This window comes from Panthera pardus, unplaced genomic scaffold (assembly GCF_024362965.1).
Source record: "Panthera pardus isolate Hobbes unplaced genomic scaffold, ASM2436296v1 HiC_scaffold_6, whole genome shotgun sequence".
Classification (NCBI taxonomy): domain Eukaryota; kingdom Metazoa; phylum Chordata; class Mammalia; order Carnivora; family Felidae; genus Panthera; species Panthera pardus.
This window is the reverse complement of record NW_026526991.1, coordinates 10,912,173-11,049,182: the sequence shown is the minus strand read 5'-3', so window position 1 is coordinate 11,049,182 and position 137,010 is coordinate 10,912,173. Positions and strand designations below refer to the sequence as shown.

The 137,010-nt window shown below is 59.3% G+C and overlaps 5 protein-coding genes and 1 long non-coding RNA gene across 13 annotated transcripts in view; all 6 read right to left on the bottom strand.

The window, feature by feature from the left end:
* TMPRSS6 (transmembrane serine protease 6) overlaps positions 1 to 24,589 on the bottom strand; it is a 43,381-nt gene extending 18,792 nt beyond the window's left edge. Inside the window, exons 1-10 of one of the 4 annotated variants that reach the window (XM_019446806.2) lie at positions 24,383 to 24,589; positions 18,675 to 18,871; positions 15,104 to 15,237; positions 13,831 to 13,898; positions 13,139 to 13,323; positions 12,822 to 12,863; positions 8,415 to 8,619; positions 6,410 to 6,546; positions 4,870 to 4,982; positions 4,427 to 4,536 (exon numbers count right to left, since the gene is read on the bottom strand). In XM_019446806.2, coding sequence (XP_019302351.2) covers positions 4,427 to 4,536; positions 4,870 to 4,982; positions 6,410 to 6,546; positions 8,415 to 8,619; positions 12,822 to 12,863; positions 13,139 to 13,323; positions 13,831 to 13,898; positions 15,104 to 15,237; positions 18,675 to 18,870 — 1,190 coding nt within the window. In that variant the 5' untranslated portion in view covers position 18,871; positions 24,383 to 24,589. The other 3 variants (XM_053895128.1, XM_053895126.1, XM_053895127.1) reach the window with 3 other exon arrangements.
* Positions 24,590 to 34,388: 9,799 nt separating this feature from the next.
* Positions 34,389 to 48,279, bottom strand: IL2RB (interleukin 2 receptor subunit beta). The gene is made up of 10 exons (XM_019446810.2): positions 48,153 to 48,279; positions 44,964 to 45,084; positions 44,420 to 44,534; positions 43,627 to 43,705; positions 42,768 to 42,873; positions 41,758 to 41,906; positions 40,438 to 40,603; positions 40,114 to 40,234; positions 38,703 to 38,787; positions 34,389 to 36,057 (listed from the first exon to the last, which is right to left on the bottom strand). Exons 2-10 carry the CDS (start codon positions 45,058 to 45,060, stop codon positions 35,323 to 35,325), a joined length of 1,653 nt encoding a protein of 550 aa, XP_019302355.1. The 5' UTR covers positions 45,061 to 45,084; positions 48,153 to 48,279; the 3' UTR covers positions 34,389 to 35,322.
* Positions 48,280 to 68,624: 20,345 nt separating this feature from the next.
* C1QTNF6 (C1q and TNF related 6) lies at positions 68,625 to 76,133 on the bottom strand. The gene is made up of 3 exons (XM_019446821.2): positions 75,859 to 76,133; positions 72,966 to 73,224; positions 68,625 to 70,335 (listed from the first exon to the last, which is right to left on the bottom strand). Exons 2-3 carry the CDS (start codon positions 73,216 to 73,218, stop codon positions 69,788 to 69,790), a joined length of 801 nt encoding a protein of 266 aa, XP_019302366.1. The 5' UTR covers positions 73,219 to 73,224; positions 75,859 to 76,133; the 3' UTR covers positions 68,625 to 69,787.
* A 7,811-nt stretch (positions 76,134 to 83,944) lies between these two features.
* On the bottom strand, positions 83,945 to 92,977 carry SSTR3 (somatostatin receptor 3). Of its 3 annotated transcripts, XM_053895273.1 has the most exons (4): positions 92,356 to 92,977; positions 91,987 to 92,151; positions 90,345 to 90,424; positions 83,945 to 87,387 (listed from the first exon to the last, which is right to left on the bottom strand). In XM_053895273.1, exon 4 carries the CDS (start codon positions 87,339 to 87,341, stop codon positions 86,082 to 86,084), a length of 1,260 nt encoding a protein of 419 aa, XP_053751248.1. In that variant the 5' UTR covers positions 87,342 to 87,387; positions 90,345 to 90,424; positions 91,987 to 92,151; positions 92,356 to 92,977; the 3' UTR covers positions 83,945 to 86,081. The 3 variants fall into 3 exon arrangements, with proteins under 3 accessions (XP_053751248.1, XP_053751247.1, XP_053751249.1); XM_053895272.1 differs by lacking the exon at positions 90,345 to 90,424; XM_053895274.1 differs by lacking the exons at positions 90,345 to 90,424; positions 91,987 to 92,151.
* Positions 92,978 to 97,306: 4,329 nt separating this feature from the next.
* Positions 97,307 to 100,204, bottom strand: LOC128774955 (uncharacterized). Its single transcript, XR_008419516.1, has 2 exons — positions 98,598 to 100,204; positions 97,307 to 97,615 (listed from the first exon to the last, which is right to left on the bottom strand). It is a non-coding gene; the product is annotated as an uncharacterized LOC128774955 (long non-coding RNA).
* Positions 100,205 to 100,577: 373 nt separating this feature from the next.
* RAC2 (Rac family small GTPase 2) lies at positions 100,578 to 116,338 on the bottom strand. Of its 3 annotated transcripts, none has more exons than XM_053895099.1 (7): positions 116,179 to 116,338; positions 114,230 to 114,301; positions 108,434 to 108,551; positions 107,767 to 107,829; positions 107,265 to 107,424; positions 103,842 to 103,973; positions 100,578 to 101,454 (listed from the first exon to the last, which is right to left on the bottom strand). In XM_053895099.1, the coding sequence occupies exons 1-6, from the start codon at positions 116,190 to 116,192 to the stop codon at positions 103,843 to 103,845; spliced, it is 558 nt and encodes a 185-aa protein (XP_053751074.1). In that variant the 5' UTR covers positions 116,193 to 116,338; the 3' UTR covers positions 100,578 to 101,454; position 103,842. The 3 variants fall into 3 exon arrangements, with proteins under 3 accessions (XP_053751074.1, XP_053751072.1, XP_053751073.1); XM_053895097.1 differs by having other exon boundaries at positions 116,158 to 116,336; XM_053895098.1 differs by lacking the exon at positions 100,578 to 101,454 and adding an exon at positions 102,423 to 103,193 and having other exon boundaries at positions 116,158 to 116,337.
* Between the last annotated feature and the right edge of the window lie 20,672 nt (positions 116,339 to 137,010).

Genomic DNA, 137,010 nt, shown 5'->3' with positions numbered 1-137,010 from the left:
GTGGGTGGGTAGGTGGATGGATGGATGAATGGAAGGAAGGAAGGAAGGAAGGAAGGAAGGAAGGAAGGAAGGGTAGATGGATGGAAGGAAGGATGGGTGGATGGATAGATGGGTGAATGGATGGAAGGGTGGGTGGATAGAAGGAAGGAAAAGTGGGTGGGTAGGTGGATGGATGGATGAATGGAAGGAAGGAAGGAAAGAAGGAAGGAAGGAAGGAAGGAAGGAAGGAAGGAAGGAAGGAAGGAAGGAAAAGGTAGATGGATGGAAGGAAGGATGGGTGGATGGATAGATGGGTGAATGGATGGAAGGGTGGGTGGACAGAAGGAAGGAAAAGTGGGTGGGTAGGTGGATGGATGGATGAATGGAAGGAAGGAAGGAAGGAAGGAAGGAAGGAAGGAAGGAAGGGTAGATGGATGGAAGGAAGGATGGGTGGATGGATAGATGGGTGAATGGATGGAAGGGTGGGTGGACAGAAGGAAGGAAAAGTGGGTGGGTAGGTGGATGGATGGATGAATGGAAGGAAGGAAGGAAGGAAGGAAGGAAGGAAGGAAGGAAGGGTAGATGGATGGAAGGAAGGATGGGTGGATGGATAGATGGGTGAATGGATGGAAGGGTGGGTGGACAGAAGGAAGGAAAAGTGGGTGGGTAGGTGGATGGATGGATGAATGGAAGGAAGGAAGGAAGGAAGGAAGGAAGGAAGGAAGGAAGGAAGGGTAGATGGATGGAAGGAAGGATGGGTGGATGGATAGATGGGTGAATGGATGGAAGGGTGGGTGGACAGAAGGAAGGAAAAGTGGGTGGGTAGGTGGATGGATGGATGAATGGAAGGAAGGAAGGAAGGAAGGAAGGAAGGAAGGAAGGGTAGATGGATGGAAGGAAGGATGGGTGGATGGATAGATGGGTGAATGGATGGAAGGGTGGGTGGACAGAAGGAAGGAAAAGTGGGTGGGTAGGTGGATGGATGGATGAATGGAAGGAAGGAAGGAAGGAAGGAAGGAAGGAAGGAAGGAAGGGTAGATGGATGGAAGGAAGGATGGGTGGATGGATAGATGGGTGAATGGATGGAAGGGTGGGTGGACAGAAGGAAGGAAAAGTGGGTGGGTAGGTGGATGGATGAATGGATGGAAGGAAGGAAGGAAGGAAGGAAGGAAAAGGTAGATGGATGGAAGGAAGGATGGGTGGATGGATAGACGGGTAAATGGATGGAAGGGTGGGTGGACAGAAGGAAGGAAAAGTGGGTGGGTAGGTGGATGGATGGATGAATGGAAGGAAGGAAGGAAAGAAGGAAGGAAGGAAGGAAGGGAGGAAGGAAGGAAGGAAGGAAGGAAGGAAGGAAGGAAGGAAGGGAGGAAGGAAGGAAGGAAAGAAGGAAGGAAGGAAGGAAGGAAGGAAGGAAGGAAGGAAGGAAGGAAGGAAGGATCCAGGATAGCTGCATGCACGCACACACTCCCTTCCCTGAGGACAGATTACGTGCGAAGGCGGGTCAGAAGGCGCAAGCACTAAAGGAGGGAGGATAGCAGCGTCTGGCGTGGCGGCCAGAGCTCCGGACCCAGAGCCGCAGAGCCGAGCTGGAGGCCAGCTTTGCCACGTGAAGCAGCTGCGCGACCTCGGGCACATCGACCTCAGCAAGCGTCAGTGTTCACGGCTATAAAATGGGGGTGATAATATCTCCCTTGCGGGGTATTTTAAGGAACACATGAGAAAACGACTTCCCGGAAGGCCAGCTGCTGATGCCGTCGGGCTGTGAGCTCGTCTAGGGCAGCAGCTGCAGCCGGGCCTGCACACGGCCAGCACCCAGCCCTGGGGTCGGGCTGACCTCAGTCTGACCGGGAGCCCCCGTGGCTGCAGGCAGTGCTGGCCACCCAGCGGCACAGAGGACCAGGAGGGCCACCCGAGCCAGGTCAGCCACAGGGGGCTCCCGCGGGCCCAGGGAGCCGGTGCTTCTGCCTCTCCCGTCAGCAGGCGGGAAGGGGAAACGATCGGGCAGATCACGAGAAAAGTGACATCACAGGAGAGGAAGCTGGCAGGAGGCAGATTCCCGGTAAAGGGGAAACCTATGCTGTGGTGACGCCCAGCCAGAGCGGGTTCTGTGAAATCAAGCCGCCGGTGGCCAGGCTCACTAGGCCACGTCCCTCCCCGCCGCCTCCGGGCCACTCAAAGGGCGTGAGGCCTTGGCCGTGGGCGCCGGGAGAAGCCGGGTAGAAAGGAGGGAGGTGGGGAAAGGCAGAAAGGGCCCAGGGGAGGGAGGCCACAAAGCCGAGGATGCCCAGCCTTTCCTCATTGCTACATCGCCACCTGAAGGGCAAGGCCCCTTTGCCCCCAACCCGCCCTCTATCGCTCCTCGTCCATGGCCATTCTGGGTCCGGGGCCGTGCCCTCCCCTCCCTATACACCCTGTGCCTGCAAATCAACACCCTTCCCCGGACCTCTCATATCTTTGCCACCCACACAAGCAAATTTTCCAACAAATGCTCATTCAAAGAGTTTCTCAGCGTCTACACTGGATGATCATTATCAAAAAAGAGCGAAACTAGAGGAAATGTTTGTCCTGTGCTTATGATTTGGAGACACACGTCTGCCTTCCCTTCCACACTCAGACATGGGCAGGAACCCCGGGGGGGCCGGCCTGGGGCGTGAGTCTCCACCTGGGGACCCTGGATCCTTCCCGAAGGTCTCAGGAGATAGAGGTGGGACTTCCCAGGCCGTTCTCGGAACTGGCGAGGGCCACAGAGGCCCTCAGTCCTCTCACCCGGCTGCCGGCGGGCTGGTCAGGAGCGCCGTGGCCAAGAGAGTGAACAGCCAGCACAGCTGCTCAGAGGCTCTGCAGGAGAATCCGCACTCGGGTGGGCACTTACGGGTGCAGGCGAACATGTGTGGACTCACGCCCACGGGCATGCGTATGCACACCCACACACGCTTTGGATCCGACCGCCTCGCCCGACTCCGGTTGCAAGAGTGACTCCCCTGGGTCCCCAGGGAGCTCCCTGAGTATAAACATGGAGGTGCCCAGAAATGACACCCGCACGCTGGGACCCATGGGACAGGGTGCCTTTTGTTTCCCGAACAGCACGGGCCTGAGGTCGCACCACAGGCATTTCGCCTTTTTTCCCTTTAACCACAGTCCCTGATGAATTGCCAGGGCCCCGGAGAGGATGACGACGAGTCAAGGAGCGTCGTCAACCCTGTCACCTTGTGTCTGAATAGCATCGGCCGACAAAGCCCGCGTTGGCGAACGTGGACACCAGTCCCAGAATCCGAGGCTTCCAGAGTCCTGGAACCTTTTTGCATTTTATGTCCTGGAATCTCGGACACTCAAACTGCGTGAAGCCAAGAAGTCAGGAACTTTGCACATGAGCATCCCAGCCTCTGAGACCAGAATCCTGGGATTGAAAGGGAGGGCAGAGGCCCGACCCTACTAGGTGCAGAAGCTTCTCTCCAACGTCCTTGGACCCCACCCCGGCCGGCGAGGCTACTTCAAGATCCCTCTTCTCTCCCCAAACGTCTGCCGCCCAACAATGGGGCCCCGGGAGGGCCTCCTACTCCCCCTACCCCCACAGCCCTGCCTGTCACTTACGTCATCATCTTACCGCTACAGGTGCCCGAACCCTCCCCTCTCCCTCTGGGGGCCGCTCCCACTCAGGGCTTAGGCATGGGGCCCCTCCCATCATAAGTATCCCCTCCCCCAAATGTCCCAGGTCACCCACCTCTTCCCAGACTGGGGAGAGCGTGTCTACACTGCCTCCCTTCCCCACCACCCTCCCACCTCACTCCTTGCAGCTGTCAGGGCCACCGGGGACCCCAGGTTGCCTGCCCCAGTGGCCATTTACCAGTCCTCCTCCTACTGATCAAACTGCAACCCCAGATGACCCACGGGCGACCCTGCTGTGTCCTGTCCCACCTCCCCGAGGGCTGGCTTCTTCCTCTGAAACTTTGTCCCCCGGGGCCCAAGTCAGGACAGACAGCAGGGCAAGCGTCCCGTGGGTGATGTGGGTGATACGGAGCGACCCTGGCGATCGGCCACCCTTGGTCACATTAGCCAGAGCGGACTTGGCCCTGGCCATGCAGCTTTCCAGCCCGGATGCCACTCGACTTTGGCCAACAGCAGGGCGTGGGGTAAGGGAAGAGGGGTCCCCGGGTGCACGTGGAGTCCTGTGGCTCCGGAATCGTCTCATTTGAGAATTCAGGGGACCAGACAGTGGGGTGACAGCAGCCAAGGAAGCGAAGCCATCCCGCCCGAACCAAAATCAACAGCCAAGGTGTCTGAGACCTTCGGGTGGCAGGACGGGAGGCTGGGGCCGGGGCGGCGGGCCTAAAAGCCTGGCCTGTGCCCTGTGCCCTCTTCCTGCGCTGCCCCTCTGAGGTCCGGGACGTGGGCTCCCCAGGCGGGTGACTGTGGGGAGAGGAAGGGGGCCCCAGGGGGTGGGTACCTCCGGTTCTGGATCGTCCACTGTCCCTGGGTGCACGGCAGGTCATACCTCTGCCTCCGCAGAGCATAGGCGTCAAACCAGAGGGCTAAGCCGTAGTCCAGGGAGGGCACCTGTGACAGAGGAGTGGTCACCACGCGGCCCGTGGGCTGTGGCTGGGCTGGTGGCCCCACTTCCCAGCCCCGCAAAGGGAGGAGGCCTGTCGACACAGAGGGCCTGCCGGGGCTGAGGTTTGTCTGTCACTCAACACACAGGCACCACTGCGGCCAAGGGAGGCAGACCTTGGCCACACTTGTCCTCCCCCTCACGGGGAGATGTGCACCCAGGGCCCAGCCTGTGGCTGCTCCAGCAGGGGCAGGACAGCGGTCCCCTCCCCGCCGGGGCTTCCTGAGGTCCATAGGGTGCCCTGGGCAGAGGGCAGATGGGTGGCAGGGCACGGGGCTCACCATGAGGTGCCAGGAGCAGTGGGTGCTGGGCGAGTAGTAGCTGGGGAAGTAAGGCGTGCTGAGGACGCCCTGCGGCTCCAGACGGCCCTCCAGGGTCAGGTTCACCTCGCAAGCTGGGCCCCGAGAACAGCTGTTACACAGGGTCCCCCCGGCCCCAGCTCGCTGCGCCTCCCAGCAGGTGAGAGGCAGCCGCAACCCCACCCGCATCCTGCCATTAAACCGTCGAGCTCAGTGGTCGAGTGTGAATGTGTGGCCTTGGGCCTCAGTTTCCCCATCTGCAACACGGGGGCCATAGTAGCACCTACCTCACAGGGCAGCTAAGCCGATTAAATAGACACGCAACGCACAGAGAGCCTGATCGGTGGTGAGTCCTCAAATAAATGTTACCTATCGGCACGAATTGTGTTGCCCTTGAACGTTTACTACACGTGGTCACCACTGTGCAAGCCTCGCGGTTCTGGGCATCGGGGGAGGGAGAATCATTCCCCTTTGCAAAGCTGAGATTCCGAGAGGAGGAGGGACCTGGCTGAGGTCACACAGTGAGAGGGCGAGGGATCAGGAGGGTTCCCAGGGGCCCCGCCACCTCTCCCCGGAGCCAGGGTCACCTTGTCCCCCTCTCCCCTGAGCTATGTCAGTGACTCCCTGGAACCAGCGTGGGCTCCGGCAGCTCCTCGGCCCCAGGCACCCCCCACAGGGCTGCCGGAACCCAGCCGGGGCCGCTGGGGACCTGGGTCACTGCCAGGAGACCTCTGGGGCCAACACCAGGGGCGGGAAGAGGCAGACTGCCAGGAGAGGTGGGGGCAGCGTCTCCTGGTCTCCTGTCTCCAACCCTCTCTTCCACCTGCTCCAGAAACTAGAGGGGCCTCGCTGATCCAGGCCTAACGACAGCCAGGGCACGAAGGGCAAGGTGAGCTCTTCCTGGGAAAGGGGGTGTCAGCGAGGGAGATCCGGAGCAGGAGGACAGCGGGGAGACCCGTGGGCAGCCTGGGGAGCCCTTCCCGGAAATGGTGTGGATAGCCCTCCCTGAGCCGAACGCCTTCTCCAGAGAGATGTGGGGCTCACCCTAGGTATGCGGGGGTGGTCTGGGGGTGAATCTGAGGTTCTCGGGGCCTCCTGACCACAGACCCACCCTCTAGCCTCAGGCAGGTGCAGGGGCGGGAGGGGGGTGGCCGGGGGCGGGGGGGGGGGGAGAGCGGAAAGGGCCAGGGGAGGAGCCTGGAGACGAGACACAGGTCCAGGGTGGGGACAGAACAGACAATAAACAGAAAGAGGGCGGGAGAGAGAATGAGGGAGACGGGGGACAGGGACAGGGAGGGCCGGAGAGCCAGGTGAAAGGTAGGGAAATGGAGTGAGAATAGAGGACAGAAGAGAGGGGCCGAGGGCACGGGAGGGTGGAGAGCGGAGGAGCTTCCAGAACCTTCCCTCTGCCCCCGTCCCACTCCCAACTCCAACAGGAAGGTGAAAGGCCTGCTGGCCTGTGCCCTGGGTTTCTCACAGCAATGCCCCACCCACCCCCATCCCTAGGGACCCGACCCCTCACCCTGGAAGGCCACAGGCTGCACCGAGAGTACAAAGGGGTCGTAGTAGCTGTGCAGGCCTTTCTTCCAGACCACAGCCATGACGGCGCCGGATGCCAGGACTTCCACCACGGGCTCCTGGCGACTGCAGCCGTAGACCCTGGAAGGACAGAGAAAGGTGGCCGGGGCGGGAGGGGCCCGGGAGGGCGATCTAAGAGCAGCACAGCTGTGGCCAACCTGCTGTGTGTCCTTGGGCAGGTTTCTGACCCTCTCTGGCCCAGGAGGCCGACTGGAGGCCCTGTGAGGGTCAGGCCAGCTCCTCAGGTGAGAGAGGCCAGGAGGTTGCCTCCCGTCCCTCAGCCCCTGTCCCCTCAGAAGCCCTGTGGCCCCCGAGTGCCCGGCCGGTACCCCGCAGGGAGCCCAGGTTTCAGGGTTGAGGGGCCCGAGGTCACCTGTAGTGGGCGCCTCAGCCTTTAACGTTGGGGGTTCTTTTCTTTTATCTGCTTAGCAGCAGAGACAAAAATGTGTCGCCGTCTCCCAGGGTGTGAAACCCATAAGACAAACCACGGGGTTCAAGTAGGGCGGGGGACCCTCCTGCTCTGTCCTCTTTATCACCGCGCAAGACCCTCTCACGGCTCTGGCGTGCAAGTCTGGGGACCCCCTGACCTTATCCGACCCATCATTGGAGACTGCAAGGCTCTGAGGTGGGATGTCCGAGCTGCCTGGGTACCACAGCCGGCAGGGGCGAGGCCGAGCCGGGTCCCCTCCCTCTGGGCAGGCCGTGTGGGGGGTGGGGCTTGAAGAAGCCCCAGGGGAAGCCCGCAAGTGTCCCCACCCTCATCGGGGCTGGAAATCAGATGGTGTCTGACTTCTCCGCCTTCCCAGAGCCCTCCAGGAACCCAGCCCACGCACACCCCAGATTGAGGTCACCATGTGGGGGGGCGGTGTCGCAAATGAGTGTGCCGCCTCAGAGCCAGGATATTCAGAGAGGCCCGGGGCGGGGGGGGGGGGGGGGGGGAGGGGAGGGATCTGGGGGAGAACCTCGGCCCTGCCCAGCCTCCAGGATTGCCCTTGATCTGAACACGCGGCTCTCGCCCCCACTCCCGCCTGGAAGCTGGGCCAGCCCGAGCGAGACAGAGGAGGCAGCAGCCTGGGGCACCCCCCCTGCCCTCCCAGCCGGGCCCCTCTACCTGTCACAGAGCCACGTGACACCTGGGCTCACAGAGCCCCTCCCCCACGCTGCGGAGGTGGCCACATCTCCTGGAGGCCGAGGCCATTTCCAGCCCCCTCGTGGTCTCCCCCCACCACCCCCACCGCCACTTGCCTGCTTCCTGCCCTTGTCATCCTATCCGATGTCCTAAAGCCCCGCTCCTCTGCTCAAGAACTTTTGCGGGGGGGGCTGGTAAGTGGGGGCCACTTAGCAAGTGTTACAGCTCAAACTGCTCCTGGCATTCAATGCCCCTCGTGACCCAATCCCACTAGACTATATACAATGAGAGCAGTAACGGACAGCAGTTACTGGATATTTGATAGATACACTGAACACGTAGCAATAATGGATAGCATTACGATGTGTGAGAAGCGTGGCACTGATTAAATCCTCGCAATAACCCGGCAAGGTGGGCGTGATTCTGCCCCCATTTTACAAGTGAGGAAACCGAGGCTCAGAGAGGCAAAGTGACTTGCCTTAGGACACGCCCCTGAGAAGCACCAGAAGGGGGGTGGGGAGGTGGGAGGTCTGGGGCTGCCAAACCCTGAAGCGTCCTGACAAGCCCTGTCGCCCCTCAGTGCTGAGGTTCCGGGTCATCTCGTACAACCGCTTTGTTACAGGTGGGGAAACCGAGGCTCAGGGAGGGAAAGGGGACGGCCCACAAGACGCAGCCCCTTTCAGCCTCTTTTCCCTTTCTCCGTGGGCTAGCCCCGCTGCCTCTCAGAGACCGCACGCCGAGGAGCAGGGTCACACAGCCCCTCATCTCGGAACGGGGTGCGATTTGGCCCCCACATCACCGCCCCCTTCCCAGGACTCACGAGGTGATGAGCCTCCTCTCCAGGGGCCCGGCCACGTCGTACATGGCCAGCCGGTCCCGGCACTCGGCCAGCGTCCACTCGAGCCGCAGTTTGAGCATGAGATCCTTGGGGCCCTGCAGGTGCCACAGGCAGCTGGAGACCAGGTGGTCGGGCCCCTTCAGCCGTTGGACCTGGCCCTGGCCCACGTAGCTGTAGCGGTAGCAGCCTGGAGGAGGGAGAGGCACAGGCCCCCTGACCCCTGTTAGCCAGGAGGAGAGACCCCGGGGGGCCAGCCGGTCCTCACCTGGGCGGTGGTGGCCCGGGGACAGCAGCTGGATGGGGATCAGCCCAGATGTGCCATGTCCCTTCTTTCTGTCTCCCCGCTGGTTCCCATCTCTCCCCATCCACGCATTCACTCATGGGTCCATTCGTTCATTCGCTTAAGCGCTCACTGACCTCTCCGTGCCCGGCGAGTGCCAGAGAAAGGTCCGGTCACCGCCTGGGAGCACCAAGAACAGCGAGGACAGATACAGAGCCCAGCAGTAAGTAACAGCTCAGGAAGCGAGGGCTCTAAGCCCAGCCGGCTGTAGGGCTGGGGAGACCTGGGGTGGGGGTGGGGGGGTGGGGGGAGGCAGGGTCACAGCGCGAACAAACGGCCGGTGGCCAGAGGGGGCCAGGGGACTTTGAGGCAAGAGAGCAAGCCGGAGAAGGGAGGCAGGGCCCAGATCACGCCCTGGAGCGGAGACCCTTTCCCCCGTGGCCACGGGGAGCCATGGAAGGTTAGGCAGCGCTGGGGCGTGGCGGGTCTTGGATCACAGACCCCTCTGACTGCTGGGAGCAGCTTCGAGGAGGCCGAGCGACCTGCAAGGTGGCTGTGCAATAAGGGGAGAAGGGTGAGGGGGTCCCGGGGGGGGCTCCGTCGGTTAAGCGTCCGACTTCGGCTCAGGTCGCGATCTCGCGATCTCGCGGTTCGCGAGTTCGAGCCCCGCGTCGGGCTCTGCATGAACAGCTCGGAGCCCGCCTGGAGCCCGCTTCCGAGTCTGTGTCTGCCCCTCCCCCGCTCATGCGCTGTCTCGCACTAATGAACTTCTAAAAAATTTTTTTTGCAAAAAGGGGGGACTAGGGTGAGGGTTTCATTTCAGGTGGAGAGAAGGGCGCGCGCTCCGGTGGGGCCGAGAGGCAGCGCTCGGTCGAGAAAGTGGCCTCGAGCTAATGATGAGGACACAGATCGCACTGATTAAGCATTTGATGCAGGGCTGCGGGGAGGGCGGCTAAGCGCCCTCCACTCACCACCTCACTTAACAGCCCCGTGAAGCAGTTGCTGTCAGCGTCCCCCTTTACAGACCCGGGCCGGATGGGGGCCACGACACCGCCCTGCAGGCCTTGTCACACGCTTAGGGCTGATGTGCGTTTGCGTGCCCACCACGGGGCCTGGCACAAAGCAGGTGCTCCGTACGCGGGGGGATGTTTCCCTAGGTGAGTGGGGGGAGGGGGAGAAGGGGGAGCTGGGGCAGAGAGCCCTGTGACTTGTCAGCCTCCAGCCAGGCCCCCCCCCCGCTTGAGGCTCAGACACAGCCAGTCCCGCCAGCTGCCCTCACTCTGCAGCCCCTTCTCCGTCACAGACTCCCCTCCTGCGTCCGCACCCCGCTGCACCTGCCGCCTGACTGAATCCATGAGCCTTGCGGGCAATGTCAGGACATGCGCGGCAGGCCCCCCTGCACCGTTCTAGCATCTTCGTGCGCTCACTCCCTCGGCACGGTCGGTGGGGGCCCTACTGTGTGTTTGATTCAGGCCCCAGGGACCAGCAGCCAACAAACAGTTTCTCCCCTGGAGCCCAAGTCTCTCCTCGAAGCCTCACGCTAGGGTAGCCCGGGGAGCAGCAGGGATGAGGGGAGGCGCCCCGGTAGGTGGGAGGCAGCCTGGTGGGTGAGGGGCTCGCCCCCTGCCCTGCAGTCCCAGCGCCACCTTCTCATCAGCCGCGTGACTCGGTTGCTTCGCCACTCCGTTTTGGCGAACGCACACTATGGTCGCCCATTTCCCACCTCCTTCTCTGGGGGGTTCTGAGCACCAGTAAGGGAACGGAGGGGAGGATGCTTTGCTCAGATACTGCTGCCTCAACCCCCTCGTCCTGAGCCCTGGCCGTCCTGACTCCATCAGGGAGTTGATTTCCTCCGGGGGGGGGGGGCGAGGTGCGGGGAGGGGGGGGACGGGGCACCAGTGACAGGGAAGAGACAGGGCCTCTGATCTGCCTGAGCCAGCACCTGGGGAAGGCCGCCTGGCTCTTCCTGGTTGTCTTTTTTCTTCAAATCTTGCCCCACGTTGAGGTTTTGCTTTTGCCATTTTAATAATTTCTCTCTTTTTTAATTAGTTTTCTTTGTTTTGGAGAGGCAGAGAGAGATAGAGCATGAGCGGGGAAGGGGCAGAGAGAGGGAGACACAGAATCCAAAGCAGACTCCAGGCTCCGAGCTGTCCGCACAGAGCCTGACATGGAGCTTGAACTCACGGACCGTGAGATCATGACCTGAGCCGAAGTTGGATGCTTAACCGACTGAGCCACCCAGGCACACCCCCCCCCACTTTTTTTTGAGGCTTATTAAGTAGAGAAGTATCTGCTGGTCTCTGTTGATCATCAGAAATATGTTTGGGAACCCTGTCACCTCCAGTCATTGGGAGAGAGTAAACGAACATGCCTGCTGCATTCTCCTCGCCTGGCCTTTGCTCACACTGTTCCCTCTGCCCAGAGTGTCCCTTCCTCTTCGCAGCCTGACAGACCCCTACCCATCTCCCACGCCTGAGTCTGCTGCCTGCCTCCCCCCACCCCCATGAAAGCATCCAGGACCCCCCGCCCTCCCGGGCAGGAGCAACTTTTCCCTCCCTCTAGAGGCAGGGTCCCTTCTTCTGCTTTGGATTGTGGCCCCTGGTGTCCCTCCGCCCCCAGGGTGGAACGATCCCCCCCCTTCCGCTGCCCCTGGGACCTCTGCTCTAGCGCTGGCACTTGGTGTTATGAGATTCTGTTTATTTGTCTGTCTCTCTCCTGGGCTCAGAGCTCCTCTGAGGGCAGGGGTGAGGACACGGTCATCTGATGTCCCCAGAGCAGGCATGGGGGAAATGCTCGAAAAAGCCTGTACGAAGGATTTGAATTGTCATCCTCGCCCCATTAGACACCGTGCTGTCGGGGAGCAGGGACTCCAGACGTGCACTGAACCAAATAAAGATAATTACGAAGGAACCGCCAGAAACCTGAGGACGCGTGGACAGCCAGCTCAGGCAAGGGTGGCAGAGAAGCCCATCCAAGACCAAGGGTCACGGCGGTGTGAGTACCGGTGCAGAGGAAGATGATAGGGAGCTAAGTAGGGAGATCGATCGATCGATCCCTCCATCCGTCCGTCTTTCACATTCTCCTTTGAACCAGTTTTGCAATATTCTACTGGTTCCCTCGTTAAGAAGTTAAATACATCTTTGATGTGTGCTCACTATAGTTTCGAGAACCATGATTTCAGCTACTTGGAAGTCGCACTTTGACCTCATCACCTCCATCCCCCGAAGAAGTGAGCATTTGACCGGCCAGAAGATAAGAGAGGGTATGACGATGATTTCAATCCTGCCTGCCCCACTGAGAGGGGGCTGATGCCCTCAGCCTGGCCTCAGCTCTGGGTAGACACTCTAGGTAATGTAAGAAGGAGCTGGGAATTTAGGAGCTTCTGCTCGGGAACCACAGGGCACAGCAGCACAGGTTGTGCACTGCACAACCGCAGGAGTCTCCAGTGACGCAGACTCCGATGTGGACAGTGCCGCCTGGCGCTGTGCGGCATGGTGGCCCTGCTGGTACTTTGTTCCCAGGGTGCAGGAGGAGGACTACGGAGCCTCTTGGAGAAAAGCAAAGCGACTCTGGCAACAGGGCATGGGAGTGGGGGAGGAAGACAGGGCAGAAGAGCCTGGCTAAGAAGGGGAAGGAAAATGTGAAGGGATTATCCTTGAACGTGACAGAAAGATCTCCAAGAGACCAAGGTTTAAATGCAAAGCGGCTGATAACGCTTGGAATTGGCAAGAGTATTTTCTACCATTAGTGGAAACCGCAGCTTGGGAGTTTGGCGATAAAAAAAAGGAGAGTCACGTTTACGTGCAATTAACCCGGCTACTCACTCCGACACCCCGCACAGGCAACGCGCGCGCGCGCACACACACACACGCACGCGCACGCACGCGCACGCACGCATGCACGCGGGCACCATCCCTCGCGTCCCCTGCGGGCCCAAGCCTCGCTCGGGACTCATCACCAAGCCCACCACGGCAGCCCCCCCGGGTCCCTCCAGGCCACTGCTCCCCGCACCCACCGGAAGCCACGCGGCCCCCCGACACTCGACCAAAGCCAAGAGCAACAGCGACTCAAAACGAAGCGGAGGGGAAAGAAAAACCCCAGGCGCGTACCCAGCGTGGCGTTCAGGGCAACTATGTCTTTCACGCTGGCCTCTGTTAAAAGGAAACGAACAGACAAATCAACAAAGACCAAAGGTAAATAAATAAAACGAAATTAAAAAGTGCAAGTAAAAATTGCGGCCACCATCAGAGCCAGCCTGCCTGAGATTGACCCTGAGTGCCGACCCCCTACCGCCCCGCAGTGGTCCTGGCTCCCCGGGTGGGGGTGGGGGTCGCTCGGAGACCACCCCACCCCCACCCTGAGAGCATCCAGGCCTGCGGAGCCCTCACCGGCCCGCCCCACACCCCCCCCCCTCCCCAGTACTGACCCAGGATCACCAGGCCCTCGGGGTCCACCTCGTAGTCGGCCCTGTAGGGGGCGGGGGCCGAGCCGTTGGCCGTGGACTGTATCTCCTCCGCCAGCAACGCCCGCACCACCTCGGGGCTCAGCATCTGCCGGCGGTGCTCGGGGATTTGGAGGATGAACCAGAAGAAGCAGGTGAGAGGCCCCTCCCTAAGGCAGGCAGAAGGCGAGGCGGGTGGGAAGGGGCCGGAAATCCGGCTCCGGGGGGGAGACAGCCAAGCGTGGCTCGTGCCCACTCCCCACCCCCCCCACTCCCCCCTCCCCCCCGCGCTGTCCTCCCCCTTCACGTGGAAACCTCCTCCCGACAAACCCGGAGCGAGGCGCTCTCTACCTCCCGGCCGCGCGCGGGCGGGGTTCAGGGGTGTGCCACCGGCCGGAGCCGGACATGCACGGGACAGCTGGGCCACCCGGACTCCCGCCACCCCAACTCCCGTGCGGCGTCCGCGCGCCGCACAGCCACGGTCTGGCGTGAGCCCCACTGCGGCCTTGTGCCCATTCTACAGGTGAGGAAACCGAGCTCCGCGAAGGGAAGGCCCATGTCTGGGTGTCCCCATTTTTAAAAACAAGCCCATCGCATCGGCAGCCGCCAGCACCCCCTCCTTGTCTCTGAGTCTCAGGTTCTAGTGAGGGCTGGGGGTGGGGCCCGCGACGACTCACCCAAACGAATAGACTGAGCTGGAGTTGTAGTAAGGCCCCAGGCGGGTGCTAGCAATGAGCTCCTTGAGCTAAAAGGAGAGGAGACAGCAGCACCCTGGGGACCCTCTGCGGAAACCCCCTCCCACGGGCGCGTGTCCTTTGCCCTTGTCGGTGGCCCTGCTTGACAGGAACCCACGGGGTGGAGAGGCTTGCCCGAGGTCACCCAGCGGACGAGCGGCGGAGAACAAACTTGACCCCCGTTCCTTTCCCCTCCCCCCATACCTAGGCCTTGCCCCTCAACGCTGCCGCCTACGCCAGACCACCGATGGCTTCCGTCCCTCCTCGTCAAAAGTCGCCCCTCCACTCCGGAGAGCCCCGTTCGGCTCCCGAGTCGGGTCCTCACCCCCCCCCCCCCCAGCCACCAGCCACGGGGGCTGAGCTGGTCGGTTTGCGCGCGTGTTCGCAGCCCAGTGCGGACGGCAGGAGGTGCATTTGCGAAGCATCTCAGACACCTTGAACAACGTCCCCACCATCCCCTTTCGACCCCGCGCCCCTCTGGATTATCCGCGCTACAGAGGAGGAAAGAGAGCCTTGGGCAGGTCCCCCAGAAGCAAGCCCCGGGACAAGGGTGTGGGGAGAGTGGCTTCTTTGGGGGTGATTCTGGAGAGCACTGGGAGGGGGGGGGCGAGGAGGACAGGCCAGCAGGGGGACGGCCAGTGTGGCTGTGAAGGAGGACAGGGCCGTGGGCAGCTGAGGCACCGTCCAACACGGAGCCCTGGGAGGCGGTGGGGGCATCCTCAGAGCTGGCGCCTCACCAAGGCCAAGGGAGCTGGGGTACTTATCTACCCGCGCCCTGTGTCGTGGCTGAAGGTTACTCCCAGGAAGCACTGCTCCTCAGTACTTCCGGCCTGCCCTCCCGGGCGGGGTGCCATCCCACAGCCGGAGGGTAGGACGTACGGGCAGCCCGAGACCATCCCCAGGGCAGGAAACCATCGCCCTGGAGGGGAGGGGATGTGGGTGGGCCCGGACAGCACCCCTGCACGACCCTGACCTCCCCCAAGGTAAGGCTGCTAGGAAGTGACCATCGGGACTTAACCCAAGTGCGTTTCACCCCCGAGTCCACTGACTTTCCCACCCCCCCGTCTTACGTTCCCCTCCCGTCGTGCCTGGAACAGGACCCGGCTCCCAGCGAGGGCTCTGAAGCGACTGACCGGTGGGCTCGGCCTGACCGGGGCCCTCTGAGTCCCTCCCCACCCCTCGTCCGTTCCCTCCCTTCCCTGCAGCCCTTCCCTACCATCCTCTGGGCTTTGGCCGTTTCACTGCGGAAGGCACTGGACTCCCGGCGGGCGAGGTCCTGGGAGAAGTGGCGATTGAGCACGCGGAGGCTCCCCGAGTACACCTGGCTGACCGTGACCTCCGCCTTGTACCCTGCCCGGGAAGAACCAACAAGGTCAGCCGAGGGAGCCTCCGGTCTCCCCGACGCCTTCTCCTGCCACCCAAACCCTCAGCTCAGCGGCCGGCATCCCGGGCCTCCGAGGCCCCTCCGCCGTCATCATCATTGCCGTGGACGTAGCGTCGTCCGGTTTGTTCGGCGACAGGGAGGAAAGAAGCCCATAGACGGATGGTCTATGTCCCGAAGGCTCCCAGGCAGAAGCTCGGACACAAGAATCAGTCCAGGATGCAGACCACACGAAAGCCAGGGGACCCGCGTGGCCGAGAAGGTCAGGTTTGCGGGTTAGCGCCTCCGTGCATCCTTCCCTTCACCGGAGTCACAGCCCTGGGTCTCTAGCCCCGTTCATTCGTTTATTCACTCAGTCAGCAAATGGTACTTGAGAACCCTACTGTGTTCGCGCTCGCGGTATAACAGTGAAGAAAACAACACCCTGCCCTTAATGGTTTGTTGAGCAAGAAAGGCAGACAATAAACGAGCACTTAGAGGTGTCAGTGCCTCGGAGATCAAGGGTGAGGGCGGGCCGTGACCTGGTGGCCAGGGAAGAAGGCGGATGTTAATCTACAGGATTAATCCAGGCAGAGGGACCAGCAAGCCCAAAGGTCCTGAGGCAGGAGCTCATGTGGTGTACTTGAGAAACACAAGGAGGGAAGGAGGGGAGAGTAGGAAGAGATGGGAGGGGGGAGGGACGGGGGGACTTGGGTTTTGCCATGAGGTAGGAGCCGGGGGAGGTTTAAGGGGAGAGGTTAGGTGCTTTGATCTGCTTTCTAAATCGGTCCCCCTGGTGTTGTGTGAACGGGCTGTAAGGGGACAAGGGCGGAAGCAGGGAGCCCCGCGGCCGTCAGGGGAGGGGGTCTCCTACAGTCGTCCAGTGACAGTGGCCAGGCGAGGGGCGACCAGGCCTGCTGGCTAATTGGGGCCGGGGTGTAAAAGAGGGGAGCAAAGGGGGGCACGGCTGGAGGGTCGGGATGGCCACTGAGTGGGCTGGGGGGTGCGGGTCCAGAGGAAACGAGGGAGAGCCGTGGGCTGCGGTCCGAGATGCCCTTAGGCATCCTGGTGGAGGGCAAGCCCCGGCAACAGAGGGGCCCAGGCTGGACGGATTTGGGAGTCACCCGGGTATAAAGGACATTTAAGGCCAGGGGCACCGGATGAGCCCCTGAAAGAAGAAGGCGGACTAGGGAGAAGGGGAGCCCTCGACCAGCGAAGGACACGCGGGAGAAGCAGTATGAGCTGGGGGTAAAGAAAATGTGGGGCGCCCTGGAAGCCACGTGAGGAGAGGGTTTCGAGGAGGAGGGAGTGAGGGGCCTGGTCGGATGCTGCCGGTGGCTCAGGTGCAAGGCGGACAGAGGGCCGGACGTCGGATATAGCGACGCGATGACTGGTGACTTTGGCAAGCGCCGTTGGGGGCGGGGGACGGGGAGCCAGATTGGAGAAGGTACCGGAGAGGCGGGGGGTGCAGAAGTAGAGACGGGTCTTTCGAGGAGTTTGCTGCAAAGGGGGGAGCAGAGAAATGGGGGGGGGCGCCCGCGGGGTTTGGTGCTGGGAAGAAGAAAGCATGAACGGTCACCCAGGAGAGCAGGGGAGGGTAAGTACGAGGAAGACAGAGCTGGGCAGTCATGAGGGCCCCCAGCGTAAGTAGAAGGCACCCCAGGGCCCAGGACCTGCCCGCCCGGGGAGCCAGCCCCTACCCCTGCCTCTCCTCTCCCCCGGGCCCCTTTCTAGAGTCTGACTGCCACTTAACCAGTCATTGGCTTGTCACTTTGGGCTTCTCCTGCTGCAGTAGAACAGGCCCCCTGTCTGTCTCCCCTTCTAGATTCTTCGCCTCGCCCAGCACCCGGAGCACAGCGTGAGCCTGGGCGGGAAGAATCCTTCAAATAGCTCCTGGAAGTGCCTCCTTTTACCCTTAAATCCCTTTGGGGGCTTTGGAGCACCCCCCCCCCCACGCTGGGTCCTCAGCCCCAGGGAGCACCCCCTCCCCGAGGGGTGAATGTACTCCCGGAGCAGAATCAGGAGCAGTTAGACTCCTCAAAGAAAGCCGATTGGCCCTTGGGTTCCTGGCCCTCCAGCCCGACACCGCGGTTTACCCCGAAGACTAATCATCCCGAGGCCTCGGCAGCTCTGTGCTATTTGGGGTACTGGGTTCCTGCCAGTGGTGAAATGCACACAGCTTCCACCCCCACCCCCCCACCCCCCGGCCTGCCCGCCTTGCTTGGCTCTGAGCGGATTCACAGTCTAAGTCATGGCCAGCAGGTGCATCAGGCCTAGGCTTCCTAACAGCATGGCCCAGGGGCCGGCTCCAGATAATCCCTACCCCGACGCCCGCTGGAGCTGGGCCTGGGCTGATGTCTCTGAGGCCTGCTCCGTAGTGGGTCCCCGTTCCCTTCACAGGGCCTGACATTCACCATGAGACTCAGCCAGTAAGGAGACTATCTAACTTCCGCAGAGTGTTTATGGGAAGTCTCTGATCGCTTGGGCAAGGTGCATTGTCTCCACTCTGGTTCCTTGGCCGGTCACCTTCCTCTGTCCTAGCCCATGCCCTGCTTCCTGGTGAGGGCAGGGGGCTATCTTCAGAGCCTGGCACAGAGCCTGGGGCACAGAAAGTGCTTGGTACTGAATAAGGGAGTGAGTGGATGAATGAATGAATGAAGCCATGCATGCGTGAGTGAATGAATGAATGAATGAATGGAAGGATAGACAGATGGACCCAAGAACATGGGCCCGTTGCTCCTGGGTCTCCCGGGGACCAGTTGAGGGCTGTGATACCAGAGGGGGAGGCGAAACTTCAGACCAAGGCCAGCGTCCTCTGGCCGCCTGCTCTGGACACTCCAGAACCCCCTTCCCCGTGTGTTGAATTGTAAGCGTGCCCGAGCTGGGGTGTGAAAGCCATCTCTGTGCAAGGACACTCCCCCGGGCGTCTGAGTCCTGTGTCTCCCTCCCCTTCATCCCCACTCATGCTGGGTCCTGGAGACCCAGAGGTGACAGAGCTGTGGTCCCCACCCTAGGTGCCAGGTACCTCCTGTGCCGCTGGGCCTCCTCCCGCAGAGCCAACTGGCTCTGAGCCCAGGGGCAACCCAGGAGGGCTTCAGGCAAGTGGAGGCAATGTTTACACTCCTGCTTGTCGGTTCACAGGAATTGGGTGCTGTGAGAATACGCCTTCCCCCGCTGGAGGGAGCTGGGGGCGCTTGACTCCAGCAAGGAACTTGCCCTTGACCCGAGCCCGGGACCTAGAACATAGGTGCAGGAGCTCTCCCATCTCACAGGACGGCAGAAAGACTCAGAGAAGAAGTGCCTTGCCCAAGTTCACGCAGTGAACTCCGCATTCCCCGAGCCTGGACTTCCGGTCTCTCCTGGTACGTCCCCGACGGCCATCCCAAGTCCTCCCCAGGCGCCTCTCCCAGACGGGCCCACAGGTTACCTAGGAAATACCAGAGCAGGACCCCCACCGAAGCCAGCACGACAAGGGCCAGCCACAGGGGCGCCAGGCGGAGGTAGTCCCGGACTTTTCTCTTGGAGTCCTTGGGGGCCTTGAACATCCCCTCCGGCTCTGCCTCCTCGCCATCACCTCCATCGCCCTGTCCGCCAGCTGCCTGGGGGGCCTCGGCCACGGGCATCCTGGTGGAGAAACAGACCCGGGTTGGAAACGACCCGGCGTCGGCAAAGGAGCTTTTGCCGAATACCAAGCGTGCACGGAAGACAGCAGCCCTGCCTTTGGGATGGGAAGTCCGCGACTCTGGAAGGTGGTGATTGAGAGAGGGCACGAGCCACCTCCTAGGGTCTTGGGGCCGCTCGCTCCAGAGGGCAAGCGGAGCTGGACTCAGTCGGGCTCTGGAAACGCCACCTTTGCGGCCGCACCGGCCTCTCTGGGGTCCGAGGACAGAGAGGGGCTTCGGTTCCCAAGCCCCCCACCGCCCCGCGATGGTACCCGCAGCCGGAGTGCCCGGAGTGCAAATTTCTATCAACCAGCTCCTCGCGCCCTTGGCCTTCTGTCCGCTCAGGCGATTTCCTTCCTCTCGGTTCTCCGTGGCACAGCGTCCCGAAATACCGCTGCCTTCCATTCACGTAAACCCTCCCCCGGCAGCCCCTGAGCCAGTATAATGCTGGGCCAGACCCCTGCCCTTCCAGAAGTGCGTCCCCTCTGGTCTCCGCCCCCCAGCCGAGAGGGTCTTGGGGCCAGAGGAGGCACAAACTAAATTTCATCGAGCGTCTCGGGAACACTTTTCATTTCATGTGCTCACCCAGGGGCGTGGGGCTCGTTGTCCCTCTGCGTTCCCCTTCCTCGGGCCCACGCTGTGTGGACACTTTACGTGTCTGGCTCAAACCTCCAAACACCGTTCGAGGTTCCGCAGCCATTGGGCAGAGGAGGAAGCCGACGGCCAGAGCATTACAGCAACAGCTCAGTCCGGGATTTTCTTAGGCTCATTTTCCCAATGCGGTTTGAGGATCTGTCACTCACGATCAGCCCCGTTTTACAGATGAAAAACCCGACGCCCTAGAGGCTAAGCCACACTGGCCCAGGGTCACACAGCAGGAAGGTGGGGATCAAGCCCGGGGGTGGGCGGGGGGGGGGGGTTCTGTCTCCCCGCTCCTGCCAGGACCGTGGGCTGCTTCCTGTAAATGAGCTGTTCATTAATAGATCATGACTTAATCACAACCGGATGTTGCCGCTCTCAGTGCCCTGGGTCTGCGGCTGTATCTTCGGAACCCCCAAGGAAACTTCTGGGTGTTATTTGGCTTTTCAGGGAAGGCCCTTTAGCCATCCACCCACCGGCAGGGTCAGGATGCTAGACCCTCGAGAAGTGTCTCACTGCATCCATAAATGCCACTGTGGCTTTAAAATACATCCCCAGATGTGTAGGTGGGGGTGAGGGGGTGGGAGGGCTTTCCTTGGGGCTGCGTCTTAGGTTTTTTTATGAAAAATGGGGCTCCCCGGCGAAGCTCGAAGCTCTCCCGGCTGGATTCAAGGGGCCTCCTGGCCCTCCTCCCTGCGTCCCTGCTCCCCGTTGCTCCTCTTGGCATTGTTAAGTCTCTGGCTCCCAGCCACAGTGACCCTTACAGTGTCCCCCCCCCCCCCCGGGAGCGCAAGGGAGGAGGGACTGTTGGCAACCCTCAGCCGGGCTGAGGCTCTTCCAGAAGCCATCAGTACCCACGGGGCCGCAGCCGAGGATGGCTGGTGCACATCCTGCGAAGGTCGGGGCAGCCTCGCCCGCCTCCCAAAGCGTCCGCAGCAACCCTGGTGACAAGCTGGCCGTCCTGGCAGGCTGGCTCGAGGAGAGCCCAGGTCCTCTCTCGGCCCAGGTCCACCGCTTCTGCCAGAGGCGGCCACACCCCTGGTTATATACTCTTGAGCCTGGATCACCAAGGAGCTATTGCGGGATTTCTCGCACCGCCATGGGGACTTGGGGGCACAGAGGTGAGGTTGAGCGGCTTGGCCGGGGTCTCACGGTTGGTTAGAGCAACAGAACCAGACTGTAAACCCAAGCAGGGTAGCGCCCCGACCCCTATGCTCTGCTGGCTCACGCATCATCGGGGTACCGAGGCGGGGGTGGGGGGTGGGGGGAAACGAGGCCCGGAGAAGGTCAGAGGTCTATTAGGGGAGGCGCCTAGGGGAGCAGTCCAGGGTGGGATGCTCAGCAGGCCTCCCCTCCCTTCTCCCCACCCCCGAGACCAGACCTTCACTCCACGGATTTCATCTTCTTCCTAAGTGTCCCTCACTCGCATCTGGGGGGGGACAGTGAGCATCACAGAGGAGCCCAGTATTAGCAAAGCCACTGGGCAGAAACCCAAGGTAAGATCGGCCCAAGTTGGATCCAGCCCAAGTTGACGGTGGGGGGGCAATTCAGCGGGACCTCCCCATCACCTCCCACCTGGGCTCCTGGGGCAGACTCCTCCCTGGGGTCCCCGTCTCCTGTCTCCTCCAACGTGCCATCACACTGTCACCGCGCAGCACTCCCTGCCCACCTCCAACCGCTCGCCTGCTCAGAACGCCCTCGTGGCCACCTCCGAACCCTTGCTGTAGTGCCCAAGACCCTCCATGGCCAGGCTGCTGCCCACCTTCTCCCGTAACCCTAACTCCCATCCCGCACATCGCCCCGCAGGCCCACAAAGCCACACCTTTGTGCAGCCACGCCCTCCGTCTGAGGACTGCAGGGATCCCTAAAGGCCCCGTGCAAGGCCACCAGCCTGGCGATGGGTCCCCAGGCCCTGGGTAGTAGGCCGCCTCCTCTCCTGGGCGGTCAGATCCCCAGGATGCCTGGCTTGTGGCTTCGTCTCTTCCCCCCACAGGAGAGACAGGCCCGCGTCCTCCTCACCCCTGCTTCCCCGCAGAACCCACAGGCCCTGCTACGTGAATGAGAAAACGAATGGCGAGAGCCCCCAGGTCTCCAGACCCCTGGTACGGTGCTCTCTCCTACACCTTGCTGCCTCCAGGAGGCGGAACCTGGGGCTTGCCTGCCGTGTCCCCCTGAACGACTCCATTAAAAAAAATTTTTTTTTTTAACCTGTATTCATTTTTTGAGAGACAGAGCGTGAGCTGGGGAGGGGCAGAGAGAGGGGGGGACACAGAATGGGAAGCGGGCCCCAGGCCCTGAGCTGTCAGCACAGAGCCTGATGTGGGGCTCGAACCCACGAACTGTGAGATCGTGACCTGAGCCGAAGTCGGACGCTTAACCGACTGGGCCACCCAGGTGCCCCCGAACCACTCCATTTTTGTCGGGCACCTGCTTGGTGTCGGGCTCTGCAGTGGGCACGGGGAAGGGGGGGACGCGCACTGGTGAATATGAGCCCTGTCTCCCGTCCTCTTGGGGCTGACAGCCCAGCAGGAGATGGGCAGGTGTGACAAGTGACAGCTGGGAAGATGACCCACGACTCCTGTCTTTTACTATGATACAGTGCCCCCCTCTCTGGTTGCTTCCAGGGTTCAGTCCATCAGAAAGGTCTGTGGTTCTACCCTCCAGCTGCTTCTAGAACCCGACCCCTTCCTGGAACCTCTAGGGCTCCCACCGTCATCCAGGTCAGTATCATCCGTCACCTCGACTCCTGTAGTAGCCAGCTGTGTGGTCACCGCCACTAACGAATTCCCACACAACCGCCAGAGCGGGCTTTTCACCGTGGGCCCCACTCGTGGGCCTCACATCGCTCTCCTCCACCTAGAGCGGAGCCCGAAGCCCAGATCACAGCCCACAAGAGCCTATGGGACATGGCCCTGGAGTGTCTTTCTGTCCTCTCCCACCCTCTGCTGCAGCCACACCCAGCTCCTTGCCAGACCTTCCACTATCAAGTACGCGGCACCTCAGGGCCTTTGCACATGCTGTTTCCTCTGCCAGGAACGCTTTTCCTTCAGTTCGCCCCAAAAACTGCTCCTCGCCCTCCAGGTCTTTTGCTCGAATTTCTTCACAGCGCTTCTGGTGACCTACACTGCATGATGCTGAGTGTCCTTTGTCTCCTCTCTGGCTGAAAGCGGCACCGGGACAGGGGCTTTATTCTGCCCACCGCTGTGTGCCCTGCTCCCTGGGCAGAGCTCGACCCCCCAGTACTTGTCGTCAAGCGAGGGAATGCTGGGATCCCAGCTCCTTCCCGATAGCTGGAGGGCGCTTTGGGCACGCGTGGCCCGGCCGACTTCTCCTGCCTTCCTTTCTCTCTGCTTTCTTTTTCCCCTTGACACTGGACTTCTCGGCCATCAGTTCTAACAACGAAGATGCTAGAAGAGGTATACAGGTCAAGGGCCCTGAGCTCGCTCTGCATGAAAAGCGTCACGTGGGTCATTTCGGGAACCCTGAAAGTTCTTGCTCGTCACCTGGCTTTCCCTCTGCCTGGGCTGCCCTCCTCTGACTTGGCCAGCTCCCAGCTGACCCCTGCGCGCCTCCCACCTCCTCTTGGCAGTTCTCCCAGGGTGCCTCAGGAGGGGTGGCTGCTTCTCTGGAGCATCCCGGGCCTCCCCCATCAACGCGCAGTTCACCTTGGGACATTCTCTGTCCCCTGAGGGTGAGCCCCTGGAAGGAGGGCTGGGTGTGCCCCAAATGACACCGGCTTCTTCTCTGATCTGAGCACCTGGCGCCTTCCCTGGCACCTGCCCCTCTGCCCTCCAGCTCTCCCTGACCATCGGAGCGTCCTCAGTCGGCCCACCGGAAGCTGAGCTCCCGGGGGGGGGGGGGCAGGGGCCGGGCCACCCCCGTGCCTGCCAGCCCTTTACTGGACCATGTTGCGAATCACGTTGTATCTCAGCCTCCAGCAGCCTGGAATGTTCTGCTTTGTTATCTCTATCTAATAGTTGGGGGAAATGAGGTACGGGGAGAGAAAACGACTTGCCCAAGGTCACTGAGCCACCGCAGGGCAGAGCGGGGAGGAACAGACCAGAAATCTCATCTAGAGCCATGGAAGGCACCTTCCAGCGAGGAGGACCCGGGCCTGGAGCAGATCCCTGCTACGAGCCACGTGGCGTGTGCCCGAGGGTGGGGGGAGCGCGTGAAAGTCCCTTCCACACACACGCGAATACGGTATAAATATGTGATAAACCCACACACAGATCACAAAGGCGGACACACGTTCAGGTACACACACCTCCGTCTGTGACACACAAACTCACGGATGCATTCCTCAAACTTCACACACGCGCACGCACGCGCAGAGCCGGCTGCATGCAGCTCCGGGCCTGGGGCCTAAGGGTCCCCCGTTCGGCGCAGCGTGAGGCTCGGGGCCCGTCTCCCACACCCGAGAGCCCAGGTGGGTGCGTAGGTAGGGAGCAGGGCACATCCAGTGTTGCGGAGTGTGGGTGGGGAGCTCGGCCTGGCAGACGGGGCCCCTCCTCCGCCCAGTCCCTGGCCCAGGGTCCACCGGCCCCACCGGAACCCAGGCCTCCCAGCCCCCGGAGCCCGCAGTGTCCCCACTGCCCCCGTGCCTGCCCATATACCTGGCCTCACTCTGCCCCGTCTCGCCCCCACCCCGGCTCTGGGGACCCCTCGCCCTCTGCTTACCCAGTCGCTGTCTGGCCGACGGGGCCCTGAAGACCTGTTCTCAGAGCAGGGCCGGAGGCTCCAGCCCCAGAGAGCCGGGCCTGGCTCTCAGAACGGACACTGTCACCGGGCCATTCTTAGATCCTGGTCCCCCGTCCTGGAGGCCCCCGCTTACCTCTGGGAGTAGCAGGTGGGTGCCGGGCCTGCACGCAGGCCCCAGAGCCTCTGTTTGTCCAGGCCAAGGTCTCCCTACCCCCACCAGCCAGCCTGGGCTGGATCAATGGCCCAGAGCCATGGCCGGGCTGTCTGGCCCTTGTCCCCTGTGGCCTGTGGCCCCAGGCTCCATGGGCCTTCTGCCGGGTTCAGGTCAGCGCGGTGACTGAGCCCAGGTAAACAGGCCAGAGGCAGGAGACAGGCAGCGCCCGCCCCACCCCACCCCGCCCCGTGGGCACCCCGGAGGCTGGCGGGCAGGTGCAGGAGATCTGAGCTCTCCCCTGAGGCCTGTTGCCTGGTGACGTTCCTGCCTGGTTACAGCCCCCGGTCCCCTAGAGCATGAGGTTGGGGGGGAGGAAGGGACTGAGGATGGGGGCTGTGCAGAGGCCCCGGGCGGCGGGGGCAGGGGCTCGCGCGGGTCTCCTTACCTAGACTGGGGACCCCGGAGGAGCCAGTGGCCCGAGAGAGAGCAGGAGGCTGGGCCCCTGTGGTCCAGGGACAGAAAGGGGGAAAGCGGGGTCTGATGCTACTTTCCGTTCAGCTGGACATGATTTCAACTCCTCCCTGATTCTATAGAGGGGTGCTCTCCATTGAGGCGGCCACTGGCCACAGGTGGCCCCTGAGCCCCTGAGGTGCGGCCAGTCCGACCTGAGACGCGCTGGTGGTGAGATCCAAGCCTCAGGGCGAACAAAGAATGTCCGACACCTCAGTGAGAAGTTTCCACATTGATTACACGACGGCTGTATTGGGTTAAACAACTTATCGCAATTCATCTCACCTGCTTTGTGATGTGTGTGTTGTGTGATGTGGCCGTTAACACTGAAGTCACGATGGCCAGGCAGACGCGGAGGGGCTGACCCGAGTGGAGTCCGAAGAAGCCGTGTCGCAAGGAGGGGGAGGTGTGAGTGAGGAGGGTCGGGGTGAAGGGCACAGCTCTACACAGCGCACTGGCTGCAGGGGGCTGGCTGGGGACTCTGGCTGGGGGTGGGGGGTGGGGGGCATCTTCCCTGCCCCCGCCGGGACCCTGGGACTGAAGCCCCCAGCCTTGCCCCACCTCCTGTCACCACAGCCCCCGGGAAACCTTCCCTCCTCCCTCCAGCCTCCCCTCTTCCCCTCCTCCTGGCCCCCGGGCCCCCCCCGCTGCAAACTTTCCGAGGGGAAGGGGGTTCTCGGGCGGGCGCGGGGCGGAGAGACAGAGACTTGCGTCTGAGCCGCATCCTGTCGCTCAGAAGGCAAGGTGGCCCCAGACCGTAGCCGGACGGTCTGAAAAGCAGGCCTCGTTCAATCGGCATCCTCTGTACTTGGCGGCCACCCGGCCATTGATTGGCCACAGCCCGTGGGGAGGGGCTGGGACTGGGGGGTTGGGGGGGCAGCAAATTGCTGAGCGGGGCGTTTGAAAGCAAAAGTGCAAGGATGTCAACTCCCCAAGAGCTCAGAGAGCCACCACGGGCGGGGGACAGCCTGCCCCAGAGTCCTCTCGGTCCACAGGGCAGCCATGTGCCCTGGACACCCTTGTCCCGTGGCAGGGGGACATAGTCCCACACAGACGGCATAAGAGCCTCAGTGTTCCCAGGGTATCTGCATTTCACGTTCACACTGGGTCCCCTTGGTCTCTAGGGATGGAGAAGCCACCTGGAGGCCTGGCCAGTGAGGCTTGGAGGCCAAGGGACACGGCAGGCTTGATCCATCAGGACAGGGAGGGACGGACCTCAGTGGGCCCACCACACTCAGGTGCCGAGGATCCAGCCAGACGTTGGAGAGTTCGAGGACCTGACTGGAGTCCTAGCTCTACCTCTTAGTGACCTGGCGAGTCATGTCACCTGCCCAGGTCGTCAGCTGTGGAAGGGAGATGATAAAGAATCATCTGGACTCGGGAACATGGAAGGGGGTAGAATTCGCGGGTGCTGTGCCCTCTACACGGGAGGCCTTTCTTTTCATCCGAGGTGGGAGTGAAATTAGAGGTGGGGACGGGCAGGGGCGCCTGGGTGGCTCAGTCGGTTGAGCATCCGACTCCGACTCAGGTCATGATCTCGCGGTCCGTGGGTTCGAGCCCCGCGTCGGGCTCTGTGCTGACAGCGTGGGGCCTGCTAGGAACCCCATGAAGACAAAGGCTTGGTCTGTCCTGACCCCGCTGGATCCCAGCCGGGCTCACGGGACACACACACGCTCGCTGAGCGAGCAAATGATGGTTACTGTCATTTCTTTCGATGACGATCCGGTGGGTGTTTTGAGCTCTGGGCCGAGAGCTGGGCCCCTCCCGGCGATGCCTCAAGTCCAGGCTCGGGAGCGGGAATCCGTGACTCTGCTCAGCTGAGGAGGAGACCGAGGTTCCGGGGACGAGAGGCTGACTTGCCCCAGGTCCCACCGCCCGTCTCAGGGGCTCTGGCCTGATCCCTTTGATGGGAGTGGTGTCATTTTTCTGGGCTGCCACAAAGAATTACCGTCCCCGGGGCTGGAAACAACAGAAATGCGTTCTATCACGGTTCTGGAGGTCAAGATCAAGCGTCAGAGGTCTAGGCTCTCTCTGGAGACTCTAGGGAAGATTCCTTCCCTGCCTCGTCCTAGCTTTTGGGCATGGCTAGCAACCCTTGGCATTTCTGAGGTCCAGGGGCTGCGGTGGGGGCCGCGGGGGCGGGCCCCTTGTGTGCCACCCAGATGCTGTCTAGACAGGCGATGGGGACGACCGAGCTCCCCTAGGCTCCAAGGCGGTGTCTTCGTTTTCTAGAACTGTCCTAATAAGGTACGGCCGATGGAGTGGTGTCGAACGACAGAAATTTATTCTCTCACTGCTCGGGAGGCTAGAAGTTCGTGATCAAGGTGTCGGCAGGACTAAGCTCCCTCCGAAGGCTCTAAGGGAGGACGCTTCCTGCCTCTTCCCAGCGTTAGAGGTTGTTGGTTATCCTTGGCATTCATTCAATCTCCGCCTCCATTGTCGCATGTCATGTGTCTGTCTCTGGATCCCTTCTTTCTTATAAGGACGCCAGGCGTGCTGGATCAGGACCCACATGATGACCTCATCTGATGTACATCTGTGAAGAGCCCTGTCTCCAAAGAAGGTCACATTCATAGCTATCAGGAGTTAGGACTGCGACATATCTTTTAGGGGACACAAGGTCAACCCCTGCCAGGCAGGGGGAGAGGGGTGGGAACAGGCTGTTTATCGGCAATGCCGCAGACTACTGTTCCAAAGGTCCAATGACCCTGAGTCCTCAAGTCGCTTCTTTCTCTTTTTTTTAAATTAAAAAGAATTTCTTTTATTTTACTTTTGAGAGAGAGAGAGGCAGAGCGTGAGCAGGGGAGGGGCAGAGAGAGTGGGAGACACAGACTCCGAAGCGGGCTCCAGGCTCCGAGCCGTCAGCACGGAGCCCGACGCGGGGCTCAAACCCATGAACCGTGAGATCATGACCTGAGCCGGAGTCAGACGCTGAACCGACGGGGCCACCCGGGCGCCCTCCCTGCTTCAGAAGCACGTTCCCTCTGCACGCCTGAGCTGCTACCCCTGCCTTGGTCTGCCCCCTCACAAACACAGATGTAACCTGTCACTTCCCCCTCCTTGTGGCCTCTGGGAGCCGTCTCACGGCTGGGAGGAAAGGAAGCTGCGTGAGCTGCGCACATCTTTCCAGTTGCCTTGACCAAGGCTTTAGGGGCTGCCCCGGTAGGGGCCCCGGAGGCCACCTCTGTCACCTCTGCCCAGCACACGGTGAACGTAGAGCAACTCGCTCGTGTCAGCACCAACAGGGTGCCGGCCTGTGCTGGGCCCCAGGGCCGCAGAAACAAACAAGGCTCAGTCCCGGTCCTTGAGGGAGGCAGCTCAGCCGGGGAAAGACAGTGCGACAGATGCCAGACTGTTCTCTCAGCAGCAGGCAGAGAACGAGGCCCTCAGCAGCACTTAGGGACACTCCTTAGGAATGAGAATCCGTCAGGATGGCCTGTCATCGACTCAAGTGTGAGACCTCGCAGGAATCACTGCCTCAGTGACCCTACTTCCCTCGCCTGTAGAGGGATTCGAGGCTCGTAAGGGCTTCCGGTACCCTCATGGAGGCCCTAAGGTTCTGCGATTTTGTGGGGCGCCCGGGTGGCTCAGTAGGTTAAGCGTCTGACTCCGGCTCGGGTCATGATCTCGCGGTCCGTGAGTTCGAGCCCCGCGTCGGGCTCCGTGCTGATGGCTCGGAGCCTGGAGCCCGCTTCGGAGTCTGTGTCTCCCTCTCTCTGCCCCTCCCCTGCTCATGCTGTGTCTCTCTCTGTCTCTCAAAGATGAAGAAATGTTAAAAAAAAAAAAACCAAAAAACAACTCTGTGACTTTGTGATACAGTTAACCAGACATGGGCTGGCCTCATCCTCCCCCCCCCCACCAACAGAAAAAAAATGGCCATTTCACTCCATTTTGCAGGTGACAAAGTGCAGACGTCACTTATCAACATCACACAGCCGGGAAGTGCTGGGATTCAACCCCAGGACCTCCCTGATGTCAGATTCCCCCAGTGACCACCCCCCTTCTGTGTCTGTGTCCCTCCCCCTTGGGGCCCCTCACCCCCTCTGTCCCAGCTCTGGGTCCTGGCCTCTGGCCTCTGGCCTCTGGCCTCTGTCTGCAGGCACAGTTAGAGGAGGACTCAGAAGGTTCTGGCCTGGCCCCTTGACACTTTCCCAGCCAGAGGTCAGGGGAGTGGCTTCTGATCAGGGGTTTGGGGGTTGAGGCCACAGTCAGGGACACACAATGGAAACTCCTCATGCGTCACCCAGCCTGTCCTCCTCCACTGTGCGGTCCCTCCTGGCGGCGGGGGGTCCCGGAACACGCTGGTGGGGGGAGGTCACCAGCAGGCCTGGGACTGGAACCCAGCTTACCTGCTTCCCAGTCCTGTGCTCTTCCCAGGGCTCTGCCCAAAGATAAATTTTTAAGACTAAAAACCATCAGGCAATAAAAAACTTCCAAGGCACACAGAAGTCCAAGTTTCAACAGATACGTGTACGTTTTTTCTGGTTCTCAAAATGCTGTCACAGCCAGGGCTCCTCCCCTGCGGGCAGTTCGGTTTGAGGGCCCAGATCCAAAGGCTGGAGGCATAGAAGCTTCTCCAAGGAGCGGCTTTCAGGCTGCCTTGGAGGAAGCAGCCAGCGCTGGCTCGGGTCCCCCGCCCCCTCCGAGTACCTCTCTCCTCTGGATGCCTTGTGTCATCGGGGCAGCTGTCAACCCAGATGTGGCCGTGACGGCCTGTGGGCTCTGTCCTTTCTGCCGTCCACGTTGGTTCCAGTTTATATACAAGTTCAGGTTCTTGGACCTTGTGTGTCCTTCCCTCCTTCCCTTCCTTCCTTCTCTCACCCATCCAGCAATACGCACATTCACTCAATGAACACCCTGTGGCAGGCGCTGGGAAGGACAGCGGTGGGGACAAGGGCCTGCGAGGATCCTTTAGTGTCCCTTCAAGAGCTGCCTTCATTAAGCACTTAGCACGCCTGAGCCTCTGTGCTAAGCACACGGTGTTATTAACTCACTTGGTCTCCACAACAACACCGCGAGGGAAAGAAGGAGGTACTATTCTGAGCCCATTTTATTTATTTATTTATTTTTAATTTTTTTTTTTTTAACGTTTATTTATTTTTGAGACAGAGAGAGACAGAGCATGAACGGGGGAGGGTCAGAGAGAGAGAGGGAGACACAGAATCTGAAACGGGCTCCAGGCTCTGAGCCGTCAGCCCAGAGCCCGACGCGGGGCTCGAACTCACGGACCGCGAGATCGTGACCTGAGCCGGAGTCGGCCGCTTAACCGACTGAGCCACCCAGGCGCCCCTCTGGGCCCATTTTAGGGCTGAGATGACCAAGGCACGGAGTGGCCAGTGACTTGCCCAAGGCCACACAGCTAGAACGCAGGGACGCAAGGATTTGAACCGGGAGGACTTTAGCACTCACCCGGGCAAGTTTTTTTTCACTGATTCTCAAGTGCGTGCACGTCTGTCTTACCCAGTCTCTCAGCCATCCAGTGAAACAGGAATGACGGAGTTTCTGAGTTCCGCGTCACAGGGGAGGACAAGAGGTTCTGAGAGGACGGCACACGTCCCCCAGGGAGTTTGGCTGGGGGGGTGGGGCGGGGGGGGGGTGGCGCGCCGGAACCCTGGGCCCTCACCCCTGCGTTCTCCTATCTCAAGGCCACTGTTGTTGGGGGTTGGGGGGTAAGCGGTTGGGTTGTTGATTAAACTTAGCTCAGCACGGGTGCCTGGGCCTGGCCACTGTGACAGCCGGGACATCCCCTTGGCTGGCTTGTTCAGAGACATTTTCCACCACCATGATATGACACACTCGAGGCTCCCATCACAGGGCCCGGCGGGGTGGGTGGGTGGCAAAGGGCTGTGGGAAAGCAAGGCCGGAAGTTCTGAGTGGGGAGAGAGATACAGGTTGGGGGGGAGAGGTTCCCCGTCTACAATTCCAGGAAGCCAGGACGCAGAGGGAGGGAGGAGCTGGCGGGAGACGCATCATCTTCCTCTGTGCACCTGGCCTCGTGCCACGCGCTGGGCCACAGAGAGGAGGCTGGCTACTGTCCTTCTGCAGAGTCCCCAGCCCTGGGTGGGGGAGCGACCGTGGAGAACACAGAGAGGAGTAGAGGGACAGCCACACCCTCCTCTGCGGAACCTGAGCCTTTATTGGAAATGGGCTGCATGGGAAGCTTCTGGACGAGTCTCCTGAATTGGGGAGGGAGAGGGACCTGTTGCACGGGGCTGTAGCCAGAGAAGCTCAGCCACCCTTCAGCTAGTTTGGGATACGGTTGGTCGAGGACGTGGAAGAATTAGAGAAGCAGGTGGCAGGGGACAGGCAGACCAAGGAGGAGGCTGAGCAGGGACCCGAGCTCAAGGCGATGCTGCCGCCTCACAAGGGTGGGGACGGTCTCAACTACAATTACAATCGTGAAAAGGGGGCTGCTGTTGTCACTTTTTAATCCGTTGCCGGGAACTTTTAAACTTTTAAACTTCCCTGAGCCTCAGTTTCCTAATCTGCAAAATGGGGGACAAAACACCTGCTTTGCTGGGTCTTTTCAGGCGATGAGGGTAACGCTTGGTAAGCAGTGGCCAAATGTGCCTCTTAATCTTTTCTGAAGTCATCCAGGATGCCAGTAATTGAGAGGGCAGGGGTAGGTATTCACCCCAGGATGGACTGTTTCCTCCGTCATTTGCTCGGTGACCATGGACGCTGGAAGTTGCTTGGGGTGGGATCTGGGAAGCGGGGAGAGAGCAGGGATACCAGATGGACTGGGGAGGTGAGGAACAAATATAGTTCGAGAAATTGGAGGTCTGAGAGGCTGGAGGGCCTGCCCACCTCTCCCTCCTTTTCTCTGATCCCCCAGTCTGTCCGGCTGCCTCCTGCTTCCCACTCCGCACCTGACAGGTCTCCCGGGGCTCTCGGCCGCCTGCGTCCCAGCTGGTGCCGCTCCTCTCCCTGCGATCTGACCCAGGCAGGCCTGTCTCTGCCTCGCCCTTCCTGCCCCTACCAGCTGCTTCCTCCTTGCCCCGTCCCCGGAGGCACAGACTCTGACCCACCCAGGACATGTCACATGGTGGCTTCGGCCCCATCGGCCCCTCATTTCTGCTCGCCACCAGCTCAAACTTCTCATCAGACCACGGTGGGGACCCTGGGCATGTTCCCTGGGCGTGTCTGCTAATTGGCCCCTCTCCGCTTTCCAGCCCCCGTCCCTGCCTGGAAAATCGGGCCTGGGAAGATAAGACCTTCCACTGTGGAGGGAATCTCAGGAGGATTATCTGGTCCAGATGGGTCACCAGGTGCCAGCTATGATCATTTGGGACCTGCCTGCGGAGTCTAAAGCCGTACCCAAACTTCGCGGGAAGGAGAGCTGTGATCGGTTAGCGATGTCTGGTATGAATGGGTGCAATTGATTAGCAATGTCTGCCATGGGTGCAGCTTTGTGAACGTCAGCTATCGCTATCTGTGATCTGGTCCAACTGTTCAGAGTCAAAGGCACTGAAAGGGGAAAAAAATTATATATATATATATATATATATATATATATATATATAACCTTATTTACATTTATTATATTCAGTTTATATTACATTACTTTATATTATATTAAATGTACATATTAGTCATATTTTTATGATATTTTATTTTTATTTTCCCATGAGACCATGTCAGAAGGTGCCTAGGCACAGAATAAGAGAAACCTGACTCCTATTAGTGAAAATGATATTCCTCTTATAATCTTTTTGCTTTCTCACTGTTTGGTGCTGGCATGTCTTCAACAGCCTCCCAACACTTGCCAATCTCCTCTTTAAAAAAGTTTTTTAGTGTTTTTGTTTTTTTAATTTATTTTTGATTGAGCGTGAGTGGGGGAGAGGCAGAGAGAGAGAGAGAGAGAGAGAGAGAAACACAGAGCCCGAAGGAGGGTCCAGGCTCCGAGCTGTCGGCACAGAGCCCCATGCGGGACTCGGGGGCTCGAACTCGTGAACCGCGAGATCATGACCTGAGGTGAAGTCCGTCGCTCAACTGACTGAGCCACCCAGGCGGCCCGCTAATCTCCTCTTTAAACTAAGAAAGCCGAATTTCCAGCTGGCAACAGATGGAGACATTTTGTTTTATTGTATTTACTTTTTAGAGTTCCCTTTTATTTACAGAGAATATCGGTGTCTCCATTCACGGAAGCAACACGACGATTTTTCTTTAAATACAAGTAAACAAAATAGTGAATGGAGTTACAGGAAAATATCAAGTACACAGCAACAGAGATGACACACGCAGATCACTGAAAATAAATACATTACAAATGAGAAATGTAACCGTCCCAAGAACGCCTCAAAGTGGAACCTGACTTGCAGAGCGGCCTCTCGGTTGGTCCCGGGACACAGCGCAAGGCTCTGGGCACGGAGCTCGGGTCTGAGGCTCAGATCAGGACCGAGGAGCTCTGTGGCCCAGAACACATGGCATCACATGGCAGGAGGTGGGACGTGAGCTGGCCAGGTAACGAAGCTCCTTCCGTGGGAAGGATCCAAGACTCAGACAACCTCAGGAAAGGGGAGTTTATTCTGGACGTAAGGAAAACAAGAATCTTGAGTGAACAGTCAGCAGCCTCCTTGGCAGCAAGAGTCTCTGTTAACAGAGCCCGGCGCTGTCCTCTACACGGGACGAAAGCCCTCCGCTGCCTTCTCCGAGGGCGCCTTTTCCGCAAGGACGTGCAGTGCAGCCTGCACTCGAGAGTGCAGCCTCTCGAGACGGAGAGTAACCTGATTGGCCGGTTCGGGCCCCGCCTCTCTGATTGGGCAGAGCTTATTTTCTGAGCCAGCTCATAGGCTGCTTGTCAGCCTATGGGTGGGCTTGTGTCAAGTGCCCAATCAGGGAGGAGCAGGGCCTATAACTGGAGGACCTGTCTGGTCCCCCGCTGAGCTTGGACGAAGTCCTTTCTTGACTGAGGTTGGTCGTATGGGAGCAAGATTGTGACGGACGTCGCAGGTGTGACCAGTGCCAGAGGCAGAAGGGAAGAGAGATGGAGAGGTGGTGGGGAGCACCAAGAAGGAAGGGGCCGGCTCTGTGTGTGTCTGTGTGTTTGCGTTGGTGGGGAGGATTGCCATTGTAAAGGGGATGAGCCTCTTGCTGGAATGGGCGTGCTGGAGCCTAGCGGGCATGGGGCTTTGCCTCTCTGAGTCTTGACCTCACACGGGTCAAGGCGCCGGGGGTGCTCGGTGCGTTGGATGATGCCCCCTATGTGAAGGCAGCCGGGCACAGGGAGTCCGAGCAAGACGGTTCCAGACGGTTCATTATCTCATCCGGGGGATACGGTGGGGTGCCAGGTACCCCGTGTCAAGTGCGGTGAACGGAGTTGCTCTTCTGGAGGCGGTGTGCCAGCCCCGGAGCCACGGAAGAGGTCCTTCCAGTAGAGGGTGGAGTGGCAGGGGCCCAGATCTGGGCTCCCTGGGACAGCATCGGAACCTGCCACTGACAGGAGGTTCACTTTCCAGCAGCATGCCCTAGGAGTCTGTGAAACCTCCATGGAAACATCCAGCCAGTGTCCCCTCCTCTCCCCCCACCCCCCCCCCGGGGTATTTGTGTCCATACTGTGGTAAGGACACAGCAGGAAAGCAGGCTGAGGTCATGAGAGATCCCAAGGGCGAAGTGACAGAGCCGCTGGGTCTAGCCATCCCGTGACCCCGAGAACTGTCCCTCCAGCACTGAATCGTGAAGCCTGGGCACATGAATGGAAGCAGTGTTTCCTTCCAAGGGAAGCGGACCTGACACTTGAGGGATAAGGGGGGTTTGTCCCCTAGATGAGGGAGGCACTGAAGGCACCGGGGAACAGCATGTGCCAAGGTGTGGGGGCAGGAGGGAGCTTCTGGTGGCTCAGTAGGAGGGTTCCAGAAGGGAACGTCCCAACACGATGCTGGAGGAGCAGGGGCCAGCCCAAGAAGTGAAGCGGAGGGCAGTGAGGAGGCATGGCAGGGATTTAACCAACCGGGGGAAGCAGCTTAACCATATTTATGTCCTGAAAAGAGCGTTCTCATTGTTCTCATTGTCCTGCGGGGGAGGGGGGGGGGGGAGATGGGGCAGGAAGCCTGCGGAGAAGACCCCTGGAGAGCCCCGAGAACCCTCCCCCAAGAGTGCTTGCAGGGCTGAAGAGGAGGGATGCTTCAGGGACAAAAGCCATGGGGCTCCGTGACTGATGAGGGAGTGGGAGAGTCACGGTGCCCCCACCCCCCCCCCACTCTGCACTTGGGCCATAGGACCAGGAAGCAGCAACTGAGGTCTTTAGAAGTGAACGGCCAAGTGTGCTAAGTTGGGTGGGGGCCCTCTGGGCAGGGATGTCCGGGGCACGGCTAGAAACCCAGTGACTCAGCAGTGGACAAGCCTTGAGGACAGCGAGCCCTCGACTGGGCCTGGCACCACAGTGGGCAGTGACCCGCCGGGTCGTCCGTCTACCCCGAGCGAGCTGGGTCCTGATCCTGCAGCTCCTGGAGGGACAGGTAGGCATCGGTGTTCAGGGTCAGGCAGGAGGCAGGGGCTCTGAGCTGGCCTTGCCCAGGAGGGCTGGCCCAGGGGAAGCTGACCCTGACCCCCTCCCCAGGGCCAGGGCCCGGGCCCGGGACCTCCTCTCTTGCTCCTTCCACGGAGCCTTCCAGGGGTGGCTGGATGTCCACCGGCTCAGGTGCACCTGGCGGGGGAGACATCGGGGGCCGGGGGGCCCAGTCTCTGGGAGCTCCCTCCTGCGGGGAGGGGGCCAGCTTCTTGTCATGAGCTCCAGTGCCCCCCGGGGCCGTGTTTGGGGGGCCCGGGCCGCCGAGGAGGAAGGTGCAGTAGGCGTCTTCCTCCCCGGGCGGAGGCAGCAGGGGTGGCAGGAGAGACCCCGCAGGCGCCCCAGGCCCAGCCTCATCGGGCTCTTCCGTGCAGGGGTCATAGGTGAAGTACACCTGGCAGGCCTCGATCTCCAGAGCGTCCGGGAGGTGGAAGAAGAAATAGCCCTGATTGGTGAAGCAGCTGGTCAGCGAGTGGCCGCTGGTCTCGGCTGAGGACGAGGAGGGCACCTTCTCCTGCTGTAGCAGGAGCAACTGTGTGGCCTTGGCGTCCCTGTCCAGCACCTCCAGCGGGGAGATCTCGGGTGCCGGCGTGTTGGGGCTGAAGGACGACGAGGGGAAGGGAGAGGAGAGCCACTTCTGCCAGGAGAAAGAGCAGCGGGGAGGTGAGTGGGACGCCTCCTCCAGACTCTCAGCCACAGCTCCTAACTACCGGCTACGCAGGGCGGCCACCTCCAGGAAGGCCTCCCTGACTGCCGGCCCGCCAACTGGCTTGGGGAACGCTCTGGGTCAGCCCAGGGAGTGTGCTTGCTGTAGGCGCCCGGGGGATGCGTTGTCTCCGCGCGCGACTGTCTCTGGGGCACCTGCTGTGAAGCCTGGCGCTGATCTAGGCACCGGGCACAGGGTAAAATCCTCTGTGTGTCTGGTGGGGGCTGGCACCGGTGTGAGAATCAACCAACCCGTGTTGGAAGCGGAAAGGGCCCTGGAGCACATCTCGTTCACTTCACAGATGCACGGAGAGGGGACGTGCCCCGGGGCCGATCACACAGCCAGTGGCCCCGGGCGCCGTGCAAAAAAAAAAAACTCTCTGGCGGGGACCTGATGGCCCCGCAATTCTCCTCTCCCTCCCAGCACCGCCGTGGAGCCCCCACCTCCCATGTCCTCCATCCACGGAGAGAAGAAAGTGCCCGCCTGAGCCCTTCCCACTTGGCTCTGGGATCCGGTGGGCCCAGATCTGGGATCCGGAGGGCAAGAGCAGGGAGAGCCACGTTCCAATCTGGGCCCCGGCCCCCTCGCTAGCTGTGCGACCCCGGGGGCGGGTCACTGCACCTCTCTGAGCCTCAATTCCACAACAGTGAGCCACCTCTTTCCCAACGTCCTTGGCGGGGGTGGGGGGAGTTGGGGGGGGTGGTGGCAGGAAGTTGTCAAAGAAGAAAATGAAGGTGGGAATTCCTAGCACAGAGTGAAATGCAGGCCACCACCCGGGGTGTGAGGGACAACAGATCCCTGGGGGGGGGGGGGGGCGGGCGTGATGGGGGCTTCAAGTGGGTTTTTTGAGAACCTCAACAAGCCCTCTGTCCTGGGAGCCCTCAGCAGCTGGACTGTGGTCCCCTGAGTACAGGGCCCGGGCCGGATGGGTTCCTCCGACAGTCCTGTGCCCAGCAGGTCTGGGTAGAGGGAAGGAGTGCAGGGGGGGGGCGGGGGGTGGGGGGAGGCTGGGCAGGGTCTGTCGCGAGAAGAGGCAGTGGAGGAGGCTAGGGCCCGGCAGCCGGGCAGCCAGAAGAAGGAGAGGCCAGTCCCGTGACCAGCACCCGTGTGCCAGGGCCTGGCCGGCCCCCCTCGGAGGTGTGTGTGGTCAGCCACTTCCTGGGCCCAGGGCCTCCGTCCACAGTGCCCTGAAGCAGGGGGGTGGGGGGGGAGGGCGCAAGGAGAAGCTTCTCTCCCCCTCTCGCACGCTCACACGCTGGCACGCATACTCCCAGATCCCGTGGACAGGGCAGCGGGCCTTGTGGCCCTGTCGCCGGAGGTCCTGGGGTAGAGAGAGAGGAGCAGGCCTCCCACCCCGACACAGAGGAGAGGATGGGGTCCCTCTCGGCCAGCCCCAACCCCCGAGCACATCGTGCCTCCCCAGGGCCTCCTTGGGATACCCCCCTTCCACACCTGAGGGCGGGGGGCAGGCATCTAGGCCTGGGGATGCCCTCATGGGAAGATGGGGTGGCTTGCACCCCTCCGGGAAGGAGCTCACTCCCACCCGGAAGGTCCTAGTCCCTTAGAACCTAGATAGTCAGCCAAGGCTTGCATGAATGCCTCTGTTGATGGGGACCTCACGACCCTTAGGGCTTTAGGAAGAATTTTAAGGAGATGCATTCCTGCACATCAAGAGAACCTTAGGTTAGCGATCCCCAGTCTTGGGAGTTTTCCAAAGAATTCCAGAAGGGGCCCTGATCCCCGGTAACAGAGAACTCCGGCTCTTGATAGCTCGGGCCCAGCGTGGCTTCCCGGCCCCTCAGGGCTCCTCCGGATCTCCTTCCACCCCCACCCCCACCCGCACCGAATCTAGAGAGCCTGGGGGGGGGGGGAGGGTGACAGAAGCAGCCCACCGCTTCCCCCACCTCCCTTGACACTTCCTTCCTGAAGCGAGTGTGGGCTCGGGGAGGGGAGGCGACTGAGGTTGAAATGGGGTTCAGAGTGTTACTACTCTCGGGGGCCCGCGCTTTGACCGTGAATCTGTGTCGAGTGACGAGGTGTGGCTGGAGGACTTGTTAGCACCGGGGACGAGGCAGGGCGCCCGCTCGGGGCTTTGCGCAGGGTCCGAGGAAGCCCTGCGCCCACGAAGAAGGTCTGCGCAAGTGGTGGGGTTGGGAGAATTTGTACCTGGCAAGCCCCGCTCGGTGGACAGACTGGTGACAGTAACTCCCACTAGGGCCCCTCGAGCACTTACTGTGTCCCAGGCAGTGGGTCCATACGCCTGGTAACACTATTTCCCTCCCCTTTTTACAGGCGAGGAAACGGAGCACAGAGAAGTTCTCTAACTTACCAGACATCACACAGCCAAGAAGGGGCGGAGCCGGGATTAGAACCCAGTAAGTCTGGCTCAGACAGGAGGTGCCATTCAGCCTGAGAAGGCTGGTGCCAGAGCTGGGGAAAGGGGCCCACCCCGGAGGCTACTCTCTTCCTTATTTTGTCTCCTTTCGCAAAGCGCAAACCCACTCACACCTCTGCCCGCTCTCTGGCCAGCCCAAGCCGGCTGTGCCTGCTTCTGGCCTCCACCTCCAGAGTCCTACCTGGAAATCTCCTCCATGCACTGACTTCAGCTGGGAGAAGAATTCTGAGGGATCTGGGATGTGACATTTCAGAACCTTCTTCAGCCTGAACAGGAGAGAGGGACGGAGGGAAGGTGGATGAGAAGGGAAGGGGGCCATGGTGTCCGGCCAGCCCCCCACGGCCCTGAAGGTAGGGTACCGAACCCCTCCACATTCATTCATTTGATCAGTATCAAGGGAATGCCCAGTAAGGGAGGGGACACAAGAATGGCAAACAGAGAAGGCCCCCGATCTTAAGAAGAGACAGACACAAACCAAGTGTGCAACATTATCATGCATTCTATGCAAACAGAAAGCAGCAGACTGTGAAAGAGAAAATGTAGGGCTGGCGGGGGTGTGGGGGGTGGGGCATGTGAGCCAGACTGGTCAGGGACCACACACAGCCAGGCGTCTGGAGTAGAGTGAACCAGGAGGAAGGAGGCAGGAGACAGGTCAGATCGTGGGTCTCTTAGTCCAGGCTGTCATGGATGGTGGTTCAGGTTGTGCACTGCCCAAGGGCACCCGGTTGTAGGAGGGTAGTGAGTGGGGGCTGACTTCCAGCCCGTGCTCGGCCTGCCAAGCAGAATGCCCCAGTATCTGTAGGCACCTGCTTCAAAATGTAGTCAGAGCCCCAAGGCCCCAGAAAGCCCGTCTGCCCCGCAGATGTCGGGTCAGCCCTCTCCTCCACCCCCTTCACGTAGGGTCTCTGCGCACCCGGTTTCTTCTGTTTGGGATGCGCTCCCCAACCCCCTCCACCCTGCCTGCTTAGCTCCTCCTTCAGATTTCAAGGGACCCATCACTTCCTTGGAGAAGCTTCTGCCAGCCACCCCTCAGCCAAGGTTCCTGTCCCTGTTGTCTGTTTCCAACACATCGAACATCTTCCTTTGCCATCCTCCTCGTGGCGTGTCATTGTACTCGTGTGTGATTAATAAACGTCTGCCTTCTCCCATGGGTCTGTGGGCTCCAGATTGCATGCGTGTGGCCTGCCCCTGCATTCCCAGCACTCCGCCCCAGGCCTGGCACTGCGCTGGGGCTCAAGAAATAAAGAAATACACCAACGCGTGCCCGGACCTAGAGAGACCCGTGAGGACACACGCGCAGACAGCCGGCATGTGCACACACACACACACACTCAGCTCCTGAGAGTAACGCTCGGGGCAGGGTTGCCATGGGGCTCTCCTTCCTCAGATCCCCTGAGGCCGGTTCCACAGGGTTCCATCTTTGGGGGTGGGTGGCAGGGCAAAGCCAGGTGTTAGGCAGGGGGGACTCTCGGGAGGGCAGAGGGAGCACCAGCGTGTCGGAGCAGGGTGGGGGGCTCAGCCTAGAGCCTAACCCGGCAAGGGGTGCGTGTGTCAGAGGAGAGCACGAAGGAGCAGGAAGGGAGGGCGCTTACCATGGCCCGATGTACCGGCAGTTGGCCAGCAAGCAGACCGAGATGATGAAGCCAAAGGCACTGCTGATGCCCATGGTGATGTGGCCCAGCCAAGGAAAGGGCACAGCCTCCTTCCCTGGGGCTGCCCGGGGGTGGGAGGAGAAGCAGGGAGAGGGGTTAGAGAAGGGCCCCCATCGCCCAGGTCCCTCCAGCATCCCCCTGCCATTGCTGGGGCCGAGCCCTGGACCCCGTCCCCAGGCCTCCCCCGCCAGCTGCCCTCGGATCACACCCCAGCCAGCCCCTCTCCTGCCTGAGCTCTGTCCCACCCCTTCTGCCCACTGGTACCTGCGGGCCTCGTCTTGAAGGCCAGGGGCTGGCTCCAGGGGCTCCAAGCCTCATTTTTGCCCAGCTGGGGCCTGACCCGCACTTGAAGTTCATACTGGGTGTCTGGAGTGAGGGTCTCCAGGCAAATCCATTGCTGGTTCTGCGCGAGGGTCAGCAGGGAGGCCTCCTGGGGCAGAGACAGGCAGGGGTGGGGGCTGTCAGAGCAGAGGGGTCCCCACAGCCCTCCTCACCTCCCACGGCAGGGCTGCCTGGGAGGCTGAGCAAGGAGCTCCTTCCTTCCTCGCCTCCAGCCTCCATGCCCCCTCACCCAGTCCTACCAGAAGGCTCCCTGACTCCCCAGTGCTGAGGCCCCAACCCCAAGCTCATCTCGAACCCCTCCCTCTCACTCAGCCTCCACACACAAAGCCTGCCACCCATCAGCTGGTTCCCCCTGCGGAACCTATTCTGGACCCTTCCCCTTCTCTCCTCTCCTTCCCCCATCTCAGGCAGGGGCTGGTCTCCCTGCTCCCACCCAAACTCTGCTGCAGTCTATTTTCCACGCGCCCAGAAAGAGGATTTTCCCAGGGACCCCGCCCACCTCTGGATCCCTCTTTGCTCCTCCCCGCTCCCCCCCACCCCACCCCACCCTCCGCCAGCCCTCAGACACACAGGGTCTTGTCTTTGCAGTGTCTCTTTCCTCTGCTTGGAAAGCCCTCCCCAAACCTTTGCAGGGTCTGCTCCTCCTTGGCCCTGGGATCCCACAAGCAACCTTCTGTGGGCACCTGACCTGAGGGCCTGCTCTAGGCCCTCTCAAATGATGTCATCCCATTTAATTTCCTGGGTAGCACTGATCAATATCTCATAGTCTCCAGGGTCCTGTTTGCAGACAGTCTCCCCACCCTCCATGTGAGTTTCCTGACCGTGGGGGGATCTGGTCAGTTTCGTCCTCCACCCTCTTTGCCACCCCCGCCCCGGGAGCACATAGTAGGTACTCAGTGTTTGCTGAGTGAGCGAGCAAATGAGGGAGCGGGTAAGTGAATGGATAGGCGACCGACCCCAGTGGATGCTGACCACACCGGATTTGAAGAACGGAAAGGTGGCTTCCCGGGGTCTCTGAAATCTCCCGGAGAGGACAGTCACCGGCCTCTTGGCTAGGTAAGACCTTGCCCTGGTGCCAGCCCGGCATCTGCCACCAGCTGGAAGCTCTGGGTTGTCAGGGGGCACATGGAGGCAGGGGGGGATCGCAGCTGGCAATAGCCTCGGGGCCGCCGTGGCTTGGCTGAGATGAAGGATGGACAGGGTGACCGGGGCAGGAAGGAGGAATCAGGGCAGGGCACTCACCTCCCAGCTGTGGCCTGGGGACCTTTTCCGGGCCTCAAACTCCAGGTATCTTTCAATGTAGTGGGAGGACTGGCGAACTTTCCAGGTTATGTTGCATCTGTGGGTCCCTACGTGGGTGACTTGGAGGGAGTCGGGGGCCATCAGGCGAACTGGAAGCAAGAGAGGGACAGAGGGAGACAGGAAGGGAGAGTGGGCTTGGGGGACGCTGGGACACGATGCTGAGGTGATAAAACCGAGACGTGCTGGGATTCCGTGGTCGCCCTCTCCCTCTACCCGCCCCCCACTCATGCGCGCTCTCTCTCTCTCTGTCTCAAAAATAAACATTAAAAAAGAGAGAGAGAGAGCTGCCTAGCTCTCGCCCTCTGTTTCTTAGAGATGGCCCCTCCATGGTCTGCGGCTGGAGTTGGACACCCAGTCATTCAACAAACCTTCCCGGAGCACTGCCCAGATGAGGCCTGGTGCTGAGTAATTGGAGTGGAGACAGAGGGATCACAAACACTCTGCCCTCAGGAGCTCACAGCCCAGTGAGGGGAACAGTCCCCTGATCAGGCAGTGAGGACCCAGGACCTAAACACCCTGAAGGAGGAGGCACAAAGGGCTGGGAGAGTCTGGGAAGGCCTCCTGGAGGAGGTGACTCTCCCCTGAGCCCTGAAGGGTGAGTGGGAGCTTTCCTGGTGGGAAGAGCCTTGCGGGCTGTGGCACCCGCACGTGCAAGGGCTCAGAGGCACGGAGGGGCACGCTGAATTCGGAGAGCTGGACTTTGGTCGTGGCAGGGACACAAGCCACAAGACGAGGAGTCCTAGACTGGGAAGCCAGGGCCAGATCCTGAGCCTCGAATAGCAGGGTAAGGAATCGGGACTGCATCCCGAGGGCAGCAGGCAGTGACAGCTCGCACGCGGGTGTGGAGAGAGACTGGGACAGGCAGGATCCCCCAAGGGAAAGACAGGGAAGGAGGTTCCCAGTCGGCCCCAGTACCCGCCCCCGCCCCTGCTTCCAGATTCTTCACTCACGGTTCTCAAAGGGCTTGAATTTCTGGGTCATCAGCACCCTCCACCTCTCCCCTTCGCGGCACATCACCCTCATGCCCACGGTGTCAGCCGAAGTCAGACTCTGAGTCTGCAAGGGGGGGGGGGGGATAGAGGAGGGGGAAGATCGAGACCCCAGTAAAAGTGGAGCCCCTCCGCAAGCCCCCCCAGCTAAAGCAGGGGGTCGGCCAACTTTCTCCGCAAAGGTGCAGATAGGAACTCTTTCTAGCTTTGCGGGTCAAGCGGTCTCGTTCACGACTACCCAGCTCTGTCGCTGTCCTGCGAAAGCAGCCAGAGACAACCCGCAGGAGAACGGGCGTGGCTCTGTGCCAGTGAATCTTAATTTACAGAAAACAGGCATGAATTTGATCCATGATCTAAAGCGGGGTGGGCTGCCTCGGTGGGGGAGGGAGTTCCCCATCACAAGAGGTGTGCAAGCAGGTTAACACCCACCCCGCCGCCGCCCCCCGGAAACGTAGATCTGGAACAATAGCTTTGAGTATGAAAGCCTCCCTTCCTCCATTTCTCCCCACCCCCACACCCTGACTTTTGGGGAAGCAAATGGCCAGGTAGTGAGTATCCCCTGCGGGCAGGCAAATGCTCAGGTTCCTTGGCCACTCCTCCGGTGGATTCTTGCTGCAGGTAAGAAACCCAAAGTCACGCATCTGGTCAGCAGGGGCGTCCGGATTCAAACCCACGCCTCTGCACCCAGAGCCTGTGTGCTGTGCGAGTCCATCTCCACGTTCTCCTGCCCCTTAAGAGTGGATATAACCTGCTGGTGCTTGGAAAACGGGGAGGGCACCTGCCCTCCCCACGGGCTCTCTTCTCAGCTCCCACTACTCACATCTGGGGATCCAAGGATCAGGTAACAGGCCCAGGAGGCCGGTCCCATCGGAAGCAGCTCACAGGATTTGTTCCAAGACCTTCCAAGGCAAAAGAACCTCCTTAGGACAGAAGGAGGGCCCCCCAGAGCCGGCCCCGGGGACGGTCCCCCATCCAGCAGGGCCGGTCGGCGCGGGGCTCTGTGCCAACCTCGGCAGAGGCAGAATTCTGCTGCGCCTCCCGTCGTAGACACCTTCCCCAGCCCTCCCCAGCCCGGCCCCGCGGTAGCCACAGTGACCTTCTAGGGCAGGTGGCCTCCACACCGAAAGCCCTCCAGAATCTTCCTGTGGGGCTTGGTGGAGCCTTTGGAACCCCGTAGAATCACCACCCACTCAGAGTCACCTTTGCCACGGGCACCCAGAACGTTTGGGTCACAGAAACCCCTCGCTGACTCCTCCTGGGGAGCCCCCTTCCTTCTCCCCCTTGGCTTCTCAAGTCCAGTGTAACCTTGGCATAACAGGTCTGTGTCCCCAGACTACGTTGTCCAGCCCATCCCTGGCCCCTCCACCGCAGCCTGGACCCCTGTTTCTCACGCCCGCCCTGGTCTCAGGCGTCTAAACATCTGCCTCCTAGCTTTTCCAGCCTGATGTGCTGCCAGGGGTGTGGGGGTCCCATCAGTCCAAATGCCCAAAGCGTAACATCTTGGCGTCTACAAGGAAGGCATTCCAAGGGTCTAAATGGCAATGATTAGAAGACCCACCCTGCCCCGCCCCCCGCCCCCGTCTCGAGATGCTGTGGTTTCTCGGGACACTCACCGTTGATCCGGCTTAGCATGGATCCTGCAGAATGTGGCCTGTAGGTCCCCATCCCAGCTCCAGACACAGGAGATGTTGGCTTTTGAGTTGTAGAAGCACGCGAGCTTGGAGGGGTCTGCCGACAAAAAGAGGCGTGAGTGGCCGGCTGCAGGGTGCCCTCCGGGGCCGGCCTACCACCCTGCGCCCTGCACCCTGTGCCCACCAGATGGGCAGGTAGGCGACCCTGCTGGGCAGAAAAGATCTGGGGGGATCCATTTCAGAGAGGACAAAACTGAGCCCCAGAGCCTGCAAGGTCCCAGAGGCAGGCCGAGGCAGAGCAGGGACGAAAAGCCAGTGTCTTCCTTTGACGTGGAGGGACGTGTGGATACAGCAGGACAGAAGGACCGAGGGAGAAGGTGGACGCCTGATCTCTGGTCCCATCGCCCTCGCCTCCCTCCCTCCCGGCCTCCTGCCGCTTCTCGGCGGGGGTCCTGAAAGGGCTTCTAGACGGCTGTTGGCCACCTTCCCAAGAAAAGCACGGCTATCCAGATGCCAGGGTCCTCACCGTTCACCGCTGTGGATGCCTGAGGGATGGCCAGGGACAGGAAGAGGACAAGGAGGGACAGACACCAGGGCAGACCAGGAGCCGCCATCACAGCCATGTGTGGGAGCTAGGGAAGGGAGCCCTGGAGGGAGGAAGAAGAGAAGGCACAAGTGAACACCCGCCACTCCGGGCGGTGGGCTGGGCCCTACCAAGCCAGCACCGTCCGGCCTCAGGGCCTTTGCACCTGCTGGTACCTCGGCCCTGCCCACACACTCCCTTCCTTCCGAGATTTAGAGCCCCACACGTTGTCAGAGCTGAAAGGGCCCTCTGAGTGAACCCAACCCCTTGTTCAAAAGCTGGAGGAACTGAGACTCAAAAAAAAAAAAAAAAAGGGAAGACTTGCTCCAGTCCACACAGCGAGGCCAGCACAGAGCTGGGATTAGAGCCCCCCCCACCCTCTGTGCCCTGCTGCCCCTTAATCACACCAAAACCCGTTCATCGGGAGGCTCCTGTAGGCCGGGCTGTTTTCAACTCTTTAAATGAAGCAATAAGGCCATCTACCAGATGATACCCTTATTATCTCCATTTTCAGGTGAGGAAACTGAGGCACAGAGAGGTGAAGCAACTTGCCCAAGGCCATAGAGCGGAAAAGAGGCAGCTGTGGAATCTGAGCCAGGACAGGGCCCAGGCAGGGACTCAGGTAACTTGTCCCACCCACCGAGACCGTTCACACGACCGAAGACACGTACTGATGACCTCACAATACTCGTGGACCGAGCGCTTTACATACATCAGATAGTCTTATCTGCCCAGCAGCTTGGGGGTGGGTGCTTGTTTTAGCCCCTCCCACAGATGAGGAAACTAAGGCTCCGGGTCCTCAACCCGCCAAGGTCACAGGCGCAGAAGGGGGCAGAACTGGGATGTCACGGCCACGTTCACCCCCAAGGCCTGTTCTCTCACATCCTCTGTCCCTGCCCAGACCCTGTCCGGGGCACTGGCCCCAGAGGTAAGGCCGACAGCCTCCCTGCCCTGGAGTCCGGGTCCGGCAGGGGCCCAGGCCCACAGTCAGGTCTCCGGCCTGGGTTCAAAAAGGAGCCCAGAGAGGTGCCCACGGGCTCCTCCTTGCTTGGCCCACCGTCCCCTTAGTGGGGTGGGCTTCCCAGCTGGAGTGGGGGTGGGGGCTGGTTACTTCTTTCCTTGGGAACCCCCGACAGCACAGGGCACAGGGTTGGGGCCCTAAGGGGGTCCAGCAAGCCCTGCTGTGACCCCTAGTCGCTCGATCGTGGCCTTGGGCACAGGCCCTGTCAGTCCCCTGGAGGGTGTCACCCTCGGCCAGCGCCAGCCAGCAAGGCAACCCCATGCCCAAGACAGGACCTGGCACAGAGCCCCAGGGTGAGGGGAGGAGGGTCAGGGCAAAGGCATAGAAGATCACAGGAAGGTCAAGGCCAAACCACAGCCCCAGCAGGGGTGAGCCGGCAGGAGCAGAAGCATTATCTAGAATGAGCTCCCCACCGCTCCCATCAGAAAGGGCGCGTGTGCTCTCCAAGGTTGCAAAGCACACGGGTGGGGGATGCGTGGGGGGCACCAGAGGGGCTTGGGGCTGGGAGGGCTCCTAGCCCACTCAAAGGAGCCTCGGGGAGGTTAAGGAACCTGCTCAAGGTCACGGGCCCAGCCTCAGGGAGAGCAAGCAAGTAGGACCTCTGAGCCCCAAGCGCCCTTAGCCCTAGGTTCCCACGCACACCCACGCACCCTGCCCTTCCCAACTGCAAAGCTGTCCACACCCACACTGACTCATAGGTCCCCACCACAGCCCGGGAAGGTGGCTGTCGTCACCCGCCCCTTTGACGGATGCCAAGACTGAGCTCCGCACTGCCCAGGGGGCTGGACTCAAAGCCAGTCCTCTGATTTCAGGCGAGGAGATGATAATGACGGTGACAGTGATGGTGATGACGGTCATGATGGTGACAGGGATGGTGATGGCGATGGTGACTAATACTCGGCTCTCACTCTGTGCCCCAGTCCTCAGCACTCAGCAGATGACACTTCATTTAGCCCTTACAGCAACCCCGGGAGAAGGTACCATTATGACTCCTTTTCTCAGACGAGGAGGCCGAGGCCGGAGTGGCGGGGGTGGGGGTGGGGGGGGGAAGCCAGGGGTTGAATGGGTCATTACCGCCCGAGTTCCCGCAGGGCTGACGCTGCGGGACTTGGGGTGCGTGGGGGAGGGGGAGGACGTGAGGAAGGAGTTCAGTAGCCAGACCACTGACCTTGACGGGCTCTGTCTTCCCTTGTCCTCCTGGCCACACACACACACACACACACACACACACACACACACACGGGGGGGGGGCGGTGGGGGGAGGGGAGGGGGCTTGCCTCTTGCTGTTTAACCCCAGGGTGCTCTAGACCCCGGCTGTGGGGCTAGGAAGGGGACCCTCAGAGCCGGCTCTGCCCCTCAGCTCCCCCACCCCCGAGGTGCTCCGAATACAGTTCGGGGCAGGAGGCCTCGTTCCCCAAGGCAGGAGAGAGGTGCCCGCCCCGCCAGAGGTGCCCGGAGACACTACTGAGCTGCCCCCTCACACGGCCAAGGGCGGGACAGATCCGGACTCAAACCTGCAGGTCTGGCCTCCCGCCCAGGGCTTCCCTGGCCACCCCGCTTCAGGGCCAGGTCTCAGAGAGGCCCCCCTCTCTCCTCTCCTGCCCCTCAGCCTCCTCAGGAGCACTTCACCCGGGGGGCGCCTTTCCATAGCTATGAGGAGGGGGCTCGCCTGTCCCCCCCCACCCCACATCCCGCTGTCCTCTGTCTGGGGCTCAGCAGGCCTCCCCTCTCCCAGTCCTCCCGCCTCTTCCTTCACCCCTCTGGGTTGGAAGGCCCCTTGCCCCAGAGCAGCCCCAGCGTCCCCAGGGATGGGCCGGGCAGGAGAGGGAGGTCCCAGCACTAGGGACCAGCATTTTTTTTCCCTCAAGCCAAAAGCCATGAGCTCAGGACCTGCCTCATTCCTGAGGGATTTCAAGATAAGGCTGGGGGTGGGAGGGATGGCCGGGAGGGCTGGGAGAAGGAAGTCCGGGCAGATGACGTCCTGGGGCATCTAGGTGAGAGCTGAAAGCTGTCCCAAGACCTTCACTTCCAGCCGGGGCTGGCGGCAGGGCCGGGAGGGAGCCCCTGGGTGCCCGGGGACCGAAGGGGGGCAGGGGCGAGGGCAAAGTCACCTGGCTGAGACATGGGGTTGCGGTGCACTCTCTCGGGATCTCTCCGCTGCTGGGTCCACAGCCATCTCCCCAGGGCCCTGCTCGGACTCAGACTCCCAGCCGCCCAGGTAGCAGCTGGCTGATGAGGCCAGCGAAGTAAAACCCCAGGGCCAGCCCACTTCCTGTGCAGAGAGGATGGAGGGGGCAAGGCCTGGGGTGGGGACAGGGGGGTGGGGGGCGGGGGGGGCAGGGAGAGATCAAGCTGGTGAGAAACTCTGAAACTCCTAAAGCACCTAGAGGCCAGATAAAGATCTCCCTCCCCCGCTGCGGGGTGGGGGGGGGGGGCACCGTGGGTGTCTTGGCAACAGACAGACAGACGCACAGACAGACAGACACACACACACACAATCGCCCTCGCCAAGGTGCCTTGGTGCACACAGGAGCCCCAGGGGGTGCAGCCCTCCTTCTCCCTCCTACACCCACCCCACCCCATCTCACACAGGTCACTGCAAGCCTCTGACACCTTCACCCGGCCCCCCCTCCCCACCCCACACACACACACTCAGGCCTTACACACACACAGGTGCCCTTTTCGGTGTTCTCGGCGCTTCTCCTCTTATCCCACCCACCTCTCCGAGACCTCCCTTTTCGCCCAGGCTTCCAGGGAGCCCCTTCCTTAGTTTAGCATCCAGAGGGAACTATTTTCCAGGGCTTTGCAAGCAATTTGAGGGCCACTTATTGGACATTCTAGAATCTTCCCTTCCCGCTCAGGTCATGCTTCCTACTCCTCCTTCCCCGCCCCCCCCCCCCCAACCCCCTGCTCTTTGGATCAGCTCACGGCTTTTTTTCTTTTTTTTTTTTCAAATGATGAGAAGCCGCAGGACCCCTCTTTAGAAAGGCGCACATCTATTCACGTGCAGCGTCCCAGGCCCGGGGACCTGTGAGGTTCCATCCAGCCTCCGGAAGAAGCAGTTCTGTGTTCTCTCGTTGTCCTGACCTTAATGCCCCTGCCTCGGGTGGGGGACTTTCTCATAAGCTGCTCTCTCTTTCAAAGAAAGGGACGGGGCAAGCAGGAGAGGGGTCAGGCAGCTCCAGAGACCCGGCTGTCTGCACAGAAGGGAGAGCAGAACTGACGACCCCGAGGAGAGAGGCAGACCCAGCTCCCTTCCGAGTCGAAGCAGAAGCAACAGGGCGGCCTCCTTGAGAAGAGGACGACCGTCTTTGGGGCCTGCCCACAGAGCCACCCTGCCTTCCCAGGGGGAAGGAGGCGTGGTGGTTCCTGCAGGATATACGTGCCCGAAGCACTCACCCGTCCACCGCATGTTTAATGAACTCGCAATATTCCCTCCTCTCCTCTCCCCCTCGAGCAAAGCTTTCTGGCTGCAGGAGCGGGTAGTGAACCACCCCCTACAAAGAGGAGAAGATGGCCAGGATGTCTGGAGCCCAGAATATTTCTGGGAGCTTCTCAAGAAACCAGGAACGTTGGTCCTCCCAGGAAGGAAAGCCAGGTCAGGAAGGGGCAGGGAGAATGTTTTTTCACTGTAGACCCCACTCGTACCACCGGCACGTACGTCCTGCCCCAAAATAAATGAACTCGGTTAAAACTTTTTTAAAAAAACATATGAAAAGAGCGGCGCCTCTGTGGCTCAGTCGGTGAAGCTTCTGACTCTCGATTTCGGCTCAGGTCGGGATCTCACAGTTCGCGGGATCGAGCCCCGGGTTGGGCTCTGTGCTGAGTCTGCTCGGACCAGTGCGGAGCCTGCTTGGGATTCGCTCTCTCCTCCCTCTGCCCCCTCCCCCGGCGAGTAAATAAAGAAACATTTTTTTTTTTAAATAAAATCAAAATAAAAACACGTATAAAGAGAAAAGACATCCCCGGGCGAAGCCAGAAATCACAAACGCATCTTGTAATAAGGAGCTGACACTTTCGTCCACGGGGACGGCATTGGCCTGCCCTGCGTGGCCTGCCTGAGACTCCGCACCTCCCCCAACCCCCTTTCCTTCTTCCCTTCTCTCATTCAAGTTCGGCAAACGTTGGCTGAGCACCGAGATGTCCCTGCAGCAAGGGCAGGGACCAGCAGCAGGCCCCAGGCTGGCGTGGGTCCAGGGGAGGGAGGGGGGTGGCTCTAACCAGCCGGGGCCCTGGGAGTTGGGGGGCGGGTGCAGCACCGCGTGGCCTCTACCCACCGAGGCGGCTTGAATAGCGTAGTGAGGAGGGTCCTGCTTTGGCCAAGGGGCTCCGGCCAGGACCCCTGATCGTCCAGCAGCAGTCGGGGGGCTTTGCCCCGGCTGATACAGAAGGGCCCACGGGTGCCTGAGCTGGACGTTAAAGCCGGGTAGGGGGGGCGAGGGCGCAGGCCAGGCTGGGGGCCCAGGGGGTGCACAGAACAGGTGGGGAACAGGTTGCTCCGTCCGGCCCCCGGGCCAGGCCCGCAGAAGGCCCCTCACGGGCGTCCCTGTTTCCACTCCTGACCCTGCCAGTCCGTTCTCCACTCAGCAGCCAGAGCAAGCTTCCCCTGAGCCAGATCAGCCCATTTCACTGCAGCAACCCCGCTGAAACCTTCCAGTAGTTTCCAGTGCGTTCATAATACAAATCAGACTCTGAATCTCGGCCTCTAAGCCCCGCGGGAGCAGCCTGGCCATCGTCTCTGAACTTTCCTCCGGCTCAGGCGCTGCGGCTGTCAGGCCTGTCCCCACACCTCGGGGCGGTGCGCCCAGATCCCTGCCCGCCCCGCTCTCTACAGCGCCAGCCCCTTTCCCATTTTCAGGCCAGGAGATCGAGGCTCAGGGGTCATCTGACAAAACGTGGCAGAGCCAGGATTAGAACCAGGTGCGTCTGATGGAGGACATCAGATTCTCTGAGGTAACCCGAAGAGGAATCCAGAAGCTTCTCCAATGCCAGAGGCCTGACAGAGCTCACTGAGACCTGCTCAGACCTTTATGTCAGGGATTCTGGGGGTTGGACTTAGCCTCCTCCCCTCCCAGCACCAGAACGGCCAAGTGCATCAAACCCTGACTCCTACGACGGCCTCTCCTGTGCCCTCCACGCCTCCACCGTCCCCTCCCCCTCCAATGCGTCCACACAGTGCCCATTGCGAAACAACGGCACCTCACCCCTGCACCCTCAGCTTTCATAGCAAAGCCCCAGCAGCTCAACTGCCACTTCCCTGGGGACCCCACTTCTGTAGGCGCCACGGGCCAAACACATGTGGGGGCTCCTGGCTTCCTCTTCCTCGCCCCCCACGTAAGCCGCCACCCTCCCCAGTCTCCGCAGTCACTTCGCCAGCCTCCTGGGCTCCAGATCCGATACCCGCGCGTTTCCGTGTTCCCGTGAGTGGCTGGTTCACCAGCCCCTCGAACACCAGCACCCCAAGCAGCTCCCATCTTGCATAAACCATGCCTTCCACTCGCCAGGACTGCTCCAGGGGGACTGGCTGTCCCGCCTTGCCTGGGCCTGAAGGGGTGGCGGGAGGGACATGGGACTTTGAGTACTCACGCCTGCAGGGAGCGGAGGGGCGGGCAGAAAAGTCGGTCACGTCATTCCCATCCCACTCGTCCTGCACTAACTCAGCTCCCCGATTTAAAGCCAGTCCTTCCCTGACCCCCCACCCAGCCAGGTCGGATTCTATGCACGTGCCGGTTACCCCATCTCCTGTCATGACTGTTTATGAGTCTACACTAGGGCCCCCCTGGCAGCAGGAACCGTGTGTGACTCCATCCAGACAGCTCCAGAGCTTAGCAATGACCCAGCATACAGAAGGTGTCAAGACGCATGGAAGGAAGGAAAAGAGAAAGACTCAAGTGTTCCGCATCAGATACAACGAAGATTCCAGCAGATACAAATTAAAAAACGACTCGGGGAGGAATGTATCGAAGGTTCCAAAGGCTCGCCATCGGCGTGGTTTTAAAGGGTGGCTCCTGTCGCTGGTGTGAGCTCCGAGCGGCACGACCTCTCTGGGGGCGCAATGTGACGACATCCGTCCGTCGCTCCGGCCCGTGACCCAGCGGCGCCGGGTCCCAAGTTCATCCTGCAGACAGAGGCAGGCCCGCGCAGGAGACGTGTGCGCCAAGACGGGAAGCAGCCGGAATGGGCATCGACGGAGGACGCCGGGTACGCGGAGAAAGGACCATGCAAGGCGACACAGCCGCGACAAACCCAAGCAGGCAATTCTCCGCGCCTGACCTGGCACCATCCCCAGGGTGTGTGGAGGAACCAACAAAAGCCGAGTTCGGAACGAAGTGTGTAACATGCTCCGCCCCGTGCGGGAGGGGCCGATGCGAGTGAGTGTGTAAATGTGAGAAGGTGTGTGCACGCGTGTGGGTGTGTGCACGCGCCTCCTCGTATACGTGCGTTACGTGGGCAGGAGTCCGTGTGTCGGGGTGCACACGTGAGGGTGTGATGGTGAGTAGGTGTGAGCACCCGTGCCGGGAGCGTGTGATGGGTGTGAAGGTGCACCTGCGTGGGGGGGGGAGGGGGAGCGTGGAGGTGTGCGAGGGTGGGCTTTGGTGAAGGGGTTGCTGTGCGTGTGCGTGTGTAAGGCTAACTGGGCGTGCGTGCGAATGTGTGTGCGTGCGTGCATGCACGCGTGTGTGTGAGCATGGCTGTGAACTAGCACGGGCACCAAGTGGAAGGAATCCCTAGAGATTTTCCAGCTGGGAGACCCAGGAGGGAGAGGAGGGGGAGGAACTCTCTGGAAGAGTCTTGTGTGCAATTTGACCTTTCTTTCCCGGGAACAGAGTATCCACTTAAGAAAGTGAATAAAATTAGAACCAAATACCAAACAAAAGTGGAGGACCCTTTGTGGGGGTGGCATTCCCCTGAGGGCTCCTGATCACGTCCCGCGTCTCCCAAGGAACCTGAAAACCCTCCGGTCCCCAGGCCCCTGGGACCACCCCCACCCTGCGCCGAAGGAGCCCAGGGAGAGAAGCTTTCTGTCCACAGCCATCTCGACTCCGGACCCCCGTCTCCTGACTACCGGGCCAGATTCCCGTGACGGGGACAGTCCGGAGGGCGCCAGAGACCCTCTACCAACACCTTCAACCGGTTGCCCCCTTTCCCGTGGGAAACAGGTAGAAAAGAATCCTTTCGCTTTTTCTTAAGCGGGTTTCACCAAGATCTGTCATCTTTCTCAGAAGACAATCTAGGTGTCGCACCGGCGAAAGAGAACGTGTGATGTTTGCGATGTGTCTGTGAGAAGTTCCTCTCCATCTAGAAGTCATGCTTGCTTGCCTGTTTTTCTAGGTGTCTTTATTAAGGAATCGGAAGAAAAAAAAAAAGTAGAGGCCCCTCTATGGAGCTTGTGTCTGGCTGTCACCACTGCCTACAACGTCTGCTTGGAGGACAGCAGTTAGATGGGGTCAGGAATCGGCCCGAGCTCTGGAACGACGCCTCTCAGTCAAGCCTGGCTCCAGGGCCAGGAACCCCGGGCCCCCAGAGAACAGGAGACCCCCGAGCAGCGAGGATGCCAGCTTCCGGCAGTGGGCAGGCGCGAGGTGGGTCACGCGTGGCCCTGCGTCACGTAGAGAGAGACTCCACTGACAGCAGAGGTGGCTCGGGCCCGCCACAAAAGGCTGATTTCCAAGAGACGCCGAACGTCCTGATTTCAAAACACGTGAAATCCTCCCGCTTAAAATCCTGGCCATAAATTCTAACAAATACACAACACTCCCCCGCGACCAGGCCTGCCTCAGAAGACAACACAGGAAGGGGCATCGGGCAAGGGGGTGGGAGGGCATGGGTGGCTGAGGTCCAGGGCTGACAAAGGACCCTCTGTTGCAGGTGCTTCTTCTTCTCGGGCGCCGGCCAGATATTTATCTTCCGTCGTGGTCACGGAGCTTTGCAAACCTTTCCTGTGTTTGAGGTGTTTGCTTCTCTCGGCGGGAGCCTGGTGTCCCAAGCAACGAGCCGAAGCACTACTTTCCCAGACTCCTTTGCAGCGGGGGCAGGTGAGCACGTGACCAGGCTCCTCTACTCTGACGTCTCCTTCGCAGACCTCAGTCTGGGAGCCGGCGAGACTGGCAAGGAGGCCGAGGAGGGTGGCATCAGAGCGTCACGTCCCAGGGGCGCCTGGGTGGCTCAGTCCATTAAGCATGGGACTTTGGCTGAGGTCATGATCTCACAATCTGTGAGTTCAAGCCCCGCGTCGGGCTCTGTGCTGACGGCTCAGAGCCTGGAGCCTGCTTCAGATTCTGTGTCTCCCTCTCTCTCTGCCCCTCCCCAACTCATCCCCTCTGTTTCTCTCTCTCTCTCTCGTTCTCGCTCTGTCTAATAAATAAACATTAAGAAAAAGAGAGAGGTTTGCCTGGCCCGTGGTTTTCCCTGCTGGGGCCACTGGAATAGGATTGGCAGTGTGACGCAGGCCTGGAAGCCAGGTGTCTGAGGGGACAATCCAAGAGGGCCTAAGAAACACCTCCTACTGCCTGGTGAAATCAAGCGGTAAGTGACCCTAAAAAGGGGGTTTACAGCACGATGTCTTCCTGGCTGGCTCCATGGTTGAAGGCCTCACTTTCAAGGTCTTAGTGAGACCCAGGTACCCACCCCAGTTGGCTGGCTGACCTTGAATCTGTCCCACTGACTTGTTTCCACTTTTGGGTGCTGGTTAAGAAAGAGCTCTCAGAACTAGCAGAGGCCCGAGTATTTGGTGGGTGGCTAGTTTCGCTTTCAGAGTGAGTTAGACGCGGCCCCGTTGTGGGTTCTCCCACCACAAGGAGTCACAAACCCACCCTGGCTCGTCTCAGCCAGGTCAGCACATGCTCTGTTTACCAAATGCTTGTTCCCCGGGAGGCCCTGCAGCCAGGGCGGAGCTCCTACCACCTGCCGGAGGGGGGGTGGGGGGGCTGGTGCTGGGCAGGGAGCCTTGCTGGCCGACCCCACCTGCCCAGTGTCCCAGCGTGGTTGAGCCACCGACCTCCCCTGCCCACCACGGGGCCACGGGCGAGAATACTCATTTCTTCTCTTCCGTTCCACTGCATTTCAGTCCTCCCGGGGGACGAGAGCGCTGGCTGGGAATCTGGACACCTGACTTCTGGTCCCCGCAGGGCCACCAGCTCACCAGTCACAGGTGCGAAGGCTGCAGGCCAGAGGAAGAGGCTGTGGCCAACTTGAGCCACACAGAGCTAGCCAGAAGAATCTAGAGTGGCTTACAGGTTCTGGAAAGAGCCGGAGACTCAGGCCTCAGGGGGGAGCAGAGGGAGCTCGGAGGAGTAGCGCTACAAAGACCCCCTTCAGGCTCCCCCCCCACCCCCCCCCAGCTGTTTCCTGGCTCGTTCCAGTAGGATTCAGAGAGCCTCACTGGCTAAATGAGCTCAAACGCCCACCCCTTGGCTGGAGAGGATGGGGTCCTTTGACCGACAGCTTGACCGCGACCTCACCTAATGCAGGAAGGTAGATTTCCAAAGAGAAATGGGGCACGGCTACCAGAAACGGGGGACCAGACAGAGGCTGGATAAGCAGCAGCCAAAAGTACCCGGCATCCCCTCTTTGGGCTCAGCCTTCCCCACCCCACAGGGATGGGATGGGGTCCTATGATCCTGAAAGCTCTTCCAGGAGAGGCAGCCTCTAGTTGGAGGACTGTGACCTGGGCACCTTGTCGCCCTCTGGGGAAATGGGACTCTCTTCAGCCCTCAGGGGCAGCCTCTGGGGTGAGGGAGCTTCTCATGCACCACCCAGAGGCCCTCTATTTAGGACACAACCGGGCAGGGCAGAGCTGCCTCAGTGGAGAGGAGGGAAGCTCGCTTCGACCCCCTACGTGAGGCTTGAACCAGTGACCTTGATCTCATGGGCCTCCAGGAGCTCACGAGCCAACCTGAAAGCAGCAGAGGGTAAGGGCCCCGGACTGCACCGCTCTTTGTCGGGGGGGGAGGCCCGAGGAGCGCGTGATTAGCTCAGGTCCTCAGGGCCCTGCTCCCTGGGAAGGAGCTTCAAAACAGAGCCGAGGCAGCCAGCTGCACGGGCTGGGAGGCCCCCACCAGCTCCTAAGCGATGAGTGATTTGTGTTCCCAGACACTCGTCACAGGGTGTCGAGGGGGACCCATCGAAACAGGCTGGAAGATGAAAGATAGAGACCATGAGCGAGGGTGTGTTGGAAGAGACAGCTCGTGTCCCACACTCGGCCATCCCACCTCCCTCTACACCCCTTGCCACCAGCCCCTGCAGCCGCCCACCCTGACCTCCCTCTACACCCCCTGCTCCCAAGCCCCTGCGGCCGCCCACCACCCGGCTTCCCTCTACACCCCCTGCCCCCCAGCCCCTGCGGCCACCCACCCGTGACCTCCCTCTATACCACCTGCCCCCCAGCCCCTGCGGCCACCCAACTCCCGGCCTCCCTCTACACCCCCTGACCCCAGCCCCTGCAGCCGCCCACCCCCGACCTCCCTCTACACCCCTGCCCCCCAGCCCCTGCGGCCGCGCACCTCTGGCCTCTCTCTACACCCCCTGCCCCCCAGCCCCTGCAGCCGCCCACCCCCGACCTCCCTCTACACCCCCTGATCCCCAGCCCCGGCGGCCACCCAACTCCGGGCCTCCCTCTACACCTCCTGCCCCCCAGCCCCTGCAGCCGCCCAACTCCCAGCCTCCCTCTACACCCCCTGCTCCCCAGCCCCTGCGGCCGCCCACCCCCCAGCCTCCTCCACCTTTCCAGAAGCACCTAGGATCCCCAGCCTCGCCCTTCCCCCAGCCAGGGCGAGGGATCACACCAGGCCTGGTGGCCAGAGGCCAGGAGCGGGGGAGGGGGTTGGGGTCAGGGTGAGGGAAGGGCTGTGGGGTGCTGCGATCACAGGAGGATGTGGCCAATGCCTTCAGGCCTGCGGTTCCAGCCCAGAAGTGCTGCTGGCACCCTGGCTGAGGTCACCTGTGTCTTTCCCGCCGGAAGCAGAGGTGGCGGGAGCGGAGGTGGCAGGGAGGCGGGAGGGGCGGGGGGAAGCTGCGAGGAGTGTGGTTTGGGCTGTGAAGCTCACATCAGAGCAAGCCCGGACACTCAGGTGAGTGGGCCTCGAGAGCCGCTGCTTTCCACAGCCCCCCCCTTCCTGTTTCCCTTCTCAATTCTCTCCTGAGATCGTCCTCTGCCGGCCCACCTCCCCCCCCAACATCTGTCCCTCTTCAGGGCCCCGAGCACAGACCCCAGAGGAGGTTCAGAATAGCCCAAAGATATCAGAAACTACAGCACGGCCAAGGATCCGGAGAGCAGAGCGGCATGAAGGACGGGGAAGGCAGAAGCTGCCAGAAGCCATATGCTTCCCTGAGAGGTGCCAGGTAAAAGCAGCCAGGAACACCTCCCAGCCCTTACTCTGGGCCAGGCCCTGTTCTAAACACTTGAGGCATTAATTGCTGAACACTGCCAAATGCGGTTTGAGTTCCAACAGCACGGGCGTCCCCAGGAGCTCGTTGTTGGAAATGCAGCATCCCAGGCCCCGAGCCAGACCTGCTGAGTCAGAGTCTGCATTTGAATGCTTGTTTATTTTTGAGAGAGAGAAACCGACGGAGTGTGAGCAGGGAAGGGTCAGGTAGAGAGAGGGAGACACAGAATCCGAAGCGGGCTCCAGGCTCCGAGCGGTCGGCACAGAGCCCGACGCGGGGCTCGAACCCACGAACGGTGAAATCGTGACCTGAGCCGAAGTCAGACGCTTAGCCGACTGAGCCACCCAGGCGCCCCAGACTCTGCATTTTAAGCACATCCCTAAGGCAATTCCCAGGCACATGGAGGTTTGAGAAGCAGCCTAGTAACTCATTTAATCCAAACACTTTCAGGTTGGTACTCTTCGGGATCCTATTTTATGGCCGGGGAAACTAAGGCACAGAGAGGTTAAGTATCTTGCCCAAGGCCACCCAGGCGGTAAGTGCCGGGGCTGGGACTTGAACCCAGGCCGTTGGGCTCTAGAGGACATGCTCCCAACGGCTCGGCTGCTACTGCCTTTGGCACGAGGAGCCCTGGGAACTCAAAGCCCTGCTGATGGTTCTGTGCCTACCCTGTCTGTGCCACCCCGGCCCTCCAGAACCCAGGCTGGCCCTCCCACCGTTTCTCTGACCCCGACCTCTCTCGGGAGAGCCTGAATGGTGTCCCCAGGTGTCCAAGATAAAAACGCGGCGCCGTCAGCATGGAGCATTTTTCAGTCACCCGTATCAGCCCGGCTCCGGGCTGGGAATTACGGTACCCGCCGAAGATCTTCCAGACATCCCGGCCTCGAGGACTCCAGGGCCGCGTTAAGGAGCCAGGGAACAGGCACGTGTGCAAATGTAGTAAAAATAACCAGAGTTTGTTCGAGGTGTTCAGACACTCCCTGGGCAGCTGCCTCTTCAGGGCAGACTTCACGGAGGAGGCGGCTTTGAGCCAGGCCTCGAAGGCAGAATAATGGCCAACACAGAGCCAGGGGCAGAGACCGGCCTGAGCACAGGGGCACAGGTGGGAATGGACACGGGTGTAACGGGGCCTGTGTGGCTGAAGCAGACGCCTGGAGCTTGAAACATCCCAAGTGCAAGGCTCCTCCAGGGCGAGTGCCCAGGCTCCCTTGATTTCCTCCTGGGATGCAGCGATCACTCCCTCCCGGAGGAGCAAGCCCATTCCGGCTCAGGTGTGCACCCAGGTGTGCTCCAGGCAGCACACCTGTGTACAGGTGGGCCTCCTCCAGGCACACCTGAGCCAGGCAGAGCCAGCCGGCCCGGCGGCTAACGGGGGAGCGAGAGATGCCTCCCAGGCCCAAGGTCCCCACTGCACTGGACGGGCCCCCACAACCTGACCCATACAGAATCCCTTCCGTCTTTAACCTCGCTGCCACTCCTTCATGCCTGGCTCGGAATATTGCACACAAAAGGCACTCGATAATTGCTTCTGAGGAATACTTAGGTGAAAATGCAACAGGGCACTGGGACATGTGGTCCCAGACGTCGCCACCAGAGGGCGGTGCTTGCTCCTCCCCGGCCTCTACACAGCGCTCGTGCTGCTGGAGAGGACGCAAAGGCAAGGTGAATGACCCGGATGGATCAGTACCCAGTTTCCTACCTGGGAGTTCTGGGGGGGGGGGGCATGCCCCCGCAAGATAAGATGGGGAAGCAGGCAGGGCCCTGGATTCCAGGAAGACAGCGTGAGGGGAGCCCAAGGAAGGAGAAAGCCAAGACCAGTGACCTACAAAGGGATCTGGAAGCTCTGATGATGAGTCTGAGCTCAGAGAGAGCAGCTATCAGCCTTAGGTCACACAGCAGAGTGAACCTTGAACTCTGGCCTGCAGCCCTCCAGATCCCTCCATCCCGTTCAGTCCTGGGACAGAGCAGGGAACTTAACCCAGGAGGGGCCTCATCTTTCTTTACTTGGTACAGATCAGAAGCAGAGTCACCTCCTTCTCCAGGCCCTGACTGTTAGGGTTCCTGACACAGCTCTCTTCCCCTTGTATCTCTTTCCCTTAGCCCTGGTGATGGCGTCACCCCCCACCTCTGGCCCTGACTGCCCCTGAGTGCCAAGGATTCACAGTTCTGCCCCTGCAGCCCCGACCCACATCCTCAGCCCTCCTTCCTCCTCCCTCCCTCCCAAGTACCACCGTCATGCCCTCAGCCCCAGCTGCTTCTGAAGACAAAAATCTTAAGACTCTTTTCTCGTCCTTACCACCACACCCCTGGGCGCCTGTCGTTCCTGGAAGGCTCAGAGCTCTTTCCTGCCTTGGGCTCTTACCACCACGGGCTTCAGCCAGTGGTCACTCTCCGAGGGAGGCCCTCCCTGGCCAGCCCCGCCCCAGCTAAGGCAGACGCTGGTCTATTCTGTCCAGGCTCTTGTCCTTCTTTCCCAAGCATTTGTTCTCATTTAACTGTTGGGCATCGGTGGAAGATCTGCTTGGTGGCTGTCTTCCTGGCTGGACTGTGGCACCTCAAGGTCTCAGGGATTCTCTGGCCCCTAAAGCCATGTGTGACTCAGATAGACACTCACACTGTATTTGTTGAAAGGATGGATACATGGATGGATGGAAGAATGGAAGGGTGGATGGAAGGATGGATGGATGGACAGATGGATGGAAGAAAGGATGGATGGATGGATGGATGGATGGATGGATGGATGGATGGACGGATGGACGGATGGATGGACAGAAGGATGGATGGACAGACAGAAGGACGGATGGATGGAAGGATGGATGGACAGACGGACAGATGGATGGATGGAAGGAAAGATGGATGGATGGATAGATGGATGGATGGAAGGATGGGTGGATGGAAGGAAAGATGGATGGAAGCATGGATGGATGGATGGATGGATGGATGGATGGATGGATGGAAGGATGGGTGGATAGATGGATGGATGGAAGGATGGATGGGTAGATGGATGGATGGAAGGATGGATGGAAGGATGGATGGATGGAAGGATGGATGGAAGGAGGGAAGGAAAGATGGATGGAAGGATGGATGGATGTATGAATGGAAGGATGGATGGAAGGATGGATATATGGATGGATGGATGGAAGGATGGATGGATGTATGAATGGAAGGATGGATGGAAGGATGGATATATGGATGGATGGATGGAAGGATGGATGGATGGATGGATGGATGGATGGATGGATGGAAGGATAGAAGGATAGATGGAAGGATGGATGGAAGGAAGGATGGGTGGAAGTATGGATGGAAGGATGGATGGATGGATGGAAGGAAGGATGGATGGATGAATGGGTGGATGGATGGATGGATGGACGGACAGATGGATGGATGGAAGGGGAGTCTTGGTATCAGATTGAAGAGGTGTCTGTTCATGCTTTCTTTAATTCAACAGGGATTTACGGGGATCCTGTTGACAGCCCCATGCTGGCCACTACAGAGGTTACAAGAACACCTGTCACCTACCATCTGCATAATTCAAGGCACCTTCTCTCTGGATGGGGGCAGGACAATACACAAACAATTGTAACTAAGGGACCATGTCAGTACAATGACCACTGGCTTGAAATTTCAGGACAATCCCAGAATCGAGTGATAAGAATAAGCTCCTCTGATTTGATTCTAGGCCTTTTAAGGTTTTATCTAAATCAGCAAGACAGAAAAGAGAACTGTTCAGTCTATATAGGCAATTGTTCCTTTAGAAAAAGTGGTCCTGATGAGTGTGAGACACACAGAGTGTGCCCCGTTTTAACAAAACGCATGCAGAAGACATTGGCTGGGGCAAACAGGGAGAGCTTCCCCACGCCCACCCTTAACCTCGGCCAGTTCTAGAACTCATATTCATCCAGTAAACAAATATTTATCGAGTGCCTGCTATGTGCCAAGCTCTGCGCCACCAGCAGTGAACGAAACCGAGATCCCTGCTCTTACAGAAGTCACAGTCCAGCAATGGGGGAGGGGGAGACACCAACAATGAATAAAACTACAAAGCAAACGCCATAGGAATTCGAAGACAAACGCTATGGGGAAAAGAGAAAACAAGACACGGGGTGCAGGGGCACCATTTCAAATCAGGTGGTCAGAGGAGGTGATGTGAAAATCTGAAAGGAAAGGGGATCCGGGAGGAACCGGAGGAGGGATGACAAGCAGGGACTGTCTTCCGAATTTGCGGGACAACTGCCATGCTCCCTGAAATGTGCCCCGGGACCCCCGATCCGTGCCCTCGCCCCATGCCAGCCTGTAGGTCCTACACGGCGTGAGGTGGCTTGACTTGCCCTCAAAAAGTATCTATGGGATTTGTGGGCTGATTCGTACAGAATGGAATGCTCCCTGCAGCCTCCTTCTTTGCCTTCTTCCGCGCAAACTCCTACTCATCCTTCAAGACCCAAACACATAAGGATAGAGTTGGTTGCTCTCTCCTTGGAGCTACCCACCCTTATTTATGCAAGCTTTGCACCTTATACAAACTTCTTTCATAGCCCCCGATGCACTGTATTTCCCTTCTTTTCCTGAAGGTCCTTCCCTGCACTGGGAGTCCTCAAGGGGATCTGACTTCTGGACCCCTGGAGCCTCCTGGAGATGCTTGGTTAATGGTGGCCAAGTTGAAATGACCTGCTGTCCCTTCAGCGCTCCCTCTCAAAGAAGTGGTTTGCATTTCTGGGGGCCTGGGGTGCCAGAGCTGAGGTCCCTTGGGATGTGAGCAAGATAATTCAACTTTTGCTAGTTTTAAAGTTGAAAAACAAAACAAAAAAAAAGTGATGTTGAAGATGAGGGCTTGAGCCCCAGCCAAAGCTCAAGGTGGGAAAAACCCAGAGTCCCAGGACCTTGGCATGTGCCATGCCTGGGCTCCCTGACTGGAGCCCTGCCTGAATGTGCCCAGCTCCGTCAGCTCTGGCCGGGGCTTTGCTTCCCTCATCCCAGGAGCCGGACTCAGGCTGGCCCTGCTGGGGTGGAGGCCTCCCTTGGAGCCACCAACTACCCTGACCACCAGGGGGCAGGGTGAAGTAGACAGCCTGGGCCCCGGGTGGGGTGGGGGCTGGTGGGGTGGTGAAGGGTCCCAGATAAAGAGCAGGTCACTGAGCCTGGGGACCAAACACCCAGAGAGCCTCCTTCCGGGGGCGCTGCCTCACTCACCCTGCCCTACGCTTCCTGTGTGAGAGGCCCGGGACTCTGGCCTTATTTGAAGGGTAGGGGTGTTGGAGGCAAAAGCTCTGGGGACACCCTTTCCCTCCCAGGCGGCTGCATTTTTTTTTTTAACAAAGGCTTTGTTTTCCCCAAGTTACCATCGGAACATTTGCCAACTTCTGTCGCAAAAGGACTCCCACCGTGGCCAACTTCAAGCTAACGTTGTGATGTCCCTGAACTCAGAGTTGGGAACAGATTCACACCATTGGCCCCGGCTCCAGCATGCCCCTGGCTGCGGGGGTCCAGGTTCAAGGCCACGAGCTCCCCCGAGACTCCCCGTGAGGAGCCCGGCCGGCCCTAGCTCGAGGAGGTGTTGCCCCGTCCAGACACCCTCTGAAAAATCCTAGCTCGGGTCCTAGATACTCGTCAGCAAGGCCTGGGTTTGACTCCTTCAAGTGCCCACTGGACAGGTTCAAAATCCCAGGACCCGCAAAGCCGGCTCCTTCCCGCCTCCTGGCTTTTTTCAGTTCCCGGGAAGGGCTGAGCAGTTTCCTACCCCAGGGCCTTTGCTTATAGACTGTCAGCCACACGAGGGCAGGGCCCGTGTGGATTTTGTGTTCACGGCATCGTCCCCCGGGGCCTAGCATGGCGCAGAGCCTGGAAAAGGCAGTGACTCCGTAATTGTCGAATGGATGTGCACGTGGTACCCAAAGGCACTTATCTGGTCTCTTTCTTCCTCTGTAAAAAAGTAGGGGCGCCCTGGTGGCTCAGCCGGTTAAGCCTCTGACTCTTGATCTCAGCTCAGGTCAAGATCTCACGGTTCGGGAGATCGAGCCCTGAGTCGTGCTCTGCGCTGACGGGGTGGAGCCTGCTTGGGATTCTCATAGTCTCCCTCTCTCTCTGCTCCTCCCCTGCTCGTGCGTGCTCTCTCTCTCAAAATAAATAAATAAACTTAAAAAAAAAAAACACAGTATAACCCAACGTCCTACCTTACAATAATATTTAACATCATGGGGCACCTGGGTGAACCAGCAACCTCGACTGAGCTCAGGGAAGTGCGACTCTTCTTGGGAGGGTGGGGGCGGGGCTCTAAGACATGGTGACCTTGGTGCCCCGGGGGTTTGAAGGCCAAGGGGCAGGGCTGACAACTGATAAGCGCTGGGGGACCCTCAGGGCCGATGCTGCCCCCCCCCAAGTCTGGGAAGGCTCCCTAGAACCAAGATACCTGGCTGAATCAGATGGCCACATCTGACAATGTGGCCAGAGAGCTTTGGTGACGATGTGCCAGCTGTACCTTTGACCACGTCTCCCCCACAGCCCCTCTTATCCCGCTTGGGGGTTCGGCCCGGACTCTCAGGGCTCAGAGGTAAATCTTGCTTCCCACAGTTCTGTTCTTCCCAGAGGCTGGGTTGGCTGCGGTCATGTGACCGGCTCTGGCCAAGGAGAAGTAGGGAGAGGCTGCAGGAGGGAAGACTGGTCATCTCACCCGCCCTCGTCATGCCCGATGTGACATGCCGGGACCTGGGACAGCAAACGTGTGGCCACCAGCTTGTGGCTGCCGTCCTGTGGCCCTGAGGGAAGCTGGCCTGAGCACAAAGCTGTGGCGTTAAGAGTGCCCAGTGGCACCCTGGGACAACCCGTGATCCTTAGCGAAGCTGCTGGAACCAGCCCTGGGATTTCAGGTTATTTGTCCTTTCTGACGCCTTATGTTCTAGAAGCATTCTGTGCCCCCAAAAGCATCCTAACAGATACTGAAGGGACATGCCACGAAAAGCAGAGGGAGGAAAGGATTCTTTTCTAGGTTCTTATGCGGTTTTTTTTTTTAATCTTTATTTATTTTTAAGAGAGAGAGAGAGATACACACAGAGTGTGAGCAGGGAGGGGCAGAGAGAGAAGGAGACACAGAATCCAAAGCAGGCTCCAGGCTCTGAGCTGTCAGCCCAGAGCCCGATGCGGCGCTCGAACCCACGAACTGTGAGATTGTGACCTGAGCCGAAAGTCGGATGCTTTAACCGACTGAGCCACCCAGGCGCCCCTAGGTTCTTACGTTTTAAAACGGGAAGGAAAGAGCCTGTCTGCCCTGCCGAGAGCTTTGGGAGAGGGTGCCCTGAGCAGACACTGAGTAGATCTGAGCTCCCGGCTACCCCTGGGGGGAGGCGGGCAGAGGGGGAGGAAGGAACGTGTCGGTCTTGGGGTTCCTGGCTGAAGGGGACCGTCGCCCCTCCTCCCCAGCTGAGCCTGGAGGTGGGGTACAGAGGAGATCCCCAACAGGTGTGGGGCAGCTGAGACTCAGAGGGGCCATGGCGCTCTCCCAGGCCGAACCCTGGGGAGGCGGCTGAGAACCCGGACAAGAAACGGCCACGCGGTGTATTCAGGCACAGGATCCCGGGCTCAGACAGCTCCCGGAGCGATGCAGCACCTGTGACACAAGCCCCCGTGCAGAGCGCCCCAAGAGGGACGAGAACCCAGGAGGGCTCCGCAGGAGTGAGCGCGCGGCTCAGCGGGTATGTGGGGGGGACCCAGGAGCCCAGAGCGGTGGAAAGCAAGTTCTAGTTCGCGCACCTCTGTGTTTGTGACACCAATGCGTCCCCCGCCCCCAGCGGGGAACAGCGGTTGGCCAGAGGAAGGACAGGGACGGCCGCCCACACCCACACTCTCACTGCGCTGCTGCCTTGCAGTGGGTCCCCTGTTTCCTCCGTGGGCCCGGACCTCGGTTACCAGTTCCTCCCGCCCACACCCTCACCTCCAGGCAGCAACTTCACACCCCAGCCCGACCCTTGCACGGCGCCCCCCCCCCCCACCCCCGCCCCGGCCTCCCTTCCTGCTGGGTGTGCAAGCCAGCTGCTCCCGGCCACGGGGGCTTAGCCTCGCACTCTTGACTCCTGTCCTGGAAATCCCTCCTTCCTTCCTCTCTGGCTCCCGCAGCCTGCCTTCTGGAAGCAGCTCTGCCCTGCCGGGCCCCACCCCGAGTGTTCTTGACATCTGTTTCTGGTCGTGTTGAGTCTCTGCCTATGTTTTCCCTTCCTCCAGATGCATACGTGGCAGCCTGTGGCTACCGGGCCCCGGGCCGCGGAGCTGGCGGGAGGAGGAAGAAACAGTGGAGGGCGCTGCACGGATTCCAACACCCCCCCCCTCGCCACCCCCCCGGGCCAGGACTCCTGGACCTTGCCTCCCGCGGCTCCTCTCCCCTCCTGCTCAGTACACGTCACCCATCCAGCAAAATGGCCTTGGAGCGCGGGCCGGGCGCCAACCCCCGCGAATGCGCGAAACACCATCACATTCGGTCCTCATTTGAAACAGAACTGAGACTCACGGGGACGAGGTGACAGGCCCGGTTCGCGGGCACAGGAGAAACAGTGGTGTCGGCGCTGAGCCAGGAGCTGTTCTAAGGAAACAGGGACCCGGGATCAGAGCCCCCCCCTGGCCGGGCTCCAGAGCCCACACGCTCTGGAATCTGAGCGCTCACCGCTTCCCTGAAATTTCTCAAGCCCTGTCACTTGGCACTTTCTATTTTCTGGGACGATCAGCGCTGGTTTCACGTTCCTTCCCATCGTCAGTCCAGGGGTCCTGATCTGGAGTTCTGAAAGTCACCCCGTATAGCCTTGGGCACCCGCAAAGGCCTCCGTGGGCCAAGAGAGGAGGGGCTTTGAACCCGACGTGACAGATAAGGACACTGGGGGGATCCAGAGAGACTAGATGCGTTACCCAGCGCCTTCTAGTCCTCAGCTGACTCAGGGGGCTCCCCCGGGGCAGAGCCGGCACGGGAGCCCAACTACTGGCACCCAGGCCTGCCCTCTTCTCACTGCCATAGAAAAGTCTAGTAGGGGCAACAGAGCCTGGTAGACCCGTTGCCCAAGCTGAACCCGCCCCCCATCTGGCTGCCCTCCGCCCGCCCCCCTCTGCTATTAAATCTCTTGCCTCCTTTGAAGTCCAGTGGGAATCCGGCCCTTCCCGCCGGATGGCGTCCTGGGTCCACACCATGCCCTTCCCGGGCCCGCAGCACCGCTGACCGCCTCTGGTCCCACCCTGTACAATCCACACTCCACCTGGCCACGAGAGCGATCTGCCCCTTTAGTTAGCTCTAACCAGTGACCACGCGGCTCAGAACCCTCCAGCAATGCCCCAGCACGTGGGGGGTCAAGTCCAGACGAAGGCAGACATTCGAGACCTTTTATGACTTGGCCCCTCCTCACCTTTCCAGCCTCAAATCTCATCCTGCCCTTGTCTCTTGCACTTTTCCAAACATTTCCATAGCGTGCTGCCCTCTCCAAGTGCCCAGAGCATAGACCGCACTGGCCCACGGCCACCCCTTGCACCCCACTGTCCCTTTTCCCCCAGATCATGGTGTCTTTCAAACTCCTATTTGTCCTCCGAGGCCCGGCTCAAATGCCGCCTCCACTAAGAAGCTTTCCTAGATCACCCTCTCGAGAATTCTCCACACTCTTCCCCATACTCCAGTGCAACAGAGGAAGGTCCTTCCTCCTGTGTGACTTCCGGGCACACCCTACCCAAACCCATGGGATGGATCCAACCCACCCGTCTGGGTAGCAGGCCCCCAGGGACACAGCTGGGTTCAGCTGCCTGCACCAGCTCTGTTCCTGGTTTCAACTCAGATCCCTGTCCGATCACCATTCTCCCCGCCCCCCACACCACCCGACCAAGCAATGGCCAAGCTGAGGTGAGGTCCCCTGACTCCTCGTCCAGGCTGTTTTCCATTTCATGAGCCTCTTCGCCCCCTGGCCCTCCTCTCTCTTCCCTTCCTGGGTCACTAACACTTTGGAGGGAAATATTCTTTTCAAAATATGTAACTGAAAGAGATTGCCCCCGGGGTGGAGAGGTAACCACATGGGCTCACCAGAGTCACCAGGACTAAGCATGGCAGATCTCCGGGGGGACACTGCCCTCCCCACATTCCTGGCAGCAGGTTTGGGGGGCCTCCAGTTTTCCGGGCCCCTCACCCGGCCCCCGCCAAGACGTTGCCTTCCGGGAGAGCCCCCATCACAAAGATCCGGGGGCTCTTATCACCCATTGGAGAGAAGCCACCAAGCCAGGAACTGGGCTCCTGTGGGGAAACCTGGCCCAGCATCAGAGGCCACTCTGAACCACGGATAGAGGCGGCATCTGCCACAGGTCCGCTGAGACACTGGGGGAGATGCTCTCTGGGAACCCATGAACTAACGTGGCCCGGAAATGCCTGGGGGCCTTTGACCTCAGCTTGCAAAGGACAAGCTTCAATCCTCCTGCGGGTGCTTGGTGAGAAGTTTCAAAAGCTTCGCTGCCAGAAAAAAAAAGGAAAAATAAAGCTTTGCTGCCTTATCAATCAGCAAACCGGCTTGTCCTTGTGACGTGACCGTGACAAAAGGCTCCTGGTGTGGGGTGGGGGGGGGGGCAACCTTTACCGCCAGGGGTGAGGGGATGCTGAGAGGGAGTGCTGGTGAGGCCAATGGTGCATGAACAGAGCCTGGACGGAAAGCAGGCCCTGGGATCGCCTCCCCCTGAGTAGCCCCTGACCTGTTAGGAGCCCCTTGGGTGAGAGCCGCAGGGAGTTCAGGTCCAGTGGGAAAACTTCCGTGGCCGTATAGGTTCCAAAGACTCGAAGACTTGCGTCTACCCCCTGCCTGGGTGGGCCACCGGGCTGGGCTAGGCTGAATCCGGGGGGCCGTTCCTCCTGCACAGCTCGTTCTCGCACACAGTACCCAGGAAGCCATCTCACACAGCAACAGGGAGGCCCAGGGGTGCAGGATGTCCCGTCGAGTCTGCGAGGGGAGCCTGCGCGGGTTACGTCAACTGTAACTACATTTTCGTGAGTGGCCACCACGCGCTAGCTTGGCCGCCCCCGGGCGCCCTGGCGGATGAGTGACAGAGGGGGCCGGTGTCTGTCTTGGTGGGTGGGAAGCACATGGAGAGGAGCCCTGGGCTGCTCCGTCTCTCGAGCCTTCCCCGGGGGGCACCGGCAGCACCGGGACGGGCCGCCCTCCCAAGGTGGGCAGAGGAAGCGGAGGGGAAAGAACCAACCCGCATTGCCAAAGAGACACACGAACTTTAATCACTCTGGACAAGCAGGGCAGGGGCGGAAGTCAGGCTGGGGGGGCGGCTGGGAGAGCACCAGCCTCGACGGCACCTGCTCAGGTCCCGCTGCCAGCCCCCAGCCACGTAGCCATGGGTCCGTTGGCTATGAGTGAGCACCAGAAACCACCACTGGGGCCACCTCTGCCCCGGGGTCTGTGTAAGCACCAATGGGCGGAGGCCATCTCCCTCTGGAGAGAGGTTCAGGCCACCCAGGATGGGGGGAGGGGAAGGCTGGACGCGGCCATGCCGGCCCACCCTGGGAGGGGGAGAAAGGACAGAAGACCTGATGTCCCCTTACTTGACCTTGGCCTCTCCCGGTGCCTGTCTTGGCTTCATGGCTCAGAGGAGCCTCCCCCTGATTGACCCGGAATGTTGGCCGCTTCAGTTCCCTAGACCTGCTGAGGGGTCCAAAGCCCGGCCCACTCCCCAGTGGCATTTGTAAAGGCGGCATCGGGCCAGAGGAGGCGCTGCTGGGCAGGAGACGCCCACCAGGGCTTTAGCACCTTAACCAAGCTTGGAAAGCCAGGGACGCTGGGCTGGCGAGAGAGGCCAAGGAGGGTCAACGAGCACCTGGGAGCCGGGCACCTTCGGGAGGGTGGGCCGGGAGGGGCAAGAGAACAGAGGAGGGGGAGCCCCAGAGGGATGCGAGAATGGGAGGATGTTGGGAAGAGAATGTTGTGGAAGCTTCCAGAATGTTCCGAAAGTAGAAGCGTGTGAAAGTTCTAGAATCTGGTGGCTCAAGCGGGGTCCACAGCCCAGCCCCATCAGCACCACCCAGGAACATCTTAGAAATGCAGAATCACGGGCCCCCTCCAGAATCCGAATCAGAATCTGCATTTTGGCACAGCCCCCAAAGTCATTCAGATGCACGTTCAAGTCCGGGACGTGCTGGTTTAAAAGGCTGGGAAAATTCTAGAATGTTTAGGTCAGAGGGCTTCTTAAGATAGGTCCAAGAGAGGAGAGAAAGGGGTGATGGAGGGGAGAAAAGAAGAGGAAGACCATCCAGAACGCCAGATCCCGGGGGCCCACTTTACGGAGGTGCAAACTGAGGCCTCGCAGGGGACCGCCCTGCCCCCAGCCCACCCCCCGGCCGGAGCGGCCCCCTCTGGAGGCGCTAGTCCTCCTCGGGCTTGATGAGGTGGCCGCTGAACGTGATGTAGGTGTCGACATCGTCGCTGTAGACGGCGTTCTCCCGCTCGCGCTTGAAGAGCCGCACCCAGACGCGGTCCCCGGGCCCCAGGGCCAGCATCACGCTCTGACTCTGCATGATGCTGCGGTCGCTGGGCTGCGCGTACAGGATGACGGCCGCCTCCTCGTTGTGCACGACGTGCACGTATGTCTCCTTGAAGTTCCAGCTGTGCACGTTGAGGCTGAAGAAGTAGAGGCCGCGCAGGGGGGCGACAAAGTGGCCGGCGGCCAGGTCGAAGTGGCCGTCCGGGTTCACGAAGACGGTGTCGAAGAGCAGCGGCTGGAACCCCTCGCTGCTGTGCAGGGCCGTCTTGCGGCCCACGGAAAAGGCGGAGAAGCGCGTCCGGCACGGGCCCCCGGGGCTGCCCGCCTGCCCCTTGGCGCCCTTGGTGCCCTGCGGGCCGCGCTCCCCCCGGGGACCCTCCCTGCCCAGCTTCCCGGGGGTGCCCAGCAGGCCTCGGTCCCCTTTGTCACCTGTGGGGACAAGAAGGGGAAAGTCAGGGCAGGCGCCCAGGCCTGCGCCAAGGGAGCCCCTCCGTGGGTTTGCGGAAGACGCGAGAAGGAGGCCAGAGCGGGAGCCAGCGTTTACAGAGCCCCTTGGTGCATGCCAGCCCTCACCTCCCTGAATGCCCGTCTGAGGAAGATACCATGACCGTCTCCGGTCCCAGGAAGGTTGAGGGACTCACCCAGGGTCACACAGCTCAGGGGAAGCAGGTAACGCAAGACTCAGGAGGGTCTGTCTTCCGCCTGCCTGTTCCCTTCCCCCCTACAGCGAAGGCGTGGTGTGGCCCCTGGGAGGCCAGGCCCAAACCCCCAGCCAGACTGCAGTGGAGACGTGGGCTACGTGCAGGATACGCTTTGCGTTTCTGACCCAGAGAAGGAACCCAAGAAAAACACCTCTGCCTCCCCGAAGGGAAAAGCCCTGGGTAGGAGCCAGGCGGCCCTGGGTGGGGATTATGTCCCACCGGGGCGTTTCCCGGTCAGGGTCTTGGTTACCTTGTCTATATCTTGAGAAGGATCGCGTCCACCTCGCAGGGGTGCTCCTGGGCCCTCAACAAAATGTCCTAGGGGACAGTGCGCCACAGCCCGCACTCGCGAGGTGGGAAGGCCCACCCAGCGAGGCTCGGCCCGTCCCTGCCTGCCCTGGGGTCCGGCAGCGTCTAACCTGGTCCTCGGGCACGCACGCCTCTGCCCAGCCTTTGTTCCAGGCCGACCCTGAACTCAGGAGACGCAGGTGACCGCCTGTGTCTCCAGGTACCTGACCCCACATATTTGATGATCGCACCATCAGCCCCTCCCCTTTGAGAGAGCCGCACGCCCCTGTGGTTTCCCAAGGTCTCCTAGGACCGTGGCCACACCCCTGGGAAGGGCGGAGGGGGGCCCAGCCCCTGGGAGGAGAGGCCTGGAGAGAAGCAGGGACAAAGGGGTCCGCAGCGCTCTGGCTCCACGGCCTCCACGGAGAACGGTCTCATCATGTGCCCAGCACTTTACAGTTTGCAGAGCACCTCTTCGCCCCGAGGGAGGAGGGGGTGAAGGGTGGTTTTAGGAGGGGGTCTCCTTCTCCGGTTTTTTTTTTTTTTTTTTTTAACGTTTATTTATTTTTGAGACAGAGAGAGACAGAGCATGAACGGGGGAGGGTCAGAGAGAGAGAGGGAGACACAGAATCTGAAACAGGCTCCAGGCTCTGAGCGGTCAGCACAGAGCCCGACGCGGGGCTCGAACTCACAGACCTCGAGATCGTGACCTGAGCCGAAGTCGGCTCCTTAACCGACTGAGCCACCCAGGCGCCCCTCCTTCTCCGTTTTACAAGTGAGGCAGCAAGCCAGGGAGGGAGAGCCGAGCCTGACCCACAGGGCAGAGGTGCCCAGCAGCCGGGGCTGGGACCCGGGAGCCCTGACGCCAGCCAGGCGCCTTGCAACATGGTCAAGGGTCCACCCCGCCCGCGCCCCCCCCCCCCCCCCGCAACTAAGTCTGGCCCGGGCGTGTCCTCCTCGACTCGGGGTTTTCGGAGGGCCATGTGGAGGAAGGGAGGCGTCCTCACCCGTGAGATCTCAGGGCCGGAGGGTCTCAGAGGCCAGCCGAGCCCTGGCCCTCCGGAGACCTCGGGCCAGACCCTGGCTCTGCTCCTGACAGCTGTGTGCTCCTAGCACAGCTCCTCCCCTCTCGGGGGCTCAGTTTCCCCATCTGCAAAGTGGGAGGCGGGGGGAGGAATGACAAAGTTCCGAGCTCTTGGGGTGGTTGTCAGCGCAGGCAGAGGTGACGGGGGTCTAGGGCCTGGCCCCAGCCCGGCTGCCCGCGGCCCCCAGCAGCAGAAGCCTCTTCCTGATTTTAGAGGACAGGGAGCCAGCTCCGACCTGGACAGCCCCAGGGGCTGCCCACGGGTCTCCCTGCTTCCACCCTGGTCCCCTGCTGGCTATTCACCGTGCAACACTAGAGGGATCCATTTGAAACCCAAGTGGGATCAGGTCCCTCCGCTCGAGCCCTCCCCTGCTCCCCATCTCACTCAGAGGGGAAGCCCAAGTCTGATCGGGTCCTTGCTTCGCCTCCAACTTCAGCTCCTCCTTTTGTCCCCTGCCCCTGAAACACACCAGACCCACTCCTGCCCCAGGGCCTTTGCACCTGCTGTTCACCTTGGCCCACTCTTCCCCGGATATCCACATGGCTTCTCCCTCACCTTCTCATTGAAAGTACACTGTCCACCCCCATTTAATATGCAACCTACCCCCCCTTTACCTGCACTCCTGATGCCCCTTGCCCTGCTCTACTCACCACTGCCATAGCATTTCTCACCATCCAACGTTCTGTCTCCCTAACGCGGTAATATATTTATTGCTCACTGTCTGCCTCCCCGACTAGAACGGGAGCTCCGTGGCAGTGGGCTTCTCTGTCTGGTTTGTTCACGCTCCGTCCTCAGAATCCAGAACAGTCCTGGCACATAGCAGGTGCTCAATAAACGTGCGAATGAAAGAAAGGGTCTCGGACAGCCTTCCGTCCTGGTGTTTCCTGCTCCCTCCACCTCACTGACCCCAGCCCGGGAAGAGACCCCCAGGCCCTCCCCATCCCCAAGCGGACCCGTCTAGCCTGAGCCACGTGTGGGCACTCACCCTTCAGGATGGTGATGTTAATGTAGGGCCTGACCTCAGGCAGCACGTACGGGAGGGCAGATGGAGAGGCTGAGGACACATCTGCTTCGTCGGCGGGGGTCAGGGAGTCCTCAGGGTCACAGCACCGGCGACAGTACCCAGGGGGACCGGAGGCCACAGCTTCCCCAGAGGTGGGTTCCTGGGTGGGGACCCCAAGCACCAAGAGAGGGAACAGAACCACCGCGCAGAGGAGGCCCAGGGCAGCTATCCCCATGGCGACCTGGAACAAGGAAGGAGGGGCAGGGACTATATTTAACTTAACATCTACACCGCCCGATGCCCGGCCTGGAGGCTGCCTGCCCAGCGTCTGCCCACCTGACATAACTCGGGGAGGGAGCGATCGTGCCCCCACTTATCGGACGAGAAGATTGAGACCCACACAGAGAAGCAACTTCTCCAAGGTCACGAAGAGACTGGCGGCGATGCATGGCCTGCAGGCCGAGGCCCCAGAAACCCAGGGCCTGGGAGGGAAACCCCTTTAGGGAGCCACGGGCCAGGAATGGACAAGGGTCCCTGGAGGCCTCTGCTGAGGAGGGTGAGGAAGATGTCCCAGCCACCCAAGAGTCATCACCCGGAAGACGGTGAAATGCTGTTTCTGCCCCCCCCCGACCCGCCTCCCCGGGGCTTGTTTTCTTGTCACCCACTCCTCCGTGTCCGGGGAGCACATGCCCCCGGCAGCACAAGGGAGGTCGGTGGACCCTTGGGACAAACACAAAAGATTCTGCAGGCTTGTTCTCCGGGAGGGGGGACGCGTGGCTGAGCCCACGGTCTGGCACAGGGGCACCGTGGTCCTGCCAAAGGGGCAGGAAAGTTCATTTACTCTAGCAGCCAGACAGCGACATCCGTCAGAGAAAATGCACGGGGCTGTGCCCCATAATGCTGCCCTTGTACCTTTGAGATACAATTGCCTGGGTGCCAGGCAAAAGGAGGTGACTCTCTGGCCAGACGCGTTAGACACAAATACAGAGAAGACGTCATTTTGGGAGGAATGCGGCACTGAGGGCGCGTGGCTTGGCAAGGGCTGGCGTCAGCCCACCTTCCCTCTCGGCACCTTTGCACCGTTAACAACCCGCGCGACCTCATTGGACAGCGGTTGTGTCAGTTATCACAGATCTGCCAATCCGCTGCCAAGGGGGTAAATTGGAATTAAGGAGCAGGCTGAGAAGGTCCGGAAAATTCAAAAGGCTCAGAGAAGCCCAAGGGGCTATGAAGACCGGTCTCTGGCCTTGGCCAAGAGACGATCCAGGGTTCCAGGAGAGGGGCAGGAAGTGGCCGGGACAGCAGACACCGGGGACAGGCTGGCGCCGGGTGGGCAGGAAGCCAGGCAGAGAGCCTTTGAGGTGATAGCGGTGTTTGGGGGCTGGCACCTTATCGCAGGATCAGAAACTCAGCTCTTGAAACCAGATTGGCTTTGACACTTCTGGCGTTTCTTTGTTTATTTCCTCTTCGTTCTACTTTAACATTTAGTACGATTCAAAAATATTTTTTTGTGCGGTTAATACGTGTAGAGAAGGTAAAATTATTATTATTTTTAAATGCTACTCTGTCTCCACTGAGCACTGAGGTAAGAGAGAGGTTTTAAAGAGCAGCTCTGGGGGCTGGGAGACAGCAGTGAGTGGGGGGGGGAGGGACAGGCAGTCCCCGGAGACACCACCCCTCTCCTTAGAGGTGACCATTCCTAAGCTCCACCTGCTCTGGCTTCCTGGTTCTGCTCAATCAGGCAGATCAGTTTCTCAGAGATCAGCCTAATCTCTGTCCAAGATTATCACCCTCATCTTGTATTTGTAAATGTCACATCCCAGTGATTTTTGAGAAGAGCAAAAACCCCCTCTTTTTCCCCCCCGGTCATAGAGAGAGACGTGACTTTCTGGGGACAGGGGAGGCCTCGGGGTTGGACCTGAGATTCCGGGAGAGTTTACAAGTTGTGTGACCTCTGGGCTAGCGGCTTAACCTCTCTGGGCTTCCCACTCCTTGACACGTAAAAGCAGAAGAAACCACCACCCGCCTCCCAGGTTGTTTGGAAGGATCCAAAGGCAGGGAAAGTGCCTGACTTGTAAAGGACTCTGACAAAAAGAAGGAAAAGAAGACAGCAGAGGGAAGACCGTTAATAACATTGCAATAACACCGAACGGTGACTATGCTAATCGCGGTGAGCACTGAGTAATGTACAGAATTGCCAAATGACTGGGATGCAGTCGTCTACGCCTGAAACTAACACTGCATGTCAATTACCCTTCCATAATAAGCAAATAAAATAAAACAACGTGTTCCTTCTGCAACCGACAAGACGTCTTCCCAGGGCCTGCACGGGATGGGACGAGCAGAGTCTCTCCCAGAGGACTGGCATGGTCGGGGATCTTTCTGTGGGCCCCGGGCCAGCCGGGAGTCAAAAGCTCGGAGACACAGAGAACTGTAACCTGGGAAGCAGGAAGCAGGAAGCAAGGCAGCCTTGAACTAGAGTAATAATAACCACAGCCGTGATCACTGACTGGCCCTGGGGGAGGGTGCCTGGCAGGGATCAAGGGTGAGGGACCCTGTTGTGGTTGGGGGGCGGGGGTGATCGGGGGTCCCTGCTGCCTCCACTCAGGAGCTGGGAGCTCTCTGGGGAAGGAGGGAGCCGGGCCTGCGGAGTTGAGCCGGTGAGTGTCCAGGCAGGGGCAGCCCTTCTGGGGGTGAGGGGTGCTGAGATCTCAGTCAGCCAGAGAATGAGCGAGAGGGGCTGGCCAGGGTCAGAGGGAGACAGCAGAACCCAAGATGTGCCTAGGAAGACAGGGGGGGAGGAAGGGAATTCTGGGCTCTGACCCCAGCCCCCTGGGCCCTGCTGGAGGGAGTTACAGGACCTTTCATCACTCACCCTGTGTCCAGCGGCCTCCACAGCGGCTCACAGACCCCCAGCCTCTGGGCAGCCTCTGGCTCCTTGGCCCATGTCTGCCTGTTGCTGGCCCGGACCCCCAGGCCAAGCAAGCAAGCAAGCTGAAGAGGGAGGGATGAAGGGAGGGAGGGAGGCGGAGGGAAGGCGGAGGGAGCGGGCTGAGCTGGCTTCCCACTTCCCCTCCTCCCTGCCTGCTCCTCTCCAGCTTCTGGGATCCCCGTGGAGATAAAGGGAGCCTAGGGAGCTGGGGATTTCCTTCGCTTAACTCTTTGGCGATCCAGTGGGGTCTGGTTTGATTCAGAGGCCCGATAGAGCTGGAGCCGGAAGGGGCCTGAGTGAGGCCCCCTGATGTGCAGGCTGGAAAATCAAGGCCAGGGAAGGGACGGGGCAGGAGCCCCCCCCACCCCAAGTTGCTCAGGAAGGGGGAGGCAGCGCCAGAATCTGGGGTGGGCCTGGGCTTGGTGGGGGAGGGGGGCCGCGGAATATTTGCAAAGGCTGTAGCCTCTGGGGTCAGAGAACCCGCCAAAGGCAGGCTCAGATGTCCCTCACCCTCCAGCACCCTCTGATTCTGCATTTGTTGAGGACTTACTGCCTGGGCTGGACCTCATCTTTGCAGGGTGAACACCTAAAGGTGTTGCCATTTGTTATCTCAACAAACCCCCCCCCTCCCCCTCCCCCCCCCCCCCCCCCCCGCCAGCCTTGGGCTTTCCCACGGTCACTCGGCAAATGAAGAACCAGAACCCCACAGAAAAGAAGGGCTCCCCCCACTAGAGTTCCGTGAACACGCCTGGGCATCGCTGAGGGGCAAAGGCTGTCGTTCAGGGTCTGTGCCCTGGGAAGACGGAGGTGGTGACATTACTGCCCTTGGGAGGCACAGAAATGTAGAGACCCGAGGGTGATCGGATTTCAGTCTGGGGCTTCGGACCCCAAACCCCAGGCTCCGCTCAGCTGGGCAAGGTTGGAGGAGAGGATAGCCCCTGGCTGTGTGTCCTTGACCGCCTCTCCTCTCTGGGCCTCCGTTTTTTCTATCAGCTTGGGGGCTAATCAAACAGCAGAATATCAGGCCTGGGAGGACTCTTCGAGGTGACCTAACTCGATGACTTAATCTAACCAGCAGGGACTCTGTGACCCAGAAAAGACCCAGGGCTTTGGCTCAAGGTCACAGCCAAACTGGAGTCCAAGCTGGAATGAGGGTCAGACTCGCCCAGCTTCTAGCCTTGTGTTGCTTTCACCTCCCAAGCCCACGTGGAGCCCCCCCCACCCCTCCAGGCCTATTTCGGGGTCCAAGGGGGCCCCATAGGAAGCAGACTGAAGGACTATGGCCGCTGAGAAAACTCCAAGTCCACGTTGGCCATGCCCTCTCCGTGGCCCTGCCCCAGGCAGCATTCCCAGGGCACTGAGCCAAGGCTGCAGAGGGAGGGAGCCAAGGGGAGCCACCCTCCCCACCCTCCCCGAGCTGCTGCCACCAGAAAAGGGCTGAGTCAGCAGCACCAGAGGGGGAGACAGCTCCTGGCTGTCTCTGAGCCCTCTGGCTTAGGAAAGGGGGAAGGGAAGGGAAGACGGACCCGACGGGATGGGAAGCTCAGCTCGGGGACACAGGAATAGTTTATCCACTCGTGCGCCCGCACCGTACTCCGTGCAGCCCCCTGCCAAAGGCTGCTCATCCCATTTAACAGATGAGAAGGCCGGGGCCAGGAAAGGGACTGGGCTTGCCAGGTTCTAAGGCCGGCTCCTTTGGCCCCCAGCCAGGCCGATGCCCCAGAAAAAAAAAAGCTCCTCTTTTATTCTGTCCAGAACAGCTGGAGGCAGGGCAGACAAGACAGCAAGACTCAGATGTATTATACTTCAATATTTTTCCTCTCGCTCTCTCCCACTGTGCCTAAAATGCCTTCGTCTATGCACCATCCCCGGGTCTCCCAGCCATTCGGAGGATCTCCCCAGCTGGCCAGATAGCTTAGAGACAGAGTTCCAGCTCTGGGGCAGAGAAAAGTGTTAGGTCTCTGCTCTTCCTAGCTGCATGACCTTGGGCACGCTTCCCTACATCTGAGCCCGGGAGTCCCTGGGCCAGAGGGACACGACGAGGCCGAGGGCGTCTGAACAGCTTGTGGGACACCCACGGGGGTACCCTGTGTGGGCCACCCATCAGTGCTTCTCCATGGTTACACCGTGAATATGGCAAGGGCATGAGCCCATTCTCATGCACACCCGAGTCAGAAGCCCTGGGACCCAAGAGACCGCATGTCCAGAGAAGCTGGCTTGGGATACCTCTCGTCACTATGCGACAACCCCCATCAGCAAGGGTGTAACCCCAAGGCAGAAGGCCAAAACCTTCGTCGCCAAGGCCAGAAACCCAGGGCAGAGCTGTGTGTTCCCCAACCGCCCTCTTCTCCCCCTGCTTACAAAAGACGGCTTTTATTCCCTACCTGGCTCTGTCCTAAGGGTTTTTTTTACGCATATTAACTCATCGAATCCCTCGGCAAATCTCTGAGTATTATCCCCATTTTACAGATGAGGAAAATGAGGCACAGACTCACTCTCAGAACCAAGCTCCTAGCCACGCCCAGGTTATTGCCCAGGATTGGGGAACAGGTATAAAAATAGTGACATTCGGTCAGTGCTTACAAAGCGCCAGGAAACGTCTTGTAATTTAAAAAATAAGACGTGTGCCTCTCAAAACTGAGATAGAAGAGAACACATGATTCCTGGAGTCAGCTTTGCAAATTGCGAATGACAAGTCACCGATCTGACCGCTCAAGGTCAGTAACCAATTAAGAAACTAAACAAAGGAAACCGGGAGCGCCGCCTGCCGGGCAGGGCCGGCGTCCCGGGTAGCTTGTGTGTGTCCCATCCCACCCGCGGCTTGTGACCCTCCCCACGCGTCCCGCCCCCTTCTTCAGGAGATAATGGGGCAGAGGAGGGGACGAGGAAGATGAAGGGCCCACTGCGACGCGCTAAGGGGTGGCCCTGGAGCCCATGCACTTTTCCCAAACCCCATTCTCCACAGTGGAAGGAGGGTCCAACGGGACCCTCCCTCTCCCCAGCAGTTCGTCCAGCTTCCCCCCTGCGCGGAGAACCCCAGACTTGGTTGTACCGAGCCCTTCCACTGGCTGGTCCTGGGGGAACGTCCACCTCTGGACTCAGTTTCCATCCTGGACTCGCTGATCCCAAGGGTGTTAATCCGAGTTGGGCGCGTTTAATCTCATTTTAACCGAAGGGGAAACTGAACGCCCAAGAGGCCCAGCGAAGGAAAGGGCCCGCAGGTCTCAGGACGCCCGCCCGTCGCCGGCCCCCCTGCCCCGCCACACAAGAACCCCGTTCGTTAACTGTTAGAGGGGGAAACTGAGGCTAAAGGAAACAGGTGCAGCAACTGGTTCCCTCCCCACGGGGCGGCTGGCGGCAGAACCGGGATGAGGAGCCCGCCAAGGCGCGTGGGAGGGAATCCAGCAGCCAACCTTGGCCTCCTCTGGGTAGAAGTGGGGGTGGGGGCGACTCCCCGACCCAGGCCCACCCGCTTCGCCCTCGAGCACTGGGAAAAGCCTGCCACCGGCCGCGGGCACGCTCGCGGCACCCTCGGCACGGCCCAGGTCTCCGCCAAACCGGACCCCACCGCGCCACCGCCCACCGGCTGCGGAGCCTCAGGGCCACTCTGCAGCGGCCTCGGGGCCTCCACCCGGGAAGCCCAACCCCAGGCGGCAGGGAGGAGCCACCGCGGCGCCAGGGAGGGGACTTGGCAGTCTAGGGCCCAGCGGCGTCGAGCGGGCGCGAGCCAGGCCGGACATAGCCGACTCTCGCCGACCGCTGCCGAGGACAACCGAGCAAGAGCCGAGTCTGGCCGGGCCTTAGCGGGTGCGGCCGAACACAGCCGAGTCTGAAAAAGCGGGTCCGAGCCGAAGAGAGCCGAGTCCAGCCGAGCGGAGCCGCGACCAGGCGGAGGTGCCGCGGCGCCCCCTGCCGGACACAGCGCACAGCGCTGGCCTGGGCCGGAGCCCGTGGCGCAGCCCTCGGGTCCTGCGACAGTCCTGTGAGATGCGGGTAGAAGCCCTTTTTACGGATGAGGACACCGAGGCTCGAAGCCAGCCCGGAGTCCCGCAGCGCTAAGACGTGGTGGCGGCTGGGGTCGGAGCCCGATGGTGTGGCTGACCGCTCAGCTGACTGCCACCCGCATGAACAGGCATTGACGGTTCGCTTCGTTCTCTGTGTAACCGCTGCCATTTGATGGCCCGAGAGGAGAAACCCGCCCTGAGGAGCAGAGGGAAGGCGACGACCCCTCCTTACAGATGGAGAAACCGGGTCTGGGCCGTGTTGACCAAGTGCGGCAGCCGGCCACCAGTTCCCGTGCAAATATTGACACATTTTCTGTCAATTAAAGCAGACAGCAGGCCCGAGAGGCCGCATCCCACCCTGGGCCTCTTCCCCCCTCCCCCATCCTCCCTACTCCCCCCTGGTCCTCCCCGCTTCCACGGTCCTCCCCACTCCATCGTCCTCCCCACTCCCCCCCTCCGTCCTCCCCATTTCCCTCAGGTCCTCCTCACTCCCCCCATCCTCCCTACTCCCCTGTCTTCCCCACTCCCCCCCATCCTCCCCACTCCCCCTGGTCCCCCCCAACTCCCCTCTCTCGGTCCTCCCCACACCCTTTCATCCTCCCCACCCCTCTACAGTCCTCTCCACTCCCCCCAGGTCCTCTCCCCTCCCCCATCCTCCCCATTCCCCCCAGGTCCCCTTCACTCCTCCCCCTCGTCCTCCCCACTCCCCTCCTCCCCACTCCCCCGAGATCCTCCCCACTCCCCCGAGATCCTCCCCACTCCCCCCATCCTCCCCACTCTCCCGTCCTCCCCACTCCCCCCATCCTCCCCACTCCCCTCGAGTCCTCCCCACTCCCCCCCAGCCTCCCCACGCCCCTCCAGCCTCCCCACTCCCCCTGGTCCCCCCAACTCCCCTCCTCCGGTCCTCCCCACTCCCTTTCGTCCTCCCCACCCCTCTTCAGTCCTCCCCACTCCCCCCAGGTCCTCCCCACTCCTCCTGTCCTCCCCACTCCCCCCCATCCTTCCCACTCCCCCCATCCTCCCCACTCCCCTCCAGTCCTCCCCACTCCCCCCCACCCTACCTACTCCCCCCCCAGCCTCCCCACTCCCCTCCAGCCTCCCCACTCCCCCTGGTCCCTCCCAACTCCCCTCCCCTGGTCCTCCCCATCCCTCTGCAGTCCTCCCCACTCCCCCTGGGTCCTCCCCACTCCCCCTGTCCTCCCCACTACCCCCCCCCCCGGCTCCTCCCCACTCCCCCTGTCCTCCCCACTCCCCCCCCCACCCCCGGTAGCAAGCCGACCATAGAGGACACGGGCTCCTGGCTGCCTACTGACCGTGTTCCCGGGGTTGTGTGACCCAGGACTATGTTCCTGGGATGTGTGAACCGGGAGGTGTCCTGAACCCTGGAGATGCCAGGTGTGGCCTGGGCATTTTCTTTGAGCCTGTGAAAAAGTGAGGGCTGGCTTTGCCCTCCGCACGCGCACGCGCGCGCACACACACGTGCACAAGTGCGTCCCCTTCACTCACCCTTGTGTGCACACCACTGTGACCTGCCAGCCAGGCCTGTGCTGAGGCCACAGGGGTCACCGGAGGGGGGGGCTGAGCCTCTAGGAGGCGACGGAAGTCCCCTATGGGGCCCGGGCGGGCCTCTTGCCTGTCGGGTCTTCCCTGAGGGCATCACCTGACTACCCAGTGGCCACCCGCGGCCTCGGGGCCCTCTCTCCACCGCCAGCGTTGCTCCTGCCACCCTGTCCCCCGTTTTCACAATTGTTAAAAACTAGAGACACTGGACCGGGGGACTGGGGACTCAGAAAACAGGGCTCTTGGTCCCTGCTTCTGGAGCCGTGACCCTGAGCAAGTCGCATGAGCATCCCAGGCCTCACCGTCCTCAGCTGGGAATGGGTATCGGAGCCGCTCTGGGTACCTGGGCCTCCTTCCCTGTGCCATCGACTCTAGGTTCCTCTTTCGGCTCAGCTGGGCCCTAACGCCTCCCGGGGAGAAGACGTCCACCCTCCACCGGCAGAGGGACTCTTGCTTCTGTTAAAGCACTTCCCATGTCAACACAGCACCTAACGCATCAGGCACGAGTCTAAACTGTGCACAAATATTAACTCATTTAAACCTCCTAACGGTAGAGAAATCTGCCCTCCCTCCCCCGATCTCAGAGCAGAGGAAACAGAGGCACAGGAAGGTTAAGTTAAGCGGTTCAGGGCCCAACAGCTAGGGAAGGGAGGAGCCGGGACTCAAACCCAGGCAGCTCCAGAGTCCGCATGCTTAAGAACTGGCTTCTTTCTCTCTTATCTCTGCTGTGACTTCCTTTGCTCCTGAAAGACGGACCTTGCACTTCTCTGCCTTCAGCCTTTTGCAGCCGACAGTTGCCTAATAAACACTCACTGAATGAAAGAGTGAACGGGTCGGTGCCACGGTTCCCCCCCACCCCACACACACACACACACGCCCCCGAGAGATCCCGGAGAAGAGGGACGATTATCTCTGTCTCGCAGGTGGGGATCTGTTAGCCCGTGCTCTGGGGCTGCCGTAACCGAGGGCCCCAAACTAGGTGGCTTCCAACAGAAATTAATTTTCTCCCGGTTTGGGAGTCTGGAAGTCTGAAATCAAAGAGTCAGCATGGTTGTTTCCTTCTGAGGGCTCTGAGGGCCTCTCGCCCAGCTTCTGGCAGCGGGCTGGCAACCTTTGCTATTCCGTGGCTTGGAGAAGCATCACCGGGCATTCTTCCTGTGCCCCTGTCCGTCCAGATCTCCCCTTCCATTAAGAACACCAGTCACGGTAGGATTGGGGGGAGGGGCCGCCCCCCACCCCAGCATGACTTCATCTTAACTCCTTGCATCTGAAAGGAGCTTACTTCCAAATAAGGTCGCATCCAGAGGCCCTGTCTGACACCACTTCTGTCCCTCAGTTGGGCCTGACCCCCCCCCCCCACCTCTCTTCCTTTTATTCCCTGCAGCTCTCCAGCCTCAGGGCCTTAGCACAGCAGGTTCCCTCTGCTCCAGGCTCAGCCCCCACCCAAGGCAGGCCCCGCCCCCCCACGCTCCCCCCCTCCCCCTCCCCCTCCCCCTCCCCCACCAGGTAGTGATTCCTGCGCTTCCATGGTTCCCACAAAGAGCACGGAGACTGTGCGTCTTCCTCCCCCGTGCCTTCAGGCCAGCCTGCCAGCGGTGTCACTGAGAACGTCACCAGGGCCCGCCAGTGACACGGCGTTGGCAGGACTGCGACCTCGCACTACTCTGGGAAATGCCCCTCACACCCCAGCCTGGGGATCTTGCCACCTTTAGAGTATTTCCTTCTGTGTTTAGAGTCCTGTGGAGCCCAGCTGTCACCTCCCCATGGGACAGCGACCTCCATCTTCCCCACCCCTTGTAGGCAAGGACACCTGCAGCCTTGGGCCCTCGGCTCCCCCTACTCCAGGCCCTGCAGACTCCCAGATCCTCACCGCCGATGCCGATGCCGATGCCGATGCATGAAGTCCGGTCCAGAGCCTGATGGCCATGGGCTGTTGCCTGGCAACCGCCTCTGAGAGAGAAGTTGAAGGTAAGGCCCTGACTCTGAGCAACTTGACCGCATGGAGAGGAAGAACCAGGCAGGGAGGGCCATCACCACTCTTTCCTTCCTGCTCAGACTCACAACCCCAGGTCTCTCCTCACCCTGTGGCCCCCGCCTTCCTTTCCAATAACCCACAGATTCCAGGCCCAAACCCCTACACAAGCTCCTTCCAGCACCCCCCCCCCTCCCCGGCCCTCCCCACATTTATTCAGGGTCCCTTCGTGGCACAAATGCAAAGGAGGCTAGAGTCCCGGTGTGAAAATTGCCCCCCTGCAGCTTGGGAAATGGAATCTCCCTATTCGTTCATTTATTGCAAGTATTCATATTTACGCGACCCCGGGAACACAGCCCATGCCCAGAGAGACACGGCTGGTGTGGCACACACACACGCACGCACACACACACACACACACACACACACCCATCCATGCACACCAGTCTAGACGCACAGCACCTGGCAGAGGAATTGGCCCAGGTCACGGCTCTTGTCGGGGGTCACTGTCTTTATTGACAAGAGCTAGGGGCAGGAGCCGCACAGGATTTCCCTAAAGGGCCTTCCAGCTGCCCTTGGAGAACAGGCGCACCTGTCCCAGGGCTCAGGAAGGCGGGGCCGGCCAGGGGATGCCGAGATGCCGGGGCCCTTCTTCCCTCAGACCCCCAGATCCTCATCAGGGGAATCCCAGACGGGGGACCGGGCCTCCAGCGCCAACACGCGTACGAAGTCTGTTTCGGTGACCTGAGGGGGCCGCGTTCCCCAAGCCCTGCCTGTCTTTGGCCTCTGACTCTCCGGAGCCTTCCTCCTGTCTTGGGCCCCGCAGTATTCTTACCTCCGAGAGCCAGAGCCAGAGAGGCCGCTGGCGGAAGGAGCAGGTGTCGGCCAAGCCTGGCATGGCATGGGGGTCGCTTCCACTTTATAACGTGAGGCGCCCACCCCCACCCCCACCCATCGCGCTGTGCTTGGCGGCTTGCCCAGCATGACTCATTTTCTTCCCCAGACCTGAGCAGGCAGGCAAGCCGGGACAACCTCCATTTTATGCTGGAGACACTGAGGCCCAGAGAGGTCAAGGCTAGGCAGGATCCTGAGGTGGGTTGGAGACCTAGGTCTCCCCACATTGTGGTTTCGCATACTTTCCCTGAGGAGCCTCCTGCCCTCCGCGGGGGGCGGGGGAGGGAGGATTGAGGGATTTAGCCTGAGTACCACCCTCCCCAGGGCCAGCCTCACTGTGGCTCTAAACGGTTATCTCCGGAAGAGAGTCCTTGCATGGCGGCCCCTCCCTGTGGTCCCTGTCCAGGCCCCGCTGGCTTGTCTTCCCTGGGCCTCCTCAAACTGTAGCCCCAGAGAATGAGGGGCTTCCATCAACACACGGCCCCTCCTAACCAGCACAGACAGGCCCTCCGGGCAGCCAGCGCTGTGCCTTCCAGACCATTTGCTTTCCCGTCCTCACTGCATCGTTTTCTTGAGATTGATCAGGCCGGGCATCCATAGCCTGCCTTCAGGGACGCTGCACCTGAGCCCGGCCCAGAGGGGCCAAGGATCGCTCCAAGGTCACGGAGCAGATCTGTCCTCCACCCACCTCCTCCTCCTTCCCTCCCTTCTCTCTCCTCCTCTCCCTCCTTCTCTCCACCACCCTGTTGAGACGCTGCGCTTCCCTGCCAGTCTGCCTGGCCCGGATCCTGCCTTGGTCTCCGCGAGGGGAGGAACGCCAGGGGGTAGCTGCTAAGGGGAGGCTCCTGGAGCCCGCAGACGCCCAGAGACACCCCCACTCCAGCCACGGGACGCAGAGTGAGCCGCTTTGGGGATAGGTCAGCTGCCCTCAACGGGAGCTGAGCCAGGCTTTAGGTGGCCTAAATATATGCAGTGTGGGGTCCCTCTTTATGAAAAAGAATACGAAATCACAAGTACAAAATAAGATACAGGGCCTTGGAAGAGCCCAAGCGGTAAGGGGCCCTGAAGCTGAACTGCCTGACTGTCCTGCAAAATCCCGGACAATTCTCCTGTCCAGGAGCACGGGAGCCCCAGCGCTGGCCGCCCAGGCCGAGAGGGCCTGGAGGTTCCTGGGTTGTTCAGCAAGGGAGGCCTGAGGCCCAGAGAGAAGAGCCCGCCCAGGCCTTGCAGCGAGTGGGGGAGAGCTGATGTGGGGCCTGAGCAGTGTGTACCCCTCCCTGCACTGGGTAAGACTTTCTTCTATTTGGGGTCCCAGGCCCTCTCCTGGGAGCCTGACTCTGAGCCCCGGGCGATCCAGACCTCGGTCTGTCCCTCCGAGGGCCAAGATCCGGGCCCATCTGCCAGGATGCTCTGTCTTTGAGGGGGAAGGCCGGTGCGCAGCTCTCTGGGCCCCACTCAGGCAGGTCGGCCCGCGGCAATGCCCCTCCAGACTTCTCGTCCAGCAGAGCCGGGCCAGGCTCAGTCCTCCCATCCCTGAGTCACAGAAGAGAACACCAGGCGCAGGGAAGGAAAGTGACCTACGCGAGGGTCACACCGCGAGTCTCAGCAGCCACAGGATGGGAGCCCAGGCCTCCACACATCCCGTCACGGGGCCCCGGGCACCATGGGTGGCCCGCCCGAGGCGTCCCCACAGCCTCGGCCCCGTGCTTGGACCACGCTGGCCTCCCCGCGGGCCCCTACAGACAGCTGGCGTGCAGTGCGCCCGGCTTGCCCCCGGCTGTGGGCTCTCGGGGCAGGAACTGCCTCTGCTTGCTGGCCGTGCCGCTGGGCGGCCGCTCCTGCCCGCCGGTGCCAGGCCGTGCGATGAGGCTGACCCGGCCGTTCATCTCCTTCCCCTGCCCCCGCCCCCCTGCCGCCTCCTCGCCGTCCTCCTCCCCCTCGTCCTCCCCGGTCTTCTCCGGAGGCCCGGCAGAAGGCTCCTGACTGCGCACGCGGCGGGAAGGCCGCAGCAGGACCCTGCGGAAGCCCTGCTTGAAGCGGTAGGAGAGGAAGCCGTAGAGGATGGGGTTGGCACAGCTGTTGGCATAGGGCAGCGCCACCACCAGGAAATAGAGGCCGAAGAAGGCGGGCTCCTCGGGCAGCGGGCGCACCACGTTGACGATGTTGAGCACGTAGAAGGGCATCCAGCAGAGGACGAAGAGCGCCACGACGGCCACCACCATGCGCGTGACCCTGCGCTCCGAGTGCCGCCGCCGCTGGCACGAGGGCGCCCGCACCCGCCGCCCGGCCGAGCGCACCTTGACCACGATGAGCAGGTAGCAGAGGCAGATGACCAGCAGCGGCCCGAAGAAGCCGAGCGCGGCCGTGTAGATGATGAAGCCCGCGCGCCAGGCGGCCGCCGGCTCGGGCCACTGCATGTGGCAGGTGCTCATGCCGTGGGGCACACCCGAGAAGACCACCACGGGCAGCACCACCACGGCCGCGGCCACCCAGACGGCCACGCTCACCGTGCGGGCCACGGGCGCCGTGCGCCAGCGGGCGGAGCAGGCGGGACGGGCCACTGCGAGGTAGCGATCCACGCTCATGACCGTGAGGCAGAAGATGCTGGTGAACTGGTTGATGGCGTCCACGGCCATGACCAGGCGGCACATGAGGGACCCGAAGGGCCAGTAGGACAGGGCGTTCTGGGCCGCCAGGAAGGGCAGCCCCAGCATGAAGAGCTCGTCGGCCAGCGCCAGGTTGAGGATGTAGACGTTGGTGACCGACGGGCTGGCCGTGTGCCGCAGGACCACGTAGATGACCAGCGAGTTGCCCAGCAGGCCCACCACGCACACCACCAGGTAGACCAGAGGGATCAGAACACCGCTGACGGCCAGCCCCGCCACGCTCGGGGCCGCGGACGCGTTCCCTAGGGCGACATCCGGGGGCCAGGCCGAGGAGGCGTTCCCAGGCTCCAAGGCGGTGGGGGCCGACGAAGGAAAACCAGGGGTGTCCATGGCCGAGGAGGGGGGGGGTGGCGGCGGTCAGCGGGCAGCTACTGGCCTGGAGGGGGAAGGACACGGCCGGGTCACGGTGGGCGATGGCGGTCCCTCCACCGCCCCTCCCCCCGTCACTCCGAACTTGGAGACGCCGAGAGCGCCCGCCCGGCCAGAGCCGGACAGGCCCCAGCCATTTTACTCTGCACGGGCCGCCAAGGCATCCCCGCCTGTCAGACGAGGACACTGAGTCTCAGAGAGGTGACGTCCGTCACATGGCCAGGGTGTGGCGGGGGACGCGGGCTTGCCTGGCTGCAAAGGGCGGGGGCCTGCGCTGGCCTGTGCCTCGCAGGGTCCCCTTCCCCTTGGCACCCGTGCCCCTGTGGGTCCTCCACAGGTGTCTAACAGAGGAGTGAACGGATCAGTCCACTGGCCCATGACCACACAGGCCCTTCCTTCTAAACCAGAGTTTATCAGCCGTCTTTGACACCGGCCCATTTTACATTGTGACTCAGCGAGGTCATACTGTTTCAGAAAGCAATACTTGCCCTTTCTGCACAGGATGCCTCGGCTGGCAAAAGCCCAAGCCCGAGGGCATCACCCCCTGCGATAGACCGAATGTGTCCCCCTCTCCCAAATTCACGTGTTGAAACCCTCACCCCCCAGTAACGGTCTTAGGAGGCGTGGCCTTTGGGGCGTGATTAGGTCTTCGGGGTGGAGCCCTCATGAATGGGGTCTGGGCCAGAAAAGACCCCAGAGAGCCCCTCACTCCCTCTGCCCTGTGAGGACACGGCAAGGAGAGGACTAACCACGAACCAGGAAGCGGGCGTCGCCAGACACAGAATCTGCCAGCACCTTGATCTTGCTTTTCCAGCCTCCAGAACTGGGAGAAGGAAATGTGGTTCGTAAGCCCGTGGTAGTCTGTTATAGCAGCCAGAACGGACCGAGACAGCCACCCACAGGTCTCAGCCCTCACATTGGAAAAACAGTGCTGGGGGGGGGGGGGCGCCTGGGTGGCTCTGTCGGTTGAGCGTCCGACATTCGGCTCAGGTCATGATCTCGCGGTTCGTGAGTTCGAGCCCCGCGTCGGGCTCTGTGCCGGGAGCTCGGAGCCCAGAGCCTGCTTCAGATTCTGTGCCTCCCTCTCTATCTCTGCCCTTCTCTCTCTCTCCCTCTCTCTCTCCAAAATAAATAAACATTAAATAAAATGAAAAAAAAAACAAAACGATGCTGCATATCCCGGGTCTTTAACCTTGAACTTGGGTCTCTCTATGAACTTCAGAGGATCCGTGAGCCCCCCAAAACTCTGGCGAAAGTTCATGCGTCTATGTCTTGTCTGGGCAGAGCCCAGAGCTTGTATCAGATTCCTCAGATTCTGAATGGAGTTAGGAACCACAGGCACAGTGATGTCCCCTGTCCTGGAACCAGAGTGCTCGGGGGCCCCCCCAAGCCTAGCCCATCCCGCTGCGCTCCCACAGAGGCCCTGCCTGGGATGGCCAGCTGTGAACCTGGACAGGGGGGGTGGGCGTGTGGGGCCCCTTCTCTCCCCACGGTGAGAAATTCACACCGGAAAGGAGGTACAAGGACAGCCACACCTCTCTGCACCGGTGGGGCAGGCTTCCCAGGGAAGAGAAGGTTCCAGACGGGTCCTGAAGCATGAATGAGAGTCTGCCCGGCGACACGGTGGGCACCACACAGCATGACCGTTCACTAAGGTTAGTACCTTTCTTATCGTGCCTCCCGTGTGTTGCAAGGAGCTAGACTCTTCCCGGCTTCCCCGCTAGACCGACTCTCCCTAAGTGTGAAGACCCTCTCACTCCGCTTTGAAGCGTCTCCTCGTCCCTCATACAGCACAGGCTCTGCATCGGTGCTGGAGGCATCGGATGAATCAGAGGAACCCGGAGTGGACAATTCTTAATGCAAAGGGGGTGGGTATTACCGACAGTGGAAATTCAAGACCCGCTAGGAAAGGCCGCCCACCCACCTAGCAAGCTAGGAACTTGCTAGCCTACCTCTGGCTCTCAGGAGGCCCAGGTGGAGGCCAAGGCTCCCCACCCCTTCTTCCTAATGACCTCCCCCCACCATCCCTTGGCTCCTGCCTGTCCCTACAGAAAACCCTGAGAGAGAAGGAAAGCCTCTGATATCCCCCTTCTGACCCAACACTGTCAGTGGAACCTGCCACCTGCATTGCCCTATTGGACACTATTTTTAAGATGCAAAGCTTCTGGGGGCGCCTGGGTGGCTCAGTCGGTTGAGCGTCCGACTTCGGCTCCGGCCATGATCTGGCGGTTCGTGAATTCGAACCCTGCGTCGGGCTCTGTGCGGACGGCTGGGAGCCTGGAGCCTGCTTCTGGCTCTGTGTCTCCCTCTCTCTCTGCCCTTCCCCCACTCGCACTCTGTCTCTCTCTCTCTCTCAAAAATAAATAAACATTAAAAAAAAAAAAAAAAAGATGCAAAGCTTCTGGAAAAGGGAAGCACCCTAACTAGGAACAAACGTCTCGGTTTCTAAAGTCTCTCTGAGCACCAGGCCGGGCACTGCCTAGAATAGCAAAGAACCCCTTGACCTTGGTTGCTCCTGACGATGCCCCAGGCTGGTTGGGCTCAGAGCACCCCTCCCTGCTCCTCCAACCCCAGGGGGTGCCCCATCATCACCCCGGGACCCCATCAGCTCTCCTGACTCTGGGACGGCGGCATTAAGGGAGGGGCCATCTGGACACTGGGTTCATAGGATCCTAACAGCGCTTCTGGCTCCTTGTCCCTGACCCCAGCTGCCAGGTTCCAGGCGAAGCTAGTGAAATGCAGCATCCTAGGGGTCTGATGGGGGAAGGACGAGTGTTGTCCCCACCATTGGACACATTAGCCCCGGTCACACAGCTAAGAAGGGGCAGACCTGGGAGGACCCTTAAGATCATCCTCCCCCCTCCACCCCCAACACACACACGCACGTGTGTCCATTTCACAGGCTGGCAGACTGAGGCTGGGCCTTGGGGAGGCACCCAGCCTGCATCCCACTCTCCCACCAACCTATTTAGAGCTTCCCTCGCTGTTCTTCGGGCTCTTGAACTCTTAGGATCGTGGGCTCAAACCCCTGGAATCGTAAGATCCTAAAACCAGAATTTTAGATTCTTAGGCCTGAGTTGTAGAGTCATAGATTTTTAGATTCCGCGTCCTTGAGTCCGAATGTCAGAATTCCTGAATGCCAGAATCGGCCCTTGTTCAACCTGGAAACGTGGAATCTGAGACCTTGGAGTTCTGGCTTCCTCAGCCCCGGTCCATCAGTCACCCATCCATCCACCTTGCCGCCCCGCGCACATTCTCTTTACAGCATCCCCATGGGGCAGCCAATCACAGCCCGGGGCTGCAGGAGGCAGGAAAGCGCCAGGCTCCTGAGACAGCCTGGGAGCTGGGCAAACCTAATTTCCAGGCTGCAGGGACAGATGCCCCCAGGGAAGCCTGGAGGTGAGCCCTGAGGACATCCCCCTCCCACCTCCTTCTCAGGCGCGCGCGCACACACACACACACACACGCACACACGCACACACGCACACACGGGCGCGCGCGGCCGGCCAGGCCCTGTCTTTGTACCCCGGGGGTGCAATAGCCCCTACCAGAGCCCCTGCCCTCCCTGGAAGACTCCCTGCCTCCACCCCCCATCTGGGCCCATCTTCCCTGTCAGAGTTTAAGAGGCTGGGTGCCAGGAGCAGGAAAATTACAGCTTTCTGCCCCTACAATTTAGGTGCCTCCTTTTCTTTAAGGAGCTGGGATCCTGTGCATGATCTGGTTCATCCTCAGGGAGGAGGGACTTTTCCTCCCTGTCTGGTTTATCTTTGGCACAAGCTCGCCTGAAAGCCGGGGGCGGACTCCTCACAGGACTGCTCTGGGAGGGCGGGGACAGAGGCCCAGAGAGGGCAAGGGGCTGCTCCGAGCCACACAGCAATTCAGGAGAGCCCCTCAGAGATGCCAGATACCCCCATCACCTTCCATTCGTCTGCCCCCATCCGCTTACCCGCAGGCTCTGGGTCGCAGGGACCTTGAGTCATTTGTTTCTTCAGCCCCAGCCCCTGACACAGCACCGAGCCCTGGGAAACGTGAACAGACCGAGCAGTTGAGCAGTCAGAGCTCCAAGCAAAGTGGGGGCATTGCTCCTGGGCACAGACCCACATCGTGAAATCCTCACCAAGCCCAGGAGGGAGGATTTTTAAAGGGGAGCACGTTGAGGCTCAGAGAAGGTCAGTAATTTGCACAAGTTCGCCTGGCTGCTGAGCGGAAGACGGGAATTAAAACCCAGTTTGGTCTACTCCTGAATCACCAGTGCGTTCTGGCCCTGCTGGCTTCCCCGAAGGCCCCAAGCTGAGAGGAACCAAGAGCCAGGACGGCCTTGAATGCCGCAGGCTGATGCCCTTGGCCGACTGCCTTCTGCCCGCCCTCTGCAACACTGGGCCTTCCCCCAAAAGACCCGGACTGTGCTGATCACTGCCGACTCACTCACTCATCCCATTCCGGGCCCGGGGCCCGACCCCCAGGAACACGGCCCGCAGGCCCCGGGTTGGGGGCTTGGTCTCTGCCACAGAATGATGGCACCAGGCTACTGTGTGAACTTGGGCAGGTCACTGCCTAGCTCCGGGCCTCAGTTTCCTCCCGTTCAAGTGAAGACAGGTAGACGTACCTCCCGGGCTTGTTGTAAAGATTAAATGGGAGCGTGCCGTGAGCACAGCGCCCGGCGTGGAGGGGGAGCTCAGAGAAGCTGGCACGTGAGCCAAGGAGGCCAACCGACATGATGCATCTGCTTTCTTCCAGCTCTGACACTCTGCTGTTGTGCGATCCCAGTATTCTAGAACCATGGCACGAGAGTCCGAGATTAACCTGCCCCCACCCTCTGCAGCCCACCAGGAGGGCACAGGAAGGCCTCCTTCCTCCCCGGGCCTTCCCACCGTCTCCCAGCCCCCAGCCCCCAGCCTCTCAAGTTCACCCTGGGCAGAGGGTGGGCCCCGGCACCCCACCCTCTGGGACCCCACCCATGCCCCAGCCTCCTTACCTGCCCATGGGGTGAGGGCTCCCCTGCTTGCCGCCAGGCTGGTTATCATCCTGCTGCCCCCCTCCCTGCCCAGTCCCCAAGCTCCCAGAGCACCCTTAGCTGGGGTCCCCACGCGGTGCCCACTTCTACAGGGCTTACGGCCCGATCCCCCTCCTAGGCCCGCGGCGGCCACAGCTGCCCACAGAGCCTCTCCCATCTGGTCTGCGGCCCTGACTTCCCACGGGTGCCTTGTGCGTCACCCCCCCATCTCCAGGACACGTCCTGGAGGAGGGGGCGGGTAGGGGCACAGAGGGGGTTCTGCGGGCAGGAGCGCAGGGTGGGGGTGGACGGAGAAGCAAAGGGGAGCAGGGACTGTGGGAAGCCAATAGGAATAGAGGGGAAAGGGGGGTCGGTCGGAGGTGGAGAGAGAGGGAGAGGGAGAAGACAGTGAGTGGGTGGAAAGCCAGAATGAGGGAGAGTGATGTGAAATGCGTGGCAGGGAGGAGAGAAGGGGCGAGAGGAGATGCGGAGAGAGGCAGGGATGGAGAGCAAGGAAGGAGGAAGGAGAAGGAGGGGGTGGCAGGCAGAGTGACAGAGAAGGATTGTGCCACAGATGGTGACACGGAGAGCCGGGGAAGGAGGGGGCAGGAGTGGGGGGTGCGGGAGGGGCCGGAGAGCAGGTGCAGGAGAGGGGAGGGGCGGCAGGTTAGGAGAGGAGGCTGGGGCGGCGGTGTGGGGGGGGGCACAGACCCTGTTACCGGGGAGATTTGGCCACCCACGCTGGCCTTGGCTCCCGCAGAGAGGAGGAGAGAGGAGCGTGGTGCCCAGGGGAGCTGGACGTCCCCCAGGCCACTGTGGCACATGTTCCCCCGGGGACGACAGCTGGTTCCCGATCCCAGGCAGGTGAGGGGTTGGGCAGTGCTGCGAGGGCGGGCAGCGCGAGGGAGCACTGCGGTGGGAGTCCACAGTCCTGGCCACTGGCTGGACACCAGCCAGAGGAAAGCCAGGTGGGGGCAGCCGTCCTGAGACCGACTGAGTCCGGAGGGCCCAGGGCAGGCTGACAGGGTTGAAGAATACATATTTCAGGCTTTGGGGGGGAGGGGGTCAAGGGCAAAATCAAAGCTATTATACAGGAGAAAACAAATGCCCACGCCGGCTTCTGGAGCCCCCGGCCCCCTGATGCTGTCCTTGCACTTGCCGTGGGTCCTGGGCAAGCCCCTCCTTCCAGCCTCAGCCTCTCGTCTGTCTGGCCAAGTTCCTGAGGAGTAGATGGGCTCTAGGAAGCTCCCGGAGGTGAGGAAGGGGTCTCCCTGCCCTGCTCGGGGCCCTCGCCTGGCTTCTCATCACCCCCAGAATTAAGCCCACCCTCCGGAGCCCTCCAGACTTTGCACCGCCCTAGTCTTTCCTCCCCCTGCCTCCCCCCTCCGGCTCTTCCTCTGCCGATTTCCTGCCTGCCTGTGCTCCAGACACACCCAATCTCATTCATTCATTCATTCATTCACTCATTCATTGGCTCTGACCAGCGAGCTCAGAAGGCCTCTGTGAGACAGTGAGAGGGATACAGCACCATCTAGGGAAGAAGCCTCCAGTGGGGAGCAGGGCCCTGCCGGGGTGCTCAGGTGGAGACAAGCTTGTGCGTTCGGGTGACCAGGAGGAGAGCAGGGTGGCTGCAGAGGAGGGACGCAGGGGGAGGCCTCCGAGGCCAGACCACGCAGGGCCTCAGCTCAGTCTGGGTGGCTTGGGGGCTTCACAGGTGGGAGCAGAGGAGTCTCTTGACCTAATTCATGTTCTTCAAAGGCTCACCAGTCAGGCACCGGTGACGGCGCTGGTTTTCTTCAGGGCCTTTGCACAGGCTGTGCCCGCATCCCACCCGTACGTGTGAGACAAAGTCCTCCCAGAGCCTTCCCTGGCCTGGATCGGCGAGGCCTTTCCTCTAGGCTTCCCAGAGACCCCGGCCTCACCGTGTCCCCAGGCCTGGAAGCGCCTAGCACGCAGTAAGTGTTTGCCACATGTTTACTGAAGACAAGAAGATAGATGGAGGGCGAGCGGGCGGCGGGGGTGGGGGTGGAGGATGGGAGACTATAATATGCTAGAGGCCGAGTGGTGGTGACGGGTCCCGGGCGCCAGGCTGCGGGCAGGGGTGGCCCCAGTGGGACACCGAGGGGCCTTCCCCGAGCAGAAGTGACCCAGGGATCCCGGACCAGCCTCTCCTTCTGCGGGGAGGGCAGGGCAGAGAGAGGAAGTGCAACTCCACACCCGCGAGCTCTGGGAAGCTAGGGATGCTGTGTCGGAGCCGTGGGGCGGCCCCACCTTGCCTGGCACGGAGGTCCTGGGACATGAGAGCCTCTAGCCTCAGGCCCCCATCTGGTCCCTCGGTGCTGTCATGCCCGCCTGGAATCCTGGCGGGGCTGCCCCGAGCGCCTGCCGAAAGAGGACAATGCTATGGGTCCCCCATCAGACCCTGACCTCCTCAGAACCAGGGCCGTGTCTCCACCCTCAGACTAGAGGGCTCCCTGAGACCAGGGGCTGTGCCTCTACCATCAGACCGGTGGTTTTCCAGAGAGGCTGGGGCCTAGGCTCCTCCCATTCCTGGCAGCCAGGAGCGTGCTGTCCCCTCCTTCCTCTCCCCCACAATGCCAACGCCAGAGCTGACCACAGTGTAGGGTGGAGGCCTCGGCTACTGACGCTGAGCTCCGTCCTTCAAACAAGATGAAATGAGCCAAAATACCTCCCCCGCCTGGCCCCTGGGGCTGTCACGAGAGTGTGGACACCTATAAAGTGGCTCATCAGCCCTGCTGTTTGCTGCTGGGGTTGAATCTCAGCTTCTGTACTCACTGGCTGTGTGACCTCGGATACGTGACTTAGCCTCTCTGAGCCTCAGCCCCTCATCTTCAACACCTGCCGCGCTGGGTTGCCGCGACGATAGAATGCGTCAATCCCTGTACACATCCACGGGTCCCAGGGACACCGAGAAGCTACACGTAGCGTGAGCCTCCCCTGTCCTCATCTGCGGCAGGGGCAGATGGGCCAGCAGCCTGGCTCTCTTTCTGCAGCGCTGAGGCCTTCAGTCTGAACCCCGTGCGGGCCCCAAGCCCTTTGCACAGGCTGTTCCCTGCCGCTCTCTTAATCCTTCAGCAGGTTGGGGTACCAGCCACCCTGAAGCCTTCCCATCTCTGATGCTCCCTCTTCTGGCTTCTCTTTTATTCATCAGGCAATTATTTTATATTTGCTCTTTTTCTTTTTTTAATCAAAGCACTGCTTGCCGGTAAATTTTACAAACCAAAGTGATGAGAAGGACTTATAACAGCAGAAAACGGCAGTCCTCCCACAGCCCTGCCCCCACCCTTATGCCAGAGGCAATTTCTAGCTCTTTCTCCTTGTATTTGCCTCCGTCTTGCTAATTATCGGGTTTCTTTCTCCATCTTTTGAGCCTCCAATCTGACCCATTATCTACTGACTTCCTACTATGCTACGTGAGGATTCTAGATTTCTTACACACTCTGGCCCCTTCTCTCCACCCTCTCCACCGAACGACGTTTTCGGTTAAGTGCACGTTCAGTGTTTTCACTAGGAATGTACCGTACATGTTATTTCCTGCCCAGCCTGGAGTTCATAACTGCTTCATTTTTTTTTTTCATTTGCTTGTTTTTAGTTTTTTTAATATCTCAGTTTTCTAGGACTCCGTATTTGCATAAGCTGCGACCTACAGCTCAGGAAAAACCTCACAGGGGAATGTGAGCCCGGTCAGGATTTCTGTGTGGAGACGTCTCAACTCTGCCCATCTGTCCTGGCTGTCCTCTGTGCCTGAGCGTGGCTACCACCCTGAGACGCTCTCTTCGCTGCTCTCTCAGTGATCCCTTTCAGCTTTTTCCCTGTTAGGTCCTGTTTCTTGAATCTTCCTCCATAATGGTTTACTCCCTTATTTTGCCAGTGCGAAACCTCTACTAACTCCCTGAGCCGGTGTGCACGTGTGAAAATAGTTTATTCTCCTCTCGTGCGCATGGATAGCCTGGCTGGGTATAGAATTCTAGGTTGAGAATTACTTTGACTCAGTGGTGGAAGGCATCTGTCCATGTCTCTAGCTCCCAGTACTGTTCTTATTCTCAATCAATTGTGGGTAACCTTAGGTCATTTTTTTCTTTATAACGGAAGCTTCCAGGATGTTTGCTTTATCCCTAAATTTCAGAGATTTCCTAATGCGTGGGTCATGCCACCCACCCTACCCCAACAACAAGTGTTTGGGGCATTTAGCGCACTGTGTTAACCTAAAGATTTGTGTTCTTCAGTTCTGGGTAAGATTTCTCTATTATTTTCTTTTGGAACTCCTGTTATTTGACTATTGGCCTCCTGGATTAACCCTGTAATTTTCTTGTTGTTTACTTTTACCATCTTATTCTACCTTCTGAGAGTTGTTTCTATTATTGTTGTTGTTCCCTCTGTTTTTTCTTCCAAACCTTTTTTTTAAAAACTATTTTATTTTATTTTTTTAAGTTTATTTATTTATTTTGAGAGACACGGTGATAGCACGAGTGGGGGAGGGACAGAGAGAGAGGGAGAGAGAAGGAGAGAGAGAACCCCAAGCCGGCTCTGAACTGCCAGCGCAGAGCCCCATGTGGGGCTCAAACCCACAAAACCTTGAGATCAGGACCTGAGTCAAAACCAAAAGCTGGACACTAAGCCACCCAGACACCGCCTAAAAAATGTATTTTTAAAGTTTATTTATTTATTTTGAGAAAGAGAGAGAGAGAGAACACAGGAGGGGCAGAGAGAGAGGGAGAGAGAGAGAATCTCAAGCAGGCTCCACACTGTCAGTGTAGATCCTGATGCAGGGCTTGAACAAATGAACTGTGAGATCACGACCTGAGCTGAAACCAAGAGTTGGACACTTAACTGACTGGGCCACCCAAGTGCCCCGTACGTTTTTAAAATTTTAATAAACATAGTATTTTTCATTTCTAAGAGCTCCTCTCGGTTTTCTGATTGTTCCTTTATTATGGTATTCTGGTTTTGTTTATGGCTATGCTATGTTTCCTTCTCTCTCCAAGGATAGCCGTGGTAGTTTCTTCAAAGTTTTCTTCTGATCGCTGCCTTGTCTCTATTTCTTGCTAATTCTTTTCTCTGTTTGATTGAGTTTTCTTCAGTCGTCCATTCATCTTCTGTTACCCATTCATTTTTCGGAATGAAGCCTTAACACTCAGATTGGCAGCTCCATGTAGGAGGACAGGGCTTGCGAGGCAATGAACATTGCTATAGGGACAGCTGGCTCTTTCGTCAAGCATACCTAGATGGGACCAGAGGTCAGCACCTGTGAGACTTCTCTCTGGGGTGGTCAGATCCTATCCACCGACTCCTATCTGTATGCCTGGGTGCCAGCATTCCTGAACTAAGCCAGGGAGAGGAGGCGGGCTAGGGTCACCCTGTTCGGTATTCCGACTTCCACTGAATCCCCCTGTATCAGTCAGCTACTGCTGTGTAACAAACAACCACACACATGGCTTTGGTGCACGAGAATAAGCATTTATTGTACCTCACACCTTCAGGTCAGCTGGAGTGGGTTAATCTAGGCAGGTCGGCTCTGAGCTGCAGGCACCTGGATACCTCTGACGTCCCATTCTTGGAACCACTGGGCTTACCAAGGCATGTTCTTTTGTCAGCACAAGAGAGCATGTCCAAGGGTGCAAGCACATCGAGTCTCTCCTTACGATGTATATGCTAACATCCCACTGGCAAAAGGCAAGGCCGAAGGCCAAAGCTAGTCAGTGGAGCAGGGAGGGGAAGTGTGCTCTTACCCTGGAGGGGGGCGTGGAGGGAGTAATCACCCGCCAGGCATAATCAGACCTACTGCACCTCAAACAATCAGTCTGGGGGCTCACCCCCGCCTGCCCTGTAGCTGGTGTCCTTGGGTCCAGAAATGTCTGGTTGGATTTTCCTGCCCAGGCTAGGGAGGGATGGTTGCCTGGCTGCATCGTGCAGGGTGGGGGGGAGGGGGGAGGGGCTCTGGGGGTCTAATTGCCCCTTAAGCAAACTTCTAAATAACCCGCCAGTTTTCAGCCTCCCACCTGGCCATCTGCGGTGGCTGAATCCCCCACTTGGAAGCTGCCCTGGGATTCTGCAAGGCCCGGTGGGTTGCGTCTCTTCCACCTGCAAATCCTCCCCCCAACCTCCCACCCCCGCCGCCCCTCCCGCAGCACAGCAGGCGCTTGGGTTTGCCTTCCCCGGGCCTCTGTTAAATCATTTACCACCCCTCCATCTGCTCTCCGTACTTGTGTGCTGGGCGCTGGCTGGTCTGGGTTCACAGGTGTCTCCTGGTTTCCTTGAAGATGAGAGTTTGTGTTTCTGTTTCGTGTTCCCCGTATCGTCGTCGTCGTGGTGGCTGCTTTTCAGCAAGGGGGAGGGGCCAGAAGCAGCTGTGGCCCAGCACCCCGAGACAAGACCCTCCTCTTTGCTCTGTTGTATACACTTCTGCGGTATGTGGATCGACCACACGGCAGGTGTTGAGTTGCTGGTCGGTCCGTCTCACCGGCCCCTGAGCCCCCTGGGGAGCGCGGGGCCGGGCGTCACCCTCGCGGCACCTCCAGCTCCCACGCAGCTTGGCATGGAGCCCCTGGCTCTACGTGAGAACTGAAGTGAACGAACTTCAAGTGACATGGATGACTGCTCATCGTTTCACCTAGCTTAGGGCCTTCAGAAGTCTTCTAGAACCATCCTAGATCTCCGTCGCCCTCCCCAGAGCCTAGCCTGCCCTGCCTCTCACATCCCATGAGGCCTGGATGGAGTCAGAGGTCCCCAGAGGCGACTCTTTCTCTGGTTGCAGGTTGGGGGGCGGGGGGGTGGGGGGGGTGTTAAGAGAGGAGGGCGGAGAAGTGAAACAGCAAAGGAAGAAACTTTCTCGGCCCCAGAAAAGTCGCCGTTTCGGCATACCACGGTATTATTTCCCATGATTTTACGAGGTGGCCGGACTCAGTGGGATGCTCGTCTGCTCCACATGATTTCGGCCGGGGCCGCCGTCATCCGGGGACTCGACTGGGCTGGCACATCCAAGATGGCTGACCCACACGACTGGCGCCTTGGCCGGGATGGCTGGGAGGCTGGGCTCAGCTGGGTCACCCGAAGGGCTGGGTCTCTCTCTCTCTCCAGTAAAGTCTATTCTTCCGTCTGCTTGTTCGTTTACATCAACAACACACACGTATCCAGCGTGGACTAGGTCCCAGACACCTGCTAGGGTCATGGTGAGCCATCCAAGCAGAGGGGCCATTGCCCGGGGCTCCCTGCGGACTCAGCTGTCCCCACTGGGCTGCGAGTGAGCTCCTGAGAGCAGGCCCACGCTTGACTCACCCTCGACCCCCCCGCGTTTGGCACACCGGCCCAATAAGCATTTGCTCAGTGATTGGGTGACTGAATGAATCAATCGCTGGGCGAGCATTTCTTTAGGGCAATGGGAGTATATCGTGCCATCTGGGTCGCACAGACCCCCTGAGGCTTCGCTCTCCTATCTAAGGACCTATCTGGTCCTTTGCCACTTTGCACAGCGATACAGGAGGAAGAGCACAGCCCTGGGAGACCCAAGACCTCAGTCACAAACGCTGTCAGCTAACATCAACAGAGGCCTGCCCAGCAGGGGCATAACCAATAGGTGGTTTCATTTTCCTTTTGTTCCCCTAGCAAGGCAGCCATTGGCACCGGTTCTGCGGCCACCCAAAGTTGTCAAGGATCCAGCCTCTTTGCGTGCCTCTGCTCCTCCACTCTCAGCCTGTCAGCTTGCAGCTGCGTGCTTGTGGTTTCATGTGTATAAGATGGCTGCTGCAGCTCCAGACATCTCATCATTATTCATCGGGGAAGAGGACAGGACAAAGGGCAGTGGCCGTTTGGGGTTTTTTTTTGGGGGGGGGGGGTTGCGGAAGAAAACACAAACTTTCCCAGAAGCCACCTCTCCAGCTGGCTTACACCTGCCTTGCTGGCCAGAACTGTGCCCCCGTGGGACCCCAGCGGCAAAGCAGGCCGGGAGAACAAGTGTTTTGGTCTGGGGCGAGGGACCTCGCGGCTCTCCCCGAAAACTAGGTTTCTGCCAGCAGGAAGGATGCGAGCAGTGGGAGGAGATGGGAAAGGAGAGTGTCTGCCGTAGTGAGTTGAGCTCCAGCCCGACTCCCGTGCCCTCCTGTGCCCCTGTTTCCTTCTCCGCAAAACCAAGCTGCTAACACCTACACTGGGCGGCCCGGAGGGGGATTAAATGAGATAATATCGGCTAGGTGAGAACGCACGGTGGTGAGAGAATTTATTTCCTGGCGTTGCTGTTGGCATAAAGCAAGGGCTGTGCCCACTGGGGCAGGCTCGGGGGAAGAGGCACGTAGCAGAGACCCCCCCACCCCCACCCCGCGCGCGCCCTTGGCATCTAGGGAAGTTAGAGGCGCAAAGGAAATTCTTCGAGGAAAGAGGACCAGGGTGTGCCAAAGGCTAAGACGAAAGAGAGGTCTTTGAGGAAATGAGAGTTCGGTCTGAGGCTGGAGGCCGGGTGTGGCCAGGCCTCTGGAGTCAAGGGAAGGGGTCCCAGATTTATCTGGAGGCCCCGGAAAAGCAGGGAGCAAATGAGGTTCGCTTCAGACTCTGGACGACTGGAGGGGGCGCCCCAGGGCTTCCAAACAACCAGCGTGTCCGATTATGGGGGGTGGTGGGTCTGTGTTCGCCACATGCTAGCGAGAGCAGGCGTGGGGTTTTCAGGGGGGTGGCTTGTTTCCGTGGTGAAGTCACCTTAAAAACAGAAAGGCCTTGTCTGAGCGGAGGCTGAGAGGCGCCATGGGGTTTCCCCGGCTAAACCCAGTTCCTTTCAAGGGGGTGGGGGTTCCTGGGAGGCCGGTGAGGTGGAGGGCCCTGCCTCTCCCAACATCAGGACTTATGGGGGCAGCTGGGGGGGGGGGGGGCGGGGGCGGTGAGCAGAGAATCGCAGAGAACAGAAACCCAAAGCATTTCGCGGGCTGGCAACCGGGGGGGGGGGGGACTTCTGTGCCGCGGGGGACGGGGTCTTAGACCTCTCTTTTTTTATTCCTGCCTTGTAGCTTCCATGTAGCTTCTCCAGAGTGTCAGCCCCCGAGGGCAGGAGCTCATGTGCAGCACTGGACCCCGCACCTGGAACAGAGGGAGAAGGCGCGCCATAAACGTGCACTGGAGCGTGCATGAAGCTTGGACAGAGGAGAGCAACCATCCACGGGAGCGCAAAGGCTGGCACTTGTCAATTAGGAAACTCTAAGGTGGGAGCACAGTCCCCTCTCTCTCTCTTAAAGAAACTCGCTCTTGCTTCGTGCCTCCAGGGACGGGCATTGCTTCCTTACCCTGTGGGGACCCTTTCGGTGACCCGCAATAAGGGTGGTTGGGGAGTTCTGGCTGCTCGACACCCATAATCCGGAACTCCAACAAGGTCTGAGTCCTCCTTGGGGAGATAACCCCTCCACCTTAAGTAGATAAGGTTCTTATCATCGGCTTGGAACCACCCCTCGCTCCAGCATGGGGTGTGGTCCAGGCCTGGCCAATCAGAGCTCAGCACCCTCCCCCCACCAAATACGATTGGTTGAATATGACCCGCAAGTAAGCTGGTCCATTCAGAGTAAACCTTAATTAGAACTTTGCCTGGGGCATGGGGCGCCTGGGTGGCTCAGTCGGTTAAGCGTCCGACTTCGGCTCAGGTCATGATCTCACGGTCCGTGAGTTCGACCCCCGCGTCGGGCTCTGTGCTGCCAGCTCAGAGCTTGGAGCCTGTTTCAGATTCTGTGTCTCCCTCTCTCTGACCCTCCCCTGTTCATGCTCTGTCTCTCCCTGTCTCAAAAATAAATAAAATGTTTAAAAAAAAAAAAAAAAGAACTTTGCCTGGGGCAGATACTTGTGGGTTGGGTTTTTTTTGTGTGGTTTTTTTTTTTGGTTTTTTTTTTTGGTTTTTTTTTGCCCAACTTGAACCCGGAAGAATGCTCTTGAGAGACACCTGCCAGAAAATGAACCAGACAGCAGGAGGCAGAGCAAAGAGGTACAGGAAAGCAAGCCCTGATGACATAATTTGAGCCTCCCCCTCCCTCCTTGATCAAGCTGCACCTGAAGACACGATCTTTCCAAATTTGAATCAGTAAATTTATTTTCTGCTTAAGCAGGTTGAATTAGGTTTTCCATTTGCAATAGCAAAAGTCCTGGCTGGCAGCGTCTGAAAGTTTTAAGACTCCTACGGGCAAATGTAGCTCAGGGTCCTGTGAGCGGTGGAGAAAGCCTCGAGGGGTGGCAGGAGTCCGCGGGACCCAGGGTTTTGACGGGTGGTTGCAGGTACCCGCCGACAGTCAGAGAATTTGGTTTATTTCATGTTGCCCCAAAGAAGAGCGCTCAGACCAGAGGAGCAAACTTCTGAGACACTCACTTTGGCTCAGGAGAAGGAGAACTTTCAGACAAGCAAGACCACCAATATTGGAGTAGTAGCCGGCCTCAGGAGGGAGCGAGAGACCCGTCCTTGAAGGCATACTGGCGACAATCTGGCCCGAAATTTCCAGAGGGGATTCAGGCGTCGGGTGGGACTGGGGCAAAGGGGTAGACGCTGCCATTGTGTGGCAGCGGGCACGAACAGCACTAATGCAAAGGGGGCTCCCCTCTGGCCCCCGGGGAGGGGGGAGGAGGGCAGGAGCAGCAGGGGTTGGGAACAGAGCCTGCGAATTCACACCCTTCCAGCCCCAGGGGCCCCCCAGCCCAGAGAAGCCCATCAACCAAGCTCTGCAGCCCTCTGCTAGGAAACACCACGGGCGGGGAGGGTACAGCGTGGCCAGCCGGGGTGCCATTGGGCTTTATGGGAGGGCCCTGGAGGTCAGAACCATCTGGCTGGGAGGGCTGGGTGCAACCTGGAAGGTAGACACGCAGGGGGTGAGAATCTGATGGCAAGCAGAACGGCCTGCTCCCTCGCCGCTTTCCCAGCTCAAGGCTCACGGCAGCCTCCTGGCTTTGGCTCCAGGTTGGCCCTCCCACCAGTCCCCCGCCACCACCCCCCCACCCCCCGCTTGCCCACCACACCAAGGCCTCTCCACCCTTCTAGTCCCACGTCTCCAGGCTGCCTCCAACCCACACTGGTCCCCCTTCTGCCCCCACTGGAGTCTCAGCTCAGTCTGCCCTGCCTCCACTCTTATGTGAGGTGCTGGCTCCTCCCCCCTCTCCTGGGGGGTGGGGCCAACGCATCTTCCCATCCCGGTCCCCATCCCTGGCCTCCGGCAGGGTCGGCAGGGTGGGAGACTAGCGACACCCATGCCTTGGCTCTGGCACCTTCCTGCTGGGAACTGGGCTCCACTGAGCTGGACCGGCTCAGGAAAATAGGGAAACTGAGGCCACTGCGATGCTTGCCCTTCTGTCTTGGCCTAAATGCCATTCCCGGTGAAACGCAAGGCCACTGAGCAGTGGCTAGACAACCCCCCACCCCCACCCCGCCGCCCCCCAGCCAGAGCCTGCTGTGTGCAGGTGGAGGACGGGTCACGAAGCGGGGAAGGAGGCGCTCTTACCCTAAAGGATGCTGCAGGGGCGCTTCTGTGGCCGCGTGGGCTGGGGGCACAGGACGGCCCGGATCGCCTCATCGAAGACGGTTTTCAGGCCTCGCTGGGTGAGGGCTGAGCACTCCAGGTATTTGACCGAGTCTAGGGTGGGGTGGCAAGAGGGCAGGCCCAGGTCAGGGGCCGGCCCTGGGCAGAAACCTCTCCCAAGCCACACAACTGTGCCAGGCTGTGGGGGCCACCTGGGCTGTGCCACTCAGAGGAGAGTATCCACAACTCTGTGCCTCGGTTTCCCCATGTCTGAAATGGGGAGCCTGGTTTCCAAAAGAGAGGCTAAGACCCACAAGAGCAGGTCTGTATCTTCCTTAGACACGTAAGCCCTTAGGGAAGGCAGGCAGGAATTTTGACACATTCCTAAAGGAAACAAGGGCTCCAGTGACAGTGACTGAATCTCTCCACGTCTCAGTTTCTCCGAAAAAACTAGCCGCACACCTGCCTCCACGCTTCCCCTCGGGAGGCCTGAGGTGCTCACAGCCCGGTCACCAGGACCTTCCAAGTGCCATCTGACCATTCCTTAACATCGTCCCATTTGACAGATTCGGAAACTGAGGCTCGTAGGTGGGAAATCATTTGTCCAAAGTCACATGCTGGGTGCCTCTCGTCCACCTTGGGGCGGCTGGGGACTGTCAGTGAGGGGAACGGGAGTAGAGAGTTTTCCCTCCCTGCTGAGGGGACCAGCCTTCTCCTACCTGACCGCTCAGGGCAGGAGCCCGGGGCACAGATGGTCAGGCCGAGCCCTTACTCCCAGGGGGCCGCGTTCATGCCCTTCTGGAAGGAACCTGCCTGAGTTCCCACTTCTGCTACAACACAAATCGTTTCCCTGAAGTAAGGAACCACAAAGCCCCTTCTTTGAGAGGGCTGGGGCTGACCTCAGGAACCAGAGGAAAGGCAGGGGCAGGAAGGGGAACTTTGTCCCCCTGGAGTCTGCCCTTCTAGGAGGAAGGAAGCAGACCAAGGCCGATAGGTGCCCCTGCCAAGCACTGAGCTAGGGGCTTCCAAAAACCCTGTGAAGAAATACTGTGATTCCCCACTTCCCAGATGAGGAAACAGGCCCAGAGAGGGGAAGCCTGGGCCCCAGAGACACACAGCTGGGGAGAGGAGAGCCAGGACCTCAAGAGGGACTGCCCCTGGAAGGAGGAAGCCCACAGATGCCCTGGGGTTGGGAAGAAAGAAAGGGCAGTGACAAGGAAACCGAGGTTCAGAGAGTGTGTCACTTGCACAAAGTCACATGCTGGCTGTGTCCCCTGTACTCGGGAGCATATTCCCAGCAGGGAGAGCACAGAGTGGTCCCAGGGCCTGGCTGGCAGAGGCCAGACTCCCTTGGTTCAGGTTCAGGTTCAGGTTCAGGTTCCGGAGTGTCATCATCTTATAACCCTTTTGTGCCTAGAAGGGTGTCGCCGGGCATTGGCCACTGTCTCCTTGCGAGGGACCACAGCCAGCGTCGACTTCTTCCGCACCCACCAACTGCCTCCTCCCTGGCACCTGCCACCCCCTTGCTTCCTCTCAGCTGAGTGGCATCCAGAGCAACGGCCCTGAGTGGAGGTAGAGGGGGGTGGGGGGAGGGTGCTGGGCTCCCTTCAGCTCTGCCTCTGATCACCCTAGGACTCTGGCCAGTCCCCCTCTCTGTGCCTCAATTTCCCATCTGTCTAGGACGTGGTGACTTGGGACACGTATCGAGCGGAGGCAGGTGGGGTAGAGGAGCGCCGAGGGCGTGGGGGCAGGTCAGGGGGGCCGCAGATGCCCTTGATCTCCATGACTAATGGAGCCAGGTTGCCAGCTGCCCTAGCCTGGCTGGGTGGCCTTGAGCCGGCGACTTCTCCCCGAGCTTCACTCTCCTCTTCTGTAAAGTGGGGTCAACCAGAGACCCTCCTTCATGGCTGCCATGGGAACAAGGAGGGGAGGTATATGGCCCAGCACCCAGGAGGTGCTCAGTCTCCATCAGCCAGCCGCGATTATACCAGCCGGGACCTCAGCTGCCTCCCCAACTCGCCACCACAGGCTGGGGGCTGAGGCGGCCTCCGCCCTTCTCATCACACCAGCAGGTCCCCCAGGCCTCCTCTCCGGCCTCCCCTCTGGCCTAGGCTGGTCCGAGTCAAGTTCAAAGTCACTGCCCGTGCCCCTGCCCCACCCCCACTGGGGATCAGCTCCAGGAGGGAGAGGCTAGAGACCAAGGCAGGATCCGGAGCCATCTCCCTATAGAGGAGGAAGGACCTTTGGGGCGTGTGCAGGTCGGCCCATGTGAACGGAGAGACTGAGGCCCAGAGAGGGGTGGCCGCTCTCCCGAGGTCACACACACAGTCAGCGCTGGAGCCAGGACCGGAAGCCAGGCTTCTAGCCCCCTTCTCCTTGTCCCAAAGCACAGGCTTTAGAAGGGAAGGGCTCACAGGCAGGCTGGGGAGTCAGCCCCGGGCAGGAGGAGGTGGGGGACAGGCTGGTCAGAAAACAAGAGAGGGCAAGGGGGCAGGCCCGGTATTTGCGAGGAAAGCCAGCAGGCCTAGGAGCCAAAGACCCCAGGATGGGGTCCGGGACCCAGGCTTAAGAGGCAGCCACAGGCCCCCCGAGAAAGATGGCCATGTCAGTGGACTAGTCACAGGAAGGGGGTGGGGGTGGGGGGGCAGCTGCGGTTTCTCTTCCTGTAGAGATGTGAGTCCCCGGAGCCCTCCCAGTTCCGGCGGAAGGAAGAGTGTGGGGCTGAGGCAGGGCTGGGGCGGGGGGGTGGCGGGGAGGGGGGCCCCAGCCTCCTCAGGGACCAAACCCTGGGCCTTCAGGACCCTGTGTCGAGGCAGAGCGCCCCGGGCAGCTGGGTCACTGCTCGTAGTGGCCAAACTCGGCTGGGGACGCTTGGCTCTGGGGCAAGAGCCCCACCCCCAGGCCGCAGGCAGGTCAGGCCTTGACCAGGGACAGCAGGCCCAGGTGCCAGGGGACAGGCTGGACCCATTGGTGCCGGCCTCCCCGGTGCAGGCAGCCCTGAGCCGCCACGAGGAAGCCGCCGAGCCGGCAACGTGCTCTCTTGCATTCCACTCCCAGTGCCGTCACCTGCTGGCCGTGTGACCTTGAGAGGTGACTTTACTTCTCTGGGCCAGTAATCGGGAGGCAAAGAGGAGTTGGCCTGAGGAGGGGGCCTGGGGAAAGGGAAGTGAGAAGGAGGCAGAAGGGAAATCACCCCTTCAGACCTGAGGCAAAGCACCTCCTCCGGGAAGCCTTCCTGGAAAACTCAAGCTCCACTTGGCTGCTCGTCCCCAGACAGACAGCTCCCCCCCGCCCCCCCCCCCGGCACGGCCTGGCCCTGGAGCCCCTTTAATCCCGCGTGAGGCTGAGGCGGGCTCCCCCCCACAGCTGGCTCCCCTCTCTGAGCCCGAGCCCCGAGCCCCGTACCGATCTCCTTGGCCAGTGCCAGGCCCTGCGGGTAGGTAATAGGCGCCAGCTTCTTCTCCTTCAGCCTCTCGATGGTGTCCTTGTCGTCCCGCAGATCCAGCTTGGTGCCCACCAGGATGATGGGCGTGCTGGGGCAGTGGTGCCGCACCTCAGGGAACCACTGGGCGGGCGGGCGGGGGGGTGAGAGGCGGTGCGGGCAGGAGGGGGCACGGGAACGGGGAGAGGAGGGGCACCGAATGTGAGGAGAGAAGAGAGGCGGCGAGGCGGGGAGGAGGGGGTGTGGGGAGGAGAGGGGACGAGGTTACAGAGGGTGGGGAGTAAAGCTAACCACCCCAGCCCCCTCGGAGCCCCCTCTGAGTCTCACCCCCAGAGACTCACAGCCCTGGTTGGCACTGGGGACCCTCCGCTGCCCCTGCCCCTGCCCTAAAGTCATCAGCAACCCCGCCCCCCCACCCCGGGTCACCCGCCCCAAGCCCCCAAGGCCCCACTCTGTCCTGCTCACCTTGGCACGGACATTCTCGTAGGAGGCAGGGCTCACAAGGGAGAAGCAGATGAGAAAGACGTCCTGGGGACAGAGCAGGCAACGGTCACCCGTGAGAGGCCTGGAGGCATCACCTGGGCCCTTCCCACACCTGGGCAGCCACCGAGCTGTTTGTTGATCCAGGCTTTTCTAAGGGACTAATCCTCACATGACAGGCTGCCCCATTCTACAGGTGGGGAGAGTGAGGCTCACGGAAGCCCCGGGTTTGTCACCCGGGATTCCAGAGCCCGTACTCCTCACCGGGCACTCACTACCTACCCTCTGGTCACCAGCCCTTTCCCAGCCAGCCCGGAGGGAGAGCCTGTAGGCTCGCCCCCATCTCTCCTCCCCTCCCCAGCACCCCTGGGACTCAGAGTCCTGGGCTCCCTATTTGGGCCCTGTCCAGGATCTTCCTGCCCCACCCTTGGGCAGCCCCGGGGGGTGCCAGAGCCCATGAGGCAGGGGGGCCGGGGAGATGGGCACAGTGAGAGCAGGGTAGCTGAAGGCAGGCGGGGAGGGGAGGAGGCCCCGCTCTGGCCAGCAGGGTCATTACTGACAGGGGCAGGGTTGCCCGGCCCTGGCCCCAGGGCGTCGCCCCCAGAGGGCGCGGAAGAGCTCAGGCTGGGGACAGGAGGACAGGGAAGCACACCGTCTGTGGGTAGGAGAGCGGCCGGAGGCGGTCATAGTCCTCCTGCCCCGCGGTGTCCCACAGCCCCAGGTTCACGGGCTTGCTGTCCACCATCACATTGGCTGAATAGTTGTCGAACCTGCGGGGAGCAGGCAACACAGGAGGGTCAGTCTCCACGCCCCGGACCCCGGGCCCTCCTTCCGGCCTCCCGTTGCTTGGTGCGGAGGCCCAGGGAGGGGCGGCCACTGTCAGACTCGCATGGCCCTGTGCAGTCGGCTTTCCCTCTGGGTTTTGGTGTTTTTTCCCCATTACTGATTCATTACCTTAAAAAAAGTGTTAAATGCAGGTAAACCTCCAGAGAAAGACATGGTCTCTCCGTCCCTTTTCTGCCCTTGGCCTATCTTTTGAAGAAGTGACTTTGGGGGGGGGGGGCGTCGCAGAGCATCCCCCCTAAGTCTCGACCCGCATCAAATTTACCCACTTCCTGTGCTGCACTGATGTGGGTCACCCTGTCGCGGGTGGGGTCCTCCCCTGAAACAAACCCTGAGCGGAGGAGGTGGCAGCCTCGGGAGGGGAGTGAGGAAGAGGCAAAGAAGGGACACCAGCTGTTCCGGGGGGCGCTATTGAGGGGTCCCAGCAGAGGCAGCTGGGAGACAGGGCGCCCCCCCCCCCCCCCGCCCCCGACCCCTGAGGGGCAGGAAGCGAGGTATTTGTCCAGCATCCTTATCTTGCATTGGCAGAAGGACCTCCGGGGGCGCTAAATTCCTGGTCTTCCAGGCTGGTGGCAGGGGGCTTGGAGTGGGGGGGGGGGGGTGACACTTTTGAGAAATGCCACCAGCACATACAGGAAAGACATGTGCCAAAGGGTTGGGTGGGGGGGGGGGGGGCGGTTGTTGCTAGGGGGATGTCAATAGCGACAGCTAAAATCTCCCACCAGCACCAGGGAGGCCTCCAGGGCCATCACACAAGCTTCCAGACTTTTCTTTTTTCTTTTTTCTTTTTTTGTTTTAATCCAACCCAACACTATTTCTCACTACACATACCCCTGAAAGGAAAGTGCTGGTTTTTCAGCCTATAGAAAAGAAAACTGGGATCAGAGAGGTATAGCCCAAGGCCCCACAGCCAGCGAGGGACCAAACTAAGTTAGAAACCAGTTGCGTGGGGTCCCAGCGCTCACGTCTGACGCTCACTGCCCTGTGCCCCAGCTGGGTTACCACAGATGCCCTCACCTCCCGCCCACGGGGGCTAAGGATCATCACCTTGTCCCTCCCCACAAAAGCCACCTGCTCCTTGTCCCCTGGCCTGGCCCACTGAGACCTCAGGATCCTCCTCCTTCTCTCCTCATACATCAGCCCAGCTCTTTCCCGGGCAAGGCTCACGCTGCCCACCTCCCTGAGCTTGATCATGGCCGTGCCTCCCACCCAGACGCCACCTCCCGTTCAAGAGTCAAATTCCTGCCCAGGCAGTTCCTCCACTGCCGTGGGGAGGGGGAGGGGGCCTCCCCCTTCCCCCAGCCTCCACCTGGAAAGAGCTCACTGTGCCCTCCCTTAGGCAACCGCTTTATCTTGACCTCGAAGAGGCAATCCGTGTGTCTCTATCTTGCTGGGGGTCAGGGCTCCACAGGGCCCTGGCTGCTTCCCAGGCTTGGCACCCAATACATGCAGGTAGATGGGAACTAAAGCCGACTGAACTGAAGCCCTTGGAACGCCACCTCCTCCAGGAAGCCGCCCCAGAATGCTGCTTGGTGACCGGCTGCAGAAGCCCCAGTGCTTCAGGGTGCCTCCCGAAACAACTGTTCTGAGAAATACCCATGCACGCACCCCCAAAAGTGGGCAGCCTGCTATTTTTAGCACCCCATACTTATTCATCCATGGAGTGTTCGGGTCACTTCTCGGTTCCTCAGAGAGCCCCGCTCCCTACTGCCTGGAAGCTGCCACAAACACTTCTCTGACTCTCCACTCTGCTTCCTCCCTCACTCCGCCTCCCCAGTGCCCAGCTGACTCTTACTCAGCCGCCTCTAGCCCCGTGTCAAGGTCATCTCCCCTCTAGCCCCATGTCAAGGTCATCTCCCGCAAGAAGCCTTTCCTGCCTCCCAGCCCGCCCATCCAGGCCCCAACCCAGCAATCTTTGCCCAAACAACAGACACCACGCCTGGCTTGTTCCTCACTGCACCCTGAGGCCCCTGAGGCCTTTGTCACATAGTAGGGGCTCTGTGTACCAACTCTAGCTACCAGCCATGCCCTGTGGGGTTTCAGGAAGAAGGCGCCGTCCAGGGAGACACCGCGGGGCATCACGGGAAAAGACGCGCCTCTGGTGTCTTCGGCTTCGGTCGGAAACATTCCTTTGGGACACGCTGAGGAAGGAGGGACACTCTCCTCTCTAATGTCCAGCCTGAAATTCTGGTGCCAGAAAGCCTCCCAAGATCCCTTGCACCATACACACACACACACACACACACACACACACACACACACACACCGGTCCCTCCCCAGAGGCCCAGCTTCCAGAGCCTGAGGGATTACTGCAAGGATGCACCAGCGGTCTACACCTCCCGGGGGACCCCCCTTCCTTGAGATCCACAGGCAGTCAGCACCAGAGGAACCGCTCTGGCCAGCCCTCACCCCCTTACCCAGATGAGGAAACTGAGGCCCACACACAGGAAGGCACTTGCCCAAGATCTCACAGTCAGTCGGCGGCAGAGCCAGGACTAGATTCAGAAAATCCCCACCTGGGAAACGCTGAGGCCACTTCAGGGCTTGAGACTCGGAGGTTTGAGCCCGGGCCTGGGGCATCCCTGAGCTGAGGGGAAGGCAGGGAACTCACATCTGCTGAGCACCCAGAGCCGTCAACGACTGTTCCAGGCCCTTCGTACTTGGGCCACTTCAGTGGGCCCAGGAAGCAGCTGCTACCATTGTCCCCATTTCACACACGAGGGACACACACTCAGGGAGGCTCGGAGGGACCTGCCCCAGGTTACATGGGGCTTTGGTCCCAGCCCTACACCTGCAACGGAGTGGAGGAGGGGATTGGGGGCAGGAGGAAGGGGGCTCAGCCCCCAGCATCACCTGACCCCCACCCAAGCCCACCTTCAGAAAGGAACGCAGAGACCAGGGGGCATGCGTGGCTGGTGATGTGGGGACCAGGGAGGATCGACCAGGTCAGGCAGGGTGTGGACCACCGTTAGGACTCGGGTCTTGGTCCTGAGGACAATGGGGCACCGCTGAGGGGCTTCACCAGGCGGGGGGGGGGGGGGGGGGGTGGGGGGGGTGGACGTGATCATCTTGGCTAAGAGGAGCCACGAGGTGGAGAAGTCTGGAGAAGGGTAGCTGGGGCCAGCGAGGGAACCACACCCTCGGCGGCAGGAGGGTGGGCGGGGGGCAGCGAGAGCCCAGAAGGGGCTGGACGCCATGCTGTGCACAGAATTCCACACTTGGCTTGCCAGGAGGTGAAATGAAAACGAAAACCGAGTCCTGGCCAAGCTGGCCGAAATTAACCGGGTGTTCTTTTCTCCCACCGGCTGAGCCGCCCGGCGGTGGCTGAGTTCTGGCACCTTCTCGAAGCAGCCAGAGCGCCCAGTCACTACAGAGCACCAGCGACATGCTCATGAGTTTCAGTCTCCCCATCTGTTGGACCCTGAGCTGTCAACCCCCCACGCCTGGCAATGACTGTGCTCAGCTCACCTGCTCATCTGACCACGTGCTGGCCGCACACGTGTCCCAGCCTCAGCAAACCCGACTGTCCCCAGAGGAGGGGGATCCCCCCTAGGAAAACAGGGATCTCCTGCTTTCCCTAACCCCACTCCCCCCGGCTGCCCCCGCCCTCCAACGTCAAGGGCTCGGTGTGACTCATCTTTCCCTCCCCATCACAGAGGAACAGGCGTGTAGTAGGAGCCTCTCAGAGGGCTTGTCCAGAGCTGAGCGACTCTTGTCCCGGACGACAAAGGAGCATGGCATGCAGGACTGGCCACATACTTTGCAGCGTCCGATGCAAAATGAAAACGCAAGACCCCTTGTTCAAAAGTTAAGAATTTCAAGATGGCCCTAGGGTCTGACCCAAACTCCCCAGAGTCCTGGGAAGGTAGACCTTGCCTGGTTCGTTCTTATCTGTTGGTCTGCAAGGGGCGTCCGGTGTCCCGAGCCCACCAAGGGCCACCAGGAGCCCGGGTTCTCCAAGTCGTTGGCAACCACTGGCCCTAGCCTGGCCTCTGCTGGTCCCACCGTCTTGCAGCAGAGAGCATGCCTTTCGTCTCCCTGCCCAGGAGAAGTGCCCCGGCGGTGAGCCTGGGATTTCCCAGCCCAGCTCTGACCTTATAAAAAAGGGAAACGGAGGCTCAGAGAGGAGAAATGATTGGTCTAAGGTCCTTCAGCGAACGGGCCCCCCCAGCTGGGACAGGCAGAGAGGCAGGAAGGCAGGCCGGGCCAGGGCACCACCGGCGACAACGGCCTTTTGCGGGAGCTGTGCCCTCTCAGGCTTAGAGCCAGTCCTGCCTCTGCATTAGGAGATGCCTGATAAACACTTGATGATCCATGGCAAACGGACGGATACGGCAGGTGCAGAGAGGGTTGGACACTGGCACCAGGCCATCTGGGGACTCGGAAGCCGAGCTGGTGCTGAAGCCCGTTTTCCAGGGTCCCTACCCAGGATTCTCTGCCCTGGCCCGGCCGGCTGCTTGGCGTCCTGGGGGGCAGGCCCCTTGGGCACCGTGAGGCTCGCAGCTTCCCCTGTGAGTGGCCTGGGTATAACGGCCACCTCTGCTGAGGACCGAGGGAGGGCACACATGTGTGGCATTTCATGCAGGACACGATAGGCCCCCCCATAGATGGTGGGTAGTTCTGACGGATCCTCCGAGGGCCTCTCCATGGAGTTCAATTCAGGCCAACACAGAACACGTCTATCAGGTATAAGACGATGTGCATGAGATAACAGGGTGACCGTAGAGTACAAGGCTCCCTGCCCTCCAGAGACACAGTCACAGGAAGGATCAGATACAGTCACTCAAGGGAGTGAGAGGTCCTGTCAGGCTGCATGAGAAAGATTCCTGGAAGGTGGGGGGTGGGGGGCACCGGAGCTGGCCTGAGGGTCTTAGACGCCTGGGAAGGAAAGGCACTCCGGGCAGAAGGAACGGCTTGAGCAAAGGCCCTGAGGCCAGAATGCCCAGGGAGCGTTTGGTGGGCACAAGCAGGCAGAACACGAAGCAAAGTGATGGGCCACGATGCCGGAAGGCGAGGTGGGGAGAAGGCCCTGCAGAGCCTTGAATGCAGTGCTAAGGGTTGGGGAGTTGTCCTGCGGAGGGAGGGACCCGCTGAGGGTTGGTGGGGGCGGGGCAGGCGCCTTCCCACTTACCCCCCCTCCCGAGGCTGCCACCCACGAACTCCTACATACCCGCCTCCACATCCCACAACAGGGCAGGGCTCCCCACTGGCCTCCAGAGGGCAGTGCCCTCCCCCCTAACAGCGTGCGTGCGTGCGTCTGCTGTCTGCTCCCCCGTGTCAAGGCCCCCGACTGCCCCCTCCTCCAACCACCCCATCCCAGCCCCTCTTCTGGGACCCAGCCCCACATCCCACCTCCTGCCGAGGCCCAGCTGGACAGCTGGACAGCGGCTCTCTCCCACCCTGGGGCCCCGGCCCCCGCCCTCAATGCCCATCTCCACGCCGATCGCTGCTTCCTGGCTAGATCATGAGGCACCCCTGCCAGGCAGAGACCCCCAGGTGCCCACACGGGCCGCCACACAGGAAGTGTCTGAAAAGGGGGTGGGCTCGAGGATGCCACTCTCCCCAGCCTCCCAGCGCCCCGGCCCTCCCCTCCCCGGGGACTCACACGGTGGGGATGTACTCTCCAGGGAAGGCGTTGGTGGTATAGCTGATAAGAAGGCAGGTCTTGCCCACGGCTCTGAAAGGCAGAAAGTTCGAGAGGACAGCGGTCACGGGCCCTGCCCGAGACACGGAGGTTTCTGAGCACCTGCACTATCCCCTGGCCCAGCCCTCGGGGGGCGGGGGGGAGACTGGGGCCCACCTCTCTGGGCCTCAGTCTCCCCGTCTAGAAAACGGCGATGCGCCCATCCTCCCAGGAGTGTGCTGAGTAGTAAATTAGCACGAAGCTTGTAAAAGAGGCCAGCACCACGTGTGACAGCGTAGCAGCTTGTCCGTGTTAGGGAAAGCCTGTCCCTCCCAACCTCACCGGAGAGAGTAACAGTTAAGAACACAGACTTTGGGGGTCAGAGAGGCCTGGCCTCAAACCCCATGAGGTCTGGGCCAAATTGCTTAACTTCTCTGAGCTTCAGCTTCCCCACCTGTAAAATGGGCTTAATGTTAGGTGGGTGGGAAGACTGGAGAGAGGGGAGAACCCGGCGCCTGACCCACAGTGAGCGCTGAAGAGTGTTGGCCACGATTCGGGCCCTCTTCCCTGGGTCTGCGAGTCGGCTGGGCCGGGAGGGGGTACAGGTAGCGCCACGGGAAGCCCGGGGCCAAAGGGGCGGCCCCTGGGCCCTCGTTTCGTCACTTCCTGTTCTGAGAAGGCTGGCCGCCTTCTCCTCCCCCACCGCCGCCCTCCCCAGGGCCTGCCACCAAGGTAACTTTGAATGACTGGAACGTTGCCCTTGGCTTCTGCCCTCCCCGCCTCAGATTAGGTACAAAGCGGAAGTGAGCAGGGCTGGGCAGAGAGGCGGGCAGATAAGGCCGGCCAGCACATCCGAATCAGCCGAGGGCCCTCTGATAAACCGACCCGCTCCCAGGAGACCCATCGGAGCCAAAGTCGGTCCGTCGTGTCAGGGCCACTGCGACCCAGGGCAGGAAAGAGCTGAGCCTCCCAAAGCCTCAGGCTGCCCCTCTGCAGAACGGGAGGGTGGGAACGGAGGGCTGCCCAGCCAGAAATGCTGGGGTAGGCTGGACTGCACCCAGGATGCCCCTGTGGGCTGGACCCTGAGACGCTGTTACGGCCGGCGTCAGAGATCGGCATCTCGGACCAGTCGTTGTACAGATGAGGAGACTGAGGCCCACGGCTGAGAAGGCCCCTCGGCCCAGCCTACCTGGCACGGGCCCTCCCAATCACCCTCCCACCCCTCCTGCCCTCTCCCTTCCCTTCATGTTCCCCTCCCCCTTCTGCTCTTTGCCCACATCCCCCGCGCGCGCGAGTCCTCCCCAACCAGGCAGGCTGAGGGGGAGGGGAGAGTCAGGGAGGGAGGAGGGGAAGGAGGGTAATATTTATTGAGCACCCTGAGCACAGGACAGCCCCTCGAAGTATGTCAGGTGACCCCCACACATCAACCCCAGGGGCGTGGCCTCTCCCCGGATGGGCAAGCTGAGGTTCAGAGAGGCTCTGCAGCTTGCCTGAGGACACACAGCAGAGCAAGCCAGTGACCAGAGCCCAGGTCAGCCTGCGGACGAAAGGCCAGGTTCTTGGTTCTCCACCCCCGCCCCATCTGCCTCCACAGAGTGGAAGACAGGTCCCATAAGAGACCTGTCCCAGCTCTCAGGGTGTAGGTGAGAGGCCCCGGGCACATCTACCCCCAGCCCCGCACCGTCCACCACCTCCCCCCAGGCAGCTTCCGGAGGGAAGTGGGCAAAAGAGAGTGGAGCTGTCCTCTGCCCACCTGGGGAGGGGGGGCTTTCTCTGGGCCCCGGGGACAAGAAGGGAGCAGCCCCTCCCAGCTGCTTCCCAGGGACTCCTACATCTGCAGGGCGGGAGGGTCTCAGGGGTAACCCAGTCGGGCGGCTCCGGCCAGGTGAGAGGTTCAGCCAGGTACCTACCCATCTCCCACCACCACGCACTTGATGGCCTGCATCGCGTCCGGGGCCTGGGAGGCGGCGCTGGTGACAGCTCGGGGCACGGAGCGTTTCTGCGGGCTCCAAGGGTTTGGAGAGCCTGGCGAGGTCCCCCCCGACGGAAGAGCAGCTCAGTAGGACGGGAGGCAGGAGGAAGCGGAAGGGGAACTTACCCAAGCTGCTGCCCCAACAGCCGATTGCAGAGGGCGGAGCATGCGGTCTGGCAGATCAGCCCGGGGCCCCTCAGGTGCCGGCTGGGGCACCGACAGGAGACCCGGGTACCCTCTGGGCTGGGGCCTGACCTGTTGCGCACGGCGCCGGGCTGGAGCAGTTCTCCAAAGGCTTCGGGCTTCCTGAGGAGCTCAGTCCCCCTCGGGTCTAAGTGGTAAACACTCAATGAGCTGAAAGTGTGTGCCCTGCACGGTATTCAGGTGCCGGTGAGTCCAGGGCGCAAAAGGTATAGCCCATCCCTGGGGAAGATAAGACCTCGCACGTGTGTCTATAAAACAAGGCAGGAAGTGATGGGGCCAAGAGGGATCTCCAGGGAGGGGACCTCGGGGCTACACGAAGGGAGAACCGGGGCCGGGGAGGTGACATGTGAGCCAGCACTTGAAAGGTGGTGCCGGAGAGAGGACACTCCAGGCCGGGGGATTGCATGAGCGATACACAAGGCTCCCCCAAGCACGGGGATCCCAGAGTGCGGAAGGAGGGGAGGGGCGCGGGGGGTGGGCAGGAAGGGAGGTGGGGGGCCGCTGATGGAGAAGGAGAAATAAAAAGGAAGTTACGGGCAGTGCTCCACACGAGCCAGTCCGGTGCTCGAGGCCACCCTGGGGGACCAGGCACCCTGGAACGAGGATCCGTGACCCGTTGTAACGAGGGGGAAAGGGAGGGTCTGAGAAGGCAGCGGACTCGCTAGGACCGCCCAGCCTGAAATCATACCCAGCGCCAGGCAACCCCAAGTTCACCTGGCTCTAACTGTTCATGGCCACTGCCCGCCCCCCCCCACATCCGGGGGAAGAAAGAGGCAGAGCCGCCAGTCACCCACCCTGGACCGTCACTTAGGACGAACGAGGAGACCCCAGGACAGTGGCCTGCTCCAAAACTTGGCCCGTCGGGGATTCAAACCAGCCAACAAACTTTGATACTTTCCTCTGTCCTTGGCATTAGCTGAGCTGAGACGGTGGAAAATACTTCGCGGGGCTCAGACGGAGTCAGGAAGGCCCCCCATGACCCACCCTGGGCTTCCTGCCTCACAAACCACCTAAGGTCTTTATTCTACATGCTCCCCCTGGACCCAGGTTCTTTTCCCATCCACCGCTAGCCCCTAGGGCAACCTCTGTGAATCTAAACAACAAACAAAAAACCTAAATGCACTGCGGGGTCCTGGATTGGATCCTAGAACCGAAAAACAACATTAGTGGGGAAACGTAGTAAAGTCCAAATCAAGTCTGAAACTGAGCGGACTCAGTCTGTGCCAACGTTAAGTTCTTAGTTTTGACAAGCGTGCCCTGGTTATGATGTTCACGTAAGGCGAAACCGGGTGACGGGTATAGGTGAATTCTCTGACTATGTTTGGAACTTTTCTGTAAAGCTAAACTCGTTCCAGAATAAAAATGTTTATTTAAAAAAAAAAAAAGAAAAGAAAAAGGAAGAATGCACTTCTTTGGGAAGACACAGCCAATGAGTGAGGCCACATGACTTGGAAAGGGTTATACGTACTGGATTTTATCTCCCATTTGCCCCTCTAGGGAGGAGCTTCCTTACACAGTGAACAGCCTGCCCAACCATACATGGCCCACACGGCCCTCAGATGGCCCCTGCCCTCCATCCTGAGAAAGCCACTTCTCCAAGACAATCCAAGCAAAAGTCACCCTGACTTAGGGCCACCCAACTCCCTCCTTCGTGCTGCATGCATTCGATTACACACCACCTGAATACCCAGCACTGGGCTCAGCTCTGCAAGGAATACAAAACACAGATTAGAACATTGGCTGCAAGGGGCACCTGGGTGGCTCAGTCAGTTAAGCGTCCGACTCTTGATTTCGGCTCAGGTCACGATCTCACAGTTGGTGAGTTCGAGCCCCGCGTCCGGCTCCCACGCTGACCGTGCAGAGCCTGCTTTGGGATTCTCTCTCTCTCCCTCTATCTCTGCCCCTCCCGCTCTCCCTCCCTCTCTCTCAAAACAAATAAATAAACTTCTAAAAAAAGAAAGAGAGGAAGCTGGCCCTGAATGACTTGTGATCTGTACTGAGAGGGACCCGGGGATCCTGAAACCCCTCTCTTGGGTTGTCCCGATCCGCAGGTGGCCCTGAGGCTATGTGGACAGGCCAGGGTTGGGAGAGAAACAAGATGGGAGGGGAGCAGCCCGGACGGCAGCATCCAGGTGGACGCAGGGCTGGGAGGACAGTGGGAAGGGCTGTGTGCTTCCAGCGTGAGTTCACTGCTCTGACACACGACTGGCGGGGCCTCTCCTGCTCCCCCACTTTACAGATGAGAAAACCAAGGCACAGAGAGGCTCGCTAGCTTGCCAGGGATGATACACTTGTAGTCGACTGGAAGCGAATTTAGGTTCTCCTTATAGGTTCTCCCTCCTTCCCTCTGTGAAGACACAGAGTCCAGAGCCGGCTCCAGGCTCCCAGCTGTCAGCACAGAGCCCGACGCGGGGCTCGAACTCACAGACCGCGAGATCATGACCTGAGCTGAAGTCGGACGCTCAACGGACTGAGCCACCCGGGCACCCCTAAATGGATCCACTTAAAGTACGCCGTTCCATTCATTTTGACAGATATATACACCCATGAAACCTTCCCCCAAATCAAGATACGGAACATTCCAGAACGCTCCCATCACTGCGGGACGTTCCTGCCCTCCCCCCACCACACGCAGAAGCTCCCATCTGCTTTCTGTCTTCCTAGATGACTTTGCCTTTCCTAGAATTTCACATAAATGGAATCACACAGTACGTGACCTTTTGCAAAAGGCTTCTCTCACTCGGCGTGTTTCGGAGAGACATCCGGGTCGCTGCGTGTGCTGTGGTCCGTCCCCTCTCATTAGCGAGCAGGTCCGTCACGGGGATGTGTCACCGTCTGGTTACTCATTCAGTCCTGTACTCTTTTAACCACACTTCGCAGACTCACGACTCACAGATACGCGGGGCCTCTGGGCATGCGTAGAGGGATCGCCCCTGCTCACATACCTCCGATGACGGGGAACTCAGCCCCGGCTCACATACCTCCAATGACGGGGAACTCATTTCATTAGGAGACCGTCTCTTCCACCCTCGGGCAACCGGGCCTGTTCCAAAAGCCTTCCTCATTTCAGCCCAATCCGCCTCCCTAGATTGTCCCCACAGAGGTCCTAACTCTTATTCTGAGGCCACTCAGATCAGTTCCCAGCCTCCTTCTCACCACAAGCCTGAGGATTTGGGAATCTCAGCCTCCACCCAGCAATGTGCTGGTAAATGGTTGACTTCTTCCTCTAGTTCAGTTATTTTTGCTGATATGCAATCTTCCACGATATGAATGTCTCAAAATGTATTTCTCCAGTCTCCTGTGGATATATATGAGTTTGCAAAGCCTGCTTTATAAACAGCTCTGCTATGATCATGTGCGGACTCCTGGAGCTGGCGTGTGAGATTTCTCTAGAAGTGGGGGCGCAGAACTGGAGGCCATGTCCGTATTTTCCCTCAATCGAGAGAGAAGTCATGCTTCAGGGGCACCCGTGGTCCACACCCTCGCCTACACTTGCCCTTGTGGCCTTTATACTTTGGTCAACCTTGTGGATGTGAACTGACATCTCATTGCAGTTTTAATTTATATTAACTTACTTCTGGTGCCGTTGAGCATCTTTGCAAGTATTGATCGGGCATTCGTGTTTCGTGTTCCCTAAATTGCCTCTTCGTATTTTTTTTTTTTTGTCCATTCCTCTATTCTTCTGCATTTATTTGGAGAAGTTCTTTGTATAATCTGATTTCCAAACTTAAATTGCCTATCTTTTTTCAGATCTTTGGGTTTGGGTTGTCTTTTAATCAGTTGTGACTTTGAACGACCAGGTTTTATTTGAATGTAGTCTCCTGTAAACTTCTTCCCTGATGGCGTTGCTTTTGGAGTGAGTTTAAAGAAATCCTTCCCAAAGGAAGAAAGAAGGAAAGAAAGAAAAGCAAGCAAGAAATAAAGAAAAAAAGAAAGAAAGAAGGAAGGAAAGAAGGAAAGAAAGGAAGAGAGTGAGAGAGAGGGAAGGAAAGAAAGAAAGAAAGAAAGAAAGAAAGAAAGAAAGAAAGAAAAAAGAAGGAAGGAAAGAAAGAAAGAGAGTGAGAGAGAGGGAAAGAAAGAAAAAGAAAGAAAGGGAGAAAGAAAGAAAGAAAGAAAAAAAAGAAGGAAGGAAGGAAGAAAGAAAGAGAAAGAAAGAAAAGAAAGAGAAGGAGGGAAGGGAAGGGAAGGGAAGGGAAGGGAAGGGAAGGGAAGGGAAGGGAAGGGAAGGAAGACAGACACTCAGGAGCACCCAGGTGGCTCAGTTGGTTGAATGTCCCACCCTTGATTTTGACTCAGGTTATGATCCCACAGTCATGGGATCCACGCTGAACGTAGAGCCTGCTTGGGATTCTCTCTCTCTTTCTGCCCCTCCCCCCCACTCCTTCTCTTTTTCTCTAAAGTAATTTTTTTTTAAAAAAAGAAGAAAAAGAAAAAAGAAATCCTTTCCTATGCCCCATTTCATAAACGATGTTCTCCTACGTTTTCTTCTAAAGCTTTTAAGGTATTGCTTTTATATTCAGGCCTTTATACAGCTGGGACGGGTTTTAGGGTATGATGACATATGGGTTTAATTTCATCGTTTCCATGACCAACTTCTCCGGCACAATTTGCTGAGGCGCCCTGCCTGCCTTTACCCCAGTGAGCTGCAGCCCGGCGTCTCCCGGCAGGTGTCTGTGCTGCGTGAGTCTTCCCAGCCCCTCTGGCTGTTGGTCTGTCTGTCCTCCCCGAAACCAGCACAGCGCTGCCTTAATTGCCAAAACCCCGTGCCAGCTTTTTATAGCTGGCAGGACAAATTCCCCCCTCTTGAATGTTTTCAAAATGGTTAGCACTGACCTCTTATCAATTTGAGAATCAGCTTGTCAAGTTCCGAGAAAAACTATGTCAGGATTCTAATTAGAATTCGGTTCAATTTATGGAAGAATTTGGGGGAGAATGGACACCTTGGTAATATTCAGTCTTCCTACCCATTAACCTGTTATATTTCTCCTTTATAGCTTTCAATAAAGTTTTATAATTTCCCCCCAGAAAGGTCATGCATGTTTTTCCATCAGATTTGTTCCTTGATACGTTATTACTTTTAGTGCCCTCGGAACTAACACCTTTTAAAATTGCATTTTCTGTTTGTCGCCTATATGCAGGGAAAATGTCAAATTTTGCATATTGGACATATATATATATATATATATATTATACTTATATATATGGCCATATGGATGGAAATTCTTATTATAATTTATCGAGAGCTTTTGCTACTAACAAGTCTAAGACTGTCTTTGTAGACAGCCTTCACTGGTGGCAAATGACACTTTTACTTCCTCCTTCCCAATTTTTATAATATTAATTTCTTGGATAGTCTGGAGCGCTTCCTGCTGTATCGAATAGAATCGGTGATGGTGGGCACCTTTGTCTTATCTCCGATTTTATTTTTTTGAATGTCTATTTATTTTTGAGAGAGAGAAAGACAGAGCACAAGCAGAGAGAGAGGGAGACACGGAATCCGAAGCAGGATCCAGGCCCCGAGCTGTCAGCACAGAGCCCGATGTGGGGCTCGAACTCACAAACAGCGAGATCACGACCTGAGCCCAAGTCAGACGCTTAAGCCACTGAGCCATCCGGGTGCCCCTTACTTCTGAATTTTAAAAAGGTTCTTCTAGTGTTTCACCATTAAAGATGATGTAGGCTCTTGGCAGATACTCTTATCAGTTAAAGAAGTTTCCCTGTTATTGTTAGTAACGGCCGTCTTGTTCTGTTCTTATCGTGTTTAATTTAATTGAATGCTTTTTTTTCCCCTGTGGCTGTGGAGATGTGAATAACACTAATACAGTTCCTAGTGCTCAGTCACCCATGCATTCCTGCATAAACCTAACCTAGTCACTCTGGGGAACGCAGCTGACGGTCCCTCAGTGGCCACTGTCCCCTTCTGCTTTTTGGTAACAAGCCTCCAGGACTTACAGCCAGCCACATGCTCGCCCCCGCTCAAGATCAAACTTCTCAGTGTCCCCTGCAGCGAGGTGTGGCCTTGTGATTAAGTGGAGGGATAGGTTGGGGGTTGGGGAGGAAGGGTGTGCGTGGAATTCATGTGTGCAACTTATGAGTCATCATCTCCTTGAAGCCTTAAACCATTTGTCCTGTCCATCTTTTTTGCTCCTCTCCCCACCGCCTAGAAAATAGAAATGCTGGCACAATCCTGGACATGCAGGGGATGGTAAATCAGGATGAGTCACCCCGGAGGGACATGAGAGAGAAATACACTGTGTCTTCTTTAAGGCACTGTGCTTTGCGGGGTTTCTGTTGTCACAACTTAAACTATACCCTATGGAATGTGGTCGCAATGATTGTCTTGTGTATATAGCGGGCTTCAAATCGTCAATATCAGGGGGGAGGTCCCTCCTTCACCAGTGCAATTGGCCAGTCGTGTTCCTTTCTCATGTTGCCTTTGGGGGGGACGGGGGGGGGGGGGTAACCAAGGTTATGCTAATTTCACGAGCTGAGTGAGTGACATTATCTCTTTTTCTATTTTTAGAGACGTTTGGATTATACAAAATTATCTCTACCTTGAATACTCTGTAACATTTACAAAGCCATCTGGGCCTGGTTTTGGAATTAATGTGAGAGAAAAAAGTGGTAGCTCTTCAATGACTAATTCGGTTTATTTAGTGGATGGATATGGGACTCCTTGGAATTTCTACTACTCCTGGAACCATCTTTTCTATATGTTTCTAGAAACAGTTTAGATAGTTTTCTATTTTGTTTGGGTTCTCAAAGTTATTGATAGAAAGCTATTCATAGCATCATCTTATAAACCTTCAACATCTCCTTTTCAATCTGCTACATCCCTTCTTTTCATTCTATATTATTTCGCTTCCATCCATTCTGAATTGCTCCCCAAATTAGTTTTATTATGCTTTCCAAAGAACCAACTTTTGGCCTTTTTAATCCTTTCTATTATGCAATTTTTTCCCACCTAACTAATAATCTGGTCTTTTCTTTATTTTTTCCTTTATTTTTTCTTTGGGTTTATTGCATTATTCTTTTTTTACTTCCCAGTTTTGAATGCTTCGTTCATGAATTTTCAACCTTGTTTTGTTCAGAATAGAAGCTTTAAAGGCTATAAATTTTCCTCAAATACTACATTAGCTGCAACCTACAATCCTTTCTTAATCGGGGTAAAATACACATAAAATTTGTCACAACCTATGACTTCGGTATATAAAACTTTCTTATGTTTTAGTTCTACATATCTGAAGATTTTCATTATGATTTTCTTTTTTGATCAATGAGTTATTTGAAACAGTTAATTTTCAGATGCTAGGGGAAAGGATCGTTCTCTTTTTGGCTACTGTGTTTTTAGTGGTCTTGTGGTCAAAGAACATGGACTGCATCACACTGGTTCTTTTAAATTAGTTGAGGCTTGCTTTATGTATGAGCTAATATGAGGCTCATTTTTCCAGAAATGTGTAGATAGTCAGCGTTCTATATGTGTCTAATAAAACAAAGGTGTTAATTGCACTGCTCAAATCTTTTATATTATTACAAGTTATTTTCATTTGTTTTGCTTGATCTATTAGCTACTAGAAAGGTATGTCAACTCTTCCACCATGACGGTCAATTTGTCAATTCTCCTTATAATCCTTTTACTTTTGCTTTATAAATGTTTAGGCTGTGTCATCAAATGCATACAACTTTAGAATTATTTTATCTTATGAAAATTTTGTTAACCTTTTATTAAAATAGCAGCCAGCATTTTAAAAGTCTTTATTATATTTATTATGCTATATTTTAAGCCAGTACTTACAAATTATTATAGAAATAAAAGCCCCATTTGGGGCACCTGGGTGGCTCAGTCTGTTGGGCATCCAGCTTCCGCTCAGGTCAGGGTCTCGCGGTCCGTGGGTTCAAGCCCCACGTCAGGCTCTGCGCTGACAGCTCGGAGCCTGTTGCCCGCTTCAGATTCTGTGTCTCCCTCTCTCTCTCTCTGCCCCTCCCCTGCTCATTCTCTCTGTCTCTGTCTCTCAAAAATAAATAACACATTAAAACAACACATAAATAAATAAATAAAAACTTTAAAAAAACAAGGAAATTCCTGAGGGGTGGGGGTGCCCTGAGTGTCCCTGGCACGCCCCCTGGAGGGGTGCTGGGAGCCCATTTGGATGGAGGTCTGCTCTGCCTTGGATCAGCTGCATGTTCGTGTCACAACCAAAAGAGGTGGCAGAAGAGGGGGGGGGCCAGTTCTAACAGCCCCCAGTGGCTGGAGTCTGGTCCCCAGCCTGGCAGGGTCCTCCCAGAGTCCCTGGGCTCTGGGATCAAATTACTAGAGGGTGGATTCAGACAGAAGCAGATGATCGTTTCCCACCCCCTCTTTCCCTCCATGCCTACCCGCAACCCAGCTTCCCGGACTGACCGCCTCGGGCCACTCCCCATTTCCGGTCATCTCTCTCCTTCCTGGTAGAGGAGCCATATTTGGGCCCAAGGGCTCCGTGGGACAAATTTGGGGTCTGAGAAGGGAATTTTCTCCTCGGAGATCCTCACCAAGCCCTAGATGCAGGGTGCAGACCCCTCTCTTCATCAGGGGCTTTCCTTCTGCCCCCAGTTCAGGTTATGTGCCCCGGACACACCCAGAGACAGCCAGGCTCCCACGGCCCCCTGCCCCAGACCTCAGGGAGCACCCCTAGGCCACCCTCCTGCAACTTCTAGGTAGACAGTGCAGCTCCTTCTGGTGCCTTGCAGGTCCCTTCTGGTCTACTTCATACACCTGCACCTAGGACGCTGTCTTGGCCTTTCTCTTCACACCCTCGGGGGCATCCCAGACACTCCATGGCTCCCATCGCCATCCCGGAGACCTGCTGGAGAGGCCCTCACCCGACCTCGGAAGCCCACTGACCCCTCCAACTCCACATCTCCCCCCAGTCCCCCTCCCAGGACAACACAACCATCCCACTCTCCTAACCTGGGACCTGGACACAAACATTTGTTTAAGTTGTTTTTTTGTTGTTGTGGTGGTGGTTGTTGTCACGTTTTAGTGTTTTCACATTACCTTTGAATGAGTAATACATTCACACGGCCCCAAATTCAAAAGATATGAAAGATCGGACTATGAGAAGTCAGCCTTCTGGCCCACCACCCGGCCACCCCGTCCCTCCTAGGGAGCCACCTCCGTTGTCAGTTTCTTGCGTGTCCTTCCGGGGATCTTCCAGGGGAAACAAGCATCTTCCCCCCGAAAAAGGACCCCACGATTGCTGGCGGGTTGCCCCTTGCTGGTTTGCATTCACTATTTCCCTTGAAGCTTGTTCCGTATTCTTGGAGAAAGATCTGCCTCCTTCATTTTTGCAGATGAACAGAATTCCGTTGTGCAGGCGTCCCAGAACTCATCTGATCAGTTCTCATTAAAGGACCGTTCGGTCCCCACCCCACCCCCGTTCCCCCCACCCCAACTTTTGCGTCCCCCTGCCCAGGCCACGTACAACAGTGCGCATGCGCAGCTACGCCGGGGGCCAGTATCCGAAAGACCCTCTCTCTGGGGGGGGGGGGGGGGTAGGGGTGGGTCGCTTGTGTCAAATCCCGTCCCCGGGGACTGTGCCCAGTCACCCTCCCACCAGCAGCGGGGGGGGGGGGGGGGGGGGGGGGGGGGGGGGAAGCTCATCCCCCACGGTCTCCCCCCCAGCAGACTTGCAGACTCTCTTATCTCTGACCCTCCAGGAGGCAAAACATGATACTTCAGGGGAGCGTTCATTTGCATTTCTTTTCCATTTGCATTTCTCTTCGCGTGAATGAGCCTCGGAGGGTTAAAAGCCCTTCGGAGGGTTAAAAGCCCTTCGTACTTCCCTTTTCTGTGAACTGTGTTTCCAGAACCCTTTGCCCAGGTTCTTAGCCGGTGCTGGTGTCTTTCATCGATTTCCATAGTAGGGAAATGAGCTGTTGGTCACACAAGGGACCACGTTTTCCCAGTTTGTCACCGGCTTTACCCACGGTGGCTTGAGCCCCGAAGTTGGGTTTGGTTTTTTTTGTTCTTTTGGTTTTTTTTTTCAGATTTATCCCGTTCGGCCCATCAGCCCTTTCTCTTACGGCTCCCCGTTCTTTGTGAGTCTTAGAAAGGCCTCGGCCACTCTGAAATCACATGTTTTTTCATTGTTTAATTTTTTTTTAAGTTGCTTTAATGGTTATTTATTTTGAGAGAGAGAGAGAGAGGAGGGGAGAGAGAGCACGAGCAGGGGAGGGGCAGCGAGAGGGAGAGAGAGAATCCTGAGCAGGATGTCAGCGCAGAGCCCGATGTGGGGCCCGATGAGCCCGACCCACCCAGGCACCTCCGAAATCCCATTTTTCGAACATTCTTCTATGGCTTCTGCTTGGAGTGTTATGGTTTAGCTTCTTACATGTGGTTTTTGGCTGCTGCATCTCACATGGCAGATGTTACTTTATTATTTTTTTTTCCAGGTTCCCGGTGCCTTCCCTCCGCTGGGTCCCAGCACGGGCCCCTTCAGGGCACTGGGCTTCCTGCCTCGGATTCTTTCTCCACTTGGGCTCCGTCTCTCACTTTCCACCCGGCAGCTTTAGTCAAGAACGCAGATAGGTGAGGAGCGCCTGGGTGGCTCTGTCGGTTAACCCTCCAACTCTCCTATTTTTTTTTTTTTTTTTGAGAGAGAGAGCGGGGGGGGGGGGGGGGGGGGAGGGGGGGGCGGGGCGGGCGCATGGGGGGAGGGGCAGAAGGAGAGGGAGACCCAGAATCTGAAGCAGGCTCCAGGCTCTGAGCTGTCGGACAAGCAAGCACAAGCCGAGGTCTGGCCACACCTCTGCTCTGACCAGACAGAGACAAGGGGTCTTGGGGCAACCTCACTCCATGCGATGCCTCCTCGGCATCTTGTCCAATGGGCACGTCTTGGGTTTTGACCCTCAAAGTCCCCTTCCTCCTCCATGGACCCCCAGGCCATTTAACCCCTTCACCCTTGCCTTTCTCTTTGTGTCCTGGCCTTGGGACGCCAGCCCTCTGGGTCCACTGGCTCCACTGTTGGTGGGGGAGGGGGGGAACCAGGGGATTCTGATGCTGAGCAGGGAGGGGAGACACCTTCAACCCCAGGGTGGGTGGGGAGGACGGCCTCCTGCCTGCACGTCCCCTGGGGCCGTGTTAGGTTGACTCACATCATGCTCATCATGCAACGCCTCTTTAACCAGCTCGTCCTGGGTGCTAGGCCCTGGGGCTGGGTGCTAGGCCCTGGGGAAACGGCAGTGGGCAAAGCAAATGTCCCTGCCCCCCCCCCCACCAGGGGTTCACACGCTGGTAGGGACATAGTGTAATGATAATAAAGGTGGCGAAAAGTGTCACAAAGAGAAGAGAAAGACAGAGAGGGGAAGAAGACAGCTTCATTAGAAGCCAGACTGAGCTGGGCAAAGATGGGGGGGGGAGGGCCCTGCGGGCGGGAGGGCCAGCCAAGGGCAAAGGTGGGAAGGAGCGCAGAACATTCCAGAAGGCCAGAAGGCCGGTGGGGCTCAGTGACGCTTGACACACCGGGCGGGAGGCCAGGCCCTCCAGACCGCTTTGCCTTCAGTCCGAGAGCAGGGAAACCTCATCTGCATCGAGAAGACGCCCCCTGGCGGCCGTGTGAGGAAGAGACCCAAGGGGGACCAAGTTCAGAGGCTGGGACACCCCGCCCTCACTGAGGTGTCCAGGCCCCAGCGACAGAGGCTGGGACCAGGGAGATGATGATGGAGGACGGGAGAAGGGGCCGGACCCAGGACCTATGCTGCGGGGTCCACAGGATTTGCTGACGCGGTCAAGGATGGGACCAGCTTCGTTCTTAGCGATCTCGCAGACGGGAAGTGCCATTTAACCAGGAGGGGGTGACCTGGAGGGGAGGGTTTGCCGGGTCAGGAATCCAGGCTTCCGTTCTGGACCTTTCGGTCGAGAACCCTGTCGGACAGGGGCATGCCAAGTGTGCGGTTGCACGATGAGTCTGGAACGAGGAGGGGAAAGATCCAGGGCAGACACAGTGAGCAGGCCCCGTTCTCCCTGTATCTCTGGCCTGGTGGCTCCTGGTCCCCTGTTAAGTACTTTTCAAACCCTCAGCCTGCATTGCCTTGGGCTCCTTTTCCTGGCTCTGCGTCTCAGGGGACCCTCTCCATTGCGGGCGACGGCAAGATGTCAGGAAGAGGCAGCCCAGGCCTGGAGCCGCACCCCTGCGGCGTCCGGGCTCCGGGTAGTGGCGGATCCAGAAGCCCAAAGCGTCTCATCCAGACTTCACCTCTTGCCCTCCGTCTGCGCGCTCGCTTCCCGCCAGGGTCCTTCTGGTGGCACCAACAGCTCCAGATGGCCGTCATCCTCCCGGCTACAACTCACAGCTGAAAGCGGGTTTCGTTCTCCTGGTTGTCCCGGCAAAAATCCCACGGCTGAACCCCGTTGGCCCTACTTTGGTCACAGGCTCACTCTCGAACCTGTCACCGCGGCCAGGAGACCGAATGTCGTGAGCCGGTCGTCGGTCTTGCCTTCTCCACCCCCTTCCTGGGTCTGGGGATGGCGTCGGGCTCATAAATCACACGGTGGGTGTATCCCCAGAAGTTGGAAGAACTGTTTTCCACGGCAGCCCCACCATTTTCACCTTCCCCCCAACAGTGCCCGTGGGTTCCGATCACTCCACGTCCTCGCCAACGTTTAGTTTTTGTTTTTTGTGTGTGTGAGAAAAGTTATCCTGACGGGTGTGAGGTGCTATCTCATCGCAGTTCGGACTGGCCTCTCCCCAGTGGCGAGGGAGGCTGAGCGTCCCCGCGTGTGCCATCGGCCTTTAGTGCGTCTTCCCTGGAGAGGCGTCTGTTCAAGTCCTTTGCCTGTTTTTGAATCAGGTTGTTTGCTTTTTTTTTAATGTCAATTTATTTATTTGTTTGTTTGTTTATTTATCTATTTAGAGAGAGAACACGAGCAGGGGAGGGGCAGAGAGAGGGAGAGACCGAATCCCAAGCGGCTCTGGGCTGTCAGCGCAGACCTTGAACTCACGAACCGTGAGCTCATGACCTGAGCCGAAATCAAGAGTCAGACCCTCAGCCGGCTGAGCCACGCAGGCCCCCCCCTGCTTTTTTATTGAGGGCGTTCGGGGAGTTCTCTGTAGGTTCTGGGCGTTCATTCCTTATCAGATATATAGACTTAAAATAAATATTTCCTCCCATTCTGTGGGGTTTTTACTGTGTTGATGGTGGGTTTTGACTCACAACATTTTTAATTGTCATGGCTCGCCCGGGATGGGCGGCGAGGAGGCGAACTCGGACCATGTAAACGCAAATGCCGGTTCTTAGCTACAGACAGCCGGACAGATGGACAGATGATGAAGGGATGGATGGAAAGTGTATGGCAGGAGGTGGAGGGAGGCCGAGAGGGGGGACAAATGAACAGTCGGGAGGGGGATTCCGTGGGAGGGCAGCCCAGCCCCTCCCCACCTGTCCCCCCAACAGGGCCGGGCTAGGGGGAGGCAAGTAGGGCATCACCTCGGGCACAGAATCTGACGGAACCCCAAAATTCACCAATCAGCGTAAATACTGCTTTGTGCTGTCTTCATAAATCAAAATCCGGGCAATAAATCATGGTGAACAAAACATCGACAACTCACATAAAGATAGGACCTGGGCCAGCCCTTGTACGACCCCAGCCCCCTCACCTTGGTCCAGGCCCTACCTACCTGTCCTCCTGGCACCTCCTGGCACCTCCCTGTCCCCCTCCGCCACCTGAGGCCAGCAATGGAGGGTCAGGAGCGACAGAGCCGAGAGGGAACGGGAGGACAGAGACGGAGTTTTCCAAGTTTCCAGGCCCAGCTCAGCCTGCAGTCAATGCCCAAGACCCCTGGAAAGCCCCAGGCTGTGGCTTCTCTGAGTGGCATCCCTGCGGCCACCACAGGGCGGAGCCCGCGGGCCGGCTTTGGTCTCCGGGGAAACCCAGGAAGAGGGAACCAAGGGGCCAGACCCTCCGGTGCCTCCCTGTCTGGTTCCTCCTCGCAACCCAGGCTCCCAGGAGCTGATGACCCCGGCCGGCCCCTCTCACTGCCCCAAGGCCGCAGTGCCCAGCGCTAGCTGCCTTTTGTGGCCCCTTCCAGGCAAACCCCCACGCCTTCCTTCATGGGAGGTGCCGTCATTATCCCTGCTTTTATGGAAAGGGAAACCGAGGCCCAGAGAGGGAGGATATATGCCTTCTGGGCGTGTCTCAGGGTGAAGTGAGCACACAGTCCCATCTTGTGGAGTTGGAGACCAAGGCTGAGCACGGCTGAGTGACTCAGCTCCCGTCGCACGGCCAGGAGGGACAGAGCCAGCAGGCGAAGCCCGGGTTGGCCTCAGTGCGGGCCCCGTGCTCTTTCTGTGCCCTCCTGTACCCTCGTGCCACCCCGTGTGACCCCCACCTGTCAGGGGGTCCCAGCCTGCAGACTCGGGTCCAGATAGAAAGTTCTAGAAGGTGGGAGTCAGGAGCCCTTTGTCCCTCCAACCCTGTGCTGACTTCGGCCAAGACGCATCCCCCATCTGTGCCAGGGTTGTCTCAGGACCCCGTGGATCCAAGGCCACGCGGAGAAACCAGACGCGGCCTCCTCCCCGGCACACTCCCCGGTGTGGGCTGAGCCACAGAGCCTGGGCGGCAGCTGAGGGAACAGAAAAGACAGTAGGAAAAGAGAATGGAAACGAGACCCAGGGCGCTTGGGCCCCAGCCTCCCGCCCCTGCCACGGCCGTTCTCTTCCTTAAGGGGAGAGACCCCAGACAGCCCCGAGGATCCTTCCAGCAGAAGCTTCAGGGATCACAAGTTCACTGCAGTCACGGGCCGGTCACCTGGGGCAGGAGAGAACACGGACTGCTCAAGACAAAGAAGGATCGCCCTTCGTGCTGTAGCCTAGGGCAGAGTGACAGGCGGTGGCCAGCTTCCAGAGGGTCTCCTGGGTCATGTTATGGAGTCTCCATGCCATCTGGAGGTCCAGCCCCTGATGGTTTTTAAGGGAAGAATGATGTGACCAATTAGCTTTCAAAGCAGGAGGTCACGGCCGTGGGGTGGGGGTGATTCTGTCAACCCACAAGGAACAGCTGGGTAGCCCCGGCCCTCCCCCCCCCGCCGCTGCGCCCCTGAACCCGAGAGCTGAAGAGAAGAGACCAAAACGGCAGAAAGGAGACCCATGAGGCCATGTGTAAACAGATCATTCTGTTAAAGTCTATAAATTACACTTTCGAGCAAAAACAAAAACAAAAAAGGCAGAGACCCCAGGATCGACTGCACCTGATACAAGTTTAAGGCCTCCGGTATCAGGTTTCAATCTTTTGAAGAACCGACAAAAACTCTAGAGGAGTGGCCTCCAAAATAACTAGAACTGATGTCCCAGAAATATGACTCAGTCTCAACCACAAGATCACAAAAGTCAGAACCAAACTCTGGGCCGGAATCCCTGCATATTGGCAACGGCACGCGCTGAGCCTCTGGTTCCTGGTCTGTAAAGCAGCGAGGGCAGACGGGACGGCGCCTGGGCCAGGGGAATCCTCTGGCCTTTCCCCCTCCAGCTGCCTTCCCCTCTGGGCCCTCCTCCCCTCCCGGGGCGGGGGGGGGGGGGGGGAATGTGGATGTGGGGGAGGGTATGGGTCCCTTCCTGCCACAAATGCCCCGTGTCTCTGGTGGCCTGACTCAGGTAGAGTCGCTCCTTCTTAAAAACACCCTGCCCACGCCCCACCCCAGCCCCGGGCGGGGGGGGAACCCCCACCTCTTGATCTGTTCTGGGCACCCCACCTCACTGCCTCCACTTCCTCGGCTCCCCCTGCCTGCGGCCCCCCCGACCCCCGCCTCACCACCTCCCACCCCGAGCCGCTAACCCGCTGGGCACTCAGAGACCTTCACTTCCCCAACACCCACCAGAGACACAGCTGACCACTTCTTCAAAGGCCCTCATCTCAGGGTCGCTGACTATGCCTGGATTTCCTCCGGGTCATACCTGCTCCCTCCTCCCCACCCCCATGGCTGTAGTAGCATCCTCCCCCCCCCCCACCCCTGCAGGGCCCCCCCAGGCTAACACCTTGGCTCCCACCTGCAGCCCCCGCCCACCCCCGTCCCACCCTCAAGCTGCAAATGCCTGGTGCTCTTTCCCAGGATCCAGTGTGAGCACGGGCCCGCCTGGGCCAAAAAGGGTGAGCAGAGCCCTGGCGCGTGTGGTCATACAGGTACAGGCACCCGAGTCGGCCGAAGCCATCTAGCGACCACCGCAGGGAGACACTGCCTCTGGCTTCCGCCAGACCTCAGCCCCAGCCCACCCCACAACACAGCCACCCAGGCTCCCTGGAGGCTTCTGCTCCTTCCAGGCCCCGCTCCGGTGAGCTTTCCAGAAGGGACAGAGCCCCCTGCGTGCACACGATCTGCCTGCATATGCTTGATGGGCAAATGTGTGTTCCTGTCCCCAGCAGAAGCTGCTGTCCCCAAACTCCTACCACCTGTGTCGGAAAGCGGAAGTGGAAGTCCGGGAGCCGCTGAGTGGAGGGTGGAGGCCTGGGAGGAGGCGCGGGGGGAGAGAGAGACCTGACACAGAACTAATCCCACCCTCCGCCCCATCACAGCCTCTGAGCTTTCGTTCCTGGAACAGCTCCACCACCACCTTCTCTGAAGCACAAACTCCTGCCTGACCTTCCGTAGCGTTCTGTCCTTTCTCGTACAAATAGCCAAGGCTCTGGCCGGGCATCCCTGCCCTGGGAAGCCCCCACTGAGTGGGCTAAGAGCCCCCCCCCCAGCCCCAGGCTTATCACTGAGCGTTGGTGGTGGCGTTCGGGTTTGCACTCAGGAGCTCCCGGCCACCCACTCGGTGTGGAATGACAACCCTCACCTCACGTCTCCCCTCCCCTGGACATTCCACCTTGCGAGTCCTAGGCTCAGATCAAAACACTTGGGGACCCTGGAAACACACACATCTCCAGCACCGAAGGGCCACGTTCTCGGACGTCTGAGCCGGGCGGCACCCTTAGGTGCCGGCTGCATGCACCATATACACCTGTGTCCTCAATACTGAACGACGACCGGGGCGCCTGGGTGGCTCAGTCGGGCAGGTGGCCGACTTCAGCTCAGGTCATGATCTCGCGGTCTGTGAGTTCAAGCCCCGCATCGGGCACTGTGCTGGCAGCTCAAAGCCTGGAGCCTGCTTCCGACTCTGTATCTCCCTCTGTCTCTGCCCCTTCCCTGCTTGCTCTCTGGCTCTCGCTCTCTCAAAAACAATAAACGTTAAAAAAAAAATTTTTTTTTTTTTTAAATACTGAACCACGACCTTCGCGTGTTTTGCTTTGGCGATCTCCTCCTCCCCCCAGGAGCGAAGGAGGCTTTCTTATCTGCCCTTTGGCGACAAGGAAACCGACTCACGAGTCACGCGCCCCAGGCCACATGGGTAGAGATGGGATGTGAGCCCAAGGCTCAGACTAACATAGAAAATGCAAAGGAGGCTGCCTGGGTGGCTCAGTCGGGTAAGCATCCAACTCTCGGCTTCGGCTCAGGTCACGATCTCGTGAGACTGAGTCCCACATGGGGCTCCGTGCTGACGGTGTGGAGCCTGCTTGGGATTCTCTCTCTCCCTCTCTCTCTCTGCCCCTCCCCTGCTCGTGCTCGCTCGTTGTCTCTCTCTGTCTGTCTCTCTCAGAATAAACATTTTAAAAAAACTCAGAGAGAGGCACCTGGGTGGCTCTGTCATTAAGCCTCTGACTTTGGCTCAGCTCACGATCTCACAGTTCGTGAGTTCGAGTCCCACATCGGGTGAGCATGAGCCCTGCTTCGAGTAAAACACAAGCTCTGGGTGAGCCCCGTTTCTCTCTCTCTCTCTCTCCCTCTTCCTCTCTCTCTGCCCCTCACTCACTTGTGCCTCCCCCCACTTCAAATAAATAAATAAATAAATAAATATTTAAAAAATAAAAATAAAAATAAATTTAGGGGCACGTGGGTGGCTCAGTCGGTTAAGTGTCCAACTTTGGCTCAGGTTTGTGAGTTCGAGTCCCCCGTCGGGCTCTGTGCGGACAGCTCAGAGCCCGGAACCTGCTTCAGATTCTGTGTCTCCCTCTCTCTCCGCCCCTCCCCTACTCCTGCTCTGTCTCTCCCTCTCTCTCAAAGATAAACGAACATGTAAAAAAAATTTTTTTAACAAAACTAAATTTTAAAATACAAAGAACGTTCAAATGACCTTAAATCCCACAAGCCAGAGACAATATCTGTTAACATTTTGGTGAACATCCTTCCAACGTGTGTTTCCCTCCGAGGCTTCAAATGGATGAGCCGTGAGCCGGATCCACCCATTTTTGTTGGCTTTCGTGTTGTTCTCCAGCCGCAATTAAGCGAATTGCTCGTTAATATCACACACAAATTTATAAATCCAGCAATCCTTGAAAAACAGAGATCTGGCCTTCTTGGGCTCTTGTCATTTCGAGGCAATCGTCGGCTGGAGCTGAGGACCACTTCGCACGGGACAGACCCCTCTATTTTGCCACAGTCCCCACCTTTCCCTATTGTGCCCCCAAGTAGGCCCACTGGCCTCACTCACTTACCTCCCTGACCCCCGTCAGGCTGACAACCTCTGCTCTAGGCATCTATGAGAGCCAAGATCTGTCGAAAAGCTACAGCACACAACCACCACTCAAACGTGCCGGACGTGGGTTAACTTCTTTCATTCTCAAAGTAGTGATGTGGAATAAGCACTATTGTTAGGCCCATTTTACAGATGGGGAAACTGGGGCTCACGGAGGCTATATCAACTGCCCAAGACCACAGTCAGAAAGCGGCAAAGTCGGCCTTGGAACCCCGGGCAGTCTGGCTCCAGAGTCTGCCTCCTTCCTGTATGCAAAGACGCACCCCACACTCAGCTCCGGATTGAGGGTGATGTTCCGTACCAATCAATATAGTCTAGGATCATCTAAATAATAAAAATAAAAACAAGATAAAACAAAACAAAAAACAAAGCAAGAGTAGACATTTGTTGCTTTTATCCACCCAGTGTTCCTTCCGTTAAGGAACAGCCCTTCTCCTGGCGGTTCTGGTGTGGCTGTCCCCCAGCCCCTCTCCCCACCTCCTCCTTGACCAGGAGGCTGGACATGTGACCCGGTCCTGACCAATCATGGCATTCCTCCCGTGATGTTGCAGGGGATTGGTCCAGAGGTGGGCACATGACCCAGGCCTAGCCAATCAGAGTCTTTCCCTGAGAATTTTTTTTGGTAGGCTGTCTTTCCAAGGTCAAAGGCGATCTGATGTGAGCCTGTCCCTGTCTGTGTGGCCGGGCTGGCTGTCCTATGGAGAAAACCCATCTAAGCCAGAGAAAGAAACAGCTCAGACAGACTGAGAAAATGAGAAAGAGAGAGAGGGAGGGAGATTTTGAGCCTCTGATATCCATGTCCCCAAGGCCAACCACATCTCTGACTCTCCAGGAACTGAGCCAGTAAATTCCAGCTTGAGCTAGACTGAGTTATATTTACTTAAAACCAAAAGATGCTTGAATTCAACATCCTCATTATTCTCTTTAATGACTCACACTGGCCCATCATATGGGCTCAGCATAATTTATTAACCATTCAGTCCCCGATGAGCATTCGACTGCCACCAAGTTCCCAAATTCCCCCGCCACCAACGACGTGGAGAAGATCCTTTGTGTACCCATCCTTTTCCACATGTGTGCAATTATCTCATTAGGGGCAATTTCTAGACATGAACTTTAACGTCAAAGGGTACTCTGCTGCCCTTGACCCCCATCCCTGCCTTTGGCTTACTAAGTCATGGACCATCCCCCAGGCCCAGCTTCCTCCTGTCCCTCTGTGCTACAGGCTCCCAGTAAGTGGCCAAACCTGGACAAGGAAGGACAGGTCTGAGGGATACTGGGCACATTTGGAAGACTCACTTGCAGCAGGGGTCTCACAGGCCAGAGCCTCAGCAAGTCCCAAGATTCAGGGGTGGCCCATCTGCCAGACAGAGCCTGCCTCCAGTTCCAAGCCATGAGAAATCAGAGAAAATTATGAAAGGGAGAGGCCTCAGAGAGGACTAATCCCAGACACACACCCTACCCACCACCTGCCATGTCCCACTTGGCCCAGTGGACTCAACCACATGCCCTGCATGGACCAGGATTTTTGTCTGCCTTGTGCCAATGCCAAGAAGACTGCGTGGCACATAGTAGGCCTTCAGTAAACATCTACTGAATGGATGCGAATGGATGGATGGATGGGTGGAAGGACAGATGGATGGATGGACGGACAGATGGATGGATGGGTGAATGGACAGACAGATGGACAGATGGATGGATGGATGGATGGATGGACGGACATATGGACAGATGGATGGATGGATGGATGGATGGATGGATGGATGGATGGACGGACAGACGTACAGGAGGATGGATGGATGGATGGATGGATGGATGGATGGATGGATGGACAGACGTACAGGCGGATGGATGGATGGATGGATGGATGGATTAATAGATGGATGGATGGATGGACAGACAGACGTACAGACGGATGGATGGATAGATGGGTGGATGGATGAGTGGATGGATGGATGGATGGATGGATGGATGGATGGATGGACGGACGGACAGACAGATGGATGGATGGATAGATGGGTGGATGGATGAGTGGATGGATGGA

What these genes read in the sequence shown, in the direction of transcription:
- SSTR3 (XM_053895273.1), bottom strand. Translation starts at nt 87,341, where the DNA reads ATGGACACCCCTGGTTTTCCTTCGTCGGCCCCCACCGCCTTGGAGCCT.
- C1QTNF6 (XM_019446821.2), bottom strand. Translation starts at nt 73,218, where the DNA reads ATGGGGATAGCTGCCCTGGGCCTCCTCTGCGCGGTGGTTCTGTTCCCT. An exon ending in TAACATCACCATCCTGAAGG is followed by an intron (nt 70,336 to 72,965) that starts GTGAGTGCCCAC and finishes TTGTCCCCACAG; the next exon opens with GTGACAAAGGGGACCGAGGC.
- IL2RB (XM_019446810.2), bottom strand. Translation starts at nt 45,060, where the DNA reads ATGGCTGTGATGGCGGCTCCTGGTCTGCCCTGGTGTCTGTCCCTCCTT. An exon ending in CATGCTAAGCCGGATCAACG is followed by an intron (nt 43,706 to 44,419) that starts GTGAGTGTCCCG and finishes TTGCCTTGGAAG; the next exon opens with GTCTTGGAACAAATCCTGTG. An exon ending in TGATCCTTGGATCCCCAGAT is followed by an intron (nt 42,874 to 43,626) that starts GTGAGTAGTGGG and finishes CCCCCCTTGCAG; the next exon opens with ACTCAGAGTCTGACTTCGGC.
- RAC2 (XM_053895098.1), bottom strand. Translation starts at nt 116,192, where the DNA reads ATGCAGGCCATCAAGTGCGTGGTGGTGGGAGATGG. An exon ending in GGAGAGTACATCCCCACCGT is followed by an intron (nt 108,552 to 114,229) that starts GTGAGTCCCCGG and finishes TGCTCCCCGCAG; the next exon opens with GTTCGACAACTATTCAGCCA. An exon ending in ACGAGAATGTCCGTGCCAAG is followed by an intron (nt 107,425 to 107,766) that starts GTGAGCAGGACA and finishes CCGCCCGCCCAG; the next exon opens with TGGTTCCCTGAGGTGCGGCA.